Genomic DNA, 144,179 nt, shown 5'->3' with positions numbered 1-144,179 from the left:
TAAATATACTCCCTTATATCCCTTTCAATTTTCAGTTTTCCAAAGGTTTAACTTTGATAGAACCTGAAGGCAGAGATGGGGAAAATATTGCTTTTCCTGATAGGGATGGTAGGATTTTTTTGTAAGTTGTGATTTTTATAATTTCCAGAGTCTAGCACCCTGTTTTTGTAAATAAGGTTTATGGTAGGCTTGAGGAAGAAAACAACTATTTTCAACACTTGACAAGATTTATGAAGCTTAGCTTTTTTTTTTTTTCTTTCAACCATGTGCTGCATGAAAAGCTTGCATAGCATAGAGAAATAACCAATCTGTATTTTCTTTCCTTAAACTGATGCAGCATTTTGAAATGAAACTAGTAGGAAACATGTGCATGATTTCATTATAACTTCGTGATCATTGCACAAAACAATAATGCAATGAATATTTTTAATAAGACCAGAAACCTTAATTGCTTTAAGATTTTTTTTCCATTGCTATAGTGATCCTGAGAAAACTCTAATGCAACAACTGAAGCAACTTCCTGCCATGGAAGCAATCCAAAAATCAGAACAAAAGCCTCCTACAGACTGGATGTGACGTCCTGGATTGTTATCATTCAGCACACATGTCTTAGTAAATTAGCAAACTTTCCTAGTCCTAGAATGCTGCAGCTTCTTGTCTAGGGGGGAGAGACCAGGTAAGCGTATTGTGGGGGAAAAGTGTCCAGATCTTCCATTGAAACTTCCAGTTTTACAATAGATTTAGTGGGCAACTGGTTTTGACATGAGGCATGAGACAATTACACTCTTCTTCAACAGTTTAATCTTTAAGAAAAATGCAGTGTACCTCTCTGAATATCTTCTTGTAATGAACATTACTGACCTTATTTTCATTCCTTCTCTTTTCTGGTCTTTAGGGATGCATCCTTTTGCCTGCTTATGAGAGAACAGCTGAGGTGAGTGGCACAGGAATACAACACGGCAAGGAAAGGGTAAGGGAAAAGCAAGTTGTTGCCACATGTCCTAGTCTCCTTGACTCCCAAACAGCAGGAGGAAAACTAAGCCAAGCCTTCCAGGTCTTAGCCACATATTTGTCTCATATTCGGCCATCTCCTTTTGCTGTTTGCAGGAGCAATTTAGACCCATTGTGCTCATCCTTAGAACAGCTGCATTCAATCTTGCCTGTGCCATTGAGAAATCTCAAGCTAGTTTGAAGGCAATTTAATGAGGATGCAGTTATAATTGACATCATTGATAGGCAGTTTTTATGTTACTGGCTCTCTGATAAACTGAGAATTTTTTTTTTTTTTTATGAGAGACATACCCATACTTTGGTTAAAAGAACAGATTTGCTTTTGAAAGGGTTAGATGTTGTCTGAGAAATAATTCCTAGAAGTCTACAGCTACAAAGGAAACCTGCAGACATAATGTCTAGTCATTTTCTGTGTTAAAAAATCAGGTTTGAAACTGTCAAAATATACTTGTACCTTTAATTAAATACCCTCTGTAAAGAGTAAGAGAAACACGGAAAGTAATCTGGGTATTAACAGAAGTGTTAGAAAGGTGATAAATCCATCTTCAGAGAGCTTGAAGCTAAACATATCAGTCACAAAATTAAGTGACACAAGGCTGCTAGGGCTTTTTCGCCCCTTTACCTACAGTACCAAAATAGTTTGAAACAGGTGTAAATATTCTTCTCTTGGCTGCCTTGATGCAGAACACTGGCCTTGTGGGCAGCAATGCTTAGAAAGATGCTTGTGTCAATAACTGCAGTGCAGGAGGATGAGGACAAAACGTGAAAGCATTCTTGCACTCTGGGAAAAGAGAGTGGGCACAAAATTCAGTAAGTGTGTTCAAAATTTAAATTAAGTTTTATGTTATTCTTACTAGAAAAAACAGTAGCAGCACTGCAGGGAAAATAACAGGTGTATTTTGTGGTTTTACAGAAAAGATTCAGAAAATCCTTGAGTTCAGCACAGCCTGGAAATAATTTTTTAGCCTATGCAAGAGATTTCAGTGGGCCTCTTAGCCTAAAGAAATCCCTTTATACCACAGAATATGAAAAATGTTGATGAACTATAGCAAGAAATTTAATTACAGTGGTATTTTCCAAAACACTGTTCTTAGATCTGTAGTGACTGTTTCATGACAAAGGTATTCCAACAAAACAAAATCTTTCTTATCTCAGAAGACCTATTTTTGTTAGTTAGTTCTTTATTCTGCTTCTGGTTATTGGCAAGTGTTTGAAATTTCCTTTGTTAAATTGAAGGAATGTTTCACAATTTTTTTTTCAGAAAGAGAAATGATAAGTTCTACATAAATTTTTTCCTACGTTGCCTAGTCCAAGGAATAGAGAATTGAATAATTGCTTTAAAATGAGAAGTAAACAACCACAAAGAAGGTTTCCATATAAAGAGTGTCAAAACACTGGCATATGAGAACCTGAGCTCTATACTTTCATGTTAGTATTTAAAAATACGTATTTTACATCCATGGAACTATAACAGAGTCTGCATATTCTTCCTACAAAGCGACAAGTAGACTTTCTTCTTTCCAGATCTTTGATTCAAGATTAAAATCTTAATGTGGGAAATAGTCTTCATTCTGGAAACCCCACACATAAGGTTTTGTAAATGCCCTTTCAATCTAGACCATGTTCTTTTAACTTTGAAGTTGCAGCAAGTGCTTGCATAGGTATTTTCTGTAGTGCAAACAGAATTCTGAGAGGAAAAGGCTATAGCCTGCAATCTGATTCAGCATTGCTTTGTTCACCTATAAATTCCATGTGACTTGTGGGGAGTGGGGCATTGTTCCCCCAGGAGATCAGAGATTACAAATGTCTGTGTAAAGAAGTGGCCAAACTTGTTTCTTGTGACCTGGGTTGCTGTAAAAGATAACAACTGTCTTGGCTGTCTCCAGTTTTGGCTGGAGGGTGTTGAGATACACTGTGGGTGTGTTTGTGCACACTCATCTAAACTGAATGTATTTTAGCCCACACTGAAATGAAAGTGCACTTTGATGATTGATATTTCTAATAAGTAAGAGCTTTGAGCAGGTACAAATGCACTTTTAAATTCATGTGCTTCATTAGTAAACAATTTGAATAGTAGGAAGGCTGGCCAGGGAGCAACTGGTCCACTTCCCTGAGTCCTGATTCTGGCTGCTACATCCTGTTCTGCTGATGAACAAGAACCATATGGTTTGTTGATTTTTAGATCAGTCTTGAGTAGAAATTAAGAGTTAACCGGAGTAAGCGTAAACTACTTTAGAAGACTGTTTGTTAAAGTACTGAAAACTTGCAATTAGAAAATTCTTACGGAGGCATCAGGCACCTTTGAGAGTATCCTGTAGTTTGGTCTGCCTTTTTTTCCTGCTACTTTTTATACTCGTATTTATGGTGATGGAATCAAGGGAATCAATTTTCTACGGTATCAACATACATATTGGGTTTCTCTGCTTGACTTTAAGTACCAGAAGAGCTATTTCAACCTTACCTGAGTCTCATTAAAACTTCATGTAAAACAGAGAGGCTGACCATGCAGCCACATAAGCTTTGTTGCCTTAATAAGAAGTGAGGTGCTCTTTCCATGATGAAAAATTGGTGGGATCAGAGATAGATATTTTTGTTTGCTTGATTTTAACAGCGACCCATGTGTGATTTGTTCCAGTATCCTTAGCTTGGGAAGTAACTGCTGTGGGAATGAAAGAATGGATTTGTACCTCTGTCTCCCACATTAAAGGCTGTTGTCTGCAGCCAGACCACCACCAAATGGATGGCAGAGTTTGCTGTGTTAAATATGCCTAAAATATCCAGAGTTGTTTGTGGTCATTGTGTTGAGGAGTACATTTAGTGCTCACGTATGGAGTACAGCTCCGTGTGCAGCTGCAGCTGGAGCTGCAGGCTGGGCTCTGGGTGTGGGAGCCCAAGCCCCAGGCAAAGACCATGACCTGCCCAGGGACCTGTGGCCCAGCCAGGTGACTGGACACTCAAAGAAACTTCAGGAGCCAATGACTCCAGACTTTCCCACACTTAGACTGTGAGGGTATAAAGGCCCAGTGGTTCCTTTGTTCAGGGTCCCTCCTTGGAGGCACTGAGCTGGAGCTGTTACTTTGATATTGCACCATGATTAAATTATTTTAAGGATCTGGATATCAGAGACTCTGCTAAGAGAAACCTGGGGTTAAAACCATAAGGAAATCTGGTGTGACTGTGAGTATGGGGGGTATAGCTGCAAAGGGGCCTCAGTCCCAGCTTAGGTGATGTCAGAGTGGCATGCATGTCCTGGATGGTCAGACAGGGAAGTATCCTTAATAATTGTCCTCCTTTGACCACTCAACTGTTGACTGCAATTATCTTGTAGCATTAAAACTTTTAGTGGGTTCTGCAACATTTTACTTGTCATCAGTCACTTTTGCCATGTACACAGGCAAGAACTGCTGGCTGAGTGGAATGGGGTGGAGCAAGTGGATATTAACAATGAGAAGGATCTGGAGGTACTGAACTAAGAATAAGGTAGTAACAGGTTACGTTGCAGGGTCTTTCCTTTACATTTCATTCTTCGATGTTCAATTGCTTTTCCAAAGCTGATAAGATTTGCAAGGGGCTGAAAGTCCTGATTAACCCCAGTTAAATGCTATTTTGAGGAACAAAAAGTGCATACATCAGTGCATAAGACTACTTTGAGTATTCTCAGTTCGAGCAACTTTCATTGGATAAGGGTCTAGAGTTTAATTATTTGTTTAATTGTATTTGTTGTAAATGCCAGTGATGACTGGTGAACTGTACCACTTCATGCAGGATCTGCTGAGATTAAGGACAGAGTTTACACTGAAAAGAAGTTTTTTAAAAAAAATTAACAACAACAACAACAAAAGAACAAACGAGATTAACTTCCTTTGTTTTCTGTGGGGTATGCCCAGCCCCTGCCCTGGAGGGAGGTCTGCTGAGATAAGGAGAGTGCCTAAACCTCCCAGCAGAACTCCCCTGGAAAGGGAGCTACTCTTCAGTTACAGCGAGAAGACACAACCAGAATCCTCTGGGAGATCCTATGCAGATCCTTTGTAACCCACTGGCCCTTACCTTCTGATACCCACCCCCTGTATCCCTGCCCCTGCGAGACGGAGAGATGTTCGCCCCTGGCTCTCCTTTGCTGGACTAATAAAGCTACCTCATGTGGAACAGCTACATGGGCCTCTCATGTCTCTCCCTCTCTCTGGTCTGGCCTGGAGGCTGCCCTGCAGAGCTGAGCTGAAATCATGAGCTGACAATCACTGAAGAGCTGACAGCTTCTGCATGGGACCTCCTAGGCAGCAGCTGAGGGAAGACACCGGGCTTCAGGAAGACGATCTCTTTTGGAACCATCTCTCTGGACCGGTCACAGCTTCCTCGGTCAGAGCTACTGACCCCTCACCAGCTGTCATAGTTTTCTACTGCTTTTTCCCTTTAATTACTCTTATAGAAATTACTAATATCTTTGTTTTCAACATCTAGAATGAAATTTTATTTGATATGTTTTTTCATGCATTCGTATTTTTTGTTTCATTTTTTTTCCCCCACGTACTCTGTGAGTCAGATGTGTTAGTGCAAGGTGTGGATTTCTGGCAGTATCTCAAGTAAATACATCATGGAATCATCTGTTTGTTGTTCAACTGATAGCACTTATGTTTTCTACAACCCAAGAAGTAAATGAGCACCTTTAAAGAATTTAAGTGAAAAATCCTGAGATGGAGTAGATATTGGTTTTAAAGGCTGTTTTTTGGTTTTAGCTGGTTCTCAGGATTCTTGTCATAGTATACTTACTTATGCTTCAGAAATATTGCCTGAAAACTAGATAAAAGCAGAACGGCTTGTAAAAAAACATGGAGGCACTGAAGTGTACATTTATCATTCCAGAGGGAGTTTAAACTACAGACACCCAACAAACAGCTGAATTAAGGTGTGTTCAGCAGTTTGAGGTTCTGTATCATAGGGATGTCAAAATATCTTTGTGTGGCAGCTGTTAGAGGTTGTTTTTCCTTTATAGGGAAAGACACCTGGCAAGTGCAATACCGTACCATCAAATTGACAGTTAAATCTGAAAATGAAGATGTATTATTTTCACTTGTGACATTTGTTGATACTTGTAGAAATAGAGACTTGTCCAGTTGTTTGCTATGAACAGTTCGCATAGCCTTCAGATGCAATGCGTAATGCAGAGCAGTAACGAGGAGCCCTGACATTTTTCTTAGTGTTGTTCTTAAAAGTAGCCTTTGCCCTGTACCCTCTGGGAACGTACATAGTTTCAATGTGCATAGAAGAAAAAGTTACTTACCAAGAGCATGAAGTAAAATTTGCAAGCCAACAAATTTTTTCACAAATTTTTCAAGGAAGATCTGAAAACAAACAATTGCTTGCAAATTTTGTTGGATTTTTTAATGAACTGTTTATCGGTGCATTGTATTGTGACTTATTTAGGTCGTGGTATGTTTCTACATAGCTGCCCTTCTTTACTGGTTCAGTAGAAATGCTAATTTTCTCTTGTGTATGCACACACTATCTCTCACAAAATGCTGCTGGGGATATTATACTTCCAAGAGACCAGTGTGACAGTCTTTTCGACTGAAGGGTTGGGGTTTTCTACTGAACAGTGTTTGGAAGGAGATTGCTGTGGAATGTATGAAAAGATATGAAAAATTCTCTATAATAATTAATAAAAAGAGTCCAGCTGTCTGTCTCTGCTTTGTGTGTTCCTGATACAAATAAATGAGAATTTTTTTTAAAGGCTGTGTAAAAGCACTAGCCTCTCTTCTGCACCAGCCCCTGATGGTTTACCCTTCACTTACTCAATTGTTTGGGTTATGTTTACTAGTCATTATTGACCTCTTTGTTAACATAGCTACTGTTGACATCACTCCCTATCCAAGAGAGATAAGGCCTTGTGTTCTGTTGCATCGTTACAGGGCAGCTCTCCAAGTGCAAAATGTTCATCTATATTTGAAATATTTGTCTTTAGAGCTTTGTAATGAGACTTGTTTACGTGGGGGATGGGAGAAGAAAAATACCTCTAAATGAACGCAGTAGTCTCAGTATAAAACCCCACAATAATTCAGTGAAATAGCAAGGAGAATGTGTTTTCCAGCTGCTGTTTGTAGATCCCTGTTGCTAGGGTGCTTGATATCACAGAGTATAACCCTGTCCCATGGTTACCATCTGCCTATCTTTGCTTTTCTTGACAACAAGGTTAAAGACTATGCCCTCATTACTTATCTGATTAGAACCAGCTCAGAAAATTAGAGCTAAGAGAAAAAAATCTTATAAAGCTCATGTAATCATCAGGATATTGGATTTCATTAATGAACTGCTAAACCTGTGAATGACTCACTGGAGAGGTGGACATGAAAACCTGTCCTGCTTGCATTCATTTTATTCACTTTAATTAGGGGAAACATGTCCTTCAGTGTGATAACTTGCTGCTGTAAGAACAATGTCTTTGCAGAAAAGGGAAGCTTTTGCTCTTTAGAACAAGGCTGGCTGTTTGCTTCTTGCATTAAAAACATGAGCCATTTAATCATGTGGTCACTGGACAACTGGATCATACATCTCATTGCCTTTATCTGTACTAGTAGGCTGTAGAAGACTGCTCCTTCTCAGTTCACTAAAACACCTTTTTGGTACTAATTAGCCAGTGTCAAAATGTGTTGTAGAACTGCAGAAAGCAAGCAAGCAAGAGCTTTTTTCTGGAAAAATCCTGATGTTCTGTGCTTGAGACAAATAAAACAACAAAAAGGAAGAAAATAACACATTAACACCTGTTTCTGGAGGAAAAGAAAGCAGAGGTCAGAGAAAATGCCACAAGTTTATTCACAAGTTACCAAAATACTCCTTCTATTTTTCCCTACTTGGTAATTATGTCCCATTGTCTTCAATGGTAAACCTTGTTTACCATTCATGAGCTGAATCAATCCTCCCCTGACCTCATTAGTCCAGCTGTTGGCTGTATTCTAAGCTATGTGGCTGCTTAGTTGCATCTGACATGCTGTTTTCTTTTTCTACCAGCAGTCAGGACCAGAACAGCTCACAGGGCTTTAAACTCCCAAAGAAATCCAACTGCTGTTAGTCTGGGCTGTAAATCCCCTGGCTTGTTATAATCCCTCAGTGTAGTGACATGCACAGTACTTGAAACTTTGAAGTGCCAAGACTGGGGCTGTTATAAAGCTGAGAAATACACATGCAATCAGCCTTTTTGGCTGATGGGATATTTTGATTAAAAATGCCTCAATGAGTTTCTCAATTTTTTGTTGCATTGATGCCTTCACATAAAGAATTTTCGTCAAGAAATTATAGTCTTCTTTGAAAGATACTGTCTTAAAAGAATATTCTGAACAACATCTTCCAGTTACTTTGCCATGGCTCCTCTGTTCTGGGAGCTTATAGGCCCCAAATTCATAGTTTGTGATAAAACAATCTCAAGGTTATTCTTGTGTTTTCACTTGAGTGGAATGTGTTCTAGAAATGGCTAAGAATTATTTGTTTGTTATGCCTCTTTGGCTGTGCTTTCTCTTTTTTCTGCTTATGTCCAAGCATGGGGGCAGGAATGAAAAACTAAGCTGCAGCTAGTCATCTGCTGGTCACCTTCCAAGAAGTGACTTTCTTCACTTGAGTTAAGGTAGTTAATTGGCTCCATATGACAGATAATATCAGACTGTTAACAGAATTTGTAGCTGTGCATCTGCCATACTGAGCACATTTTGGTTAGAGGGCACCATTGATCCTTTTGATTTTCCATTTGTTTGGGCAACTAAAACCTATTTGAAGGGATGAGTAACAGGCTACAGTCATAATGTGACCTACATACGAATGACCAAACGGCATGGTCCCAATTGCAGTGGTGACTTGAAAGAAGAACTCTTTAATGGATAAATACAGGGTCCAACTTCCACCACTATCTGTAGCTTATCAATCTCCTGTTGTAGAGAAATATGAAATGCCTGTAAACGAGCTTTCAAACATTCTCTTAGCTGTATGTGAATTATAACCATGTTGCAATATGAAGATAAATTTGAAATTTAAATGACTGGTTTTGAGAAGGCAGAATATTAGTCCAGGAGGATCATTCTCTGGTTTGACAGGAATTGCTTCAAGAGTGTCAAGGAACACCAAACTGAGTATTCCACCGGAAGGATATTCTAACCACTCTTAGTATTCCAGTATTCAGGGGCTTTTTAAAAATACTCCTCTGAAAAAGCAGAGTTGAAAGAACCACTGCTGCGGTGCCACTGCCAGCTAGCACGCTGCCTCGAGCACCAGGCAATCTTCTGCCTGCCCTGAAGGGGAGGATGGGGGCCGATCACAGCGCGGGAGGGCAGGCAAAGCTCCTCGTTGGGTTCACCTTGCCCACCGATGGCGAGGGTGCGCGAAGGAGGCAGGAAAGAAGCAGAGGGACTTTTTCATGGGGGAGACCGTTCATTAAAGAACACAAGAAAACCACAGAGAAGCCGAGAAAAGGGGACTGACATGGGGTTTTATACCCCTGATGCCATGAAGCCAGGAAAAGGCATCACCCCTATGGAGTGGGCATGGAAAACACACGGTAACCAATAACACGTCAGTTAGGGGGTGTTACAAAGGCAGGGAAAAGGAATTGTAGCAAATGGGAGAAGGAGTAGGCGGGGGGGAGTAGCAAGGGCCAATCAACTACCGAGGAACATAAAACTCTCTGGCAAGACAACCAAATATGAGAAATAAGGGGCGGGGAGGGCAGCGGCCAATGGTAAGGCACAGATCTACATATTTTTCATAGCCCTTTGGGTGCTGCCTGTGACGTCAAGGCTTTTGGGCTGTGGAGGCGTCAAACCAATGGATGTTTTGATCCACTTGATTTGGCTGACCCTGGTGTTGGCCATGGTTCACCACAACAAACCACCATCAAAAACTAAGCAGTTCTCCAAGAAGGCTACTGAAGTTTTAAATTCCTATAATTTCCATGAAATCCTTATCTTTAAAATGGTTCAGTTGCTTACAACCAGTCCTGTGTCAAATCATATGGTAACAGAGCAGTTAAATTACCAAATTCAATTCCAAAAGAGTGTCTGTCTGTACAGATGTGGCTAAAAATAGCCAACATTACTAGTTCTTAGTCTTACGTGGAATTATTTGTGAAACTAAACCCTAGATGTGAGAGAATTCATAGATGTTCCTGTATGCTTGTGGTGCAACATGATAATTCTGTGAAATTCCCTGGTTTGTCGGTTGGATTTTCTCTTCCCATGCCTGTACCACAATTTTCTTCCTTGTTTAACTGCTGCTTGTAATGTTCTGTTTTCAAAAGGTCATAAATATACTGGATTATATCTCTAGATGATCCAGTATATTTACCACGTTGGTCAGCTGCAGCTTTGCCTAGCTGAGTCTTGAAAACTTTCAGGGCTGGAGAGATCAAATATCTCTGGCAATCTGGCTACACAACCCATCCTATGGCAAGCTTGTTCTGATATTTTTCTTGACTTCTAGCATGAAAATGATAAAGCAGGAGCTGTGTACTTCATCTTGGAACAAGTTCACAGCTCTAAGAAAGCAAGACATCTTTCTTCAAATGATGTCTAAAACTTTAGCTATCCATATTTTAAAGGGGAAGAAGTGGGTCTTATTTCACACCAATATTTATCCAACGAAACAAGGTAAGAACCTGCACCGGGTTGAAAAGTGAGCACATCGAATTATTCTTTCTAATTTCTTGTGGTGAAAATCCAGCAATCCTGAAAATAGTAATTTACTTTCTTTTCTCCTACTCTCCATACCTACTGCCTTTTGTTCCCCAAGGTTTTCCAGACACATTCATGGGCATTCCTCTAGGACTGGTTGGAAAGATTATGCAGACTTCCATAAGAACATTATTATAATAACGTCCACTGATAAAGGGTTGTTCTATAAAGCACTGTATAAATCAGGTACAAGAGTCTGAAGCCCTTAAGTGTGTTTAACTGAAGAGATATTGTTGTGGTAAAGCACACTCTGTTTTTTTTCCATGTGAGATGCTTCTTCACTTCCCAGCTCCACTTTTTACTTAAAATTCTTGTTCACACTACCTTTGACAAAATATCATGATTTATGCCACGCTGCATGTTCTTTGTTCTTAGAAATGACAGAAAAACTTTGTTGAGCTCTGTCAATCCCCTTCAAGTCAATGTGTGAGAGAAGAATGTTGCCTTCTATTTGCAGTCAGTGTTGTCCCTGTGGGTTTAGTGGGTGTTTTTTCATGAGGTCTGTGGGGAAGTAATAGGCATGGGTTTGTATGTTTATTTTATTACTGAACATTAGTATGCTGAGAGCATGATGAAGCAGATGATATTCTTTGCTTTGTTGCCCTTGGGAAGGACTCAGACTGTCACAGACTGGCAGCCAAACAATTTGTTGGAACAGCAGCTTTGGAGTATGACATAATGTGCTTTCGAATCACTTCTGAGTTGGGTCAAAGGAAAAAAAAAAACCTGAAGAATTGACCACAAAGAGAGGATTTGCCTGCTGTCAGGTTGCTGAGGGGCTCTGGCCTAGATATAAATGGGACTGTGGCTTTTTCTTTCCAGTAGTACAAAACCATTTAAAGATAATTCCACTTCCAATTTAAAGTGCACTTTGGCAATGGTTCTAGAACAGGCTCCATAACCTTGTCTGTTCTCACCTAAAACTTAATTCTACTTTATTTGTAAGCTTAGTCTTGTGAATAATTTTAGTGTAGGAGAGCAACTGAGAAACTCTACTAGAAAGTACTTAATTCCTTTGCAAATAATGCAGCAACTATTAACACAGTGTCTGAAAATGGATTCTTGTGACTTTAAAAGTGAAAAAGTTGTGGAAATCAAGCTCCTTTGAGAAATGCCAAGGTTATGCTTTGCATTTTGCAGATTCCTCTGGAAAACAGCTTTTGACTTTATTGCTAAGCTTTGACTGTATATCACAACTTTTATTAGCATAATTATGCTAAATTAGTTAAATGAGCTAAATATACCAGGAACTGGACTCCCTGATCCTTGTGTGTCCCTTTCAACTCAGCATACCTGCTGATATAGTCTCCTAGGAGAAAGTAGCACAGATTTTTCCAGTGGCAGATAATATGGCACTGGGAGGCAGTGTTTTCAAGAACAGAGCTTTTTGCCATTCTGTATTCTCACATGAAGCTAAAAAGCTCTTGTAAAAGTGCTAATTTCCATGGCATTTTTCATTCTCATTTCAGGTCAGGATTTCTGGTACTCTATTGCCTTGGTGTACTGTTTGCAGCTTTGCTTTCCCTCTGAAGTTCAATTCAGAGGTCTGATACTCCTTTGTACCCTAATGTATTCCCATTTGATCCTAAGGAGGGAACTGCTGGGAGATGATGGGGAAGCTGACCAGTGTACTAGGAACGAAATTCAGTAGTAAATTAAATGTGAGAATGAATTTGGTCATACATACCAGGCAGACTGTGGCCTCTTGTAAATGCAGCTTTCCGATGTTGCTATCAAGGGATATTTAAAAGAGAAGTGAATTTGAAATGGCTCGAGATATTTCTATTTCTTGTTCAAGCAGATCTGGGAAGGCACTGTGGGTGGTGTCATGCAATAATTTTTGCATGGAATTTCGAATCTATTCCTGTTCACTTGAATCACCAGACATACTCCTGGCCAGCAGGGAACAGTGTAGCCATTATTACTGTATGTGAATCCATTACTTGAAACTGGTTTGATTTTTTTTTAAACTGTGATGCTCCCTCATGTATAGCACAGTTAGATCTGTTCTCCTTTCCTATCTCCATGGCTGGAGATATTTGCTTCTTTTTTATTTTATCCTGTTGTGTCTAAATTGGCAAATTTCAGTGGAGGACCAATTAATGAGGCATATAATGTAAGAAATCTCTGTGTGAGACCATACAGAAAGGGATGGTGATTTTTATTTTAAAGCTCATCTCACTTAGCTCACTCACTTATATTTCACTCATTCTGTCAGAAGAAGCAAGGTGTGTATATTCAAGTGGTGTGGCCAGGAGTACTTCTGGCAACATATCCTGGTTTCCACTAGGAGAGAGTTAATTCTTTTCCTAGTAGCTGGTACAGTGCTATGTTATGGATTCAATATGAGACTGATGTTGATAACAAACTGATGGCTCAGTTGGTGCTCAGCAGTGCTTACGCTGAGCCAGGGGCCTTTCAGGTTCCTGTGCTCTGCCAGTGAGGAGCTACACAAGGACCTGGGAGGGAGCATGGCCAGGACAGCTGACTCAAACTGGCCAAAGGGACTTTCCCTAGAATATCATGTCCAGTATAGAAACTGGGGTGAGTTGGCTGGGAGGGGCCAATCACTGCTGGGAGATGGGCTGGGCATCAGTCAGTGGGTGGAGAGGAATGGTATTGTGCATGAATTGTTTCTCTTGGATTTTCTTTTCTCTCTTTTTGTTATCTCACTTTGCATTATTATTATTAATTACTATTGCACTTAAATTTATTTTGATTATTAAACTGTTCTTATCTCAGCCCATGGGTTTTACCATTTTTTGAACCTCTTCCCCATCGTGGTGTGGGGATAAGGGGAGGGGGAGTGAGTGAATGGCTACTTGGTGCTCAGTTGCCAGCTGGGGTTACACCACAACATAGCAGAACAAGGGGCACTGCTTATTAAGTCCTTGGCATGTCCTGGATTATTCCTGATCAGTAACTACAATCTGGTTCTCCTGAACATACTTTTTGTACCTTTATATGTTCACAGTGATTGTTATCTTTTGTTTTTTCATCATGTCCTACCTGAGTGTTATTAGACAGCATCACTATTTTATGAATTATCTTTTTGCCTCCTTTTCTGAAAATAGTCTGTCCTTTGTTTGCCTAATTAGAAATCTCGATAAGCCGCATGTTTATGTGCTGAGACTGTGATGACCTGCTGTTCTGCACCAAGGTCTGGAGTGTGGGTGAGGTGAGAAAGAAGGTGCAGGGCACTTTCTGCAGCTCAGAAGGAAACACCTGATAACAAATGGCTTAATAAAATGGCTGCTTTAAGAAGACAGAATAAATAAGACAGAATTAAAAGAGGAATAGAGGTCAGGAGAAAACCTTTTATCCCTTCAGATGCTGAGAAGCACACTTGCATGCAGCATCAGGTGGGTCCTGGACAGACTTCAGCACAGTATGCTATGCAGAAACCATCCGAGGAGACAAGTTCCTCCTCTTTGGTCCTTCAAGATACTAAATAATGTTCTTACAAGTAAGCAACTCTAGTCCTGAAGGTTGTTGAGGTGAGAACTTCTGGCTGTGCTGTTGGACATGGGCAAGGATGTGCAGGTGGAGCAGGAGCTGCCTGTGGGCTCCTCTGCTGCAGCCAACTGCTGAGGTGGCCCTGCAGGCACAGGACATGCACAGCACAGCTCAGTGTGAGGGCCATGCTGGGTGTGCAGCACAGCGCAGCGCAGCACAGCACAGCACAGCACAGCACAGCACAGTGTGAGGGCCATGCTGGGTGTGCAGCACAGCGCAGCGCAGCACAGCACAGCACAGCACAGCACAGCACAGTGTGAGGGCCATGCTGGGTGTGCAGCACAGCGCAGCGCAGCACAGCACAGCACAGCACAGCACAGCACAGTGTGAGGGCCATGCTGGGTGTGCAGCACAGCGCAGCGCAGCGCAGCACAGCACAGCACAGCACAGCACAGTGTGAGGGCCATGCTGGGTGTGCAGCACAGCGCAGCGCAGCACAGCACAGCACAGCACAGCACAGCACAGCACAGCACAGCACAGCACAGTGTGAGGGCCACACTGGGTGTACAGCACAGCACAGCACAGCACAGCACAGCACAGCACAGCACAGTGTGAGGGCCATGCTGGGTGTGCAGCACAGCACAGTGCAGCTTTGTGCCTGTTCACGGAAGCTGTGATGTGGATCACCAGCTCCTCTAGCTAAACCAAGTGTTTTCCCAGTCAGGATAAACACTCCCACTGATCTAGGTGTTACCAGCACTTGTTGTTTGTTTTTTCCCCCCTCTGCGTTCACTCATGTATTTGCATTCATACTTGATTCATACCAGTGCCGATATTTCTATTTCTCTGCAATGCTACTTTTGTATGCTGCTCCAGGAAGTATAGTAGAAAATTCTCTCTCTTTCACTCAGTGCTGTTTTCCTTTGACTCAAAAAAGGTAAGAGATCATGAGTTTAGCCTCTGAAGTGTTTTACTTGAAAAAATACTTTCACTCAGTGCTGTTTTCCTTTGACTCAAAAAAGGTAAGAGATCATGAGTTTAGCCTCTGAAGTGTTTTACTTGAAAAAATACCTGTTTGTGAAACTAGTTCTACTTTAAAACTCACTAGAATCAAAAGTACAGAGCTGCATCTGTCAGCATGCTCATCTTTCCTTCTTGCTATCAGAGGAAGCACAAGACTGGGTTATCAGACTGGTGGCCATGAAACACAGTGCTCTGATTTATTTTAAAAATACTATTCTGGACATGAACTGACAGTCTGTTCTGAGACAGTCATTATGTAACCTGAGATTTTTTTAGTTGCTACTTGGTGTAGTTCAATATATGAAGAGTGGCAGGGCAAAATTTAGTGGCTTTACTGCTGACTTATTTTGTTGGGAAAAAAGGTAGACCATATTACATACTGTAAAACTTTGCCAAATAATTTCCACAGAGATTTCTCTCTATCATGCATGATGCTTCTTTTTTAACACTTATATTTCATTTTGGGTTTTTGCTTAGCACTTTTCTGTTTTACCCAACTGGTAGACTAATAGTACTTTTAAAAAATATTTTCCATTTGTACTTAATAAACCAAATCAATATTATTTTAAGCCAATTATTTAGGAATCATTATCTTACCAGGGAATGTAACAATTCCCAGAAACAGAGCTTTGGAAACTGAGCTATAGAGCTCAGTTGAGATGGTAGCTGCTAAATCACAGCTTTGAGTACATTGTAGTCAACTGCCTTAGGGACTTTGATGTCCTTAGAAACCTGAAGAAGTTGCTCCTTTGATTCCAGTTATTTTCACATCTCTCTGCCTTATGAGACAAATTAATTCTTCTGGTTTATATTAGAAGCTCTTCTGCTGTAGCTAAAGAGTGTAGGAGCATATTGAACAAATTTCCAATGTTGAAAGGCTTTTTGTTTGATAATTTAGTACTAATGGGTAGGTTTATGTTGATGGTTGTGGGTTTTTTTCCCCTTGTGGCATATCAAGTATTTTCCTTCTGCAGCTCTGTGATGCAATCAGAGAACTAGTTACTGTTCTTCTCCTAAATAGGATATACATCCAATATAAAAGTACAAAGCTGACAAAATATGTCATCTTTGCTCTGAGTAGCTCAACTGACATAATTTTAGTGATCATTCAACTATGAGCACTTAAATGTGATCTGAGACTACTCTGATTCCCAGAGTAGTTTTGTTTTTTGTCTGACATGGCTTGTATGGCTGCTCCACGTGCACACACACACAAAACACAAACAAAACCATAGCAGCCTGCCTCCCCCCTCTCCCCCCCGCAAAAAGCAAAGACATACTATACCTCAAGATTTGAGGCTTTGAATGTCCTCTAGCAATTCATGCCTGATTTAACCCCATTTGAATGCCTGAGTTCTTTTTCTCCTTATACTTACTTGCTCTTGTTCACCACAAGAGTCTTACATTCCTAGAGCAGAAGTAGCAGAGCACATTTTCCTCTCTCAGGTATTCCCATTCATAGCCTGACACAAAATAATCTACCTGTAGCAGTACTTTGACACATCAGAGTATAAAATTTCCTGTTTGACATGTGGACAAATACTCTATTCAGACATTCTGTTACAGGGGTGATAAAAGTGGAAGAAGTCTAATTTAAACACCTGAATACAAGAATAACATGATAGTTTCAGCAAAATTTGACAGAGCATGCGCCTGTGCCTTTTAGTGTGAAAACAACAGTCTCCAACTCCATTGATTAAAAGAAAATGTTGTATTAATTGCAATTATTGACCAGAAAATATTCTGATTTTACTCTAGTTGACAGTTTACTTCATATTTTGTAGTTGCTTGGCTTTTATTTGCAATAGATGAAGACCTGAATTAAGAGTGGGACTCATCTATTCAAACACATCTAAGGAATAAACACTAAGTGGCCAAATTCAACATTAGACCTAAATCAAAAGCAGCACAGAATTTGAGAACCTTTTCTGTATTTGACCCTTTGCTTCATGTTGAACCATATGCTTCCTAAGCAGTACTGAACAGATTATATTTTGATGTGGTTTGGTTTGGTTTCATTTATTTGGCTTTTAATCTGAGTTTTCTATTGTTTTATTTAGTAACAGTAACTAAGAAAGTAAGGGAATTGCAAATGAAATGCTACCTCCTTTAATGTTAATGATAAAAGTCTTAAATTTAGTGGGGCTAGAACTTCATGTGTTGATTTTAGGTTGAACTACAATAAATCCATGTATGGTGCTAGTACATATTCACACTGATCAGATGAGCTCTGACAAAGATCTGTTTGTCTTAACACCATTAGAAAAAATGAAGTATCACAACTAAGTCTGCTGGATAGGCTCATGTTATTGTCTCTAGACAAGAAATAACATGACATGGTAGCTGCTCAGATAACAGTCACTTAGTTTTACCACAGATCTACATCTCTTGTCAATTCATTTCCTAATCAATGAACACTTGTTAACAGTTGTCTGTTAAAAAATGTCCCAGTAAAAGAACTCTTACTTTTGCACAAAGAAAATAGTTGTGGAATTTAGTGCCAGGGGCAGTCAGCAACATATGAGATGAACAAATAGGTGACTTTGAGCAATGCTTCATATATTTTCTTATTTGCTGACATAAAGTTAAACTGAACAAAAAAATACCCAGTGTCTAGATTCCAGCAGCCAATTGCTGTGAGTACCTCTTCAGGAAGCTTCTATTCTGTGGTCAGTCTTGCTAAAGTTTTCCTCTTTCATTTTGACTTTCACAGCTCTCCCTGAAGCATTTGAGAATGTAGGTCACCTAAGGGAAAGCAGTGCTGAAAAAGCCTTGTGCTAAGGAAACAGCAAGGCATGGCCATTTGCATATAAATTCCATCAAGATTTTTTACTGTCTTAACTGCAATGCTGAATCTTAGGTATTGAACTTCACCGCTGCTTATCCTCTCTGCAGTTCTGAGGTCCATCTCCTGGCCATTTCCCCTCCTGTCAAAAAGAGAAGAGTGATTTACATCTCCTCCTAAGAGTATTTTACGGCTCTGAAAAAATGCTGAGCTAACAAAGATAGAGTGAAATTGGGACTATAAATGGTAAATTGAATAAACTACCCAAAAAGGGACAACAAAATGTTTTTCAATGATTAGCTGAGAAAGAAAGAAATCAGAGAATTAATAAGGCTGCAGCAACTACTTTAGTCTTTGTCCATTGTATGAAATTATATTGAATGCAGATATTTAGAAATGGCTCAGTGGTACAGGCTTTTGAATGTGTTGTCTTTAACTACAAAGTCAGTGGCTTTAACTACAGAGTCACTTCACATAGAGTTAAGATATTCAGTGGATGAAGGACCTGTCTCTTGTCATAACCTTCACATCCCTGAATGCTTTCCTAATAAGACCTTTTTTCCTTTTAAGTAATGACTTTGTGCTACAATATTTCTATGTTGCTCAGATTCCTTACCGCAAAATGGACTATCCCCAATTTATGTGCACGAAACAGGTGCAGAGGGAAACTGAGAACGTTGATAGCTTCTCCATGGAAAGCCTGGACAAAATACACTCCTGGAATCCATGTGTCTTAAATCTTGATCCAAAGCACTGGATGTCCTGCAAAGTTTATCCTTTTGTACAGCTGTTCTCCATTGTCCTACTTTTTGTTAGTTTTCACTTTTTGGAAGGGCATTGGGGAAGAGAATGTAATAGAAATTGGAACAGCATTCCATCTGAAAGAAAGATCATGTGATGAGTTCTCCCAAAATGGGTTTGTGTGCAACAGAGAAGACTGAGTGAGAAAGGGTGTTTTAAACTTTACAGCTTCTGAAGCTCTGATTGAAGCTTAACTTTTCATTACAATTTTTGATGGAAGGTTTGGCAATGAAAATTTTATCATCGTCAGTCATTTGCAGGACTATACTCTGTACTGGTAGAGTGACCAAGTTATTTCATCAATACATCTGCACATCTCCTGCAGTCTGGCTTCCATATTGGTATGATTTTGTCAATAATTTATATTTCAGTAAAATTGATGAGCAGTCCTATTTCCTTAAATATAATCAGATTAGCTTCTATACAAAGTTACAGGACTGCATATTGCAAAATACAGAATGTCCTAAGTCAAACTTTCTGTGCATGAGAATGGCCCTTTATGCTTGGCTACCGATTTGAACTTCTGCCACACTGTTCATGCAATTAAATATTCCTTGCAATTTCGTATATTTAGAAATACATTTGTACTGCCAGTGGGTATCTGGCAGGTAGCTAGTTTTGCCCTCCTGTAAGTGACTACGACTATACACATAGCTGTACATAAATTGACTGTGTGTAACATAGTATGACATATTGACAACATGTATGTTGCACTTAGATATACAAATGACAATATTTATGACTGTTGGTATAACTTGGAAAGCTGTACTTAATTTTCACAAGATGGAGTAGGCTTGATTGATTTTTAGTTTTTGTAATTATTCCAAGAAGTGGTTAAAACAAGGAAAAAACTGAACAACCCCTATTTTTCTAAAGGAAGTGACTACTAGGCATTTAAGAATTATTCCATAGTTTTGATGGAAGTTTCAACCAAATTAATGCTCTTTGATTCACACACATTTCTGATTAAGACTTACCATATCTGAAATTTACAAGTGAACTAAAGTGACCTTTCATAATAATTATGTGATCTTGGTGATACATTTCCCTGCCCAGGCCTGATGGCTCAAGAAATCCTTTTATTTACTCTTCACTAGTTCTGGCTGAAGACAGGATGTGTCTTCTGATTCACTGAGTAACATAAGATTTATGTAATCTACCATTTTGTCAGCATTACATCTCATGCCTCTCAATCTGGGACCAAATGCTGGCTACAAAGTTTCCCAACTCTGGTGGAACTGGCTTAATGTTAGCAAAGGAGCTGTCTAAGCAGGAAAGAATTCTCTGTCTTATGGAGAACCAGGGAAGGAGGGAAGAAATAGAAAAAAAAAAAATTAAAATAAAAAAACCTTTGAACAGAATTCATATGAGGATAGATATAGAAATAACAGAAATGGCACTAAGTATAGAAGCTTGAAAAGAAGCTGTGTCAAATGCAGGAAAGAGATCTGCATTCCTCCCACAAAACTTTGTCTTGAAGCAGAAAAAGTGGCATGTTAGTTGATGCAGAGAATGAAGTAGGGAAATGTGTACAGTTTTATTTTGAACAGATTTGTGTATTTCTTGTAGTGTTAATTAAAATCAGTAATATTCTTGAATTCAACATGAAGTCTGGTTGTGCTTTTCTTATTGTGTAACTCTGGAAAGGGAAAATGTAGAGCAAGTTTTCTACTCTCTGTAGAAAGACATCTGTTGCCATCAGACCAGAGGCAAGAAAGTTCATCCTTAAACTGCAGCTTGTAGGAATTCTGCATTCTGAAAGTCCCAGTGAGACCCAGGGTATAGGCAGTGCCTGCACTCTGCTCCATTCCTGGGTTCTAAGGATATGTACTCCTGCTGCAGTAGCTTGGGAGTGTTTAACAAGAGTGTGTCTGAGATAATGACATTTGATCAATCATTTAGTCTGTTTAGAAGAGCAAAAGAGAATTTAAAATGCTAGGTCACACTGAAAAATCATCAGGTCAGGTCTCATGGGAACCCACACAATCGGCCTGTGCCTAGAAGAAAAGATGGTATCCTTCATCCACAGCAACAGCCTACAAACACAGCTGTACTAACCTCCTGGGGAAATGCAGCTAATCTTAGGATAAGATAGTGAGATCTCCAGGTTGTGGTCAAGGGTCTTTTCTCTTGTGAGAGAATAGACTTCCTGAGGAGACCAAGATAATCAAGGGTTGGACTACTCTCGGGATTTTCTGCAAGGCCTTGTCCTGTGGCAGAGCACTACTGTCTCATCAGTGTACAACTGAATAGATTCTTTTCTGGACTGAGAAAAATCACTCTTTGTCAAGGATGAGAGAGGGCTTCTGGGAACTCTCAGGAATTAATCATAACAGTGTAATTGTATTATGTAACACAAGTGTACTGTAGAAATCCACAACATACATGTTGGCATTCACATTATTTCGTTTTTTGAAAAAATGTCCAAGGCACACATAGCACCCAATGACAGCATTATTGAGCTAAAAATTAAAATAAATGCAAAGAACTGCCAAATTTGCATTAAAATATGGAAGAAGTTAATTTCCACACAGGATTAAGATGAACCCAAAGTTACATTACTTTTATTAAGATAATGTGATAATATGTTGGGTTGACCTTGGCTAGCCTGCAAGGTGCCCACCAATCCCACTATCACTTCCCTGCCTCAACAGGAGATGTGACAAAAGGCTCATGGTCAAGACATGGGCAAGGATATTACACAGTAATAACCGTCATGGGCAAAACAGACGCAGTGTGGGGAAATCAGTTTAATTTATTGCCAATCAAAAGTACAATAATATGAAATAAAAACAAATCTTAAAACACATTCTTCCCACTGGTCCTTCCTTCTGAGGCTCAACTTCACTCTTGACTTCTTTATCTCCTCCTCCTGAACAGTGCAGGGGGATGGGGAACAGGGGTTCAGGTCAGTTCATAATGCTTTGCCTCTGACACTCCTTCCTCCTCAAACTCTTCCCCCAGCATGGGGCACCTCCCATGGGAGACAGTCTTTCACAAAATTATACAACACATGTCCTTCCTGTGGGCTGCAGTTCTTCATATACAGCTCCAGTGTAGGTCTTTTCTACAGGGTGCAGTCCTTCAGGAATAGACTGCTCCAGTATGTGTCCCCAGATGACCCCCAGATGGGGTCACAGGTCCTGCCAGAAAACACGCTTTATCATGGACTCCTCTCCATGGGGTCACACAGGCCAGATCCAGCATGGGCTTTTTCTTCTTCAGTTCACAGGTTCCTTCAGGGAGTATCCACCTGCTTGAACATAGGGTCCTCCACAGGCTGCGGGTTGGATGTCTGCTCCATGGGCTGCAGAGGCACAGCTGCCTCACCATGGGCTGCACCACAGGCTGCAGGGAAATCTCTTCTCTGGTGCTTGGAGCACCTCCTCCTGCTCCTTCTTCCCCTCCAGACCTTGGGGTCTGAATAGTTGTCTGTACCATTCTCTTGCCCATCTGCTGCTGTTGTGCAGCATTTTCTCCCCCTAGTTAAATACGCTATCACTGCGTGCTGCCACCAGGCTCAGCTTTGGCCAGCAGCGGGTCCGTCAGCCAGCTGGAGCTGACTCTTTCTAATGGGGGGCAGCTTCTGGTGTCTTCATACGGCAAGCACCCCTGTAGCCTGCTTGCTACCAAAACCTTGTCATGTAACCCAAATACAGATAATCCAAAAATGGGCTTTTGTGATTTTATACTAGAATTTTCTAAAAATTACTTTGGGAGGTGTAAAAGACAAGTATCTTGAACAACAAGCAACAGTTGAAAGAATAGGAACCTTTACTGAAATAAAGGAACCAACATTTTATCTCATCTCTATCCTGGCCACTGGAGAGGAAGGTACCTGGTAGACTGTGAACTGAAGAGTGGAAATGAGGCTGATGTGGATTAGGTTGGCAGCCCATATATGCCCTGAGGTATCACTGATTTATTTTTGTGACTCATTTGTCTTTGCCAAACCTTCATGATGCCACATTTTCATTAGTATGACTTTGGGACTAGGAACTAAATTACTAAATTCAGTTAAATTAAATTGCTAAATTAAACCTCTAAAACTCTCTCCATCTGAGAACATAGGGTCTTCAAAGTGTGACCAGAAATAATCTGTTGTTAGGTTCTTTGATAAAAAGCTTGTCTCCACACTCTAAGTTTGCCACAGAACAACACTATCAGGCAGGGGAGCCTTCATCCTTATGGGGAACTCAGAAAAAAAGATTCCCTGCCCCAGTCTCAGGAATGTCACAAAAGAGAACTGACAATCATCATCCAGGTCTGAAACATACCACATGAGTCTGGAAAGGCTCTCCAGACAAACTTAAGGGTTGAAGTCAGGGCTACTGTCTAGAGGGTGTAACACACACTGTGGGATGCAGGGAATAGAATGGAATGGAATGGAATGGAATGGAATGGAATGGAATGGAATGGAATAGAATAGAATAGAATAGAATAGAATAGAATAGAATGTTCATCAAGTCCAACTGCCTGATTGCTACAGGGCTGATCCAAAGTTAAACCTTGTTTTTAGGGACATTGTCCAAATACCTCACACACTGACAGGCACGGGGCATCAGCAACCTCTACAGAAGACCTGTTCCAGGGTATGACCATCCTCTTGGTAAAGAAATGTTTCCTGGTATCAAGTTTGAACCTCCACTGACATTCAGGGAATCTTAGGATTGCACACATCTTTTGACTGGTGTAGGGGACAAAACCAAAGGCAGAGGAAGGGAGGGCTCATCATGGCTTGGAGAAAATGGGTCATAGAAGGCTAAGGGGACAAAAGCAGTTGCCCATGTGTAAACAGGTTGCTGGGCAGAATGTTTGTCTGTCCATGACCCACACCCGATCATCACCTGCTGTCCTGCCTTCTTCCTAAATTACATTTCTAACTATTTTCGTGAATGAGTGGACTGTGTTCTGTGTGGATGTGATTGTATGGATGTCTGTCAGAAACTGAAATCAGACAAGGGATTATAGAGATTGCAAATCAGCAAAGTTGTCAGCTGAAGAGACTGGAGTGAGTAAAAACAAGTACCAACAACTGCACTGCGGATCAAGGGTTGTATGTGTCTGTGGTGCAAGCAATTGGACCAAGTGAGAGTGCAAATACCAAACCAAACTATGTGGAGAAGAGATTAAGAGGCTTGGGAAGGAAGTATGTCTCTGGGAGTAAGACAATTGGAGAAGGTGACTTCCAAAGGGACCAAGAAGTTTCTGCCAACTGATGGAAAGGATGTAAAATCTGAGGGTCAGCGGAGAGACTGCATATGTGTATGTATCTGTGTGGGAGGAAGCTGGGGACAACAGTGATCTGGGCTGGAAGGAGGGCCTGTGTAAGATATTGAGTGGTGCTTGCCCAGGAGAGATCCAGAGTGTGCATGTTTATGTGCTGCTGTGTGCAAGGAAATCTGTACCAGCAGCTGGAGTGGGACTGGCATTTGGGGAGTAGGGTCCAGATGCCAGCAACTGGGGAGACCTGGGATCCACAGCCGGTTACTGGATGGACCGTGTGTCTAAGCCCAGCTACTGAGAGAACCCTGGTGCATGTGAGTGAGGAGGTCTCTACCAGCCCTTGGAGAGGGGTTCATTTGTGAGCGTACAGCAGATGAGAAGATTGGGGATCGAGGTAGCAGCAGATCCATGGTGTGTGTCTGTGGGTGACAAGTGAAAAGCAGCTACAGTGGGATTGCAAGTCTTAGGAGCTCGTATGTCCAGGGTAGAGCAGTGGGGTACATTGTGGAGCCAGGGATAGACTGAGTATCTATGGTCAGCAACTGAAGGAATCCACATTATACATATGGATACATTTCCTAATAATGGACTTTCATCCTGATTAGCCAAAGGGCCACAAGATGAAGCCATTGGTGCTGTTTGTGCTTGTGTGAGTGCTGAGTGTTTCTGGCTGTATTGATGTGTGTCACTGCCCATGTGTGTATATGCACATACATTTTGCAGAAGTGAGTTTGTATGTCTGTGCCTACCAAGAACACATGGTTAGTTTCACTACTGAGTACCCGTACAGGCTAGGGGATGGAGGGATTTGGAGGAGCCCTGCGGAGAAGGACTTGGAGGTGTTTGTGGATGACTTTGATTTGTGCTCTTATGAGAGATTACAACTGCATTTGCCTTACACTACCACAAAACCTTCATTCGTAGTACAGCCAAACTCAACCCTAACATGAAGGGTCCTTTAAAGCCCCTTAAATGACATTCTGGGTCATTTCAATAATTGCCTTAAGTTACTGAAATCAGAGATTATAAGATAATTGTATAGTAGTTTGTAAACTACTTTGCATCCTGAGGCAAGTATAGGTATATGACCAATTAAAAAATAAGCCATATATCTCCTGTATTTGAAAAATTTAGAATCCACTGCACATTAGCATTTTGCTCTCCTCCCTCACGAGTGCAGGCAGATCGTTTTAACTTCATTCCACCACAGCAGTAATCAAGTTACAGTCCACCAAGCTCTGCGGGGTCATTGGACTCAGGCTGTAAATTCACAAATGAGGGTGCACAACGGCACACTAGATTCCTGCTGACTCCTGGACTGTGTCTGTGCTCCAGGATTTTGGATGGGATTGCTCTAGACTAGGTTGGTGGCTGCCCCTCTCCGCTGTGCCGGCCTCAGGCTGCTTCCAGGCGAGAGGCAAGCTGAGGGAAGGTGAGGCTTTGACGGAATGCCCGCTGCACCACACAGCCCAGTCTTTCACACGGTTTTCATCTGCGTCGACAACCCCAGCTTCAAGCACAACCGAGCGGCCATCCAGACCCAAACCTGCCAGAGCGCGGCAAGACACAGAGGACATTGGTACCCCGGGGTGTATCGGAAAGGGGAGGCACAGGATGCGCGAGCCGGGCGAGGCTCTACCTGCCGCCGCGCACCTGCCGCTGCGCGCCGGGCGGCGGGGCAAACGGGGATAACGGGAATAACGGGAATAACGGGAATAACGGGGGAAACGGCGCCGGCGGGAGCGCGCCGCACCAGCGAGCCTTGTAAGGCAGCGGCGGCCGCCCCGCCGCCCCTCAGCCAGCGCGCGGGGGGCGGGCGCGGCCCTGGAAGGACGGCGCGCGCCGCCTATGGGCGCTCGCGGCGGGCGGGCGGTGCCGCGAGCCCGCCAATGGCCGGGCGGGGGGGGCGGTGCCGCTGCAACGGCCGCGCCGGCTGCGGACACGCGCGGCTGCTCCCGAGCGCGCCGGACGGAGCCCGGCCAGCGCAGCCAGACCTGCCGCCCTCCACAGCCGGCGGTGAGTGCGCGGGCGCCGCTCCCGGGCCGGGCGAGCACCGCTCCGCCGGGGGTGGGTGGGGGTGCATGTCGTGTGCCGTGCCCGCTACCTCCTTCCCATCGCGCTGCTAATCGATCGCCGGTCGGTTATCGAAGGCGCGAGGGGAGGGGACGCTGGCGGCGCTGCCGGGGGTCTGGCGGCCCCGCTGCCACCTCCCGGTGCCCGCCCCAGCCGGGGACGGAGGGACGCCCAAGCCCAGCCCGGCGCGGTCGCCGCCGTCGTTATGTAACACCCGCGGGGCGCTGCGGGCGGCGGCTCCGCATCCCTCCTTGGGGTTCACCTCCGTGCTGTTCTCCCGATGTTTTGCGCTTCTCCTGCGTCCCTCCGGGAACCGGGGGCAAGGGGCCGGCGGGGAGCGGGGCTCAGTGCGGAACTGCGCACCTTTGCCTGCCATGGGGATGGGCTCTGAAGCCGCATCCCCTGGTCGCCATCGAGGGCGAACGCGCGGCCGCAGCCAGCGTGGGACCCGGGGCGGCTTCCCGGCTCCCGGTGGCATCAGGTCCGTGGCTGGGCGATGCTGGAGGCTGGCTACGAGCGGCTGGTGAGCCCCGCGCTTCCCCCGCGGGCGTCTCCCGGAGGCGCCGGGAAGGAGCCACCTTGCGCACACACACCGAATGCTCCGCACTCAACAACAAAGCCTCGGCCGCCCCAGCTACTGCTGCTTCATGCGCTCATGTAGAAGCAACGGTCCCCTTTTATGGAGACCGATGGGGAGAGGCGATTTGCCGTTTCCTTTTTTTTTCTTTTTCCTTTAAATCCCCGAGTGGTAGCTGGAGGGGCTTCGTCTTCGAGAGCTGCTCCTGTATAGCATCCTTCACTAAACCAGCATCAGGTGTGGGAGACTATTTAGCGCCTGCAGGGTAATATCCGTAGGTAAACAGCCAAGTACTCCGGGGTGGAAAACAAGGACGAGACAAATCATATGAATTAATTTGTAACCCCGGCAAGCTCGTTTGAAAATAAATACATCCCCTCCCTGCGCGCCTCCCCCGCCCCTCCTTCGTCAGATTACCAGCGGTTGCAAATATTTCTGCGGTCCTGGGTAAAAGCTGTTGTACCCTGGTGAAATTTTTCCAAGGGGAAGTTGAGTACAAGGTGCTGAACACACATGTGAATAGCATCTTAAACGCTGACAGCTTCGAATCATGTAGGAGATGCTGCTGACAACCAGATTCCGTGTTTATGTTTTGCAGGCTCTACATGGGCAGGTTTGGGAGGGGACAAATTTTTTCGGATTTTACAGAGGGTTGCATAACTGCTCATGTTTATTTGAAAAGAAGAGGAGGAGCAAACCCAAGCCCTAGCCTGAAATGAAACACATGATGTGAGACTGTCTTTTATTGAGCCTTCCCACTGTTTTTTCAGCTAGCATCATTAAATAGCATGCTTTAGATGGCTGGAAAGGGTTAGCATGATAATAAAACATTAAGGTTTGGTTTTTTTTCCTTCTAGTGCTGTGAAAATTTTGAGGAAAACCAAAGAGATGCCTATATACTTTCATAGTCCTAGGCTTAAAATAGCATCACTGTTTATCAAACCTGGACAATTTATTTTTAAAATGGCAATGGCCATTTTTCTAATCCTTTAGTGATGAGCCACTTCTTTATGTTTTTAGAGACCCTTTCCCAACTCAACCTTTCATCTCCTCAGTCCAAACTAAAATGCTGTTTTGAATACCTTTGTACATCTCTGGGTCACAGTTACATGCGTTTAAATAGTCTGTCATTTGTAACTGCTGAAGTGTATGTCCAGTATTAAATTATAGTACAGTGTAATGCTTAGAGAGCATGCCATGCAAGGATCAAATTGCAGATAAAGTTCACATAGGAATCTCCTGCGGTGCTTGCAGTTGACCCTTGTAAATCTAAGAAAAGATATTTATAAATGGAAATATACATCCACCAAGTAGTTGTTCCTGTGTCATTTGTAATCTGTGGCTTGACTGTGGTGAGAAATAATGTCTTTTAATTTAATTTTTGTGGTAGATGTATTCATTCCAGTTACTTTCTGGAGGCAGCTGTGTGGTAGAAGTTTTTTTTACTTCTTGTGTATTGAGCATAATTTGAAAAAATAAAATAAGGCTCTTTGAAGGAGTGAGGCAGTCAGTTATGTCAATTTATGTTAAGGGTCTTCTCATTATAGATAGAAACAATTAATTGTACTCAATATATCTCATAGGGCTTCAGAGAATAAGCAATACAGTATTTAACCTTGGTAACTTGCTCTCAGATGATAAGCTAAGATATGAATGAAGACAATATCAGATAATTTTCTTGCTTTACATATCTAAATTATGTAAGTCTCCGGTGTGAGGATGTGACCATACTCACTAGCTTCTATATCTCTATATTTATATATTATTGTATATATTTCATATATTACAACAAGAACAGTCATTCTGTGGCATAGTCTGTCACTCAGTGATCTCATGTCCTTTTTATTTGTACATGGATACTGCTTGCAGGCTTGCATAAATGGAATGGAGTCTCTTCAGCAAGCAACAAAGTTTGTTTTTGCCTCTCCCTGAAACCATTTTTATGCTGTGTGTAACTGAAATTAAGTGCAGGGGTATAATTTCAACACCTCCTGTTTCTCTGCTGTACTGGCATGACTACTGTGGGCATAAGAGCTTTTAGAAGCCTCTGCCAGTTAGTTGAAAGGAAGTACTTGCTTACTGTTTGTATTGCCGTAGTGTCTGGGAGCTGTGGTCAGGGACCTTAACTAATGTATTATGTCCAATATAATGGAACAAAAACTTGGGCATGGCCCCCTAAATATTATGATCCAAAATAAGGAACAAGGAACTGTAAGTGGTGGAGAAGAGTGGTGCAAAAGGGGAATCAAGCTGACGTTAAGAAGGATGCATTGGTATGTGTGTGCATTATCCCGCTGTGTACTTTCTTGTTCTCATGTGTAAGAGCAAAGGGGATTGTAGAACTTTATTTAAGACTTCCACTGTTCTCTGAGGGTTATCCTTGGGACATATGGATGGCTTGGGTTTGGGGGATTTTGAAATGTATCTAACTTGACTAAATGCTGAAAATTAAGGTAAAAAAAATCTACATCAACCCAATATGAAAAATTTTCTCTTCAGACTACCTAATTTTTACAGTTTTTTAAATTTAAGGTAATTTAGAATTTTGAAATGGAGTTTTCATTTCAGATTCTGGTTGTACAGGAAAAAATCATAATGTTTTTCCTTTTCCTCAGTGTTTTCTACAATCTGTTCTAGTTCTTTCTTCATCTCATCCCACTCATGTGCCTAGACGCCCCAGAAATACATAATAACAACTACACCTTCAGCTGAGAGACATTTCTGAATGAATGCATCACTCTGCTCATCCCAAATTGCCCATACATAGAAGTACTGCAAGAACTTCCCATTTCATTGTAACCTGGTTATTGGGATACTTCAGAATAGTGCTGAAGAGAACTGTGCATTGAAAGGATGTTACTGGTAAAACACCCCTATATAAATATGGTCTTTAAGTACCCAGGGACTGTACATGTGTTACAGGACAAGTATGTGTATCCTGCTCAGGTTTCAGGACACTCTTCCTGAGTGGGTGTTTATCTCAAGTGCTGACAGAGCAGAACAGACGGATTCTGTGCTACTCTCAGTTTTCTTGGCTTGCAGTGGTATGTCCCATCAAAACAGATGGGAAGTTATTCTTTATTGTTAGTAGTTATGTGTGGTGGGTGGCCAATTCACTTTGCTGCTGCTAAGAGGGGTTCTTAACTCTGTCAGGACTCTGAGGCAGCTGTGGAGAAGCTTAGGCTCTTACTCTTGCTAGTTGTCTTAAGGTTCCCTCTTTTCCTCCTCACCCTTCTCCTGCCTCAGTGTCCTTATATTGTTGTTTGTGGTATGAGTTTACCTTGTCCTGGATAGAAACCCAAGAGCTGGGAGCCAAGAATGTAGAGATCAAAGGTTCAATGCATTATGTGGCTGATGAAAAGATAATAATGAATCTGCAGTGTAACTGTTTTAAATAATCATATGAAGTTAATTCTTGCTCAGTTTGGCTAGTCTCAGGAATATGCTTCTGTGTCAGTGTTCATGTATTGGGAGCATTTGACAAAATGAGCACAGAGAAACTCAAAATAAAAAAAATCAACAATATAACAGTTTTTGCTTGAATCTCTGTGGGTTGCAGTCCTAGTTCAAATTCTTAAATGGAGTTTTATTGGATCAATGCTAAGAAAATTCTTGCAGTAGTAGTGAAAGTGCTAAGAGTTCTTGCTCACAAAATTATTTTTTCATTGTTGATATCACTGTTTATTTTTATTTTAAAAACAGACCTGTTTTGGCCTGTCTGTTCTGATTTGAGTTTTGAAAGGAGTAGTACCCAAATATTTCATCTTAGAGGAGCTTATAGACGTGAAAGAACTTACTGATTTAGCAAAGGATGTATTTCCCTTCTTATTTTGTACCAGACTGTGGGTGGTTGCAAAAAATCTGTGCTTAAAGGTTGGTTTATTTTCGTGGATTCAGATAAAAGTGAAGTAGCAGATTTTAAGAACAGAAGGGATCTTTAGACCACCTAATCTGATTCATGTATTAGTTATATTGAGTTAGTTACCCAAGAGCAGTAAGCTACGTTTGGTAAAAGTCTGTGTTTCAGAGATACTTGACTAAATTTATCTTCTGTATTAAAGGCAGCCTAATGTGCAGACATAAGGAAGTAAAGAATTTTCAGCTATTCTTGGAAGTTCCCTTTAGTACCTGGCATGGTTGATTGTCTCTTCATAAGAAAGTCATATTTCTGATTCGCACTGCCGTAGCCTGAATTTTCAACTGTTGAGTTTTTTGATATCTTTGACAGTAAAGAGCCATTTAGTAGGTGATTTAGTTTCTCTACAGAGCTATTTGGATCTCTCAAGAATTCCGCCAATGTACTTTGTAACATGTCTTATGATAAAACTTCTTGTGTCATGATTTTGCATCTCTTATATCATCTTCATTTCTTTGATCAGAGGTGGTGCTTTGTGACTACTAAATCTTACAGTGCTTTCAAGTCTCTGTTAGCTCAGTTTTTCTTAGATCTAATTCTGTCCCTGTCAGTAACATCAGTGTGGTTCTCTAGATACTTATGGGTGGTACTCAAAGTCCCCCATCTTACTGGAGTTTGAAGTGATCTTTCTGTACAGTCTCTGATCCTGTTTCATGGAGTGGATCTTCATTACTTATGGCTTTTCCAGAAATATTTTTAAAGGATTCTGTGAAGTTCAGGGTAGAGTCCGGGCTGGGTGGAGGTGGTGGGAGGATACAATGTACAGTGTGTGAAGAAATGAGGCTAAGCGAGCTCTACAGTTGTAGTGGAACCTGTAGTCAACTAATCCTAAAGTGATGACAGGCCCAGCATGTTATTTGGAGCTGTAAATTAATTGTATGACTGACTACTGTGAAGAGCAGCTGTTGTCTTCTACTCTTTTAGGATCTGTGATTCCCAAGTCTTTTTTTGATACACCATGAAAAAATACCTCATCTAAACAGTTGAGTCTCCTCTTTTGTTGTGCCTTAGTTGGTGTCATATTCTCTTTCTCCTGTGAAGGCGGTTCTAGACGCTGGCTTGTATCCTTGCCTGTGTGTGAAATTGCTGAATGCTTGTGCCCAGATTATTCATCTACCACTGACAGCAGCCCAGCAGAGCTTAGGATGCGTACTTAGAAAGTGGAACTCCCGAGTGGAGTAGTGGCATAATGAAGAAAACCCAACATTAATAAGAGTTCACCAGTACATGTATATGTTGTGGATGTCTTATTTATGCTTTTACCTTCATAGTTAAAACCTTTTGTAAGTGACATGGTGGTATTACAGGATATTGTAGAGCTAGTTAAGAGTTAGCTAGATAGAGAATTTTTGTATACTTTTAAGTCAGGAGAACATGTTTTTTAAAAGAAATAAGTTGTAATAAAACTGTTACTGATAAAAGTTTGTGTGTCTGTGTACAAGTGCTTTGTTTATATAAAGAGGTGATATTTATGAAGTGGTTCTTTAAAATGGAGGAATGTAATTTACTAAGAACTAAACTTAGTTTTGTGTTTAAGTGATATTGTAGAAGTAACTATCTGAATAGCAATAGTTTTAAGAAATACAACAGTAACAATAATTTGTCAGAAGTCAAAGTAATCTCTGTGCTTGGTAATGTGTTTTCTAAGTTAGATCCTTTAATGGCATATGTGATGGCATATGTTCACAGTCTGAAATACTGTTTTGCTGAAAAGAAACATTGGATAGTTTAAGTAGGCACCTTTTCTGTTACTCTATGTGTGTCCTGCTGAAAGTCTGAATGTATCTGCATGATCTGGCCAGCCTTGCCCTTGTCCATAGTGCTAAATTCACATATATTGTTAAGAGAACTCGAGGTTCACCCATGCAGTTCCTCATAAAGCCTGCAAAAGGATTTAATTTTCTTTAGGTAAAGATGAGTTTAACTGTAGATAAAGTTTTTAGCTTTGCTTGTTTTGCAGTGGTCTCTGCTCATTTGTCTTCTCTGCTCGGGAAAATGGATGGCTGTCATTCACTTCTGCATCACGTGTGGAGAAATATAACCAGAGCAGATCTCTGATGAGAAATGCTTTAGCTCTTGTTCCTACACGTAGCTGTGAAGGAAGCTTGAGGGAAGCTTTAAGAGCAGTCTAAGGCATTGCTTTTTATTAGGAAGATGTTGCATTTCTCCATCTGTTTATCCTTCCCTAAGCTTGAATATTTATGCAAAAATGTGGGAAAAAGATTCCATCTGCTGTATTTTGTCTCTCCTGTTTTTATTTGGCATAAATGATTACAGGCAAAATAAATGAGACTTCCCTTTCATTTCAATTTTGTGAAGTTTTTATAACAAGGGGAAGATGGATCAAGTGCTAAAATAAACCAGAGGCAGTCAGAGAAATTAAAATGCCTTGCACTGCTTCATAATTCATTATGAATTAAATTAACTCATAAAAATAACACCTCCTGTGCTCATTGAAAAGTTGCTTTTTTTTTTTTTTTTTTGCTTGGCTTGGCTAGAAGGTCTTAAGAAATTTTGGATGACAGCTATTTGTGGTGCACTGAATAAGTTTTACCTACAGTGCAGAAACAGATTCTGATAGAAGTTGCATCCTAAGCACCTGCATGCTTACCAACACTTGAAGTGCAGGAAAAATGAGCAGAATGGAAGGTAAAAACAGGTAACACTTAATATATAAAACTAGTTGTCTGGGGCATCTGGTAGAAAGGATTAAGAAATTAGGGAGGTATCAGGGCTGAGATTGAGAGCCTGAGCAGATAGTGCATTTTAGGTTGTAGGAGCCAGAGGAATTTACACTGCAGACTTTGGTTGTTAGCTAGATGGTGGCCTTGATGCTCCGTGTAAACATAACTTCGGGGTCTTATGTTGTCGTGTTGGGGGTTGCACGGGAGCAAGGTATTACACCTGAGAAATAAGGCTGGCCTGTGCAAAGGTGAGTGTTACAGGAAAGAGGAGACACTAGTGGTACCGTTATTGCATCGCAACTGTGCCATTGTTCTGTTGAATCTTTTCTGCAAATTCATCAATCTTAGCAGTCAGAGGTCTGCTTGATCCTTGAATGATTCTGCTGTTAAAATGTGAATTGGAAGTTTCCCTTGGTTCACACTAGACTTTTGACCTCATTTTAGTGAATTCTTGGTTGGTAAGTATTCTAAAGAATGAAGAGTTTTAAAATACACTGTCTTTTCCGTTAACATGAATGTATCTGAGGCTGTAATAATGCTGTAGTGTTCTAGTCTGTTGTTCTGTCTTAGACAGTTGCACTCATATTCATCCACGGCAGTTAATGTTGTGAGGTGACTTCCATTAAAACTGTTTTTTAACACTGTTTAAAATTTGCTGCAAATGAAAGCAATTCGAGGTTAGACAAAGCAGATGAAAAAGTATGTGGTATAGCCCAAAAAAATAGGCATTCAGATTTTTGTATCCTGCTGATATATATACAGATATAGATACAGATTTTTTTTTTTTCCCCAGAAAACACTTTTTTGGTGTGGAGATCCTAAAGTGGCTTAAATAGATTTGTAGCTGGTGAGAATATGTTTCCTTTATCGAGCCAGAGAACGCTGGTTCTTAAAATAGTCATTACACTCATGTATCTGTTTTATGTGACCTTAATAATTAAAGTAGTGTAGAATATGGGTCCCAGGGTCCTCATGATGTTATGAATACTGGCAGCAGAGCAGACATGTTTCCTCATCCCTCTCCTTTGGTTTCTCTATCTGTGGCATGGCAGCAATGGTAACTGTGTTAGAAATACTAAGCTTTCTGCTGAGCAAATAAGCCATGAATTAGTTGTCAGGGACAGGGCAGGCAAGGTACTGTGGTGAATTCTGACCTGGTAGGATACGTGAATATTCAAAGAGTTGCATAAGCTTCTGAAATTGTTGGAAAAAATACTCTGGATTTTAGTAAGTCTTCCTAGCTGCTGAGAGATGGATTACTTCTAGGAGCAATTCCCACAAATCTAAATCAAAGCTGTACCAGAATTCCTGCAATTTGTTGACACCTGGAGAGGGTGTCAATAAGTGTAAATTAATGTAAGTATTCAGTAGAGTTGGCAGTTGGTCAGTACTGAGGCTTTGGGTATTCACACAGCTTTAGAAAATTGACAACTGAAATTCACAAAACAGTAACTTCTTGTCCCATCTTTAAAGGAAGAATCCAGGTTAATAAATGGCTTTATCTAGTGGAGGTCACCCAGCTGTCTGTCTGCCGATGAGTATATATTCTAGTCTGGCTAAAAGGAAGTTCGATGATACTAGAAAACTTTTTCTAATGGGTTAGTCATGTGCTGAGAACACAGATCTGCACTTTCAGTCTATTTAGCATAAGATAGTCATGATGTCAGTGATTAACATCAGTTAACATGAGTTAGTTTGATGACGGGCTTAATATCTATATAATGTGCTGTATTATTTACCTACTGCAGAGTAAAGGGAGGGACAAGAACTGGGTTTTTTTGTGTCACTAAAGGACACAGACTGTAGCAGTTTGTAACACAACACCTAACAAGTATTCTGTGGGTTTCTGAAACTTCATCTTTTGTGGGGGACAGTTGTTCTTTCACAAACCTCTTATTCTCTAGCATCTGCTTATACCTCTTTCTTATCTGGCTGCTTTTGGTGATGTGGACCTGCTTGGTTGGAGCATGCAGTATTTGGAGAGGGTGGTATTGGTGACTAGTCCCACCTTACTTCTTTCTGCTGGTTCTGGAAATTGGTATTATCTGATTGTGTACACATTAAAGTTCTTGCATGGTGATGAAAGGCATTTCTTTGGTTAGCTGTAATTATGGTAGTCGGCATCTGCACAGCTCGTGCTTTTAAACAGCAGCTTAATTTTGTTTTACTGAGTTTTAGATTTGGTATTCTAGAGTAATCACTTTCTTTTGTCTCTTTCACCTATCATCTTGCTATGCCCCAAATTACTGCTAATCTTTACTTCTAGCAAAATCTACCAAGCACCTTTTGATCTCTTTGTCCAGGGAAAAAGGGTAAGGAAGACTCAAAACAGCATTTGATCTTGAATTTTTGTCAAACATGTCGTACTTCATTTCTGTTTGAGTGGTCGTTTCTTCCACATGGCATGATCTGCTTCCTTATCTCTAATCATTAAAAAAAGTTAAAGGAGCTGACCCCATTAAAAGTCTAATTTCATATCCTGTGTGGTACAGTTCTTTACCTTCTAATTATAGTACGTTAATATAGTTCTCTTCACACTGTGTTGTTTGTAGTGTTAAGAAAGAAAAGTTTAAATTGAGACTAGGTAATTTTTTCATAAATCCAGGTAGCTTCTTTTTAATACAATTCATGCTATTACATAGGATTTTAACAGGTAAACTGTAATTATGATTCAACAAGGAATGTCCATGATAATATTTGGCAACCACCACAGAGCCCTGGTTTTAATCTCTCCTTGACTTTCTGCTTTAGATGGCGAGGATTTATTTGAAATGAGTCTGTTTTGCGTACCAGATTTCACCATTCAAAACAAAATCCTTTTCTGTAGTGTCTGTTCTGCCTGATCCAGAGGTACTCAAAACATCCCAATACAAAGTTCATTTATTAATGAGTGAGAGAAATAAGTCTGGAACTATCTTTCTGAAGGCCAAATATGTTCCTTTGAGCATTTTTCTTATAGCAAGTTTATAAAGTTTTAATTTAGTAGCTACTGAAAGTAAGTAAAAAATACTTTCAGTTGATACAGCTATCATACTAAAGACTCTACAAGACAGTAAAACACTATTCTGCTGTGCTGTGCAAAGTTGAGTTATGGTTATAGGCAACAAAGCATTAAGCAAAATTGGCCAGCAAGGCACTGACACTGGCTAAGGAAGATTTTGTTCAGGAGATACTTAAAAATGTAGGCACGTGGTTATATTTTCTGTTTTCAGATGAGACAGAGTGGCACAGATGTTTTCTTGTTTATAGCTTGTAAACTGTGCTATTGTTGTATCTTTTAAAGATATTCACCCTGAGTATAGCTTCTTAAGAGAATTGCTAAGAGCAAGAAGGAGCTATCCCTGAAAATTTCTTGGAAAGTTTATTTGCCGCAAGATAGAATTACAAAATGACGCAAACCGTACATACCTTACCATGGCAAATTTCCATGCTTTTCTGTCCTGTTGCATGCATGCGAAGGTAACTTCGGTTTTTAATATCCTACACAGACTTTGTTTTTCCCTGATCTATACTCTTTTTTTTCTGGCTCTATATTCCAGCTTCAGTTGATTTGAAATGGTACAAGCTTGGAAGAGACTTCTGTTTTTGGAAGTCAAGCTTCCTTGAGTATAGAGGTACATCATAGATCTTCATGATCTGATTTTTAATGAAATACTCTTTTATATATGTTGTGTCAATAGTATATTTTTTTTTTCTTATGTTCTTTTACTACTGTTTTGGTAGCAAAAGAATGTAGCCTGATGAAACAGAAGATTTGATCTAGACATACTTTGGTAAAAATGTATGCATCTGTAATGTGTGTAGTAGCTTACAATTTACTGTGCATGCTTTTTGTTTTGGAGTTTCAGTGTTGGGATGCTTTCAGATAAGTTTTTTGAGGTAAAATTCCTCTTCTTTGGATAGTAGGCAGGATGCAAAGGAAATAGAAATGGGAATTGGTTACTTTTTAAACTTATTTATGAACTTGACATTTTCAAACTCTTTTTTCCCCTCTCTGCTTCTCTTTTTATTTCATAGGGGCACATACAGTTCTCAGGCTACAGTTAGTACATTTCTGTCATATTAATTTTAATTTAGCATTTTGGTTTGTTGGCCAAAACTTCTGCTGACTGTGTAAACAAAATGGAAGGACCCCCAGGCTTAAGATATAACAAGGGATTTAAGCATTTATTTAAATGTTTTCAGAATAGGCAGAAGTGCTTTGGCCATGCTGTGTTTGCTCAAGTGTGAAGGACAAAAGTCCTTTGAGTATGTTTTTAATTAAAATATTCTTTCTAATCAAAAAGCTTAACAATAACTGCTGCATAGCAAGTAGCTATGGTTATTTCTGTTACAGTGTGCAGGAAAGGGTATGTCATGGTTGGTTGAGTGACAGCGTTTAAGCAATATAGGAAGAGGTAGAATTTTAGAACCCATTCCCTTCCTGAGGTGTTTGTATTGATGTACAGTATATAAGGCCAGAGAACTTCCTATCTGATGAGGAAATAAAACCTTGACTAGAAATACCTACCAATCTCTGCATATGTTAATCACATCCCACGTACAGCTGGGACTTTAGAAGAAAGGCCAGGTAAGTTTGACGGGCTTTCCAGCACTTATCTAGCATTTGCCAGATTTCTGATACCTGAAGCATCTCTTTATGGGTTAAAATCTGTAGTAGCACCACTGATGTGACTGTGGCAACAGTCTTTATGCGGATGTTGGGGCAGGCAGACAGTGTACCCTGTGCCTAGGCTTTCTAGTGCCTCTTGCTTCTGCCATGCCGGGAGTGTGTGGGCAGAAGGCAAAGGTTTCTGTGACATCTTCTGGCACTTTAGGTTTTTTTGTTTGTTTGTTTGTTTTGTTTTTTGTTTTTTTTTTTTTTATGAAGACACCTGAAAATAGTATTCTGTTGCTCAGTTTAAGGTTTCATTTGAAAGGTGAACATATACTATATGTACTTGGAGTAGTCTGAAAGTTCTTGTCTGCGGTAATGACATCCCTTCTCAGTATTCCTGCATCATGGATGTGTTCATTCCAAATGAATTCCACAGCTACAATCCTTTGCGCGTAAACTTGAGAAATAAATGGTCTTGATAACGAGAGAGACTTGTCTTGTACTTGCTAGCCCTAACATTAATATTTTTGCTGCATTTCAAAAATACTTTTCAGTAAAAAAAAAAATAATTAAAAAGCCAAAGTCCAGAAAATAAAGGAATGTTTATTTTTTCTTCAGAAATACAAGTATGTAGTAATGCCTACAGTGTAAAGGACGTAATTCTATTCAAATCAACAGAGTGACTGTGGTGATTGCATTTAAGAAAAAAAGAAAGGAAGCAAATACTAAGTGTTCTTTTGATAGCTGATGTAATGATGGTGAAACTAGGTTTGTGTCTTTGTGTCCCTAGTTTCTTGGCCTACCTTTTTTTTTTTTTTTTTAATGTACTAGAATTTTTTCCTAGATGGGCAGAGTTACATAGTTCTGTGTTTAGACTGATGTTTGATGGTGGAGGCCAGTGAGTTCTCGCTAACTTTATTGACCATTTGTTCTTCATAAGTTGTGACATGGACTGTAGCATGTAGATGGACAGAAAGTAATCTAGTGCAAATTAATGTAATAAGTTTGCCCTCCTTTTCTTTGTAGCACAATGGCTGACAAATCGGCCAAACCAACAAACTCCCATGAGGGAGCTGCAGCAGGAGAAATAAGTGCTCTGGAAGAGGCCTTTAGAAAATTTGCCGTCCATGGTGATACAAGAGCCACAGGAAAAGAAATGCATGGGAAGAACTGGTCAAAGCTGTGTAAGGACTGTCATATCATAGATGGGAAGAATGTGACAACCACAGATGTTGACATTGTCTTCAGTAAAATCAAGTAAGTTCATTTTAGCCATAATTTCATTGCCCTCCCCCCACCATGTTTTGTAGACACCATATAAATTTACCTTCTGTTGCTTACAGATGTTGTGTGACACTCTTTGTCAAAATCAATCTCTTTGTTGTTCCTTTACAAAATTTTGTTGCTTGAAGATACAGCTTTCAGCTTCTGACCTGCTATCTTAAATTGACTTTGGTTTCACAGGTGTTATACTGTAAAAAGAGTTATAGTGTGATCAGGACAAATGAAGGCTATTCTAATAAACTGCAGTAGGTCCTGTCACTGTTTCCTGAAAGATAACTGAATGAAGTCAGGAAGATCTTGTCAAAGTTTGGCCTCAGAGGACTGAGGCTAAGGTGGGATACGTACTAAAAGTCAATATTCTAACAACAGTCATGATGTTAATCACAACACCAGCTCAGGTTCGAAGTGTAGGGCCATGCCAAACTGCTGGTGAATATGGCATGGTGACCCATGGCTGTGATGAATTAGGATTGTCTTGGTGGTCTGATCTTACTTTTGTGACCAGACTGGAGCTTTAGTGAAACTTTCTCCACAGTTGAAAACATAGGCAGGCTTAGAAACTTCTCAAATCTAAGAGAAGATATTAAAGGAAAGATGTTAACAAGGAATTAATCTGTTATGGCATATTTTGTATGAAGCCCCAAATAATTTTTTTAAATTTTGCTTTATGTGTAGAATTGGATTATTTTCACCTTTCCTATTCCCCTGATATGATAATCTTGTTTTTTTCTGCTTTTTATTACCACAGTAACTGTTTAAATTGTTTTCCATCTCATTGTGTTGAGAAACATTATTTTTAAAGGAGTCCCTTAATTGTACTTGTAGCTTGTAGGAACACTTTTTTGGCTTGTGCAGTCAACTGTTGTGGTGTTATGTTGGGAGAAGATGCAAGCTGCATTGCTTACAAGGTAATTGGAAAATCTTGCTACAAGCACTGACCCTTTAGACTGCATCAAAGTAGAGAAAGGCAGAGAAGTAAAAACCTTTAATCTTGAAACCTGTCCAGTGTGACATACATAGTTAGATTGACCTTACTTGATTGATTTCCTTGTTTTTTTGCTCCTTGGGGATCTTATCTAGATAAATGAAAACACTACATATGCACACTCCCACCCTCATGTCCTTGTATCAGTCCTACTTGTGTTTTCTTGAAAGTTGTGTTGATGGAGTTAGATATACCATCAGAGAACTGGCTTATTTGAAATGGATGTTTAGGCTGTGGGGTTTTGTTTCTTTCTTGATCTATGGTATTTTCAAATTTTCTTTGACTTTCATCAGCTTAAAATTTTATTATTTCCTGTAGATAAATACAATCTTAGTGCTACTTTTTCATATCAGTTTCTGGGCTCTTTAGTGATAGGACAATCCCATGATATGACATAAACACGTGTGCAGTGTTAGCAGATATAAAGAAGTATCACATTTGGTGATTGTTGGGGCAGAAGGAATCCAGTCCTGTTCCGCAGGAGTGAATTGTGAGGTGGCGGGTACCTGAGGCTCCCGGGGAATGTCAGCATATCCCCTTGCTGCTGTTGAGCACTCCCAGCTTGGGGGTTCTTGTCTTTGTCTCTGTTGGGGGAGAGCTAGCTCAGCAGTTCCTCAGACCTTGCTCCCATGACTGCTGTTAAGTGTTGTCATTTCTCTTGGAAGAGGCATGCCATCTTTTCCTCTATCCAGTTGTCCTGGTTTAACCCCAGCTAGCAGCCAAGCCCCACGCAGCCACTCATTCACTCCCCCATCAGCAGCACTGGGGAGAGAATTTAGAGTAAAAGCTGGAAACCTCATGGTTTGAGATGAAGACAGTTTAATAGGAAAAGCAAAAGCCATGCGCACAAGCAAAGCAAAACAATGAATTAATTCACTTCTTCCCATGGGCAGGTAGGTGTTCAGCCATCCCCAGGAGAGCAGGGCCCCAACACGTGTAACAAGTTGGGAACATGAACACCAAATGTCCCCGTCTTCCTCCTTCTTCCCCATACTTTATACACTGAGCATGATGTCCTGTGGTCTGGAATATCCCTCAGGTCAGCTGGGGTCACCTGTCCTGGCTGTGTCTCCTCCCAGCCTTCCAAGCACCCCCACATTCCTTGCCAGCATGGCAGTATGGAAAGCAGAAAAGGCCTTGGCTCAGTGCAAGTCCTGCTCAGCAATAACAAAAACATCTCTTAATTATCAACCTTGTGCTCAGCAGAAATCCAAAACAGCCCCATACCAGCCACTGTGAAGATAATGAACTCTACCCCAGCCAAAACCAGCTGCCAAATACCAAATAGTATTTAATAGCTTAGTAGTAACTGCATCAAATGCAAAAGTATCTTAGTTTTAATTGTTTATTAGCTTTTTGTTTGTTTCTCACCTGTACATGTACATATAACATGTATTTTATATATTCTTCTATTTTAAAATTATTTTATTTTTAAATTGTATTGCTTAAATGGCATATGGGACAACCCACAATAGCTGAGATTTGCTATCTTTATTAGGAGGATCTGTATTTTTCAAGTGTATGCTTTCAGTAGGTATACTTCCACATTTTCTTAACTGTTGGGGTTTTGTGGTTTTTTTACATTTTTATTCTTGAGTGCATGTGTCAGCAATTCTTTTTAGTCTAGATCACATTCATTTTACATACAGTATTTTAGGTTTTAAAAAGGAAAGATCTAATGGCTGTAGGAACTTGTGTTAGTAATATGGTTTAACTTAGGAGGGTTAAGCATAAGCTGAGTATACAGGAGTTCTCAAGCATGTTCAGACAGCTGTTTTTCCTTGCTTTCTCTTTTACTTCATATTTAACCCTAAGCTCAAGGATAATGATAGATTTGGTAGTGCATCAAAGCAGGCATGCTCACATAATAAACTCATTTTTATTTTACAAGCAACTTTTTCCAAGCAGAGCTTTACAGTTTTTTGAGAGACCAAGTTTTTCCCCCGTGTTAAATGTAAAACCTTAAACACTATAAAAGAATCTCCAACTCCCCCCAAAAGTGCAAAGTGCAGCTTCCATGCCTCAAAAAGAATTCTGCTTATGGTTGCAAGGAGGCTCTGTGCTTCACTCTTGGTTTTGGGCTCTTGAGCTAAAGTGTGTCTCATAAGATTACCCTCAGCCTGGGATTCTGATGGTGAGCCGCAGTGATGGTTCAATGGGATGGGGCTGGTGGATTTTAGCAGTTGTAGGCTAGCCAGGGAACACAACAAACATAAGAAAAAAGTGTTTGTCATTCTCAACTCCAGTTGCCATCTAGCACTGTGTTAGAATTTCCAAACATATTTTCTGTTGGTTCTGTTACTGGGAAGCCACTGTACTTAGCAGGGTTGTTTTCCAGCAAGCTATACTTAGAGTTTATGACAATGGCACATGTTGTTCAGACACTAGAAAATAATTAATCCAGTAGAAATGCTCTTTGGATTTATGAGTTACTATGTATAAAGCCCACATTTGTTGTCTTGCTAACTTTCCCAGGCTTCATTTATTATTCTGCTACAGATACTGGCAAAATAAGTAGGAACTAAACGTTGCTGATAAGGTAAAGTAACAAGGAAAATTAATAAGAGATATGTTTACCTAAGAGCTACTGAAAGATAATGTTCTATTCGCCGATTGGCAACTTTCTCTGCTCCAGGAGAGATTTTATCTCTGAAGTAATGAACATTTTTGTAGACTTAACATCCCCTCTCCACCTCTGCCAAACCATCTGAAAGTTTTAAATAGTCTGTGATACTTCTTCAAAGCTGGGACCCATGTGTCTGTCTTTCAGAGATTAGTTCATTTAAAGTTAAGTTTAATGTTGTTACAAAGGTTGAAGAAATTCCATTGAGCCTTTGTTACAAATAAGAAAATAAGTGCAGAATGCGTGAGGATGTCAGGTCAGACATAAACGTAGTTTGTCTGTTTATCTTGCATAAAAGTTCTACTGAAGGCCTTCTTGTGAGCACAGCATTTATATGTGCTTGAGGATAAGAAGAAGGAATAGTCTAATGCAAAGAATCTGCAGTAGTAGACATGAAAGAATTATTGCTATAATTGTGTTCTTTGGTAAGAAAATATGTAAATTGGGTGATTCCCCCCCCCCCCAATATTTTTGTTTAACAGTAATTTATAGGGTCCCACAAGTCCTTCCAATTTGGTGGATTGTAATATAAGTTTATGTTTTTTAAAATTGTCAGCTCAGAAAATACAAGAAATGAAGCAGCAAAGAATTTCACAATGGAATTACTTGACATGAAAAGCTAAAGCCTGCTTATGAGAGTAGCTGCATGTATGAATATTTATGATTTGCATCCCTAGAGAGCAAAGTAAAAACACCTGCATTTATGCCAAATATTTGGATTGTTCTAATACAGCTGGAATAGACTGCAGTTTCTATAATAAGTAGAAGAGTAAACTTTCCTAATTTTTTGGTTATCAGGCATGCAATAAAGCCATCTCTTAAAATGTCATTAACTTTCCATGCATCCTGTACCTGGAAGAGCAAAAGAAATTGTGAAGAGTGAATTACAAAGTTCTGCTATATCTTATGGGATGACATCTGTTAAAAAATGCAGCAAAGCCAACAGAAGTGTACATAACTGTAAATGTATTATGCAGTAAGCTTGCTTTTTTGTAGTTTCATGGTCAACACTTGAGATGTTGTACTCCTTTCTTTGTATGCTTTTTGGACTACATAAAACAGTAACACCGGTTGTAGGGTAAATTTTAATTTCAAAGCTAGCTTAAAGTTATATAAAAATCCCTTCTACTAACTGGTACCAGGAAAACTTTTTCTCTGTAAATGGCGAAAATGGAGCAACCTCTTCTCAGAAAAAATGGCTCGTATGATTGTTAAAAAAAAAAAGCCTGAAAATACTTCATGGGAAGTAATTTTTTTAACTGGTCCATAAATTCACTGCCATACTTGAAGACAAAGAAAAGTCACAGTCATGTTCCATGGGAATGGAAGGCTTCTTAATTACTGTATCTGAAGTATTTGTGACAGGACCAAAACTAGTACTCCAACTTTTTTTGTTATGATCTTTCCCTGTAGCTCAGGTTTCTGCAAAAATGTAGGGGTTTAATATAAATATCTTAGTAATACTAGATCATTCAAAGCATTAATTTTTCACATACTATCTGAACCTTATATAGATATCTTTCTTTTATATTTTTTTAATGAAAAGTGATAATGCAATCCCAGGCCTACTGAATTTAGAGACATACAATATGCAGACATGCAATAGCATTTGAAGATGGATGTTCTTCATGACAGTGGAAATTCCATGGGTATCTTTTCAGTAGCTGAAACACTTGCCTGCTTTCTGGAAAATTTCTTCGTTAACTGTTTCTTTTCTGGTACTCTTCTGGAGTTGCAAAAGTTTGTCAGCTGTGTGTTTTGTATTGTGCTTGCAGAGTGCAAGTATGGATTTAGTGAATCTTGCTGCCTTGGAGAAAGCAAGGTCATTGGTGACAGAGGGGAAGGGCACTGAAAGGTTCTGCACTTGGTGTGAAAAGTAACATGTGGCTGCATTCTTATTCCAGCAAGATGGGGAGACACAACAGTCTAAGAACTTCAGGATTTTTGTATTAAGGAAAGCAGAACACCCAAGAATAATAGATGCTACTGAGCTCTGATCAGCATTCCAGCGTGTTGCCTTAGGAACTCTAAATTTCTTTGTTTATTGGGGGTCAACAACTGCTCTGGGAAATTTGATATGTTAGCTATGCCATACACATACTCCACTTGTTGTATGTAGTTAACATGGTAATAGTAATAGCCCTGATATAAATACCTCTGCTCTTATTTTAGAAGTGTTACCACTGAGCACTGCAAGAATATGTTTTAAGCACTGCCATAAAACTGCTAATTCTATGACCCTATTAGATAGAAAAATAAAAATATTTCTGTTTACACTGGCATGTTACTATGGTTGCAAGCAGGCCTGGGTGACGTCAGCCCTTGGATCCGTTGTGAGCATTTATTTAGGTAGTCATCTCCATGGAAACATTTGTTTGTTTTGATGTTACTATGTGTTAAATTTTAAACAAATTTTTGCAGTTCTATACTGGATTGTTATTGAAGATGAGTTAAGCTACAGAAGCTTTGTAAATATACCTTACTCCCCACCCACTAAAATATTCTTGGTAAAAGATCAAGTGACAGAATAATTGTCTTCTGAAATTCCATTAGTAGTTCTTGATGTTGCTTTGACATGTTTTCTTGTTGCTGAGGAAGCCATGTATTATAAAGGCCAGAAAACTCTCCTCCATCTTTTTGAGAAAGGAAGGTTTTGTTCCCATGGAGAATATTCACAACACACTTTATTGTTCCCTGACTTTTGAGTGGACCCACCCGTGCTCTGTCCTTGCTGTCTTGCATGCTTGGCTGTTTAGCCTAATTCCCGCAGCCTGGATCAGTCAGGTCTCTGCAGGAGTGCTTCCACCTGAGAACAGCTGGGCCTTAATGCAGCAGTACTTCCCCATGGCTGCGAGACTTGAAATGGGTAATGTTTGCTCTGAGAAGCTGACAAGAAAACTCTTGGCAAGAATGAGTACATGCTTTCCTCATTTGTCAACTAATATAATTGTTGCCTTTTCTTTGTATTGAACAAGTATGATGCTTCTTGCTTTCTTATTGTTTTGAAAGGACTAGTACTTTGACATCTGAGCTTGTTCAAAACAAGTACCTATCCACGAGGTTTCTCTGAAGCAAATAGTCTTCAACAGAGATTTTTACTGAAGCCTCTCTTAAATTTTTGAAGTATGTAAATAGGTATGAAGTGGTCTTTATATATAAATGAAGCACACAGTAGTTGCAAGCTATGTTTTACATCCCTACTGGAGACATTCTTTTGATATTGACATAGAAAAGGATTTTTGTAATCCTACTTTATGCATGAAGTAGGCATAACAGTTAACTTTTGTACTTTGTCTGCATCAGGAAATACATTTTAAGTAGATATAGAACAATAAGCAAAGCAAAATCTGTACTGGTAAGTCTCAGACAAATTGTGAAGTTGTGTGTTTTTAGGTAGAAATGTAGGTAGGTTTCAACAGAAAGTGTTCTTTTTTGCCACATCTATATTTAAATTTAAATTAAGATCTAATTGCCTTTCTTGCCTAAAGGGCCAAATGTAATGTTGCCATTTGCACTTTATGCTTCAAAAGCTTTTTATTTAAAAAGACAAAACAGCTCTTCTCCCTCTTCTGCCAAGAGGCATAAATTCTAAAAGTAAAACAGTGATTGCATATGAGAAGGAAGATGGTTTTAAATTCACTTGCTGTAACACAGGCTTGTTTTATGCATGTATAATGGCTAAATTTTATACCCATATTGATGTTTGCTGATTAGGATTTTAAAAACACCATTTTTCATGAGCAGACATCACATGAAAACCTATAGGTACAGTGGTGAGTGATTCATTTCCCAGCTGATATGGAATGCTGCACGATGTCATACATGGTACTATATATAGCAGCTTACTTGGTATTTGCCACACTTTGTGGCATATTCCACTTGTGTGCTACAGGAACTTCTACTGGCTTAGAGGAGCAGTCGGTTGTTGTTTTGGTTTTTTTTTTTTTTTTGGCAGGTCAGCCTATTGTGCCATCATTTAAAACTACCTATTTTTCATTTATAAAAGCAGCTATGTGAAATCTGCCTTAGTTTTACTGACTAAATAAACTAAGTAACAAGCAAGTATTTTCCAGACTGTTAAATACCAATGTAGACTTTGATTTCCTGGATTGAAGTGGAAGATGATTAAGATGTAGAGGACAACAGCATTGTCTGCAGCAACCAGGTGATTGTAAAGTTTAAGATCCTGAGAGGAATGATCAAGATTAACAACAGAATTACAAGCCTGAACTTAAGAAGGGCAGATCTTGGCCTCTTCATCTTCTCTCTGGAAACTGCCCTGGAGAGTAGAAGTGCCCAGGAGAGCTGGTTGATCTTCAAGGCAGCTTCATCAGAGCACGAGAACATTTCATTCTCATGTGCAGGAAGTCGGGCAAGTGTGGCAGCAGGCTAGCAAGAATATACATGGAGCTTCTGACTGGGCTGGACCATGAGAAGGAGGTACACAAGAGATGGAAGCAGGGAGATTTGTGGGAGAAATACAGCCCATGCTTGAAGAAACAGAGAGAGGAAAGTTAAAGTTCAGGCCGATCTGCATAACCTCAGTCCCCAGGGAGGTTGTGAAGTAAATCCTTCTGGAAGTCCTTTCTCTACACACGAAGGACAAGAAGGTGATTTGGAGCAACCAGCATAGATTTGCCAAGGACGAGTTATGCCTGATTGACCTCATTGCTTGAGGTTAATCATTCACCTCTCGTGAAATGACTGACACTGTGGGTAAAGGGGTGTAGTTAGTATCCATTGATTATGGCAAGGACTTGACCCCAGTCATATCATCACCAAATTGTTGAGGTATGGGCTGGAGAGTGGGCCAGCAGTCTAGGAGGCAGCTCTGGAGGTGGTGGTGGTGTCCGTGTTGTGGTTTAACCTGAGCTGGAAAATAAGCCCCATGCAGCCACTCTGTTTCCTCCACCAGTGGGATGGGGAAGAGAATCAGAGGAGTGAGAAAACTCATGAGTTGAGTAAAGACAGTTCAATAGGAAAAGCAAAAACTGCTCACACAAGCAAAGCACACCAAGGAAGTCATTCATCTCTTCCCATGGGCAGGCAGGTGTTCAGCCGTCCCCAAAAAAGCAGGGCTCCATCATGCAGAGTAGTGACTTTAGAAGACCATCACTCTGAATATCCCCCACTTCCTCCTTCCCGAAGCTTCTATGCTGAGCATGATGCTGTATGGTATGGAATATACCATAGGTCAGTTGGGGTCAGCTGTCCTGCCTGTGTCCCTTCCCAGCTCCTTGCACACCCCCAACCTCCTCGCTGGAGGAGCAGTAGGAGAAGCAGAAAAGGCCTTGAAACTGTGTAAGTGCTGCTCAGCAATAACAAAAACATCTCTATGTTATCAACACTGTTTTCCACAAATCCAAACTACCACTTCATACTAGTCACTGTGAAGAAAATTAACTCTACTCCAGCCAAAACTAGCACAGATGGGAAACTTCTGAAGGTGAGGTGACAGCAGTCCTTGCAGTGAGTGTGAGTTGTGGCAGCAAGGAAGGGTAGCGACATCCTGGGCTGCGTGAGTCAGTGTGTGGTCAGCAGGTCTGGGGAGGTGATCCTTCCCTTCAGCGTGGGCTCCTGAGACTGTGTCTCAGTGCCCAGTCTGGGGCTCTCCTGTGTAGGAAAGAGATTGATACGCTGGAACAGGCCTGGTGCAGGGCCACCAGGATGGTCACAGGGCTGATTGTGGTACATGGTGACCTGTGGGATAAAAATAAATTTCTTTGTGCTCCTATATAGGCAGTAGAAATTAACTTCTTGTTCTGAAATTAGAGTGGAAATTTTATAGGGAAAAAGTATGTGTGTATGTATGTTGTTTACTCCTAAAATGTCGACATGACCTTGAAATCCCTCATCTCATAATTAATATGCTATATATGTTGCAATTAGTTACATTTAAAATGCCTGTGTGCATAAAACTACCAAAAATTTAGATGTGGTCTGCTTGAGATGTGATGTTTATGAATGGAAGTGTGCTCCATCTGATGTGGTTTTTATCTTTCTTCAATCTTTTTGTTTGTCTTTCCTTAAAAAAACAACAGTGGGTTGACTTGGGAGAGCCTACTTGATGTGTCCTTCCCATTATCTAGAAGCTGAGGAGGATTTTTTTACAACTGAATTGGAACAAGTCTCATTAAAGACTGGACATTAAATCCTCACCAGGATTAGTTAAAATTGTGTCACTTTCTGGCATTATTGAAGTGGAGTTGCTTATTGGGTTCTTTTCTGTGAGTGTGTCTGTGCACACACTAAACTAAAGGAACACGAACAAAATCCAAATTTTATTTGAAGCTTGATCGCTGTTTCTGACTTTGTGCAGACTTTAATGATTGTGCATGTATTCCCATGAATGCAAAAACCAAGTAAATACAATTTTGGTAGGGAGTTCTGGTACAATTTCCCCCCCAAAAAAGGGCAAACTTTCCCTTTGAAATTTTTTTTCCATGTTACAGTCATTTTTTGTTTCTCATTTTTACGAAGGTTGTGGATATTACCAGCAGACCAGTAATTTTCTAAACCTTGCTGAGACTGTGAATGTTGGTGCTGATTCTGCAGGCTCCCAGAACATTTTAATTCCATAAAGAAATCTCCATGGCAACTTTTTCTAGGAAGATGTGGTGTTAGATACTGAATTGTTATGGTTGAAGGAGCAGATGTAGGAAAGCACTCAGTTTCAGTGAGGAAAGCTGACTGCAGGTGACAGTGTAGCCAGGAGTGCTGTGGCTAAGATGTTGTAGCCTTGTGGTGAGGAGTAATGAGCAGCTCACCTACTGCCTGTCGCCATCCTTCTCGGCAGCGCACGCAGTCCCAGCACTGATTGCTGAAAAGACACAGTCAGTCCCTCAGGCAGGCAGGGACTGTTTCTGTGCTGTCTGGACATTTGTAATTCAGGAAAGAAAACCAACCAGAAAACCCTGCTGCAGGGTGTTGCATCATTAAGTTTCTGCCTAAGCTGTGGAACAGCTTTAAATCAAACCTGCATCTTTGTCAGTGGTGGCAAGCGGTAGAAAACATCTTCAGGCAAAGTTGTTTCAGTGGAGCCAAGAGTTCGTTGTGAAAGCAAGGGCACTCGGTGTCTGTTTTGAATGTGTGATATTCCTGAAGTCCAGTAGGTTTTCTCGGTGCTTTTCCTTCCCAGGAATTGGTTGTGGAGAGCCTTTTGGGAATGGTGCCATGCTGTGTGCAGAGCCGCCTGGCACAGAGTTCCCGCGAGCTTGCCAGGGGTGTGGTGCTGCAGAAGTGAGCCCCGTGCAGCTGCAAGTGCGTGGTGCTGCACTGCACTGCCCTGCTCGTGGAGCCCACTGCACTGTGCCAGGTGCAAAGCTTTTGTAGCATTTGCTTGGGATGAGAACTGTGAGCTTTTTAGAAGGGATGGTAATGTGTGCTGACAGATAATGAGGAACCCTACCTTGGCAGCACTGAATCGTCTTTCTTGTTCTTTGCCTCAACTTTGTTCTGGAAGGAAAAGTCCTGAAAGTGTGGGAAATCTTTCACCTAGTGGCACTAGGATGCTCAGAAAAGCAAAAAGTTTTCTAGAGTGCTCGTTTTCTAGGCAGAAACGTGAAGACTCTAAAGAAAAGAATAAGCCACCACCATCATCTGGTGAGCAGGAGCTAGTTCATCTGTTTGTCTCTGCTGGTACAGCAGAGCATTGTACTGCTTAGTGCCATTTGTGGTCATGGGCATCAGCAGCTGCAGAACACTGGTGATCTTTGGCACCAGGCTGTGACTCTCATGACTCATGACAGCACTTGCTTCATTGCCCAGATGTCTTGGATCTTTAGTATATGCTCTTCAGTTGCATATATTGTTTAAAAGTGCAAATAAGCTAACAATTAGTTATTGTACTCTCAATATGACATTTCTAATGGTATGTAAAAGATGCAGCTGATAGCTTTTATATCATTATAATTGTGTACAAGGTAAGTTGTTTTTCTTTCAGTTAACAACAGATAATACAGTGCTACTGTAACGCAGTAGTAGTTCATTACAGCAGTATGAGAAAACAAAATGGGTCTGTGCTTATGGTCTGGAATCTGTCTCAGTTATACAGGATTTCCAGATATACTCATTACAATTCCCAGTGCAGTACCAGTTAACCATGGATTTAGCTGCTTTGTGTTATTTGAGGTGTTTGTTACTCATTGTGGGGTGGTGTTTGTTAAACTTCTGAATGGAACTGATCGTGCTGAGAATGGAGGGTTTATGTGACCCAGACCGGTGTGGGAGTAATATGAGAAGCTACTGATGAGAGGATCATGGAGTAGAGGGTGGGCAGTTCTTACTCATCATCATATGGAGTCTGTATTTCACAAAAAGGTGTTGTGTGTTTGCTTCTGCTAGAACAAGCCTCTGTGGTATGGGCTGCCTTAAAAGTGATGACTGCAGTATTTACCATCAGCTCTCCCGTCACTTCCTGTGCACAGCAGCTACTGCTGCTGCACACTAAGAGAGTTCATGTCACTAGGGGAATACAAGAAGCCCTATTTTGATACTCCTTGTGGGCTCTCTTCCTGTGTTGCAATTTGAAACAGGTAGTAAGCAACCTTTCTTCCAAATTTAGGCTGTTTACATTTTCTTCCTGTCATGGATGCTGTAAGAAAATAGATGCCTGGGGCATTTGTAATCCAAGTGGAGATGAGCATGTGTCAGACTGTTCTCATTTAGCATGGTGCCAATGGAAGGTTTTGTAGGTTTCTAAGCAGTATGCATTGATAAGTGTTTTCAGCTCTACATGAGGGTTTCTAGGGAGGATGTTTTATTTGGGTTTTTTGGCACCTTTTTGTTTTCAGCAAAAAAATTTAACAGGTGAGCTGGTATTCTTAAAAGAGCCTATAAATAGGAAAAATAAGAAAAAGGGAATAATTTGGCATTTATAGGTTCTGCCTTTTTTTAGTCTAAAGAGATTTGTAGGTTGAGACATAGGTTTCAAATCTAATAGAACAATATGAGAAGGTACTGAAAGGTAGTTGCAGTAAAAGAAAATATATACCTCATATGGTAACTGATAGCCACTCTATTAGGTGATTGTCCTATGTATATCCAGAAATAAAGAATTTTAATTCTAGATGTCAGATGAAAATGGTAGTGAACTGAATGTCTGAGATTTGAGTTCAGGACATTTTTAATACTAATAGTTAGAGTTAATGAATGGTGTGAATGCAAATCTAAAATTAATGACTATATTCTGATTGAATGTTTCTTGTTCCCAGTAAGTCCTGGTACTAGTTTAAAAAGAACAATGAAGAGTATTCAGTTTAGTAGATCCTTGAGAGAGCCAGTGCATTTGCCATGTGTTTCAGCAGTTCATCCTTTATTAAAAATACATAAATAGCATGACTTTTTTTTTACAAGACTTTGTTGTAAAACCAAATAGAAATTATTTCCTTACCTTTACAGAAAAGATGGAACTGTGCTGTCTTCTTCCAGACAGGTTGCTTTGTTTTCATCACTTAGCTCAGATGAGAGTAATGGGAGAGCTTTACATTATGCTAAAGTGAATGTCATGGCTGGGAAATCTCTTGAACTAAAATGCAGAGAACTAGCTTGATTTTTTTTTCCCCCAAGACAAAAGACTGTGGCCTATTGGGACTCCTCTAACCAGATGGAGAAAGCTATAGAGAGGGTACTAGGCAGTTAAGTAAGCTGCTTGGTTTTCCTATTTCTGTACTGAATAGGATGAACTCTGTGTGATGATTAAACATTCTGGTTTTGAGTTTGACCTGCAAATCCAGCTGCCTGCAGCTTCAGTCAACATTGGCCATTTTGAACAATTTTGATAATTCCTTTCCTGATAGTTTTGTGTTCTTTGCCTAACAATACAGTATCTCATCCATGCTTGAAGATGTTCCTTTTATTTCCCTTTTAGATGCTATACTGTGTCACCCAGTCATTGTCTTTGAGTACTAATCTGTGAAAGCCATAGTCCAGGTGGACAGTGAAGTGATGGTAACCTGTGGTAAACAGGAGAGCTGTAAAAGAGCAGTCAGACTTAAGGACTACCCTTAGAGAACTGGACTTCTTTAATGTTGGGGCACTGACTTGATGTTATCAAACACAACATTTGCTCTTTTTGGAGGTTGTTCAACTCCATTTGTCAAGGCTTTGAGATAAAGGTGACAAGACATACTTTCTGACCAGTTACCCAAATAACTTAGGCCAAGTGTTGATTAGATTCCTATATGTGCTTGCCCCAGGTGTGATCTCTTAATCTTAGAGGAAGTCATTTGCTGAAGAGCACAGCTTCTGCAACATACATAGTGGTTTTTAAAGGAGTTACATTATTGACTAACCTCTCAACGGCATTATTAATTGTCATGTGCTGTTGTTTAAGAAAATGAAGCATAGAGTGTACCTGATTTGCATGTACTCAGAAGATTTCTGGCTAGAATTTCTGCTTGTCATCTTTGTTGAGCTCCATTTGAAAACCTGGAGGGTTTTTTGAGGTTTGAAGTGTGAGAGAATTTGGCTTCTAATGCCTCTAAAGGGGTGGACATCCTATAAGTGCTGTGGAGTAGAAAGGCATAAACACATATAGTAGTTTTTGTAGCTGCGATCTCAGGGCTTTGTTGGTGTGTAGGTATAGGGTACTCTGTAGGTGTAGGATAAGATGTTCAGGAGTGAATAAAGCTTGCTTTGGTTGTGTTCTGCCCTGTCAAACTTTGCTAAGTGATTGAAGGAGAGCATTAGCCTGAAACATTTGCTGTTGAATTCCTACTGACTTTGTTGTCCTTACTATGAGACATTAAATAACCATAAATACATTCATCAAGTACTTAAGTTAGTTTAAATTGACTACTTGGTATAAACATTCTTAATGTAGAAGTTCTGTAATAAAAATGACCAATATGTAACCCTGCAAAGATGTTTGTCAATGGTGTGTTTTGGGAGGTTTCAGAGTAGACCTGCACAGGCTGGTATATGCAACACAAAACAGAGCTGAACTGTGTATATATACATGGCATTGTGTTAATCTGTTGGTTTCGTACCATCCTATTTTCTTGCAAGAACCAGTTTGCAGTTGTGCTTTATAGGTTGTGAGGATATACTTGACTTGCTTACGAACAGCAACTACCCTATTGGCACTGCTGGTGGAGGGTGAGACCCCATATGTTGAGTTAGATCCCCTGGAAATTCGTCATTGGTCCTCATTCCGAAGATTTTGTACCACAGATAAGTTAGTATATACCTGGAAAGTAAGACAGTTTTCTGACATTCATTGGAATAAGAGCACAGAAGTCTAATACTAGTTGCACCATTAAATGCCCACTATTTAGAAAACTTGCCCTTCTATATAAAACATTGTGCGAATAGATACATTAAATATTCTTCCACCAACATGCCAGTGGATGACAGTTTGGAGCAATACTTTGTTGCTTCTGCTGGTGAAATCAGAGGCTTTGAAGAAAGTTTCAGAATTGATATAGTAATCCAAGAAAAATGGATGTGAAGTCACATTTTCTGAATGTAAGTAACTGAGAGCTGCTGGAGATTGCTGGTGTAAGAATATACTGATGTTTGTAGATGAACAGAAAGTACCCTTTTGTACATAGCAAAAATCAAGAGGGCAGCGCATCTTACCCAGCACTGGCTTGATACCTTCCTTCAGTAGCTGTTGGTCTAAATAAGTCACAATTTTCCAAAAGCTTGCTCTTCTATAGTCTCCTCTCTGCTTTCACGATTAATTCCAACATCCTGGAGTTTTCCCAATCGTTCCTATCATTTTGGTTTGTGATGATGATGTCTGCAACTATGTGGGTAAACCTCCATTTATTGTGAACTTTTGCATGTTTTGAATAGAGAAGTGTGATGTAAATGAGAGAATATCTGTATTGGTATCAACCGTCATAATTTTCTGCCTTTCTTTTGCATTGGTTTCAAATGCACATGAGTCAGCACTGTAAAGATCTTATATAGATCTTATATATATAGATCTTTAATCCAGGGGAGGTGATAGATCCCCATAGAGAATTTGGTCACTCTGTTTATAGCTTTCACAAAGTGCCAAGGCATTATTGGCATGGACTGTTCTACAGATTCTGTGGCACAACTGAGTGTTCCATCTGGAAAATGTGTTCCCTGCTTTGGATGCAGAGAGAGAGGATAAGTCTCTCTCATCCAAGGAATCAAAATGGCTTCTTTCTGAAGCTGAATGTAGCTTTATTGTAACTATTTGTTTGGCAGGCTTTCTCTTTCTCTAGAGTTGTTTTTTTTTTGTCAGGAGATGGATAAAACTCTGTGCTTTGCAAAATCTGTATTTTTTTCTCTTCAATCAGTGCTTTGCCTATGTTGAATTATTTAGGTCTCTGAGCTCACAGGTGTGCCTTTATTACTTGTGAGGTATGTTTGGGCTTCCTACAGTTGTTCTTGGTTTTGATTAGTAGGGGGATCTTCATTCAGATTGAGGGTTGCATTGTCAATTGCAGCAACCTTGTGTTGAGATGGAAAATGCCTGGAGATGGCTCTTGAGGTATACAAGATAAGTGGTCAGATGCATTACCTATTTTTTCCTTAAGCTGTGCAAGGGTAGATGTCTGTCTCCACAAGATCTGGTAAGGAGAAATGATAAAGGCATAGCAGAGGAACTTACTAAAGAATATTCTCTGCATTGGCAATGGCAGACATATGGAATTGGCTTTAGACTTGTGGATCTGTAGAAGAAACGAGGTGCTCTCATGTGCAAGTGTTACATGGGTTTTGCTGCTCTATAATTTAGCCTTAATATTGCCCATCTGCACTTTTTAAAAATAATACTGCTCTCTTCAAGAGGATACCTCTTCAAATACTCTCCTACTCTCATTTTTAAACTGATTGGGAGACTGTTTTGGCCATAGTCTACCTATTCTTCTGTCTTGCTTTTTGTTTTGTAAAATGAGAATGCTGCCAGTGCAGACAATTGCATCTCTAACTGCTGTTTCAGAAGACATGAAGATAAGAAGGACATGGGGAGCAGGACATAATTGTGGATGTTGTAGGTTTAACAAAGAGTGAAATCTCCTTTGCAAGAAACAGACATAGAATGGGAAATTCTCCAAGATTGGGGACTGTATATTTAGAGCTTTGCTGTGACAATCCAATTTTCCCTTTCATATGGGAAGGCAATCTTCCAGTAGGGGAGAAGTACGCAGTTTCTTCATTATTTCTATTATATTTCTTGTTTTCTTTGAAAGGGAAAATCTCTGTGCATATCTGCAGTCTGGATTCTCCTTTCTTGAAGGTCATGATTTGGTCCTTGGCTTTTGGTTATGGCAAACAGTTTTGTGGCTTTCTCTGCATGTGACCTATGGATATGGACTAACACTGTAGTTAGTTTCTCTTTTTTCACTTGGTGTGTCATTCTTGGTTTCACACCTTTCTATCTCCAACCATGGTCCATGACTCTTACAGACTGAGATCGTGCTGGCATCCGTTAACGCCAGCTGTCTATTTTTAATGCTGTCACCTTCTCATATTGCCAGGAAAAAATGTTAGCAGATACACATCTGTGTTTTCTCCCTGTCATCAGAATCACTGGAACAACCTCTCCCACAAACACACACTTTTTCACTTAGAGAGTTCGCTATCACTGAGCTGTCACTGGGTTCAGAAATTGCCTTTGTGGTTAGATGTGATTTGACATGGAAAACAATCCAGCTCTGTAAAATCCTTTGAAAAACTGGAATGTTGCTGTTGTAAAACCATCTGACAATGATACTTTCTTATTGAGACAATCTGATAAAACTTTTGGTTTTAAATTCTGTGTATTAAACTCTAAAGGAAAATTCCACCTTGAACTTCTGCTCTGGATCCATAGTAGCATTTTAGTAAGCAATGAGTTGCTTACTGCTGAGCTTGTCTGCTGAGCTGGCTGCAGTTCCCAAATAGATCAAGCTGTGTTGCTAATGTTTAAATTATGTTTCAGAAATAACTATGCAAAGCTATTTTTGAAAAATATGTATAGTATTTCTTATGTATAGTATTAAATGGTATTGTACTTTTCTCACAAAAAAACTCACTGAAAGCCAGTCTGCAACTGGAAATATTTACTTGGAAGGTTGGGCGGTATGTCCTGGAGCTGGGTACCTCAGCTATCAGACTGCGCTTTCTGAATTTCTTGGCCAAGAAACACAAGTAAACTTGCTGTATGCTGGCACAGTATGGTGGTTAACAAACAGCTGCCATGCCTGAACAGTAGAGTGAATATGCTCTATGTGAATTCAAGGTTGTGTTATTCATCCCTTTTCCTTCATTTTTCTTGTCATCAGCCAGGGACCTCTTTTCTTTGTATTGACCAGTGTAATTTCTGAATTAGGATGGGAGTTTTGTCAGAGGCCTCACTGAAACAGTGATCCAGACATCTTTCTCCATAAGAACAAGCCATAAAATGTTCAAATTGTACTTGTGGTTTTACTTGAGCTTCACAGTGATTTAAAAACTTGTCCCCGCAATACTCACCCTTTGCCTTGCCACCATTTTGCATTGTACTTTGCATGCTGCTCTGATGTGGGTTGGTTCAGTGTAGGAAAAATGGCTAAGAATTTTGGTAGTTATTCCTGTCTGGAAATTAAAAATCCCTCATAATATTAGACATTGTAAGGATACACAGCTAGGCTTTTTGCTGAAGCATCACAAAATCTGAGGAGGAAAATAAGAAAGAAATCCCAGGAAAGTTAGTAGCACATAAAATTAGGGTTTTTGTTTTAATGTAATTTTAAGGAAAAACTGAGAGGAGAAAAAATTTTGGGTAGTATGTTGCTAGAAAGAAGCTTGGATGCTTACTGTTGTTCCATAATAAAGAGTTGGCTTCATTTATTATTCTGTCTGTTGTGCAATGGTTTACTTTCAAAGTCCAATTCAGTTCTTAATGAAAGCATAATTTAAGCTCTAATATCTTGAGACTTAAGGTGTTACTATGTCCAGTCCTATTTAATAATGCCATTGTTCTTTATCCCCTTGACTTTGAATTTTCTTTAAATTGAGTTGGATGTCATACCATATAACCATTCAATATCTAGTTCTTAGATATGAAGCTTTTCTGTTCTGGGTCTCATTAATAAAACCAGCACTGTCTTATGCAACTCTGTTTTCTATTGTGAAAGTTCTGCTTTTTATTCCCCTGTCAAATGTCATGTCCTGTCCTTGGTTAACTGATCTCATGAAAAAAGGTAATGTCTTCCCTGAATGTCAACTCAGTCAAAATATTGATGCTGTATGTAGAGAGAAAGCAGTAAGGTTACCAATAGCCTGAGGGTGCTAACATGAAAGTTCATTAGGTTGTGTCTCTTTTCCTATCTCTGAGTGTCAAGTATTTATATAAATTCAGGTTAGTAATACAAATGAAGTCCTGAAAAATAGCTAGTAATCTGAAAGCTGTCCTTGAGAATCTTTTTCTGGTCATACTTATAAACAATTTTGTATAGCTTCTCTGGATTAACTGCTTGGGATCAAATGCATGCGCTTGTGCTTAGAGGATGTTTGGCCATGCAGCATTGACCTTACTCTTGGTCATGGCTTGTCACAATGTTCTAGTTTTCTTTTAACAGTGTTTGTGTTGGATGTTGTTTCATTGTACTTTGATTGGTCTCATTTTTAACCAAATATTTGAACACTTAAGTGTGAAATCAAGAGAGAAAATCAAAATAAACCCAAATCCTGTCCTGGGTTGTTTGTTTGTTTGTTTTTTGTGGGTTTTTTTTTGTTTGGTTTTTGGGTTTGTTTTTTTTTGTTGTTGTTGTTCTGGGACATGAATGAGACATGTCAGCTCACATGGGATTGCTGCCGAGCTGTAGGAGGATGCCTTATCTGTTTATCCTACTTTTCTTTCCCTGGGTTATCAGGCAGTGTGTTTATGTGCACTTCTTTAACTGGTGGAAAAAGTACAGGTGATGTTGGTTCTTCGCCCTCTCCTCTCAGCTGTTATGCCTTTGCCCTAAGCCCCTGCACTTCAACAGCAGAAAGAGCTTTTGAAACTGCAGTGGTTCTATCAGCTTTTTCAGCTCTCTGAAGATAAAATGGTAAGTAGTATTATATGAAAATAGCTTCTTACCACTAGGTTGTGTGGTGAGCTGAGCCTGGGGAAGACTGACAGACGAAGTGATTGGCTGTTAAGACTGTTCTTAACTGCATTAATTTATTTTGTTTGAGGCTGACTTAATGAGCACTATGAGATCATCCTCTTGGATTTTTGTATTTTGGATGTGCTCAGCAGTGTCTCTGGCAGCTGTGCACTGTATTGGGTTATTACACTGTGCTTAGTTTCTGCTCCCTTTCCCTATGGTCTGTGTGTATGCCTAGCCTAGTGCATATCATTAAGATGACAAGAACCAAAGAGAACAGCAAATAAATTGAGCCTTCTAGAGAAGAAACCAGCATATATGCCAGAAGCCTGATTTTGAGGCATTGTCTTTCTGCTTCAGCACTAGTTTGTCCCCTACCATATGTCGAAGACCTATCTGCTGCCTTCTTTTTAAATTGCTCCTAATTTCCTACATCTTTCTGTACTTTGGCTAATATTCGTGCAAGTTTCACTCACCCCTGCCATATCCTTTAATGTCTTAACTTCCACCCAAATTGTGCTGTCAAGTGGTATCAGTCCTTCATGCACCCAAGGGATAGATTTCTATGTTACTGAACAACATTATCTGCAAGTTTTATGTCATTTATTGGATTCTTTCACAGGAGTAGACAGCATTCCAAGGAGTGATAAGATTATTGTCTTTTATCTGTTGTGTGTATACAGTTTTTACATGCTTTGTGTGGGGTCCACAGGATTGACAACCAGAAGATGGATGATCTCTCTTCTGTAACAAAGAAAAGCTGAAGTACTCTGAGACTACTTGGTAGCACGTTTCTCTTTCCAAACTCTGGTCCATGCCTGTCATGCCAGATACACTTGCAAACTCCTTTGATGTAAGTTGGGGCATGTGCTTTCTTCAGGCTTCACAGAGGTTTCCTAATACTGCTTTTTATCAGTAGCTAACCATTAAATGAATCTTCATTATTAAATATTCAAATGTAACATTATTTTTGTTCTCTTAAACTGAAAAAAAACTCAAACAAATGTGAAATAATTGGATTCTGCTACTCTCTTTAATCTAATTTAATCTTTTAATCTAAGCCGTATATAACTATCAGACCTGCTGTCTGCTTGGACTTTCTCTTTTCCTCATCCTCTGTAAATCCCCCTAAATCTCTTCAACCCCTTTAACTCATTTTGGGATTTGCTTTCTTTTGGAAGCTTTTACTTATTAATGTTTTTGCCAAATCATATTCTTTCTCCAGTCCCCCTTCGTTCCCTTCCCAGTACTATTTTATCTGATAGGGTCATAGCTGTTGGGCTTGTCTTTTTTTAAATTTCAGGTTTTATTTTAAAGGAAATGAATTTTCACCATGAGTGAAGTACATAGGATAGAAAAAAAGTCAAGAGGAGAGAAGTGTTAGCTCAAGTCTCAGGAAATAGTTTTCATAAGAGAAGCCTAAAATATTTAAGTTGCAGTGAGGTCTAATAAAGGTATCAACTGCTGGTTTAGTGAGCCATTGATGTCCTCTTGCTTCAGATTTTCATAGTGTAGCAGCTGTCCCAGTTTTGGATACTTAGAATAAACTGGGCATATGCTGCTTTACCCTTGCTCATTAATGAGACAAAAGCACGTGGAAGAAAAACTGGCCATTCCAGGTTCAGTTTCTGAGTGAATGATCTGAGGTGTTCTGCCCTCGTGGCCCACTCCCAGAGAGGTTTCTGTAAGTCATGACTATTTGCAGTGATACAGTGAGAATTTTGAACTGCATTTCCCATTGTGCTTGCCTTGTTTTTCTTTCTTGAAAAACTGATAATGGCATTCCCCTGTGGTCATGGTAAATGAAGCCGTCTAGTCCAGCTCCTGTAGTGTGACTTGGCTGAGATGCTGTCTATCTTAGAGAGACTAATTGTGAAGGTCATCTGGATGTCTTCGTTGTCAGTTGTACTCTTCCCCTCAGAAGAATCCGCTTGTGGTAAATAGCCCTGCATTCAAAAGTGACCACTATTTCAGCTGAAGATCTGTTGTAGCTTCCTCCTAGGATGATTTTTTTGAAGATATCTTCTATGCCTCTTTCCTCACAATTTGCCAAATTACTCCTGCTTGAACCAACACACAGATGTCTAATTTCAGTATCCCAGTTCTACCCATTAATTGGGCAGAAGTCTGATGTGAGGGGATATCCGAAGTTTTGTTACCTTAATTTTGTTTTTTTAACCACGTCTCTTCAGAGCTGTTAGTGCAGTGCAAATACCCTGACAGTATTAAAGTAGCTTTCTTCGTTTGCTCATCTGTCTTCAGCTGTATTTGTAAAATTTACACACAAGCCTGTGCTTTGGGTTAATCATACATTGTTCAGTTTAATCCAAGAAAATGTTCTCTTTTTCATTTTTAAGTTTTTTTTTGCACTATATATCTAACAGGTTTTTTATTTTATTCTTGACTGATATGTAGCAAAAACCAGACCTTCACAGGATATCTTAAATACTCCATTAGATTGCAAGGTTCTACCAGCCTGGTTAGCTACTTAGGGACCTACCTTTAGTTCAGGGCTTCTTGGCTATGAATTATCATGCTGATAGCCAGCAAAAATTCAGAGCTGTGTAAGAGAGGAGAAAGTGAAAATTGTAAACCACAAACAGAAATAAATAAACCACCAGCACTGCAGCATAATCTGCTTCTTGGTTAAACAGCCTTGGACTTTGTGATTATAGTGTTACAGCAGACATTTTTTGAAAAAAATACATCTGTTAGATGAGTGTTGTATTTTGCAGAGACCAGTACAAACCTATTTTGCTTCAAGGAATTTGAATTTGTCTGTGGGACCTTATGATTGTCAAAGTGTACAGTACAAATACCACTAGCAATTGTTATTGACATACATTATGTTTATAGACCGTATCATGAAGATTTGGTGTTTTTACAAGAAGCAGGTAAGAGAAAGTATCTGTTCTACTAAACAAAGAGGGGTGAATGCTCTGGGCTGTAACAGTAATAATAATAAAGTTGCTGCTGTAAAGTAGTAAGTAAGAAAAATCTTTGTGTGAAAATCAGTAAGTTTCAGCTGTAGTGAGTTTTTAGTATGGCTTGTTAAGATAAAAGAGAAACAGCTGAAGTTTGAAGTCAGGGCTGAATATTATTATGAAATACGCCTTTGGTTACCCCTTAGGATGAAATGCCTGACTAATGGTCTTGTTCTCAGTGATGATGCCTTTATATCATTAATTTGAATAATTTTCAATGATTACTTCTGATAATTTAGAAATGTTTAATATTGGTTAGCAGTTGCCTATGTAGATGTTGGAGCAATAGTGGCAAATCAGAAATAGCCTGATCAGTCTTATTGTGCCAGTAAGTCAGAAACTGTGATAAATAAGCTGCTCCTGCATTCTCTTGCCAGCCTGGTCCTTCATTCTGTTTTCTGAATGAATGAGACTGCCTTGGTAAGGGAATAAATACAGGAAGTACTCAAAGTCCTGTTCTGCTTTACAAGAAAAGATGCTGTTGAGTTTTACTTGACTGCTCAGTTGATCAAGACACCCAAGTCCCTGGTGAATTTAGAATAAATAAACCTTACAAACAAAACTCCTTCTGTTAGAGTTTATGGAAAAACATTTGTTGGGCTCCCACCTCTAGTTATGGTGTTTTTAGAGCCTTGTCATCCACTCACAAAGGTCTAAGGAGTATAGTAGGTCTGACAATTTCCACGGCAAAACAGTCCTGATTATTGTATCCTGCCGTAATCCTCCCTGGCATGCTGACAAAAATAGAAGCTTCTCTCAGTAATTCTACATCTTCCTTCCTATCTTCAATGTAAGAAAATAGAAAAACATCCTATTGTAATGGGAGTTTGGGATGACTTTGGGTAGCTTGGAGATTACATCAGGACCTATTAAGTTGTAGACTTTGTTGTATTAGTACTGAGCTGTTTTAGTGCTTTGGAGATGAAGGTCTCTAATACTAGCCAAGAATTTTGTGTATTGGGTGTGTGGAGTGTAATTGTGTAGCTTTTCAGCTGAAGTTGTAGACAACTGTTAATCCAAGTAGTATTCAAGTATCCATTTGCAGCAGTACACTTTCACACTTAGGAATTCAAGGCACTGTTAGTAGTAATATTTGCAAATGAAAACTGCATCACTTGCTGTTCCAATCTACTTTGGGTCAATGTTTGATACTTTGCACTTTGTTTACTGTGCTAATGTCTAGACACAGAACTGATGCTTTTGTATAGGTGAGCTTGGGCTCCCAAGAGCAAACTGAGGATTTCAAACTTCAGAATCTCCCAATATGTAGTGACCACATGTGGAGAGACTTATCAAGGAAGGGGAAGTGATGGGAAGCTTCCTAAAATTCTTCTGAGTATGTTCATTCTGTTCCCAAATGTAGGCATAGATACAGGAGGCTGTCATTAGTGTGCCATGAGCACAGTTTCCACCACTGAAGGATGATGCATTAGAGTAATTCTGTTTATTGTAAGAAGCAGAGCTTAAAATAGAATGGTATGTAAGACTGTATCCTTTCTAAACATAAAAGTTTCTTTGTGTCATAATGAAGTATAGGGCTTTAAAATATTTTAGTATTAATGTCCCTCATATATTTTGTTCTTTTCATTGAAGTGGCCAACCTTATGACACCTAGCTTTGTAAAAACCTTTTTTCCCTCCTTCCTTCCCTTGTTTGTTGCTATTTTCCATTTTGTTTTACTTTCTGGTCAGTTTTAATTTTCATTCTAATGTCTGATCTTTTAGGGTTTTTTTTTTTCAATGTACAGTTTTTTTCTCTTGTTTCTATACTAACTCTCTGGAATGCTAAACCTAAGAGATGAGTGTTAAGAGCTGAGCGATCACCCTTGGCATACTTAATTGTAGACAAGTTGTTTGAACTTGTAACACTTGGAAAATGGAAGTGAATATATTTGTTTTGCTATTCCCATGGAAACGAGGTATTTATAATGAGCTTCTAAAAAAAGTTACAAATATAGACAAAGAAGCTGATTCTTTGTAGCAGTTACTTAATAGAAAGGAGGTAATTTATTTGGGGGGTTATGGGTTGGGGTTTTTTTCTTCAGTTCATGAGGTCCGAAAAGCTGAATGTGAACAGGTGAAAATTAACTGGGGACAGCCTTGTGTGTTATGCAGTGTTCATAGGATTATAATTTTTCATACAATAGTTTGAGTTGGAGGGAGCCTTTTACAGATCGTCTAGGTGAACACCACCACCTCGCCCTTCCCCCAGTGAGCAGGGACATACTGCATGAGATCAGGTTGCTTGTAGCCCCATCCAACCTGACCAGTGATGGGCCATCTACCATTTCTCTGGACAACCTCTCCCAGTGTTTCACCACCCTCCTGAAAATGTCTTCTTTATATCTAGTGTGACTCTACCCTATTTTAGTTTACAGCCATTACCTTGTCATATCACAACAGCTCTGCTAAAAAGCCTGCCCCCATCCTTTCTTGTAAGCCCCCTAAAAGCCGCAGTAAGGTCTCCTGGAGCCATGTCTCCACCAGATTGAAGAACCCCAATTCTCCCAACTTTTCTTCATGGCAGAGGTGTTCCTTCTATCTGGTCAACTCTGTGGCCCTCCTCTGGACTTGCTCCAACAGGTCAATGTTCTTCCTGTGCTGGGGACCCCAGAGCTGGATGCAGTGTTCCAGGTGGGCTCTCACCAGAACAGAGTAGAGGAGCAGAATCCCCTCCCTCGCCCTGCTGCCCTTCTGCTTTTGGTGCAGCCCAGGACATGGTTGTTGGCTTTCTGGGATGTGAGTGCATGTTGCTGGCTCATGTCCAATTTTCCATCCAATAGTACTCCCAAGTAATTATCCCTAGGGTGTTTTTGTGGACCTGGATTGGAGAGAGTGTAAATCAAAGTTGGTTGAAAGACTTTTCCTCTGTCATTTCTACCTACTCCATCAGTGGCTTCCTATACATTCAACCCATGACTGTACAAACAGAAGCGAGGGGAGTAGTAGTTAGTAGTCATGATAACAGCAACTGCTCAGAGCTCTTCAAGACTGTCTCTAGAGACAGGAAGGGTGTAGGATTGCTGCTAGGTAATTTAGATGCTGGTACATGGCATACATGTACCATACCTCACATACCAAAAATGCCAGAGCACGTTGTGTTCTTGGGGTTTTCCACAAGACCTGACATATGTTGCAACAGTAGAGTTTTGGAGTTAATTATTATTCTATACAAGTGGATTTGATAATATTGTAATAGATGGGGGAGTGAGAGGGGGTATTTTTGGAGTGTAGAAAAAGATAACACATTTCAGAATTAAAGCTGTTTTACTTAGGAAACTGGGGATACAGTTGTAAAAATTCCTTTACTCTCAATCCTATTTTTAACATCACTCCAATTAGTGTTGTTCCTGGTAGAGAATATCAGCTACAATGCCCATTTGTTTCTCTTTTGGGGTCTAGCTGCAATACTACATTTGTCTATATGTGTCCAGTTTGGCCTTATACCTTAAGCTGAAGGGGAAAAATCCACTCATTTCCTTGCCCCATATAAGTGACAGGGAAAAGACCAAATGTGAGCGGTAGGTATACCTATATCTTAGACCAAATGTTCTTTGTTCCCTTTGACAGCCATATTTATGTATTTTTCCTTTTAATTCACACACAAAAAAAGTTATGCTGTTCTATTTAATACGTGTGAACCAAAAAATCTTCATGTGTTACTAAAACCCTGAGATCAGTTGATTTGGTTAGAGCATGGTGCTAATAGCGACAAGGTCATGAGTTTGATCACATAAGAGTTGGACTCGATGATCCTTGTGGTTCCCTTCCAGCTCAGAATATTCTGTGAAAAATAAGTCAACATGAATTTCTGCTGGTTTTGCTGAAAGTGTTCGTTCTCTTTCCCATTGCAATGATCCTGACTGATGATCCAAACTAAGCCTATGTGCTGCAGAAAACTGCCTTTGCAAGGCCTGTGTGGCTAGACTTGGCTGTGAGTCTGTAGAGAATTTAGGGCCTTAGGGTGTTGTTGTGCTGAAGCTTTGCAGTGATTGCCACTGCTTTCTTTTTCTATATGAGAGACAAAACAAAATGAAGTCTTGACCTCTTGAGCTACTTGAAAGTTCTTGGACGTGTTTAATCAGAAGAGGGATGTTAATCCTATTAATGAGAATCCTGGAGAAATTCCAGGTAGCTAATTGCAGTTTATTCTACGTGTCTTTCTGATTAATGAAATGCTGGATTATATTCTTCATTTCTACTGTCATGATGTTCTTTTACTAGCTAATCCTGTGAGATACTCCAGCACATGCTTTACCTAAAGCAGACAAGTAGTTGCAAACAGCAATGTTTGGTCAAAAAACACATCAAGGTTATTTTGTGGGGGTTGCTGATGTTTGCTACGTATGTTGGGCTGCATTGAAAATAAATAATTATTAGTAATGAACAATTATATAAAGGGTTCCCTTAGTGTTTACAATTATGTAAAGTGTTTCCCTTAGAATTTTGGTTTGAATAGCCATTTTCTCCTTGTTTTAAAAGCCTGGGATAAAATTTCATTTTTTGTTTAGTTAATTGAGTAGGAATCCCTTTATAGTTGTTGGTTGCTAAACCAGAAATCTCACTTCCCCTTCTCATTAGTGGAGGCATCCTCCAGCTGAGAGGGATTTGACCATTGAAGGTGTGTAAGAGAAGATCAAAGATAAGTCCATGACATATCGCTGAAATTCCCTTCATAATGGTCTTTTTGACACTTGAATTTAAATTAGATTTCTGTATACTGCTTTTCTAGCCCGAGATTTCTGTTGCAAGCACACACTTTCTCTATCCTAGCATCTACTGTTTATTCCTATATAAACAGCTGTCTCTGTTGAAAGGACTGGTCTGGGTTGTGTGGTGGTGCTTGGTTATTTTTTTCCCCTGATTTGCTTGAAATGTTCTCTAAATTGGCATAAAAAGAAATGCTCAAGCAGCAAACAAAACTTGTGTAGTAGCATGTTTCCCAGCAACGTGGACTCTCAAATATTACTTTAACTTCGAGGGTTTTGTAATGTTGTAAACATATTCTGCTTTTGAAGATGGTACTATTTAAGATTATATCAACATAAGTATCAAAACATCTTTTTCAAAATGGTTCTTTTTTGATCTGCTAAATTTTGGGGTGTAAATTCTTGTTCAAAAGATCAGAGAATCTGTAATTTGCTAATACAGGGAAAGGTGTGGTTTGTGTCTGCTGTAATTCATAAAAACTAAAATAGTTGGGTTTTTTTAAATGGTGAGTAAACTCACTAATGCTGTGAGTTTAAAATTTTAAAATGGATTTTAAAATGAGGAACACTAAAACTTGTTTAATATTAGGGAATTGCATTATCTCCTGCCTGAACTAAATATTTTAAAATGCTAGAAAACAAACGTGCATTAACCTCCTTTTGGTTAAACACATCTCTGTAGTGAATGCTTTGTAAGAGTTTATCAACTGAACCCTTTGGTGTGATGGACCAAAAAAGATCTGCAGGAATGATGGTATAAATTGGTGTTTGTAAAGTGTGAATTTCCCGTTCGTCAGATTTTGCACCACACACTTGTACAGTAAAATCCTCTCAGTTAAAAGTAAATATAGGTAAGTAATTTACTAATGTGAAAATATGGTCTTCCTATTAGTGAAAACTACAGCAAATATTCAGCTCCAGATTTCTGGGAGATTTATGAGTTTACCGTCTACTGTATTGTATTTTCTGTGTACCTGTGAATGTTTTTTGAAGGTGATGGTCTACGAAGGAAAACAGGTATTGAATTCAAATGTGTCATTTGAAAATTTGTCAGTCTTCAATTGAGGAGGAATTTCAAGTTTTTAAATGCTTTGCAATTGTTTGCTTTATGCAATAGTAGAATAAATTTACTTGTGAATACATGGTGACTTGTAAATAATATGATAACCAGTTATTCAAAGTGGAATAAAAAAATAGCAAATAAAAAGACTTACCTAAGATGCTTCAGTTCTTGTCTTATATATGCAGGCTTTATAAGTGATCAACCAAATGAGACTGTATTTAATTTGATGGGCTGCAGGCATTTTGACAGTAGACCCAGTCCCTTTATTTCCTTTTTATTTCTGAACATTCATCAAGGGAAGTCTATAAAGTGCTGTCCTACTGATGTACATATAAAAAAAGTTATATTCGTGGGATATGTTCTATTTGACACCATAAATTGGCTGCATGGGTCTTCCTGTTCTGTTGCAGTTTTCTGTTGTTCACTGCGGTAAACTAAAGCCATTCTGCTATTCTTGGAATGCTTTTTGTGCTGTCTTGTAATTTCTTTCAATTGCTGTGTGTTTCAACAGGGGAAAGTCTGTAAGAACTATTACTTTTGAGCAGTTTAAGGAAGCTCTTCAAGAACTCTCCAAGAAGCGATTTAAAGGCAAAAGTGATGAGGAAGCACTTCAAGAAATATATAAACTAATTGAAGGAAAAGGCCCAGGTTTAACTGGAGTAACGGTACGTTACTGGTCTAATGGACAGATTGTTTCTACCTGTCCTTTGTTGTACTGCAGTGTTGTTATGTTCACCTGCTTCCCTTTACAATCCACAAATCCAATTTCTCCGTGAGCCCAAAGGCAGCAACTGCTAAGCAGAATGGGAGCAAAGACTATGCAACAGCTGAGTATTGCACTACTGTGTATTCTTGTGTGGCACTGTCATTGCTCCTTCTAGGAATTGTACTGCCACTGAGTAGCACCTCAGGAATATCCTGAGCTCTTGTGTATGCTTAGAACAATGAAACATTAATGAAGAGTGGTGTATCCAAATCAAAAAGTGTAGAAGGACATTAAGTTTAGAGCCTCGATAAAAAAGTTCTAAGATGTTTTGTGACATACCAAAAAGACTAAAGCAAAGGCATCTTAAAATACATTTAATTACACCATGTGAATCCCAGAACACTGGAAATCTGGGAATAATTATCATGTGGTCTGGTCTTTGTTTCTTGTTTGTTCCAAGTCTGTCAGAGCTATAATATTCCTTCTTTTTAATTTTAAAATATTGGTATTAAGCTTTGTATGTGAAAAGGAAGCTATAAAGCATGCTGTACATAAGCTTGTTGTCCTTTTAGATGACCAGGCTAGGCAAGCTTTTATCCAGTATTTTAGGATACTGAGTACTATACTTGAATAGTTCTGTTGGTTTAGTTCATCTGCTTAAAATTTGTGATTCTTCTGAATTTTGCCTGTAAAGCTGTGAATGAAAATATAATCTTTTCAGAAACAGGTTCTCTGCAAATGATCAGTGTAAGTATCATGTGGAAAGATCTCTTTTGAGTTGTAAAATAGTCAGCTTTTTACAAGATTTTATTTTATTACTCTTGTACTCTCATTTAAAACAAGTGGTAATTTTGATACAGACTTAAAATATTGAACCTTCTTTTTTTTCTTCACTTACTCTAGTAAATTTGAATAACAACTTCATCTGTTCAGGGATTCTTGGTTTGAATTGTGTACATTCTTCTAGGCCTCACTCCTGATTCCATTTTTGGTATTTCAGCAGGCAGACATTGAAATGGTTTGTGTCTACCACTAAGAGAACAGCCTCTTTCTGTGTGGGGGACATGGATGAGAGAGCTTTGCAGTTGCAGAGTAGTGCCATATAGGTTCTGCAGAGGTATAAGAATGTGCAAGCAGCAGGGGGAAAAGAGTGAAGGGGGAATATGAGCCAGCAATGTGAAGCTTGACTGTTCAATATGTGCAGTTCTGGGGAGAGTTAAAGCGAAGAAAGGGGGATCAGAATATCTTCTTCTGCTATCTGGAAAAGTAAGGGGCAGGAGGCAGAGTTTAAAAAGGAGGGAGATTGCAGGCTGGGAGCATGTGTGTGTGTGTATGTAAAACCAAACTTCGTGGTTGTTTTGTCATGCTAATTTAGTTCCTGGATGGTAAAAGTGACCCGCAGACTTGGCAATTAAAGACATTAAAATAAATAAATGAATAGATGGCCACTGTCCTTCTGCAATCCCGGAGTGCATATATGAAATCTCTGTACAAGCTTTCTAATGCTTTGTTTACTTTGGGAAGTCGATATTGTGGAAATTTTAGTTTGTGCTGCTTTCTGTATGGTTAGACAAAGTTACATTAAGCTTTTCGTAAAAGTTCTAGGGTAATGAAGTCATGCCATGTAGTGTGTGCCCTGCTCTGTAAAACTCTGCTTTAGGTCGTGTAGATTTGGTTCAGGTTTCAGACAGAAAACTTTATGTGATTGCTAAGACATTACTCTAAACATATTAGGGCAGGAGCTGAAAGTGTGATCAAGTGAAGCTTGTGAAAAAGAATACTTCAGCAGCATGTGGGGATTTTTGTGTCTTAGCTCCTTATGTTCTGTGTTGGGTATTTTGGGGAGGCAAGCGGCAGGGGCAGTATGTCTGGGCTAAATGTCGGCCTGGAGAAAGCACTCCTGCAAAAGGACAGTTGGAAGGGTTACCTTCACATCGGACAGTCAGGATTTTAGTGCATGATGTTGTGATAGAACTGATAGAAGATTTTTTGTCGTTTTCTGTTTATTTTTTCTTCTCCTACAGAATGTTGTAGAATTACAAAAATCCCTGCTTGTGGTTGATGTGGTTGAGAAGGCTCAGCAGCCAGACATTGAAACTGAGTGAATTTTAGGCCACTTTCTAATCTTGCAGCAGAATATGTATGATTGACTTTGTCACACAGGAAGAAAAACAACAGAAAAGTGATAAGGTTTAATGAAGCCAGTGGCTTTATTAGCTCACTTGGTAGTGATCTGTCAATAGAATATACAGTGCAGGCCATGTAACTTGGACAGCTTGTAAACAGTCATGTAAATGATGTCTAGGGCCTTTTAATTGTCCTCATTCCTACACAAAGGTTGCAAAGAGCAAAACTGAGGTTCTTTCTTTTCCTGTTCCAAAAGCTGTGTGCCATAACAATGCTGAATGCATTTCTACATCTCCAGGGTAACAGATCCTTGCTTTGGTCATTGCTTGCTGTTAAAATAAAACCAGTTGAACTTCAGTGTATATTCATCAGGGTCCTTGACATAGAAATGCAGAACAATTTCAAGTGCAAGGGATCTGGGATGATCTTATTCAAACCTTCTGTTCATAAGAGGGCTTACTTAAAGCCAGATCAGGTTGTTCGGGGCTCAGTCCAGTCAGATTCACCGTGAGAGGAGTATGGGTGGCAGGGCAGTACAGCAGCAGCAGCACTTTAAAAGCTGGGTGATGGGTGCTCAGGGAGATGTTGATGTGGGCAAGATCATATTCTCACCAAAATGTACCTGGTAGGGCAAGAGCAAGGAAGCCAGAGTGCAGCCCACAGAGTGTGGTAAATGAGACAAAACAGTTGTTGCAGCAGAAGTGCAAAGAGGCCTAGAAATTCCACTTAAGACTATGTGGATCTGCTTGAAGACTATACAGTAGTATTCTGAAAAAGCTGCAGGACATGCTGTCCAGCACATGGACATCCATTAAGATGTAGAACAAGTCTGCAGGACTGCCGTTAGCACATCAGAGTCCTTGGCTCTATTAGGAAGAAGTCCTATATCCATGTTGCATGCTTCAGAGAGCTCCTGTGTCTTCATGGAGGTCAGGGCAGTGGTGGCCACTCTTGTGGGAGACATGCTGTGGTCAAGGTCCTGAGATTCCAGATGGTGGGAGAAGATGAAGAGGAGACTGATGTGGTATTTGTGGAAAACCCAAGCTACACAAGTTCAGGAGGGAGTGACAGCTGGAGACCAAGTGGACAGAGACTATTGAGATAGAGAAGCCTGAAAGCTTGTGGCGTCTGGCAACAGAAAGTCACAGATATGCTCTACCTGCAGTTCTTCAATTTCAGAATACGTACAGTATCCTGAGCACTGGTGAGGATCAACAAGACCCATCAGAGTCAGCTGAGCCTGAATTTAATGTTCACACAAAAGAGGGAAAATGAGTGGTAGTGGTGACCAGCATGGTCTCACACTGTGGGGACAGACAGGTTCTTTTAAGGATCCTTGGTCGAATGAGAGCTAGCCACAGATTTGTGGTTACATCAGGCCTTAGCATGAGCTGTGTGTTAGTGAAAATCTGGAAATGAGTTGAGTGAACAGTCACAGAAGATTTTGCCATCCCCAGTATCTCATGTGTTATTACGCTTCCCTGTTCCGTAATGGGTGACACTATACTCTAGCAACAGTGCTGTACCTGTGTCTTGGGGTGACCTTATGATGTGTATCCCATATCGCTGCCTATGCCCAGAAATTAATTTCTGTGTCTTTCTGTGCCTCTAAACTGAGCCTGAGAGGGGAAGGAAAAAACTGAGCAAAACTTTTTCAGGGCAGCTTGCAGCTTGTTCAAGGTCACACAGAGATAGCAGGTTTTTTTTTTTTCCCAGCTGCAGCAGGGGAGAGAGGAAGCACCCGGCTTGCTGCTTTTCCAGTCAGCTTTTGGCCAGTTGTTTCAGTTTCTTGTTCTCTGGAGAGAGAGACTGAGAGTTTGGACTTTGTTTTTCCTTCTCTGGAATTCTGGATTTTCTCCCTTTTCTACTGGACTGCTTTTCAACCTCAGAGCACATCGGGAGGACTTTCCACCGGGCACAGAGGGCCTGGCCCTGGCCCAAGCCCCAGCGCCGAGGAGACCAAAGGGAGGACTCTTAACACTTCCCCAGGTTTTTTCCTCCACAGTGAAACATTTTATTATTTAGCCTTATTTTCCTTTTCCCGTGTGTTTGGTAAATAAATAGTTTTATCTCCTTCACTTTCCTTCGAGGAAAATTTATTTTTTCCCGAACCTGGGGGGGAAGGGGTGGTTGTGCCTTCTCTCAGAGGATATATTTCTAAATTTGGCCAAACTGGAACAACCTGGAGTCAGGAGTAATGGGTACCAATCACAGATCACTGAAGATTCTTCTCGTGGATGATTAAGGCATGTATTTTCTGATCTCACCCGATGTCTCAGGAGTTTTACTGCTTGGTAGGTGCTGGGATCTGGGATTGTTGCAGATGCTTGGACAATATTTGTCCAGCGTCCTAACATGGACCTCTTCTTCCTCTTCCTTGTGGGTACCAAGAGTACTGCTCTGGAGTTAACCTGGAACATATAAAGAGGAGCTACAGAGGTCTAGAAGTGAGGCTGATGGGTATGGAGCTCAGATTTTATCTTCCCGGTCCAGGGAGGAGGAAAGATTGGGCAGACATGGACTGTATGGCTTCTGTTGAAGATGGGGCTTTGGCTTCTGGGACCAGAGAAATGAGGGCTACTCAGCAGAGATGGAATAAATTTAACAAAGTGGAACAAGAGTATCTTTACAAACTAGGCTTACTGATCTGCTGAGGAGACTGTTAGTCTGGGTATGGAAGGTTACCATAACCTGAAGATGAAAGATCATAAGGGGCAGAGCAGATATGTCTGGGTGACAAGCCTGACAAGGAAGGCTCTTGCCCTTCTGTAAATGCAGCAGGACATGGTCCATCTCTTATGCCTGCACACAAAAGCATATAGTATGGGGAAAGCAGGGCAAATTAGTCACAGAGATGTGATTCATTGGGATTGTGCAGGTGTGTTAACACAGCTCTTCTGACTGGAGGGCTGCACTGGATGAATAGAGGCTCTTCAGGAAATACATGAAAAAAAATGAGGAAGAGGGATTGTAGTCTATGAAAGGCTTATTTTGACAGCATCTAGTTTTGGAACAAGTCTCATTAAAGACTGGTTGTAACATTAAATTGAAGAAGGATTCAGCAACACCCTCACTTAAAATAAAAAAGTAACTCTGTAATAATATATTTCCCTTTCTGTTTTGTCTTCAGCATCAATATGAATGAAAAACTCCTCCTCAGGGAAGTGTTGGCACGCTGTTTTTGGCTTTGTGGAAGGTCATGTTAAGCAGGCTGCTAGATCCCACGAGCTGGGACCATGTAATAACTTGCACTGTTGAAATGCTGGACAACTGGAGTTAAGGGGCTAATCTTACAGAGGAGGAAAGGAAAGGGTCTCTTGTAGGTGCCAAATGGGCAACACCTGATCTGCCCTTATGGCTGGACATTACATGGTCTTCTCTTGGAGCTACACCTGAGTCAGGCAGATTTGAGAGATTAATGTGAGTTTGTTGCTAGAAGTGATGTCATATATAAGGCACCTTTTTGATGTCTTTTGCTCTAGCTCTGGCTGGACGCCTAGTTGGTGAGAAGGTTTATGTACAATATAGAGTTCGGACTTGCAGTATTATATCACCTGACTGGCGTTACTGGGAACCACTCAAAGTCCTCACCAGGATTAGTTAAAATTGTATCACTTTCTGGCATTATTGGAGTTGCTTATTGGGCTCTTTTCTGTGAGTGTGTCTGTGCACACACTAAACTGAAGGAACACGAACAAAATCCAAATTTTATTTGAAGCTTGATCGCTGTTTCTGACTTTGTGCAGACTTTAATGATTGTGCATGTATTCCCATGAATGCAAAAACCAAGTAAATACAATTTTGGTAGGGAGTTCTGGTACAATTTCCCCCCCAAAAAAGGGCAAACTTTCCCTTTGAAATTTTTTTTCCATGTTACAGTCATTTTTTGTTTCTCATTTTTACGAAGGTTGTGGATATTACCAGCAGACCAGTAATTTTCTAAACCTTGCTGAGACTGTGAATGTTGGTGCTGATTCTGCAGGCTCCCAGAACATTTTAATTCCATAAAGAAATCTCCATGGCAACTTTTTCTAGGAAGATGTGGTGTTAGATACTGAATTGTTATGGTTGAAGGAGCAGATGTAGGAAAGCACTCAGTTTCAGTGAGGAAAGTTGACTGCAGGTGACAGTGTAGCCAGGAGTGCTGTGGCTAAGATGTTGTAGCCTTGTGGTGAGGAGTAATGAGCAGCTCACCTACTGCCTGTCGCCATCCTTCTCGGCAGCGCACGCAGTCCCAGCACTGATTGCTGAAAAGACACAGTCAGTCCCTCAGGCAGGCAGGGACTGTTTCTGTGCTGTCTGGACATTTGTAATTCAGGAAAGAAAACCAACCAGAAAACCCTGCTGCAGGGTGTTGCATCATTAAGTTTCTGCCTAAGCTGTGGAACAGCTTTAAATCAAACCTGCATCTTTGTCAGTGGTGGCAAGCGGTAGAAAACATCTTCAGGCAAAGTTGTTTCAGTGGAGCCAAGAGTTCGTTGTGAAAGCAAGGGCACTCGGTGTCTGTTTTGAATGTGTGATATTCCTGAAGTCCAGTAGGTTTTCTCGGTGCTTTTCCTTCCCAGGAATTGGTTGTGGAGAGCCTTTTGGGAATGGTGCCATGCTGTGTGCAGAGCCGCCTGGCACAGAGTTCCCGCGAGCTTGCCAGGGGTGTGGTGCTGCAGAAGTGAGCCCCGTGCAGCTGCAAGTGCGTGGTGCTGCACTGCACTGCCCTGCTCGTGGAGCCCACTGCACTGTGCCAGGTGCAAAGCTTTTGTAGCATTTGCTTGGGATGAGAACTGTGAGCTTTTTAGAAGGGATGGTAATGTGTGCTGACAGATAATGAGGAACCCTACCTTGGCAGCACTGAATCGTCTTTCTTGTTCTTTGCCTCAACTTTGTTCTGGAAGGAAAAGTCCTGAAAGTCTGGGAAGTCTTTCAGTCTCACACTGTTACCCTATTTTCTTGACTGTAGCACTAGATTCATACGATGCTTCTAGCCTTTTGATACAAAAGTTGATTTTATGGGGTCTTTTGAGTCCATAAAATTCATGCAGTTTTCCTGCTGCAAACAAGCCAACCCCGTGCAGCTGCAGAATTTTCAGTGGATATATTTTCCTTCAGCAAACTGCTATATACTTTGTACTACTGTAGATAAAATACATGTTCTTGACTTCTGTGCTCTCATTTCTTCTTTACTGTAGTTCATTTCAGTTTCCTAAGGACTGATAATACATTTCTGAAACTAGTTCAAATTCTCAAATTGATGAAATGGGTTGTGTTGCTTGCTCTGTAAACTGCTTCTTGGTTCATTAGTTATCTTGAAGTAGAAGACAAAATCTATGTAAGTTTACAGAGTTGTCTTTCTCAAGAAAGGGCAAGGGAGGAATGTGGTATTTGTTAAGGTTTCCAGGGTTTAAAGACTACAGCTTTCACTTCCTGTCTTTGGTATGAGGGCTGTTTCTGACAGACAGAAGTTGGAATATTGGTAATGTGTCATTTGGATGAGATGTTGGATTGTTTTGTTTTGTTTACTTACCTGCAGTGTGGTCAAACACTGGAATAAGTTGCCCATGGAGGCTGTAGAACTTTGGAGGGTTTCAGGACTCGACTGGAGAAGTTTCTGTTTAAGCCTGTTTGAGCCTTGCTGTAAGCAGGCCTTTATCTAGATAAAGACTCATCTTCAAAGGTTCTTCCCAACCTAAATTGTTCTGTGACTTGGTAATTTTAAGTCCTGGTACTCCTCAGGGACAGAGAATCCCCCACTCTTTCCAGGCTTGACCAACCACAGTGGTAAAAAATTCTTACGTGTCTAGTTGGAATTTCGTATCTTCCAAATCATGTCTGTTATTGTTTACTTCTGAACTGTCTCTGTTTCTAATATAATCACGCTGTTGAGGACAGGAATAAGATTTGTCTCTCCTTTTTTTTGTTCTGAGTCTTGATAAACACATTCCCATCATCTTTTCCATGTATGTCACATGCTCCAAGCCCCTTGCTCTCTTAGTAGCACTTCTCAGTAGACACTAAAAGCGAGGAAAAATACTGAATTGCTAACAAAAAATGCACAAAAAAATGAATAAACTCAATTTGGAACACTAAATGATTGATTCTGTTGTGCTAAGTAAAACTTTCTCCCTATGAGAAAGATTTTTCTAAAATAAAAAATTAAAGTCCATGGGCACCTTCTGTGATATGCAAACTTTATGATTAATTGTATGCGCAAATAAGAGCTGGAAAATGAAGGCTTCTATGGCCTCACAGAAAGAAAAGGGAGGAGGTTGGCTCCAAGGAATTTATTGCCTTTAGAATAATGTAACTAGAGACATTATATAACTTACTCTAGATAGTAAACACTTCAAGAAGAATTGCTTTATAAAGGACAGAATCATTTGTATGTGATTCATTGTGAAAAAGAAAGGAGAGTCGTAACCCACTAATGTGGAAACTGTCCTCATCCAGCCCTTTGTGCTCTGCACTAGATTTCTTCCTACATTTTTCTTCACTTAAGAAGGACGGTCAGCTTTCTCCCCCCATCCCCCACCTTTTTCATTTGTCTCCCAATACCCTTGTAGAATTAAAAATGAGCAGATGGGTTGTAGAGAAGAATGAGCTCACAGCTACCCTTTCAATTGTTTTTGCCTTTTGCTCAATATCCACTTTAATCTGCATAGTTGGTTTTGTTGTTCAGAAACAGAAAAAAACATTTTGATAAAAACAATTGGTTGCACATTCAGTTCATGAAGGCTGTTCACTAAAAATAAGTAATCAGCTCATAGAGGAATCTTTATGGATAAACCTTTCACGTTAAGACACTGAAAGTAATGGTACAGCTAATCCTAGAAATCACATCCAGGCACATGAAGGACAAGAAAGTCATCAGGAGTAATCAGCATGGTTGATCACCAAAGGAGAGTCATGCTTGACTGACCTGTAAATTTCTACAATTAAATGACTGCCTCAGGAGATAGGGGAAGAAGGGAGTGGTATAGTGTCTACCTGGGCTTCAGTAAGGCCTTTGATGTTGTCTCTTACAAGAGCCTCACAGCCCCTCAAGCTGTTGCTGTAGGGGCTGGATGGGGAGACACTGAGGTGGACTGAAAACAGAGTGAATGGTTGGGCCCTGAGGGTGGTGGTGAACAGTGCAAAGTCCAGTTAGAAGCTGGAAAGTAGTAGTGTACCCCAGGGGTCCACTGAGTCCATTAATCATCTTCATGACAGGGTGTGGTATACTCTCAGTGAGTTTGCTGATGACATAGAGCTGGGAGGAGTGGCTGATAGGTCATCCAGATGGGATGGTTGCCATCCAGAGGGACATGTGGGAGATACGGGCTGACAGGAACTTCTGCCAGCTCAGCAAGCAGTGCAAAGTCCTGCAACTGGCGAGGAAGAGCCCTTTGGGAAACAGAAAAGCAGAAACTTCCACAGGCACTAATGAGTTTGATTTACACCCCTGGAAAGAGCTTGGGTTGGTGTAGTGGCAAAGCTACACAGACTTTAAGCAGAAGAATTATAAACCTGTGTTTCTATAGTTATAAGTAAGAATATGTATTGGGTGATACGCTGAAGGGTTTTTAAGTATAGTAATGTGATTTTATAGTTTAAGTTAAGAATTTAAATGTTATAATAGAAGTACATGTGTATACGTGAGCTAGCAAGTTATTGGTTGAGAAACAGACGTTATGCAGTAAAAAATACCAAAGGTGATAGGTTACAAAGTCAAAACAAAGCTTTGTGTTAATTGCTTATTGGACCAGAAAGTTATAAATTGCCATGTAACTTTGAAACTCGTGACTGTCTTCAGTTATGGCGACTTGTTACTAAACCTATGGCCTCTGAGACTGATGCCTTGTTGATTTTTCAAGTAATAAATCGTGATAACCATGATGGTCCCCTCTCATTCTGAATGAGGTGCCTACAGAGCCCCACACACCAGTACATGCAAGGGGCTATGCAGATGGAAAGGAGATTGGTCGAAATGGACCTGGGAGTTAACGTGGACACCAAGTTGAACATGAACCTGAGTGGTGTTTTTGCTGTATGGAATGCTGCTGGTATCTTGGCTGCAAACAGGGTGTTCCTTCCCCTCTGCTCAGCCCTGGTGAAGTCTCATCTGGAGTGCTGCATTCAGCTCTAGGCTTCTCAGGAGAAGACTGATATGGAGCTGCTGGAAGGAGTCCAGCAATGGACCATAAAGGTGATGGAGGGACTGGACTGTCTCTCCTATGAGGAAAGGCTGAGGAAGCTGGGATTGTTTAACCTGGGGAAGAGAAGGCTCAAGGGTGAATCCCATCCATGTATATAAATACCTGAAGGGAGGGTGCAAAGATGATGGAGCAAGGCTTTTTTCAGTAGTGCTCAGTCAGAGGACTTTTCTATTATTCTGTGATATATAGTACTACTAGCTGCTTCTGGTTGAGGAGCCCAAGGTGGATATGAAATTGTTGTATATTCTGCTCTGTATTTACAAAGGCTTTTTTGAATGAAAGCGTCTTAGCACAGCCTTAAAAATGTTTACACAACCTTAAAAAGAAAGGAGTATTTTCTTTTTAATGTATACGCATTCATCGTAAGAATGAGGGAAAAGAAGAAAAAAAGGAGAAATGAGGTGGCATCTCATCTCTGATCTTTTATATAAATATATCATTTCAGGGAGTGAGAGCATAATGTACAAGGAATTAACATTGCTTGAATTTTGTTGGATACAAAGTGAGCCTCCCATTTCATAGAAATTTTGCCAACAGCAGATCAACAGGACTTCAGTTGTAATAGTCTGTCATGTGTTGGAAGGAGCACACCAGTGACTTTACATGCAACTTAGGAAAAGGCTGCAGTTCTTACTCAGTAAAAAGCAATTTGGAGAAAAAATGTTCGCCTTGCAGCTACTGCCTTAGTGTTCATTTCACATATTGTGACTCATGTGATGCAGGAAGCCTCCTGATCCATCTTGGGCTGAAAGACTACAGGATGTGGGATCACTGTTGTTCTTGCTCTGGTTTTGTATGTTCCTTGTGCTGGGGTTTTAGGTTTTGTTTAATTGTTTTTTTGGGACAAAAAGATCATATTTTTTAACCTACCAAGCTGTTGCCCATCCTCAGTTTTCTTGTTGGTTTGAAACATGTTGCTGTTTTCCCTACAGACTAGTAGGAAAAGGAAGGGCTTGTGTGGCATGCTGCTATCATCTTGTTGTAAAGATCCAACTTGATTTTCTGATAAGTCATCTGTGTTGTGGTCTTATCAGAATGCAGGTGTCTTGATATAAACACCAGATTTCTCAAGTTTACTGCTGGGAATAGTTTTCTGGGAATATCCTTCCTTATTGACATGAGCCATTCTATTAATCCTCATTTTACTGTTTCTTCTTTCATGTTAATATGTGTGCATTTTCATCCACTCACACAAGTTTTTAGTATGTATGTTACTAAATATGTTACTGTACAAAAATTCTCATGTATTTTTATTGTAGTTTATGTATTGAGAAAAATTTCATACATTTCATGCCACACCTTCGAAACAGAGGAGCAGAACCTGTAGTCTTTCAAATAGTGATTAAGTTTACCATTACAAATTCTCAGAAAAGAAGCCTGTCCTGAGAATGAATTTGGTAAAGGAAAAGGCAGTCAGCTAGAGTTTCTGAGACTTCTCTGTGGATGTGACAGTAGAGAGTATATGCACATCTAGATAAAACTGTTTTTCTGTAAGGCAGTGGTTTTTAAGTGCAAGGAAAGTAAATACGTTTTAAGTTTAATTAATTCCATATTGAATACTGCCGTTGTCTTGCATTTGGAATTTTCCCGGTTATAAGGTGCTACCAGGTCATTTTGAACAAGTAAACAAGGTATATATTAGACCAATACTTCTTCCTAAGCATTGTCTTGATATCTATTTGTTCAGTATAGAAAAATAACCACTTCTGAAAATTGTATTCTTAAGGCTGCAAGGCAGAAGTCCCTAAAGGGCGTTTAGCAATGCTGTTTTGATCAAAGAATGCTCCAGGGGTCATTTTCTTTCAGATAGTGACAGGTGGTGCACATAAAAAGATGCCCAGATTTTAGCAGTCTTTGTTCATTTTAGCTCAAAAGTCTTGTGTGTTTTTTCTTCCCCTGATTTTAAAATACGAATTTAAGGATCAAAGAGGCTGCTCCTAGTCCAAGCACACAAGTTAGCATGCTTCTATGTTGTTATGTGAAACACATTTTTTTTCTGTTTGTGTAGTCAAATTTTCTTTGTCTTGATGACAACAAAACTGATTTTTGAGGAGCTTGATATAACTCAGTGGAAGGAAAGTCTTTGCTCAATGCCATTTCATAGACTCCTGATTTGCTGACATTAGAAGTCACTTTCAGTCCTTGCAGTTAGTTACTTCACTCATGAATCCTAGAGTTTAGAATAAAATTGTCTTTCGAAGAAATGAATTCTAGTTGTATTGGAATACTTTTTCTGTATTGGTGGAGCCAGGCTTTTATGCTTTGATGGTGACATAATGGATTTTGAACATGGTTCAAAATGTGAAATCAGGATAGGACTTCTCTGTATCTTTGGTGCTTAGAACTTGATTATTAATCAAAAGTATCTCATACTGAACGTCTCTTCCAAAAGGTTTTGACATAATTTGGGCTATTTCCTTTTCTGCTATATTATTATTGTCACTGTATGTAATGGCAAGAAACACACATCTTTTTTATCCTGGAAATGAGTAGATATTTGCATAGTCTTTGTCATTAGCAAAGATTCAAATCTTGGTAGCATGTAAAAGTATCTGTATTAAGAGTAACTGATTTCTGATGTGTCTTTTTGTTTTGTTTCTTTTCTTTCTTCCAATAGAAAACCGTTGCATCTCCAACTGTTTCACGCCTTACAGACACTTCAAAATTCACAGGTTCTCACAAAGAGAGGTTTGATGCCAGTGGGAAAGGAAAAGGCAGAGCTGGCCGAGAAGATCTGGTGGATAACTCAGGATATGTATCTGGTTATAAGCATGCAGGCACATACGATCATAAAGTACAAGGAAACAAGTAAGGCTGAGGGTTTACAACACAGAGGGGGATAGAGTATATATTTGTAAGGATGACGTTATGAATCCCACATGTTTCGGTTTTTGTGAATGTTGAGACTATGTTGTCAAGAAGTTGTCTTCAGGAACTGGAACTGATTTCAACATCTGCTGAGCTACATGCAGCACAATGCCACTTCATTACATTCCTCATGCATATATTGGCAAAAATAAATAAGTATGTAGGTATACAAAATATATCATTTTGTTGAGCTTTAGAAGAAAAAACCCAAACGAAAAAACAACAAAGCCAAAGTCAAGAGCAGTTATACCACACTTTGTCAATTCAAGCAAAATATCTCAAACATTCCTAATGTTCAGTTGCCCTGATGATGTCAAAGAGAACCTCTTGAAAAGAGGATCTTCTGTAGCAGTCTTTCTGAAGAATATCCCATTACTTAATGCAGTTTTATTTGACTACTGTTTTGGGGGTTTTCTTTAAATGTCTTATATGGGATCTGGCACTTTTCTTAAACCATTCAACAATATACTATTGGGAAGTAAATGGTAGTAACATACTAGGTGCTAGCCTGTGATTGTCATATACCCCTCATGGAAAAACTGAAAAAAAGCTATTTCTAGGACAATATAGGCTCCTAAAGTATTTTATGTCAACAGAAAGAGTTGGAAAAACCAGCCCTTAATTTTCCTTCTGTCTATACTTCGTGCTTGTTATTGTGTGTACTGTAGCATGGTTCTGACTGGCTGGATGGAGCTATTGTACTAACCTGAGAGGTAAAGAACAAGACATTACTAAGAAAGTCTAGTTAAGGATTTTCACAGTCTGTTTTCAAGTTTGCGCTGCCTCGCGTTGGAAGTGAAGGGAGCATTAAGCTAATAATGCTTTAAAATATTGTTTATGACTGAACACTGCCCATCAGATTGCTATTAAATGAACGTTACTTTGCACATGTGTTGGCACGTAGTCCCTTTAAGCTCTAACATACGTAAGGAAAGCTTATGGCCCCTTGGAGTAAGGACATTTACAATTAATATCTATGTAATTAGGTGCAATTTACCCACAAAAACCCCTTAGACCATTATAACTGGGCTACATTTTATGTTAGATTCATTTGAAGCCAAGGGCTTTGATTCTCTGTTCACTCTTGCTGCCAGACTTTGGAGTAATAGTATTTCTGGGAATGGCTTTCCACTGTTACCAGGAGAACCAGTCCCACAGGTTTAAGGTACAGACAGCTGAGTGTGACCTAGCTGGGGTCCAGAATACCAAAAGAAATTAATTGGAATAAAAATAACTTTTTTTAAAATACGGGTTGAAAAGGAGAGAAAAGGCCATTCTAATTTTCTGCAAGAGCTGAACCAGTACCCTGATGTATTATTCTGATTCTCTAAAGTTACGAAAGATAGGATGTTCAGTATTCAAAACCAGCTCTTTGCAGTTCTTCCTTGCTTTCTTTCAAAAAGAGCTTGTGCACTGATTTTCACGTTCAACTCTGAATAAAGCTTAATAGATGTATTGCTCTCCCCCCACCCCTATCAGCATTCCACTCAGAGTACATAAATGTAGGTGAGCAGTGTGTGCTGTTATGTGCCATGCAGGTTAATAGTCTCTATTTGGCCAATGTATGGAAAAGGGAGCACTGTTTTTCAGCCCTTAAACTGTTCATGTTTTGTTCTACTGACATTATGTGGTATCCTGTCTTGTAACTTTGCCCTCAGTGACCCTTTGAGCCCATACATCAGCCTAAAACCAAAACAATGCCAAACAAAAGTCAAGGGCTTCCTTGTGGACTTGGACATCCTTTTGTTTGTTTATAGTTTATTTTGGTGTTTGTTTTTAAGGGGGAGGGAAGTTTGACAAAACTCAGCACACACTCTTGTAAAGATTTAAATGGCTTTTCCCACGGATGGCTTTGGTTACCTGGGAAGATTTTAGATGTGTGTAAAGATGCTCAGGATGCAAAGCGTTCAGCTTTGTGAACCCTTTCCAAGAGTTACCTAGTGTTCTTGAAGAATGAAGGGTTATCCACTCCTGTGCAGCCAATGGGGACCTGTCACACTCCAAAGCAGAAAATAGGATACTTGACACCAGCAGCAGCTAAATTATTCTGGCATGGGAGTAAACTGTCTAAATCTAAAGAACCTTCTTCATTACTGGTGCCTGTGCACCTGAAGATGGCTCCAGGATAGTCCTGGTTTTTTATGAATAAAAAAGCTGAGCCTCCAACCTTGATGAATCGTTCAGCTAAATTACAGGCAAAATCAGTGTCCCTGTTTTTCCTTTTGACTGTAAGACTTGACTAATAACTCACTGGTAATGGACAAGCCTCACTAAAAGGTGAAGTCCAGTCTACTGCAGAGTCCTGCCGGCACACTTTTGACCTGGCTGTTTATTGCTAGCTGTCTGCCTTGTCTGGCACATCAGGGGACACACTGGTCTTAGGTGCACAAAGGACAGGCTTTCTCAGGTACCCAAATACAGAGTGTCATTAATGCCGGAATGTTTCCATACAGGAGGAGTGATTGGTTAGGAAGATTTTAAGGTATAATTAGGTTTTAAGTTGTTAGTTCAAAGTGAGAGAGATCAGCACACTCATAAGACAGGAGGCATGCAAGGGAATTGAGAGTGCAGACAGATCCAAGCTGGCACTGGCTAGAAATTGAGCTACTCTATTCTAAGAGGCCGATGGAATGAGCTGAGGTTCTGCCAGAGTTTACTTTGCACTGCTTGTGCAGTATAAAATCCCTGGCATGCCAAAAGCACTTTATATGGACTTGATGCAAACTTTGAAATTCTTTCAATGGCATGGTTAAGCTTGGGATTGGAACCTGAGAAGATGGTTCAGATAGCAGTATTTTGAGGAACACACTCCTTTGTTTCTTCTTTGTTTCTACAGTCTGATAGTTTTAAACCTCAAAGTGGTGCATGAAAAGAAGTCATTCTGATGTGACAGTTACAAAGGAAAGTTGTGGCTGGGAAGATAGTATTTAAGTAAAGGGTTTTTCTCTTTTACCATGCTTGGTGTGAAAGATAATGGCTATGAATAAAAGCATCTTATGCAGCTGTGTATTAGGGGTTCACTACCTACTTAACTCTTACTATTCCACTAATATTGGTAGGAAATTAAAAGTCTAAATACTTGCTTGATTATTAGCTCTTAAGTTCCAGGCCTGCTTGGGAATGAGGCAAAGTACATTTTCTTATTCATCTGCTATTCCCTCAACTCTCAGGACAGTAAGTACAGCTTATACCTCAAAGATGACAGGAAGGGATAGCTGAGGAGGTGCAGGAGGTGCCCCATTTTCAGCCCTTAGAGTGTTGTAGAGCATATTCTCTTCCGATGCACCATGCTGCAGACTGTAACTAAATTCATGCCTGAAGTAAGGACATGGGAACCTAATAAGGTTTACTGTCCTCTTTTTTTGCAGGGGCATCTCAATTCATTCTATCTAAATTTCCAGCCTGATTTTCAGCATCTTACACTACATAGCACTGTGTTATGTGACATCTTCTATAAAACCCTGTTGTTCCTAATTATCTTTGCTTTCATTATTATAGAAGATGCTACCAAAAGAAATGTGATCAGAAAGTTCAGATAGCTTTTAGAAATAACTGCCTTAAAGAACAAACTCAAATTTTATTTGAATGCTGTGGCAGTACACAATCCTTACCAGTATGTCTACGGAAGCTTAACCTGACCATCAAAACCTTTACAAGAACAAGAAATAAAAATCCTTACTGAGGCAAATAAATAGTCCTTACAAATAATTTTCTAAAAATAACTTAGTTTTTTAAGTAAAATATGCAGCAGTCAAAAGGGATTTTCTTATAAGTGCTTGCTTACTAATTCCCTTTAGTCACTCCATGAGCTTTAGTTGAAAGTTTTGCAACCATCATTATGGAAATATTAAAACCAAAAATAGTTGTCCTGCTCTTCGTGGTTATCAAAGCTATCACAACAGTATTACTGAGAAGCAGACATTCAAAACACACAGAGTTTCATGAGTCCTATAAGAACAGTTGTCATTAATTGTAATCAAATATTTGGAATCCCAAGGGAAATGTTGAATATTAGACTGTAGCCAGAATTCAGCCCCCTTTTTTTTAAACCTATAATACTTCTTACCTCCTTTTCATTTAGGGGAGGGAAAGGGAGATTTCAAAACTACTCACATGTCACAGCTTGTGTGTTTCCTCAGCACAGAGATTGTCTTTCAAAGATACTTTGAAGTATGTGTGTTACTGACCTTACCTAAATTAAAATTTCGTCTGACAATTTTTGAACATTATAAAAAGCTTTCTTCACACATTACCATTTCAGACATCCGTATCTTCACTTCTGTTATCTCGATTAATATTCTTTATGGTAGCTGGAATTAGGCAGAACAAAAAGGCAAATGACTACTATGGGTTGGCCTGCAATTGATAGGTATCCCAGCCATCTGTAACCATCTGTAGAGAAAATCCTCATGTATATTCCTCCAAAACCAAAACTTTAAAGTTGTAATTGATAGTTTTTTTCTGTAAGGCTTTTCATAGTTATAAAATGAATTTCAATTCTTTGTGCCTGCATGTATGATAGTCAAAACACAACCTTGCCTTCAGTGATGCATGTATTCTGGGGGCACATGCCTGTCATCTGTGAATAAGAATTCTCTGTTTGCACTGGCCAAGAGCAAACCTTTTACCTTCATGATAGAGCAAGTGTAACATGTTGCACTGGTATGTGTCCTCTTAACTGACTGTCAGCCTTGCGTGTGTGCCAAAATAACGACACCTTTGTGTACGTTGTTTGTAGTGTGAATATTATGTTCTTGGCTTGTCACTTAGTTGGTATTAAGTAATGTAATGCACAAGACTTGTGTAGGTTTGTGTGTGTGTACACATACTCTTTGGATCCAGCTTAAGTGATTAAACTGTATAAATATTGATGAAAACCTTAAATCTTATTAAGGCCAAGCTCTAGTCCTGCAGCCAGTGCTGTTCAGCTTGGCCAGTTGGGGACACTGTCATTCTCCCTTCATAGCACAAAGGTAATGATCTAAGGAGGCCTTTACGGTTTTACCTGTCTACCCTGTTCTGAGAGAAATCACTTCAGCAATTCTAACATAGACTTGGTGTGGCAAGGGAAGTTTCTCCATGGTAAGGAAGTAGGAGAGAGAGAGTTAGGGTGAAAGCAAGCTTTCCTCTGAGTGCTCTCAAGAAACCATTTAAAACTATGCTCTCCATGGGCCCTGTATTTTCCTTTGCCCCAGCTTTGTGAAGCAAGCTGACACTCACTCTGTAAACAGTGTAAACAGTTGTTCATCATCCATTAGTAAGTATAAAGCTGTGGTATAATGAGATGGGAACAGGAAACAGGAGTGTCATACATTGCCTATGGACTCAAGTCTTGCTTGGACCTTTATAAAATTAAATACCAGAAGCATAATGACAGCTCTTAAACTTGTGTGAAATTCTTAAAGTCTGGAGTACCTCAAATTGATATGTGTACCTCCTGTATTTGGAGTGTTCGCCCATAAAATATCATTTAAACAGTCAGTTGCTCATTTTGTGCAACCCCGAAGTGCCCGTTTGGCTTACTTAATATGAGCTGGAATTGATGGTCAGGGTTGTTCTTTTTAAGTCTTCAGAATCCTAGAACTACTAAGAAACCTGTAGTTGCATTTGTGCTTGCTCATTAAACTCAAAACCAATGCTTTGAATGATGTCCCAGCTAAGAGTAATGCTTCTGGAAGTAAAAGAATATTGCAGATAGAACCTCCACGTCTTAATTGTCCACTTAATTTATTTTTGCAGGGAGAAAAATCTATTAATATATTTGGTATTTTTTAATGTTTTTCAGTATATTAACCTTGGTATATTGCTTCAAAAACCCTATGGAGAAGGTGGATTTCAACACAAGTTTAAGATGCAGCTCTTGGCTTTGTTGTCAGAAAACATTTGAATTGGCTTGTTTCATTCAAACTAATTGATCATCCACTCAGGGTAGACTTTTGCAAGAGTAAGCCTGATCATAAATAAAAGGGGGAAAAATTCAGCCTCTTTGCTGAGCATTCTACCAGACATTTGCAGTTCTGGTAGTCTGAAACAATTTTTTAAAAAAGATCTTTTGTATTCATGCGCATGCACATGTGCTTGCGTACAGGCACTACTTGGGGGCATGGATATACATGAAGGCAAAACTACAGAAGAGGCTTTTTTTTTTCCTCTTTAAACCTTGCATTTAGAAGTTGACATTGAAATGCCCAACTGACTAACCTGATTTGGAAAAAATGCTAAGCTACTATCATATTCCATTGCAGCTAAATAGCCAATGAATTAATTTTCAAATACAGTTATACAGCATCTCTTTTTTGTGAGTTACTGTAAAGCTTATGGCACTGTACAAAGTGAGTTTTGATGTCAACATTTGTAAAGGTCTTAATGCTCATGATAATTTGCCCTTACCTCCAGTTATCTTAATGCAAAATTTTTCTACTACTTGGCATATTTTTCAGAAAAGATCAGAAACATGAATAAAGTTACAGTCAAGTAAATTAAAAATGTGGCCCTAAAAGTACGCTCAGTTCATCCATCTTTGCATTTTGATCAGGAGCTACGTTATAGATCATCAACAAAATAAAAAAAGATGGCAGTCTGAATCCCTTCAGTGGTGAATTATTTTAAGTTCCAGTTTACATCAGATGAGTTTCTGTATGCTTACATTTGCTCAAATGCTATTTTTAAACAAAGTAATTAAATAATGTGAAATAATACAGCCTGGGCTCTGTTAAATAGGGTTATATTAATGCAACTGAAATGCTATGTATGTCTGTAATATTCATGCTAAATATGTAATAGATCTTTAAAAAGGCTTTGTGTAAAGTCAGTTAACCTACAAACTGATGTCCTGTATAAAATCGTGTTGGCAAACTACTTTTGTTAGCACTGTAGTGTATGAAAAGGTAAGATCATAGACAAAAACAAGTTATAGGGTGCAAAAAAGTGTGTTTGCTTTTAATCTTTGTACTGGGCTCAGAATATATCAGCTTTGGCAAATTCTTGCAGCAGGGAAATTTTTTTGTATAATGCTTATAATACAAGGTAATATGTCTTTACATTCTGTAAAGCAGAGAAGTGGTCAATGTTGGATAAGTATATTGAAGTTTATTCTTAGCAAGGTGTTATGTTTCACAGATTTAAATATTAGAGGAGAAATATATATTTATACAGAAGTATAATTTTTGAATGAGATTGATTTTCTTCAGTCATGAACCATTTATTTATCCACATTATGCTTTATTTCTTTACTAGGTTGTTTATCAGTCCATGCTGTTCCAACATCCATTTCTAATTCAATTAGATGTTTTGATTCTTTGTTTGCACAAATCTGGATGTGCATGCTGTCAGGACCTGATCATAAAGGGTGGAGGCAAAACTGTTTTGTCTATGATTACCTAGAGCACTAGTTAAAATTTAATAGTTAAGCAGCTGGGATATGGAGATAGGTCTTGACATAGTCTTCCTTGGAGCACTGTACACTATGATAAAAACTTCCAGTGAAGCTTACTAGTTTTTGTTCTTATTTTCATTTATCTCTCATCAACCAGGAAGCTGCTGTGTGCTAATAATTACCTGCAATATTTCTAATTGCAGGCTTTGCAAATATTAACATGCAGCTGTATTAGCCTACTGTGTTCACTGTGAAATTTTCAACATGGTAAAAATTTTACATGATCATTTAACCTTACAAGTTTACTTTTTCTCATCAATTTAACACTGAATCTTCTTTTCATTATTGCAAATGAACAACTTGAGCATAGCATTTCTTAACTATAGTAGATAAACATGTCCTAAGCAAAGATTTTTAACCACTTGATGAAGGGGGCCAGGCACCATTCAGTGCGAAGCGCACTGGGCAAAATCTTATCCCCACTGCAGCCAGTTCCAAAATTCTACCTGGTGTTAGCAAAAATAGAACCACCATTACCAAGGGGTTAATATGCTTAGTAACCATGACAAGAGGTTGTGGGGGAGCACAACAGTGATTCTCTTTTTCCATGTCTTTGTTTCTGTTAATTTAAAACTACTACTCTTCAATCTTTAAAACAAGTAAAAGAAACTTGAAGGGGGGAATCATATACTACTAGTTTGTACTAGGTTTTTTCAGGAAAAGGAAACAAATTTATATATATATATATATATGCAATATATTTTTACACTGTTTATTAATGCTAGAAAGTATTAAATGTATCACTTTATCTGTGTGAATGTTAAAGTAATGACAGTGTTATGGATGTTTTAAGCCTTTTGAAGTTGTCTTGTTAAATTCTAAACCCACATTAACAACGGAAAAGCTACTTTGTCTGCAACATTATTGTTGATGTTTTAGGGGAAAAGTTCAAGTGCAGCAGTTGTTTTGATTAGCACTGTAAAAGCTTGGCTTGAAAAATTATAGTGAAATCCATATTTTAAACACCATTTCTTTAAAGCATAGCTTCTCATAAAGTACGTTACTGCTGTTGACTGACTGTATAAAATTGTATTTTTAGTTGGTAAAGTGATCAATAAATGTGTTACTATGTCAGTTCTGGGATTTATTGAAGTAAATCGTATTTGCTGATAAACTTTGTAAGCAACAGTTATTTTACAGTTTATATGTTAATTTAATTGCTGATAAATTTATAAATTACATCAAAATACTCTCTGAACATCCAGCTGTCTGGTTCTGAGCAGAATCTATTTCTTCTTTACCATTTATTTTCCCAGTTTGAATAATGACTAAAGCTGACCATTAATATTTTGAGAATTCTAATATGATGCTTGAATAGCCATGATAATGGTGATCCATCAAATGAGATCTGACAGGGATGAAGCCATTTGTTCTTGACTAGCTACCTAAGATAGCTTGATCCTCAGTGCAAAAGCCTGAGTTACTGCTCTCACCTTCTTTAAGTGGTGTTGAAAACACTTTACTTGTAAGGAAAGTAATTTGCTACATAGAGCATTGTTTTAATGATGTTACATCCAAAAGGAAATGTGGACCTTTTGTTTATAAATAACAATATTACTCAGCTTTCCAGTAGCAAAAATACCATGATTTTATTCAAGAAGCAGAAGACTGAAGTATTTAATTTAATTCAGAACATTGTAACAGCATAATTAATAATATGACAATAAAAAACCAAGTCACAGTGCTGCTCTAGAAATGCAGCAGTCAATTGACAATTTGTCAATTGTTAATCGACAAAATGAGCAGTCAATTGCTAATCCAGTGATGAGCAGCTGCAAGGAAACATAACTAAACAGTTCTACAGCTACCCTGTCTCTTCTCCAGTTGTTCTCAAACTGGAAATGGTATTCCTTGTTCTCACACACTAGACAACCTTCTTTAGAACTGCCTTTAAAGTGAAATCTAATACAGCTGTGTCCTGATAAAGCTTTTGTTCCTGCATGGAGACCATGGACTGCCCCCTCCTGTACTCCTTTTAACTCTTAGTATGTATGGTTGCTGAAAAACTGTAAAAAACATAGTGAAGCAGACCCTGTAGAAAAATCAGTATTTTTCTTTACCATTCAAAAAGCCTTTAAGATAGGGTAAGATAGTACTCTTCTGCCCTATGAGAATGTAAGACACGAAGATCTGTATTTTCAAAAGAGTTAAGGATTTTTTATTATTTCCCTGTCGGGCCTCTAGAAATGCCCATTCACCCCTACACACCACTTACACGTCATGACTTTAAAATGAAAAATAACCCCCCTCTGCAAGGATGTGTTCTCTTTATTCCAGGAATACAATTATTTGGGCTAGTTTTCAGTCTGTGTAGCTACTGTTGCAATTACTATGCACTCCTGCTCTCATGTCCGTATGTCCTGTGCAGGCTGATCTTTCCTGCTTCTGTCAGCTGTTCTACCACAGCCAGGACTGCACAGAGGAAAGTGTGGAGGCAAAGATAACCTCTTCCAAATCTGAGTCTTCAGGGGACTTAACTTGGTCTTCTAGTAGCCTTTTTTAAAATTTACTCAGCTTTCTATTTATCTCACTGCACTGATTTACTAATAATGTAAACTAACGCAAGCACATTGGAAGTTCACATACTTATTGATAATTATTCATTAGATCCCCTCTCAGTGATCTCTTCTCCACAGCAATAGTGAATATATATGGAAGGAACCAAAGGCAGGGATGTAGGTGGTCTGGGGAGGAACAAGCACAGGAAAATAGAGGGATAAGGGGGTAGTCCCTGGTCCATGCAGTTATTTGGTGATGCCCTGGACCTCCTCAGTGCCAGCTGCCCTGTCTTATTACATTTAATTTCTAACTGTTTTCTTGGGTGAGGGGATTATCTGTTCTGTGTATGTATGTGCTTAAGGAAGTCTAATTGCTACCAGCTGGAGTCATACCATGGGTCACAATAGCCAGTGTTACCTGTGGTGCCAGCAACTAGAGTCCACTCTAGTGGACTGTGGCTGTGGGTGACAGGAACCCGTGTGCTTGTGGTGCCAGCAGCTGGGCCAGATGAGGGCTTGTCTAGCACCATTTGGCTGCCAGCAGATACTGAGCTGAACCTAGACTGCAAGCAGGGGCTTTAGCATCAGTTAGCAAGCATTCATAAGACTGGGCCAGATACATGTATGTCTCTGAGACAGCTGGAAGCACATACCAAAGGGACTAGGCAGTCTGTAACAGCTGCTGGGGAGGCTACAAGGTCTGATGGTGTGTCTCTCTACACAGAAGATGATAGAATCTGCAGGATGGTTACTCAGCTGGCTGCACATCTCATCCCAGTTAGTCAAGGGATCCAGTGTGTGTTGGTCTGCTTTAGGTGGGAAGGGAATGATGACACGGGACTGTACCAGCAGATGAAGTATAGCTGTGATCTTCACAGACTTGCATGTCCAGATTCCAGCAGCAGGGGAAAATAGTCCAGGCACTAGACATTGAATAGGCTGTCTTGCAGGGTATCACATTAAATATATGCATGTTTCCTAATAGCAGCCCTTCATCCTGGTCAGCCATAGACGGGTTGTTGGAACTGATTTTGGTTTTGTTGGTGGTGCTGGCTTTGTTTTTTTAAATTTGGAAGATTTCTGGCTGTGTCTACCAACACTACCATCATGAAACAACTTTGCCTTCTTTGCAATGGTGCTAACATCTGTTGTTGTCTGTATTGTTACAAAAGCGTTGATTTGTTGTGTTTCTTAACTGATAATAGCTCCTGTTAAACTGCTCGAAATGAGTCTCAAGGCATGTGCGTGTCTGCTAATTCTTGATAGAAATTAAAGTTCTTTACATTAAACAATTCAGGCAACTAATTTTGTTCATTTCCCCAGCTAATTTAAATTATTTTTTAAATGTTTCCTTTCGGTAGTATTTTGGTGGGTTTATTCTATTTTAGTACTACTAATTTGAACTTTTACTGCAAAGCAAACTCTTTAAAGGAACATTTCTTATAAGTTTCTTAATGGAAAAAATTCTTGTAGTTATACAGTGACATTTATTCAGTGAGAATAGGTTTCATGTGTTGACGTCACTGGACCAGATGGAGTATAAAATACGAAAAGTATAAATACAGTTTTTTAAATACAAGTGTAGGAACCCAGAGTGCTGAGAATATTTCTCTGTTTGTTTTTAAGGGTTCTTATCCCCCTGAACAACACTGTTTTAACCTCCAACCTTGGAAAAAATTACCAACTATCAGACAGGAACTAGAAAATACAGTGGTGTGAATTAGGTGATAGACTACTATGTAAGATTGTCACAGGGTGAAAAATTTAGAGGTTTTGGGCTTCTCTTTGTAGTAAATAGATAAGAGTAAAAAATATCAAAATGGAAGATTGTTGTTGTTCTCTAAACCCTTTTCCTTCTACTACTCCATGTTCTGCGTTAAAAGTAGTTTGGAATGATTGGATAGAGAATTCCGCTGTTCCTGCCCGTGTTACTGAATAATTGGTAGGAAAGTGAAAATAGTATACGTTTTTAGTAACTATTGGTTAAATTATGTTTAAAAGGCTGTGTAAATCTTGATAATTAGAGACTTCACTCCTGCTTTCTGTGCTCTATGCTGTACCTGGGTCACGCTAGTGGCTCTGTTCCTCTGATAAGACTTAATAAACAACTATCCGGCAGCATTGAAACTCAAGGAAAAGTCTCGGTTTATCTTTGAAACTCCTTGCAAGGAACTTTTAGAAAATTCTCTCCCATCAGGAGGGATTTGATTTATGGCATGGTTCAGCGTCAATAAGATTAAAATTTCTTGTATCTTTATATGTAAAACATACCTATCTATATATATAGATATATAGATATATAGATATATATAATCGGTATAAAATGTTTCCCATTATTTGAAATTCCATCTCTGTTCTTAGGCACTGTCACCAGTGTGAAGTGATATTGTATGTTAATTTTGGGATCCTGCTTTAGCTAATTGCCATGACACAGACATCCTGAAGGATGTAATCTTCTTTTACTTAAGTAAATCCTGCCTGCCTTAAAGCAACATCACATCATTTTGTCCTATGTGCAATCTTTGCTTGTTACCGCCTTCTCATCATCCTCATAAACAGCACTTGACAATGGCTTTCATGCTGAGCTGTGTCTCGTTCTGCTCTTCTCAGTTTCTTGTCTGTCCCACCCTATGGGGAAGGAAGCACCCAAGATTTGTAAATTGCTCATGGTCGAAAGGAATGACAAAAGTCAGAGGCCCCACAAAGTTTTATTAGTAAATTACACACTTGGCATGGAAATTGGTATGTTAGTCCCTGACCTACTCTGTAAGCCAGCAGTGGCTTTTGGGTAAAGGGGTAGGATCAGAGGGAAGAGAGAAAGGAAGAGATGAATTAAAGAGGGGAAGAGAAAGAGAGACATCATCTCTCTGGCCGATGGGATGTGCAGAGTCCTGGGAGTGCGTGCCTGGGCTTGATGGGAGTACCTTTTTACAGATGAGTTTTGCCTGCCCTGAGGACAGGTTTCTTGCTTTCTATGCAAATTAGTTACCATTTGCAGTCCGTTCTTCCATACCTGTCTGGACATGGGTTGGAGGGTCACAGGGGTCTTGGGTGGTCCATATCCTCCTGCTGGATTGGCCCTTGGTTCACAGTTCATGCCTGTTTCTTCACTGATGCTGTCTTTTGTTTGTTGTGCCTCCAGGGACTAGAACAATGATGTTTGTCCCTGCTCTACCTCCACATGATCCTCTTCTCCAATCAAATCTTGTTCTTGGACAAACCCCCTTGGCTGGCTCCATGGCTGTCTGGTTATTGGTGTTTGAGACATACATATTAACCCCTTACTGTCTGGGCTTCTACATACTCTTGGGCCATAGCTTGATCTCATTTAAACATTACGTGAGATAATTTTGGACCAAGTGGCGTTTCTGATTATTTTTAGAAGTAGTATGAGATTGTTTTTAAAATTTTATTTTAACCTAAATTTTTACTTTTCTCAGAAGGCAGACCATATAACAACTCCCATTTTAATTATTAAATGACTGTTTCCCTCAGATACTTTACGCCAAACAGAATGCCATTAATTATGATTATTGATGCCAAATGTTAAAGTAAGAACTTTATGATGTTGCTAAATACAACTGGATGTTGAACAGAAGGCACAAATTAAGCCATATTTGTGATGAATTAAGACATATTTTTTCACCAAAGTCATGGGGTTGTGACTTTTCTTTTTGGAAACAAGTAAATCCTGTATTTCATGGACCTGTCAAAGGATAAATCTTTGGCAGGATATTAAAAAGAATCCAGTAGGTGGTGCACAAGGCTTAGGGGAGATGGGCAATACTCAGGAGATCTAACTGCCACCTAGAAACTGTTTTCAATTAAAAAAAGAAGTCATCACAAAGAGTTAAAAGTAACTTAAAAATCGAAGTTGAAAATCATTGCTGAAACACCTCAATGAGAAGTCCAGGATACAAGCAAATTTAACTTTGCCAATGAAAGTCTCCTTGCACTTCTATGCAGATTCAATGACTACATCTGGAAAAAAACCAAATCTTACTGCTAAAAAGACAAAACCTTTTGTCCCAAAGCCTGCACAATATGATATTGCTAGAGTAGAGCAGGGTGACTGTGAACCATACCTAATGCATGACATTGAGCTGAAACCCGAAGGTCACATCCATTTCTCCTATCACACAGGAGGATGGAAGCACAAGGGCTTGTGGATCATTTCTGTCATTTCTACTGCAGGATATGTGTCCATTATGTCCAGTGTTAGCTCAAGAAACTCTTCAGTACAGCCCATGTGCATGTCTTCCTCCACAGCACTACCTCCAGTTGTTAGCCGAATTCCCTTATGTTTACCTAAGCCGTTACCTCTCTGTGCCCCTGAAGTGCTCTCACACACACTGCCTGCTAAGCAAGAGGCAATTTTTGGCCAGAGTACACAAAACTCAGCCAGCCACCCACCACAGGTATACACAAATGACTAAAGACTGCAGCCTTTTCTTCAGTAAAGACACTATCAGAAATTTCTATGACTTTTCTTGTGTTGGTCATCTCCTCTGTGTTCCAACTTCCATTTTATAAAACGGAGACGTCAATCATAATTTTTTCTGATTTACTGTCAGTGTCATTTTTCACCACAGTTCTGCATGTGACTCCACTAATCCACATTACAGCTTCAGAACAGGGTTTCAGTGAAAGACAGTTATGAATTTGAAAATTTTCCAGCACCATCTTTAGAGAAGAAATCAAATTTAAAATGCTATGTTGTATGTAACTTACTTGTATCTTAATTAGAATCATAAAATCACTCAGGCTGTAAGGGACCTCTCCATGTTCTCAACTGTCCAACTTTTGCTTAACTGAGCTCTCTAACTTCAATGTCAACAAAGCTGCTGCATGGTGTTCTGTTGAGTCTTATTTCAAAAGTCATCCTAGGTGCTTGACCATTGGAAAAAATCCTTTTATATCCAGCTGGAATTGTCTTTGTTGCCATGGAAATGTTAGCTGCCTCTTGTCATTTTACTGTGTGTATTTGTGAAAATCTGGCTTAATCATCTCCATATGCCCCCATGTGGAAGACAGCATTTAAGATTCTCGTCCTGCTCCCTTTTCCCCCATTTTCCTCCAGGGTAAACAAAACTGTATCTCTCAGCCTATTCCTGGTGTATGTTCCAGCCTATACCATTTTCTCTAGACTCTTATGTTTTATAACCTCTTTTTTACATGGGGAATCCCAAAGTAGGATACAGCACTGCCTCATAAGTGTTGAGTAGATGGAAATAATTTATTCTCTTAATCTGCTCTCATTAATAAAGCCCAACTTGCATTGCAGTCACATTCAGCTCAGTACCTGGAAAAAACCACAAATTTTCTGCAGAGCTGGTACATAACCTGTCAGATCCTGTACCTGATGCAGGGGTTTGTTCTACCCAAGGTACCACACATTGCATTTGTCTTTGCTGAACTCAGTTACGTCTGCCAACTTCTCAAGCTTGGTTAAGTACCTTAACAGTAAGCCAAGTCCAGTTTGCTCTTTGCTATACATTTGTAAACATGAAACTCCATGTAATTTAGAAATTATCTTGTTGCTTTGGGGTGGGAATAGGAAAAGTAATGTAAGTTTACCCAGAATACATTTATTCAGAATAACTTGCTCTATTGACTCACCTTTTTAAAGATACCTATAGAATCACATGCTCATATGAAAAAAGCAGTTATAACTGAAGGTGACGGCCCTGAATATAAGTTGATGGGTCCACCTTAGACAGGTAAGTTTGAGCATGCCGAGGAAGTTATGTAAATAAAACAAGAGGAGCAAGAATAGAGATACTAGAGTGTATGGATTCTCCATGTGAGCAGGTTCTACAGACAACACATGTTGCAGAGTCATTTCCGCTGAAGAGAAACTAGACAACACAACTTCTTGTTAGAAGGTTTATATTGCTTAACCTTCTACATGCTACCCGTAGCTTTACAGAAAGGAGACTTATAAAAGTATTCCAGACAGTGATAGGTCTGGTAAAAATGATGTAAAGCCTTTATTTTATTTGCAAGTCAATCATTGTGAGAGCTTTTAAAATGTAGGACTAAAAGCCTGATGAGTTAACGATCTCCACAATTAAAATTAGTTGGCTAAAATAAGTCTGCTAATTTAGACCAGTTAATGGCAGGGTAGTTTGCCTGAAAACAGCTCAGAAGGCCGCAATCTTCTAGGTAAGGAGGAGACAGTGGAGTACTGCTGAACTGGAAAACACTGGGCAAGCTAAAAATTATATTGTGCCTCTATTTATGTGAGCATACATATAAAAAAATATAAAGTTATAAAAAAATTCACAAATATATTAAAAACAGAATACTAAAATTAATTGTAATTACTATATTTTAATACTACATCTGGGCGTAACAAAATAATAGAGCCAAAGCTAGCATTCAAAACATAAATTTGTTTTTTATTGCCAGAGGGGTGCTTAAAGGCACAATATGCAGTTATATAAACACAAAGAACCAACAGAATGGAAATTTAAATGCAACCAAACAACACACAAACCAGGTATTTCAAAACAGCAAACCCATTCTGAACACATCAGAAATCCTTTCTCCCCTGGGCTAACTAGTGATACTCAGTTCCCAAAATGCTTGCAAACCCATTCCAGGTTTAGAAACAAGCTAGCAGGAGCATAGGATGCTACTGTTGAAAATTAATGTCTTAATGAGTCCACAAACAATGTATGAATGTCAAGAGACTAATTGATTACATGGGATGCCAGCTGAAAAGGTGCCTTCAAAAGTGAATTAATGCACAAGAAACTGACAAGACTTGTTAGATGTCTTTGCTGTATCTGTGCTGCTGAGTGTGCTGCAAGACAGCTATTTTTAAATGAGACATGTGATGTACCAGAAACATTCCAGGCGCTGAACCATGAAGCTGTATGTAACCAGTTCACCACACTGCGAGGCTGCAGTACTATATGTGTAATTATCCTTCCTAATACTTAGGCAAAATTCAAATGGTGAGTGAAGTCTTGTAGATTTTTTATGTGTTTCCCTACATTTTTTTCCTGATCTCATCTAACTGTACTATTCACTTTTGAATGAAGCTCAAACTTGTGTGACAGCATTGCAATATCACAATTCAATTAATGCATTTGTTCCTTTGATTGTTCGATTCTGTTGCTGAGGAAGACCTAATTTTAATGCATTATCTGTACTAAATTGCACCAGAGATGCATTTCACTCACTTATCACTCACTGGACAATCATCTACAAAAGGAATTAATTAAATTAGGAGTTGTGCAAGTGTTTAAGTCAGGAAGTTTGAGCAATGCCACAAAATCTTTCAGATTTGATTGATAAACTTTTATTTCAGTAATGTCATGAATCAATACTTAGGTGGGTAAAAAATGTTATTGATAAAAGTAAGTGCACTCAAGATAGCATTGTAGGACATGAAATTGATGCCGACATAGTAACTGTACACAAAACCTTGATAAGTCATGTAAATTTAGCCATTTTTCAGAGAAAAGAATATTTTAATTTTTTTAAACTCATATGTCAGGAAAAGATTGCTTTGTGATGGTCATTTTGAAAAATCTGTTTTATTACGTAAGTTGCTGAAATTCATCCCCCATTGACTGCATATGTTAGAGCTATAAAGGAAGCATTAGAAACAAACTTGCTGACTTTATTTTGATGATACTTTTAGAATATCTAGAAATATAAAGAAAGCATGACAAATATAGAACAGCAACATGCAAGAGCAAGGCATGTAGAAAATTCAGGTTGGTATTGAACAATGAGAATTTTTGGCAATAGGTTCTGGGGCTGAAGTTGATGACTGATGTCAGTGGCATTGGGACTTCATGTACAACTAGGAAAGCTTCCGAATACTTTGTTTGAATATGATGACTATTCTTTAACTTAGTTTTGCACATGAAACTATGTGATTTCAGTCACACAAAGGTAAGCATGCCAACTGTCTGCTTTGAAATTTGGTAGCAGGGAAAATTGAAAAAATAACTTTACTTGCAAAAAATAGTACAGAAATAACTCCACAAAAGTCACAGAAAACATAGGAAGGTCTCACAGTTAACTTCCACTCCCAATATACCTCTTGCTAGTTAGTTAACAGTGTTAACTAATCAGTTAATAGTGTTAGTTACACTAGTAACTATTAATAGAAGTAGCTATCTTCACTGTGGCCTTTGTATCAGTGGTAAAGCAATAAACTACAATATGGATGACAGATGGAAGTTTACAAAGCAATAATACGGTGATTTGTTTTGCAGCTCCAAAGGCAATTAGAAACAGCACAGCTTCCCAGGGGAAACAGAATCTAGTTTTCTTCCCTGATGCTACTGTGAGCACAAGATAAGACAACATTTCCAAGGAAAAGGAAATAAAGCTATCTTGGCAAAAATGTTTGTGTATACTGTCAATTTCTAAGTGGGGTTTGTGAATACCTGTGAATATCTGAAAACGAATCATGTCATATCCTGATAGGACAGTAATATAAAAGCTTAAATACAAAATATAGTACTGTTTTGTATTTCCTGGGTTTTACTTTGATCCCTACTTCAAAACAACCTTAGTCTGAAATAATTTTGTATTTCCAAACTACAGTCCAGACTGATAGAAATTTGATATTTTACAGAAGCCAGAGTAGTCCGAAAGAACCTTTTAATTTAGATGAGCATAAAGTTAGAAAAGAAACAAGACTGAATTACAAATTCTGCTCTTTAATCTTGGCATTCATCAACCTGGGATTGTTACATGTCAAGATGACCTGATCTAAAAGCTCACGTACCCTGAAAGAGAGGGAGATGACAGTCCTTTTCCCCTGGTTTTTTTTCATTCTCCATGCTTCCTATCAAAAGTTGCCAATGCACATACTTTTTACCGTGCACAAACTCTTGTGTTCTCTGGATTCCTCTGTGAGCTCATGTCATATGTCAACTTGCCAGAAAACAAGTCTATCAGGAAAAAGAAGACTCTCTTCTTTGCTAGATTAATGAAGAGTTGTCTGATGAGTGCCAGAGGGAAAGCAAAGGAATGTGCAGGACTATGTGGCCAGGAGCCATGGGGTGAGGTAGGAGCCATGGAGTGAGGCCAGGAGCCATGGAGTGAGGTAGGATCTCTGCCATGACAAGGAAGGATACAGGAACAAAAGCTATCCCTTGCTGCATCAGCAAGGCATTTATTCACTCAATTTTTTTTCATGAAAATACTCTCTTGGTTACAAACCTGGAAAAATAGTGATTTTATTTTTGTATTACCATTGAAAAAAGTTACAAAAAGTGGAACTCACAAATTTCATTTTAATTACCCCCCCCCCAAAAAAAAAGCTTAGTATAATGCGTGACAACCAGCTTTTAAAGCAGCATGTGAAACCTAAGTGCTATTTCTCCTTTGCCGCTTACAGTCACTTTTTCAAGTTCTCACACCATTTTCTACATTGTATCTTTTGAATATATCAGGTGTTAAATATCTACAGTTAACCAAACTGGGAAGCTGGTCCAGTTGAAAGATTACCAACTGGGGTATTTTTTGGTGTTCAAATATATATATATGTTTTTTTAGATTTATTTCGACATTCGGCCGTACAAATGTCTTAGTGTTTGTGATAGGAAGCAGCAGATACATTTGTTTCAGCAACACTACTGCTCAGCTTCAGTTCGCATATAAACTTAATTGCTATCCCACCTGAGTCAGAAAAACTTCAAAAGTAATAATATACTGATGCCATTTTTCAATAAAAAAACGTAAGTAGCTAATATACCTCTGGAACAGAAACAGCTATTCAGGATCCCCATGTGAAGCACCTTGGATTCCCATGATGCTGCCAAGAGTTCTGCGATTTGCTGTGTTTGTGAGTTCCTGTGAAATCACAGTTGCTATTAAAGAGAAGTTCCTTCAAGTGTTGTTAGTTCAACATGCAGAGGCAATATGTTCTTCTACATACTCACCCACTGGTGTAATGTAATCTTTTTGAAAGAAAAGAAGTTTGAAATGCTTATCCAAGCTCTAAGTCTACTTCACTCAGGTCACTGCCAAAGGTTGGTTTGTTCCAGGTGCTCACTTTGAAATAGACTAAGTCCATGCATGCCTTCTAAAGTGTCTTCTTAATAGCTTCAGGAAAATATGTTTTAGATGCTGATGATCAAGTACAGAAGTAAAGTTACCACCTCTGCATGCAACCTACCCACTTCTTAGGATACATATCTCAGGAATCACCACCTTATTTACAGTGATATGTTGCAACTGTCTTAGGCACTGAAAGTCCCTCAATTCACAAATGTAACTGTTGCAATGTTGCTCTGCACAGCTGACACTGTTGTAACCTTGTCTTCTATAGGCTTTTAAGATTTGGTGGGTATTGGTTACATCTTTCTTAACCTTAGTTGTTAAGAAAACTCCAGTCAACCAACCAACCAACCAACCAACCAGTCAGCCAACCAAAGTTCTTACCTCCAGAATGACCAATGCATTATGAGAGAGATCTAGGGATTTCAGGTGACTATTTTTTTCAGAGAATTTCAAAAAGGAGTAATTTTCTCCTGTCAGAAAGGAGCAAGGATGGCACATCACCTACTTCAGAGAAAAAGGGCAGGCAGGGTGGGGACATGACTGGGAACATCCATAACCTCAGCATATTTATAAGAAAGGCAGGTAATATCTTCTACATATTTTAATAGGGCTAATACAAAATGCATGATGAAACTATTCTACAGAATGTCAAGAATTTGGACAACATTTTCAGTATTAAACAAAAATAGGAGACTTTAATTTCTTGCTGCTGTTTCAGGGGCTTTTTGGTGTTTTTTTAGTGGTAGAGCTGGTAATACTAATTATATGGTAACCATTGCAAAAGGATGCTAGAAAGAGCTATTACATCTTTCAAATGCTACTTAATATAAAGCCAACACTTGCTCAATACCCTGCATACCCACTCTCCAGGATAAAATAACCTCTATGCTTCCAGCTTTTCCTTGAAAACAAGTATTTATAGCAGGTGCATATTATGCAAATCAAATCACTCTCGTGTACAGGGAGAACACACATCAGGTACACAGATCTGTGCTTGATCTTCCTTAGGAAAGAAGCTACGGAACAATAAAAACTCAGTTTCTAAATATATGAGGGTTTTGCCCACAAAGAACATGTGTCATATGAGTCATAAATACAATTTCTTCTTTTTTTTTAATGTAGAGGTAATTTATGAGAGAGAAAGTGGGTTGTGTGTTCCCTTAGTTTTGTGGTAGTCTCGGGCCCATCTCTGCTGAACTCTATGACAGTATTTCTGTAGGAACAACTATGAAGAAAGGGTATTAATACAGTGCAGGAGGCATCCAGAGTAAAATCTAGCCAGGATACAAGAAACAAAGTATATATTTCTAAACTGGGAACTCCTACTCTCAGTCTGTGTATCAGGCATGGCCTTTACCCCTCCCATGATTTAACTCCACATGTAACATTTTCTTTTGTGAAGGATTTATATGCCTTAATGAGCTTAGTTTCCATATCTAGGAATGCTATTTCCAAGTACTCTGGGATGTTAGAGCATTACATCATTTTCAAAAACTTTTGGTTTTCAAGCATTGAATTATGAAAAACCCTTTGTATTTCACATTACTCAAAGTTCAAGAAACAATTAAAAATTGACTGAAGTATGTCAATGGCACATCTAAATTAAGTTAGCTCTTAAAGCCAGCTGCATCCTGGGCTGCATCAAAAGCGGCATGGCCAGCAGGTAAAGGGGGGTGATTCACATGCTTTGCTCTGGTGAGATCCCACCTGAAGTGCTACATCCAGCTCTGGGGTCCCCAGCAATGAACAGACATGGACCTGTGGGAGTGATTCCAGAGAAAGGTCATAAAAATTATTAGAGGGTTGGAACATCTCTCCTCTGAAGAAATACTGAGAGTTGGGGTTGTTCAACTGGAGAAGAGAAGTCTCTGGGAGAGTTTTTTGTGGCCTTTCTGTACTTAAAGGGGGCTCATAAGAAAAATGGGGACAGACTTTTTAGCAGGGCCTTCTGTGATAGGAAGGGGCAACAGTTTTAAACTAAAAGAGGGTAGGTTCAGACTACGTACAAGCAAGACATTTTTTATCATGAGGGTGGTGAAACACTGGAATAGGTTGCCCAGAAAGGTGGTAGGTGTCCCATCCCTGGTAACATTCAAGGCCAGGTTGGGCAGGGCTCAGAGCAACCTGGTAAAGTTGAAGATGTTCATTGTTCATTGTGGGGGGATGGGACTAGATGAGCTTTAAAGGTCATCCTTTAAAGGCCCAACGATGACGATTCTGTGATTCTGTGATCCATAATCTACTAGTAGAGGTAAAGGGTTACTAATGTCAGCTCAGCCAAACAAATAATAACAGCTGCTGCCACTACCTGGAAACAGATTAAAAGGGGATGGGAAACAATAGAAATTCTTATGCAGGAATTCCAAGCCTTCTGCCATATTTAAAGGAGAAAGATAAGGCAACATATGGGTTTTTTACCCACAGCCTAAAGCTGGAAAACATTTAAGTCCCACTCCTCCCATATTGACTTTCCTTCCAGATATGTTCTCCTGATGCTTTATTCTGCATTGACTCTGGTAGTAATTTAATGAACTTTCATGGAATAACAGATAACAAAACCAGAATTATGCAAGAACTTTTTGCTGGGTTACCAAGTTGAATTGTTGTACTGCACAACATAATAAACACCAGAGATGGTGCAAAGTAGAAAGATACAGCACTAGAAATGAGGAAAAGAGAAAGAAGAGCAGTGAGGAAAGATAACAAAAACAAAACACCCCCAAAAATCAACTGCTTATTAATTACCATATTAAGAAATCAAATTTAAGAGGATGTTTCTCTCTTCCAGTACTTTTACAGACATCTGAATAAGAAGTTACACATTCTGATTTTGCAGAGATTTACATCCCTTGAACACAGAAAGCAAACTACCACCTAAAATGCAAGATGACAAGGGAACTTAATGAAACAGCACACTATAGCTATTCTGGTGTATTTTGTACACAGCAACTAAAAATCAGTGTGTTCTTATGGTGTGGTTGGTTTTTTTTTACTGGCTGCATTCGTAGGCAAAACACAGAACAGTGCTTATGATTAAATATTCAGAGAGAGCAGTTATCTGTGGTGCCAAACCCCAGTCCTGGGTTAAATGGTCTGCTGACATGAACCACTGCGGTGTCATTTTGTCAATGCATGAATTGTTGGTCGGGGAAAAGCGACACCAGTTAAATTTTCCCGTATTACAGTAACTGCGGTCGCTCAGGTTTGCAGCGGTGGAGAGCCGAGGGGGCACTGGGGGTAGCACGTACTCGTCTCTGACTCCACCCGCTGCGAGGGGCTACGGGCGGGGCACGATCAGCCGCGGCCGGTCCTTCCTTCCCTACCTCCCCGTCCCGCCCACTCCCCGGGCGCTCCCGGCCGAAGACACCGCCCAGCCCTGCGCGCATCCGCCCTCTGCGGGCCCCCGGGAGCCGCGGCGCTGAGCGGGCTCCTCTCCTGCCGCTCTCCGGGCTGGCGGCGGGGCTTCTGCTCCGTGCGGGGCGGGGGAAGCCTGTGTGCTCCGGGGGGAGTGCGGGGCTGGGGCCGGGCCGGGCGGGAGAGCGGGCGGGAAACGTCACCGATCCGGGCTGCGCCTTCGGAGCAGCGGCCTTGGGGCTGCCGGGCCCGCCGGCAGCTGCGGCTGCCAGCCCGTGCGGAATCCCTGCACCTGGCCCCCCTTCGGCACATGTACGTGCAGCACTGCTACCCCTCGTCGACTGTTCACTTGAAATATTTTATTCATTGGTGATGAGAAAGTAATCGTATTCTCGTGTAAAATTGCATTATGACAGAAAATAAAATACGTTTTAACACGATGGCTTTCCTGAATTTTTTGAACTGCTGTGGGGACATTCTGAGCTGTAATATGTGTATGGTCTGTGAATGCAGCCGATCAGTTTTTACCAAGTTTCAGTTTAAAACAGCAAACTTATACTCAGGTTTAGTGAACTAGTCCTTAAAGTCCTCTAAACTGTTACCATGTCGCATTTTAGTCTTCAGCCTTCAAAGTGTCTTGTCTTTTTACCTGCCTGTCCTGCCAGCTTTTTAAAAAACTGATATAAAGACAAACTCTCTTGAGCATTGATTATCTAACTGGTTTTATTTCTGTTGATCTTCCCAAAATATTTACATTATGTTTACTATGAATCTGATGTATTTCCTTTCAATAATAATAGGGAGTCCTTTTGTTGGTTTCAAGGGAACTGGATTAATGATACAGAACAGATAAAAAGCCTGATTCTGAGTAGTGGTGAATTTCTTAAAGAGAAAAGAAACCAAATCTCCTCACAAGATCTGATCTTCTCACATTATCTCCTGCCTTAAGAGCTGGTAAGTGTAAAATCTGTGCAGGTACTGTGAATTGGGACAGAGGGCCAGGACGTATGTAGTTATGTTAATGTGCAGAAGGGTTATTACTATATTCCTCTGTAACTTGAAGTGCAGGTTATATAGTGTATCTTTGGCTGTTTGTGGTTTAAGGGATGTTAGGGAGAAGGAAGAAAAGAGACTCAAAGGGCAAAGTAGTTGCAACATTCATATCATTGTGTTAAACATCCGACTTGTGTGCTTTTTTTCTCTTAATTCCTATACATTAGATAGCACCTTTATTTAGATTATACTCATGTCACTTGAAATACCTGTATAGTGAATCCAAACCCACAGAATCACTGGATATCTTGAGTTGGAAGGAACCCACAATGATCGTCAAGTCCAGCTCCCGACTCCACACAGAGCAGCCTAAAAGTTGAACAGCATGTCAGGGTGCTGTCCAAACCCTTGTTGAGCACTGACAGGCTTGGGCCCATGACCACTTCCCTGGGGAGTCTGTGCCACTGCTCGGCCACTCTTGCAGTGACAATCTCTTTTCTAATACCTGATCTGTGTCCACTGACACAGCTTTATGCCATTTCCTCGCATCCTGTCTCAGTTTCCTAATGTTCTTTCTGCTTAGTAGGAGGTGTTTTTTAAAGATTTTTTTCCTTAATTTAATTTTTTATAGTAAACATACTTGTTCCCTATAATATTAGACTTTTTTTAGCTCAGACATCTTACCTTTTTAATTTGATCTACTTTAGGGTACCTGCCATTCTTTATGTTAGCTGTTTAGGGCCTAATTTTGTCACCATTACAATATATGGCTGATTGTCCATGTAAGCTTTTTAAAATTCTTTTTCAGTTTTTGGAAATTGGATAGTATTTTATTGCTAACAGAATACACTCATCAATCTATTAAAGCCATTATCAGTTACTTTGAGATTAACATGTAATGTCTTTATTTACATTAGGGTGCAAGACAAAAGCTCAAAAGTGAAACTTGAAAAGCAGCAGGGTCAAATAAATATAATTGCCTTTAAAATAACTTCTAAAAGTAGAGTCAGGTTTTTTTCATGTTACCATCTTCAAAGCAACCAATCTGACACTTTTTTGCTAGTGGGTCTGGGAAGGATTTCTTTTTTTTTCTTATGGCCAGGGAAAACTTTCAGAGATTAGATGACAGTTTTAGACCACTCTCTATCCCACCTAAGCCAGGCAGGAGGTTTTTGGCATAGATCTGTCAAAAGTTTTGTCCAGATTTTAGTCTAATGCTATTCTCAAGTCAAGTTCTGTAAGTATGAAAGTGGATAAAATAGAGAGAGTGTATTTACTATGTACATAACCCATTCACCCTAAATTCAGGTGTATTTTGTTCCCATTTTATTCTAACCATATGAATTTTGCCAGGAATGAGAGGAAAACTTTCCATAAGGTAATGGCTATAAGTGAATATACCAAGTATATTGGATTTGGTATTCAGCACCATTTTCCTCTACAGATCTCCTGATTTTCAGCAATGCTTGATCATGTAATGTAGCCCATCTGGGCTATTTTTCATCAGTGGAAATGCTAATCCAATAATTTTTTTTCATGTTCAATGTTTCCATGGTTCATCATATTAATGGATATGAAGACTAAGAAATTTGCAGATCATTAATATTTTAAAAATTAATATTATTTAGACATAGAGAGAATAATAACTTACATCTACCGTTACAGAATTTTGCAAGTTTGTTGAAACAAAAACTACTCTCACAAGTTTAAAAGAGTGTAGTTAGTTCCCAGAGTGCCTTCAACTGGACATTAACCAGGGGAAAATGAAATGTTACTGTCCCCAAATCTTTTTGGCATCCAAATCCTTTACATTCCTATTAAAAACAAACCCGACTCCATATAAAGCTGCCAAGAAGTCCCTGCAATAAAACAGTCAAAAGAGGATTTTGAGTAGCTGTTGAAAGTTGCAGTTAGAAAAAACAAGATTCACAAGAAAAGAAAGTGGTTTTATGCAGGTTTTTGCTTTTGGTTTTTTTTTTGATTGACTCAGAAAAATAAGTCTCCTGCATTTGTGTAGAAATTGCATTCTGCTCATATGCTGAAGGGTTAATGTGGCTAATCCATGTTCTGTTCAGTGGATTTTTTCCATTAATCATAGTTGTACAAATAATGCAGATTTTAAAAGAAATTAATGATTGTTATTCTGTGAAGGAAGCAGAGGAGAAAGTATTTTGATGTTCTGCCAGTGTTCAAAAGTTTCTCTTTAATGCTGATTTTAAGATGATAATGTCTGGAACTGTTTATATTATCTTTAGTAGGATTTCTCCAACAAATACATACCAGCCAAGGAGAACTCATTATGTTAAAACAGATATTGTCATGTATTTCCGTGCATTGGGAAGGTTATTTTTTCATAGTGGAGATGTGTTTTTGCAAGCATACACAATTCTGAACCAGGTGCTAAATGCTGGATTTTTCGGAGCAGTATAGACAGTTTGTCTGTTAAATTTTTATTGCAGTCAACATATTATCTACTTAAAATAAAGTAAGGCAAAAAAAGGAACAGATTCATTATATTGCCAGTGAAGAGACTCAAACACAGTACTAGGTACCAGAATTTTCACCATCTGAACATCTCATTCTAATGCCAGTTATCTTCACCCCAAAACAACTGGCTGTTGGTTGTGCTCATGTTCCCTCTGCTCAGGGCAGCTGCTGTTCATGAAGCGCTGATTTCCTGTATGCTTACGTTTTTGTTCAGCTGTCAAGAATGATGCATAATTATTAAAAATTAATCTCTGTCTGTTATTCTAACATTCATTTGCAGCTCTCATGCAAGTGTATGCAAGGAGATTTCGAAAGGCATTGCTGGAAAGTGGGACCCAATGGACAATATTTTTTCTTGATGATTGATTTCTTACCTGCTGTTTTTGCCTTTGAAAAATGTGCCCCAGAGAATTTATTCCTGTGCAAGCCCTACAAGAAAACGATTCCAAATGCAGTGGTAGTAAAGCTAGAAGGATACATTGTATTCAAGATAAAAAGACTACATTTCTCTTAAGAGTCTAATTTAGGGGGAAAATTAAGAAGATCCTAACTGCAGATTTATTGGCCAGATGAAAAAGAGAATTGGAAGATTTTGGGTAAGGTTAAAAAGTCTACAAAATGTTTTTGAAAAAATCTGTGGATTGAAAATACTGGCATTAAAACAGCTATAAATGTGTTACCTCAATTTCAAACTCATTAAAATATTTTTGATCAGACTTTCCATGTTCCAGTAAACAATTACCAGTATGGGTTGCAAAAAGAAAGACAGAAAGATTGAGGACACCTGAAAATATCTGACACTACATAATCATAAAATCATGCTACAAAGTGTAACAACTTTGAGGATTGTGTAAGTGAATGGAATTCACTCTTGTGTCTATTTCTGAGGTTTGCCATACCAGACTAGGAGCCAGTTGTTGCTCTGTGTGAGGCTGTTTCTTGGATGTCATGGAAGGGATCTCTTGAGGCCGTGTGCCCAATCCCCATCCCCCACCAGTTCAAGGCATGGTTGGCTAAAGCAAGTTCCTTAATACCTTGTCTGGTAATTTCTGAACATCTCCAAGGATGGAAACTCTAGCCTCTCTATGCAACCAGATCCAGTGTTTGACCTTACCATAACAATGCGGTTTTTTTCTTATGTTTAAATGGTATTTCCTGAATTTCAGTTTATGCCTTTTGCCTGTTGTCCATCCACTGGATACCACTGAGAAGAGTCTGACTGCATCTTTATACAGTGGGATTCTCACTCACCAGGTTTGCAGATGGCACCAAGCTGAGTGGTGCAGTTGATGCAGGAGGGAAGGGATGCCTTCCAAAGGTATCCTGACAGGCTTGAGCAGTGGGCCTGCGTGAACCTCATGAAATTCAACAAGGCCAAGTCCTATGACTTGGTGTGGGCATTCCCCAGTATCAATACAGACTGGAGAATGAAGGGATTGAGAGCAGGTCTGTGGAGAAGGATTTGAGGATAGGTACTGGTAGATGAAAAATCAGACATGACCCAGCAATGTGCACTTGGAGGCCAGAAAGCCAACCATATCTTTGTCTGCATCAAAAGCAGCATGACCAGCAGGTTGAGGGGGTGATTGTGCCCCTCTGCTCTGGTCTCATAAGACCGCACTTGAGTACGGCACCCATTTCTGGTGCCCTCAATACAAGAAAGACATGGATCTGTTTGAGCAGGTCCAGAAGAGGGCATGAAAATTATCAGAGGGAGGATGGAACACCTCTCCTGTGGAAAAAAAAAAAGGGCTGAAAGAAGTTGCTCAGCTTGAAGAAGAAAACGCTCCAGGGAAACCTTATTGTAGCCTTTCAATGTATAGAGGGGGCTAATGAGAAAGATAGAGAAAGACAAGACTTTGAGCAACCAGATCTGGTGAAAGAGACCCTTCCATTGGCAGGGTGGTGTTGGATCTCTGAAGGTTCCATTCAACCCAAATCATTTTATGGTTCTGTGATTCTAAAAGGCAGGCAGTAACAGGACAAGGAGCAATGGCTTTAGACTGAAAGAGGGCAGGTTTAGATGTTAGACTAGATGTTAGGAAGAAATTCTTTACTCAAAGAGTGGTAAAGCACTAGAGTAGGTTGCTCATAGAAGTTGTGAATACCCCATTGCTGGAAGTGTTTGAGGCCAGATTGGGTGGGGCCCTGTGAAACCTGATCTAGTGGGTGGTATCCCTGCCCATGGCGGGAAGGGGGAGTGGAACCAGGTGATCTTTGACGTCCCAGCCAACCCAAACCATTCTGTGATTCTGTAATTGTATACAACATTCAGATAACATAAACACTTGACAAGATCACCTTTGAGCCTTCTCTACTAAACTAAACCCCAGCCCTCTTGGTCTTTCCTCATTTAAATATCAATATATTTCCCTGACTCAACCAATACAAGCCTTAATTTCAATAAAAAAGGATGGTTTTGCAGGTCAATGATACAGTACCAAAAATAATTTAGAGACTTGAGAAGTTTTTTCAGAATTCTGAAATCTTCTTCCAGTTGCAAAGCCAAGTGTATAGCTTACTGTGTTGTGTTTGGTGTCTAGAGAGAAAATAAATCTGGAATGTTGGGGACTAATTCTCAGTTCAGATCTGTATTCTCTATTGTGGTGAAGAATGAGTCAAAAATCAAAGTTGGGGTTTTTTTTCCTTTCTTTTTCTATTTTTTTTTTTTAATTTCTGTAAATTTTGTGTGCCTAATTCCTCTAAAAATCTCTTAAAAATCTGAATTTCATGATTGAAATTGTACAGTAAATTAGAACTCACCTATTTCCATTAAAATCTGACTTCAGTTCTAGTATGTGCATATATATACTTTATGTGTAGATGTACATAAATATAAATCAATAAAACTGTTATATTTTTTAATTGTTATTTTCTCTCTTGAATTCTTTGGTAATTTCAATTGTCTACCAGAGATAATACTTTGCTTTGATAACTAATGAAATTCTATATACTTTGATGAATATGAAGTCAGAATTGATTAAATTGATTAAAGGACTGAATACATTTTGAAGAATGAAGTGTAAATAACCAAAAAGCAGTGGTATAACTGGAGTATTTTAACATGTTTTTTCTAAATATTTCTAGTAGATAAAAGCTCAAAGGACCTGGTTATCCCAATGAGCAGCATACCACAGTTTTTACTCCCTTTTTGAAGTTATTTGACAGAAGCTGTAGGCGGATTAAGGCTATTTATAAGAAACTAAAGCAGGTCATAAAACATGTTGTCCCATATTGCTTCAAGATAAAATGGGAAGGAAAAGTATTTCTTACTGAAATTGCGAAATAGGTGGTTAGAAACAGGTGTCACCCTAGAATCAGTTACCATAAAAACGCTTGGATCATGTGGTCCTTGTGGCAAGGATATTCTGTTGCAAATGTAGGAATCTGGACTTGATGACCACTATTCTTCTTTTGAAAAATTGTGACATTTGAAAAGTAAAGTCACATCTGTTCTTTTATTTCTTAATTCTCAGTAATAAGGTTTTACAGGTATCCTGTGGTGTGCAACAATCAAGAATCCAAAGTAGGTACAAATAAATGTTTGTCATTTCTGTTTCTTCATGCAAGTTTCACCATTCTACTCTGCAGAACTGCTGCGCCTACCAACCAGCGAACACAGATACAGTGATTTGTGAGTAGTGACAGTCTCATCATCCATGTGAGAGAGGTGTTTTTCTGATGTCTGCTCAAGTCGTGTGTTCACATCCAAGCTGACAAGACACCATGTTTAGCTCAGTGTTGACATCATTACCAGGAGTGTTAATACACTTTGCCTGTCAGCACTGCCTTAACTGAAGCTGTGCAGCATTAAATCTGTAATCTGAACTCTGAGTGGCATGCTGAGTTCAGTGTCTTTTGTTTTGCAAATGAAATCATTTCATACCAGTGCATTTAACCTTATGGTGTTTCTGGTTTATTGGGATAATGAATAAAGATCAGGCAGGATTGGACCTTTGTGAGGAAATCTCTAAACATCCTTAAGTGTTGTAGCAAGCAGAGGTGGTTACTCAGCAGATGCTGCTCTTCTGTTCCAGTTAGTTATCAGACAGTGCCATGTCAGGACACTTGGTTGTTGGTTTTTTTCCTCAAGCAAAACCAAGGTCCTGGTTAAAAATCTGATCAGAGAATGGAAAGTGTATCTTGAAAAAGAAATTAAAAAATAATTTTAAAAGTCAGATCCTTATGTGTAAGACTGACAACTGGAAAATTTGCACTTATAGCCAAAAAAGAAACCAATTTATGAGTGTCATGCAACCTGTAAATTAAGAACTTGATTTCCGTGGGAATACTGTAACATGAGATACTCGAGATTCTGCAACATTTAGTGTACGAATTTAAATTCTGAGTATCACAGGTCAAGTGGAAACAGGGATGAAAGGCAGCAGAGTAACAGTCAGCAGAGCTGTGTGGTGCAGAGTATGAGCATGAAAGCTGTTACAATCACTTGGAATTTTAGAAGCAAACTTTTAACAACAGTTCTGAAATGGAGCTAAGCTAAATATCTTTCACTTATACTTGCATATCTGCAATGTATCTGTATCTAAGCTAACAGCCCCTGATAATATTCTTGTAGCAGTTTTTATATCTGATAAACTATTGAGAATTTATTTTCAGAAAGGATATTGTATTCCAGGTCCCTTTCTGGCAGTATAATGTAATTTCTGTATTTTAATAATTTTTCCAGTAGATGGCAGTAGCCACTTATTGGCTGATAAAATAACACCATCATAGTGCATTATATGAACATACAACAGTAAAATCCAAATATGTTCCTATGTAAGTACTTAATACACAACCAATCTGTAATTGTGTCTGTTACAAGTGTGTCACCTCTTTGACATAACTGAGCATGAAATCTTTTCTGAATATTTTCCTTTTGAGTCTGTTGGTTTGCTTAGAAATATCTGATAGTGTAAAACTAATAAAGCTGTTAGAACGCTACTAAGGGTTAAGGACAAATATATCTCAAAGCATGCATAGTTCTGAGGTCATTCAAGTATGCCTACATTTGAAAACCATTGTGGGTTACTCTGAGTTGATGAATTTTACAATGTCTTACATTCAGATTAAAATGCTTTATTGTAAATTATCTGACATTAAATTGTGCTTTTGTGATTGAAATTTTACTTAAATAATATTAGAGGTTTTCATGTGCCAAAATCAGTATGGGTTATTCTGCATTGCGAAACATGTCATGTTGCAAGACTTTCAAAACCTACCACTGTTTTTCTATTTTGTTTTGCTGCTTCTAGGCTTTCTGTCCATCCATGTAGCCTTTTCTGTCCTCAAGGCATGGTACAGAAATTGTTATTGTGCTGTTTAAACACTGATCTGAAGACTTTTAAGTGTTTGTGCCTAATTCATAAGGAGTTCACAAACCAAAGCTCTTGGTGCTTCATCTGCCATATATGATGTTGGATGGAGTCATATTCTGAGAAGCTTGGAAAGAAGACTTTTTTTCACCAGAATGACCTGTGTTATTTTAACTGATCTGCAGTTGTATAAACAGTCACCATTATACAGATGAAGGAATACCTAGGATTAAATCTGGTTTTGCCAAATCTCCTAAGTAGATTTTGGATAAGAATTACAGTGATCTGGTGTTTTTTCAAAAAGTTTGATGATACCTTGCTAAGTGGGCTTTGGCAGTCTCAGTAACACAAACACAAGAATGTCAGACACATTGGATCTCAGAAACCCCTAAAGAGAAATGGGGAACTAGAAGACCCTGGAAAACACTGAAGAATCGACCTGAACCACAAGCAGAGGACAAAATGAATGCATAGGGCCAAATCCAGTAAATAGAAATTGATACAGTGGTATTCAACTTCAGTGTAGGAGGGTAGGGAGGTTTAAATAACTTAATGGCACAAACACATTTTTCGAGCCTTTTTTGTTTTGTGGATTAAGTGCCTTTCCTACTACCTTGCCTGCATCCTGGCTTCTGTTCAGCTGTCCTGCACACCACCTGTACACACAGTGTCCTACTCTGTCTGGGATCATGGTGCTTCATCTCTTCCTTTCTGCCAAGCTGACTCTGATTCTCTGAGAAGGGTGTTATTCAGGTGACAGTTTTGAAGACAGACGTACAGGGAAGGGCGAGTGATATCTTTGAGAGGATCAAAGAGCACACATAACTCTCAGCTTTTCACTAATACACTGTCAATATGTGTCTTTACAATATTCACAGGAACATCCAGTTTATCAGTGGTCATTCATTTCTCTGGGTTGGCAGGGCAACCAGTTTTTACTGCGAAGCTTCATATCCTACCTGGGGAGTAGCTATGCATGTGAGGAAGGTAACATTTTCTCCTTTTTGCCTTATAGCTCTAATGCCGTGAAAAAGAAAGGGTGGGGAGAGGGAAGGGGTAGTGAATGGTGATGAGAAGGCAAACAACTTCTTAACATACATACCAAAGTAGTCCCTTGAATCTGCATAGTGCTATGAAAGCCTAGGACAAGATTTTTATAAGATAAGGTAATTTTTTGGTATGGCTTTCTCACGAATAAAAGACTTGACATTTTCTTCTTACTGTTTTGGATCATTGATCCTCCTTTTATTTCATCATCATAACATATTCAAAGACTCTGAAATAACATGGGAACTTCAACCTTGTTACAAGATCTGTATTACGAACTATGCATGAATGTGCAGAAAAATAACACTGAATGTGGTAACACTTACCAAATCTGATTAAACTATGATAAACAGTACACTGAGCTAAGAAGACGTAGCATTTCTAAAACGTCTTCTATGAAAAAAATGTATACTGAGGAAAAGCTGAAATTAGTATCAGTGTGTGAGTACAAAACATTCCTCATTGTTTGATTTTGTCTCATTTTACTGAGTTCTCCTTTCTGACTTACCAGGCTTGCTTTTCTCCTACTCCCTTTGCACTCCCTTCTTACTTGCCCTCCTGAGCTTCTGCAAAACTCATCCAGCAGCAATCAAAGGGAACATGTTTGGGTTTTTTTTTCACTTCTGGAATCTTGGTCTTTCAGTCTTGTAGCTGTGGCACTGTATTATGTCTTGGTCTTTCCTATCTATCTCATTACTGTAGGTGAATTTTTGCATATGCAGACCAAACACTGGTATACCACAGAGGAAGATTTTTCTCTGTTTATGAACCTTGGGGTATAGAGTTAAAAAAAAAAAAAAACCAAACATTTTGACAATCAATAGACTTCTTTGATTTAGAGAATGTCAGCTCTGTAAAATGATTTGGTTTTTATTGAGCCTGAAGCCACTCCCTTCCTTTGCGAGTCATCCTGGTTCACAAGTTACTCTCCAGTTTTGTATATGTTTGCAACAACTACCTGTGTTCATCGTAATTTGCTCCTGACTGCCTGACTTCACTATGAAAAAGAGATAGGGTAATAGAACCAAGATGGCAATAAGACCAATAGAAAGGAAACTTTGCTAATGACAGAGGAGCTTCAAGGTTGAATGAATTTGTAGCAGTTGGTTGGGCCTGCTGGGCAGTGAGATTGGCTGTGTGATGAACAAGCTTTATACAAACCAAGTCAGACAACAAAAAATTAGTAGAGTCCAGCAAATGCTCACAGACCTATCACACAGTGTCCTCCTCCATCTGCTGTGGTAAGTACGATAGAGGCAAGGTGGGTCACTGATGAGCAGCATCCTGTAATAGGTCATTTCCATGTGGACAAAGTCTGGCCGTGGACCAGTTAGATATCTTTGACTCCTGAGCAGTGACCAGCTGTCCCACTCTCATAAGTATCTTTCACATCCCCCGAAAACCTGGATCACTCCTACTATTTCAGGCACACTGTTGAAGATTTGCTTCTCTGAGTGGAGAGAGAGGAGGTAGAAAAATTGTGCTGGCCTTACCTCAAACTCTCACCTGCTCAAAAAAAAGAAAGCAGAAGTTCTCCTAGGCAAGACCTGGCAAGCTGCCCAAGATGTCAAAATGATTTGCTGTGACCCTGCTCTGTGACAACTCAATCAGTACTAGGTCCTGTGCAACTGGCCAGTCTGGATGAATATTGCGGTGTCAATGACATATTTCTAGTGAACACTGTATCTTATCAAGTTGTTGTTGGACTAAAAGTATGACAGGTCATTGGCTTCTAGACTAGCTCTTTCACACACATTCTACAGTTGGCTGTCTGACCTTCCTGACACTGGTAGTGTCACGTTCCTGAAACACAAAGAAAACTTAGACTTGGCAGACACCAAGAAGTTATCCACTGCCACAACAGACTGACCTTTCCCACTCTAGGTAAGTGTTTCTCTCATGTGCATACACGTCTTGATTTCCTGGAAGGAATATTTAGAATACATGTAAACTTTGTTGGAATGTACTGCATGTTCTGGAGATGATAGCATTTCTCTAGGTGTATAAATCCATGATTTATGTGTAAGTCACTTAGCTGCTGAGATAAGCAAGTAGGCTACTACTCCAAAGCAGGAATAATTGGCTCCTAGTGGTCAGCTAGCTCCTGTTGCTATTTACAGCCTCTAAAATCTATTTACAGAGCTGTTTGCATGAACACTCTGTATCCTTTTCATTCATACTTTTTATCCTGATCCCATCTGAGCTTGTTTTACTTTGAGCTTTACACTCAATGTGGAGTATGTGAACAAACATACTGCTCCAGGGAAGACAGAATTTCTTATTTTCCAAAGACTGGCTGTGTGACAAACATCACTTAGTTTGAATCAGAATTAAAAATTCTGCCTTAGTGCAGGAATGGCGTCAATGCAGAAGTGCCATAAAAGTGTTTCATTATACAGTAATTTGAAGAATTCATTCTGGTTCTTTGCTCTCAAAAAAAATTCATTTTATGGCATCTTTGAGTAGTTTTATGCTATAAAAAGATGGGTTATTCCTAAATGTCCCAAGTCAAGCAGACAAGGCAGAAGGACGGCTTGGCTGTATATGGATCTTGGAAAAAGGACAGAAAAGGAAGGTTATGTCCAGTGGAAGCAAGGTCAGGTGACATGGGAAGAATACAGAGATATTACTTGCCAGTGTAGGGAGAAAATTAGTGTGGCCAAGGCTTGGTTAGAGATGAAGCTGGCAAGAACTGTGGAGGGGCAATAGAAAGAGTTTTTTCAAAAAAGTTAATGGCAAAAGACAGTTACAGCCCATTACAGAATGAGGATGGTCATCTCACAAACAAGGATAGAGACAAACAGAAGTGTTTAATGCGTTCTTTGCCTCTGTCTTCAACATGGGCCAGGAGTTGGACTCAATGACCCTGATGGTTCCCTTCCAACTCAGCGTATTCTGTGATTATGATTCTAAGTTATTTCTGTCATTCTGTGTATCCAGCTAGCCCCAAGGTGTGGAAACATGAACAGCTCTAGCAGCAAAAGTCTTTACAGCATTTTTCAGTTTTTCTTTAATGTATTTTAAGATGAGGAAAGGTCATGAACATACCAGAGTGCTATGGAGCATAACTAGCAAATATTTGTGATCTGTGAGTGATTGTGAGGAGGACAAGGGTCCTTCGATGAACCCAGATTCCCACTGTAGTCTGCTGCTCCCTGCTATAGCATGTCTCAGTAGATGGAAGCACTCAGTATTGAACACCATATATGTGTTAATTGTGCTATTTACTGTCACACAGTTCTTTAAAAACCCAGTCAGACACATTGGGACCAGCGTGAAGAGTAATTAAGATGGTATTGTTCCTCCTTCATTGTCATGAACTCCGGAGGTGCTTGAGGTTGGGCCAGGAAACTGATAATTTCTAAGGCAGAGCAGCTGTTTTGTTCCTGTAGTCCTTGCAAATGGATCTGGAGCCTATCTAATCACATTTTTTTCTTGACCACAGAAAATTCACTTGAGATTGTTGAGAGATCATCATTGTCTTTCGGGACTGTGCCATTCAATTTGAATGCAGATTCAGCAGGTGCTAAATGAGTGAAAACAGCTCAGCTGACAGCAGTTGCAGGCTTAATGAAATGACAGGTGGGAAAAAGGAGCATTTGCCTCAGTTAAAAAATGTATTTCACTAATCAGCTAACATAACTGTGAGTGTATGGTCTTTTGTCAGCAAAGAAAAAACTGAGATAAGTTTCAGGCAAATGCTGGCTCTTGAAAAAATAGATTTTTCAGGTATGTGGACAAGTCACTAACTTGTATCCTTTCCGGAGTTAAGGAAAATTCCCGCTTTTGTTTTTTCACCAGTATAGCAAAAAGTTATTTTATTTAAAAGGAAAAAAACCCATTGAACCAGTGTTCAACTCAACTAGTTGACTGATTCACTTAGTTTGTGAAATCAAAAAGCAGCCAAGGACTTCTGCTTGAGCAATAAACTCGGGCTTTTCTTTAATTGTAAGATTGACATGTTCACGATGGTGCAACACTGACTGGAACTACATTAGAGTTTAAAGACAGTCTCTCTCCATCTCTATGTGGGTGTGAAATGTAGTATTTTTAGTTTTGTGTAACCAAAGATCTTTGTTTAGCAAAGTATTTTTTTTTAGCAAGATCATAATTACAGAAATGCTGAACAAAGCTGGTATCAGAGTTTTTCATGAGAACTTGAGATTTTGACCTATATTTTTCCATCCTTCAACAAGAGGCAAAGCCTTATGAGCATTTCTCTGTGTCAGATGTCTGGTTTTGAATCAGAACTTCTTGATTTGGTACTCTGAGCAGAAGAGATCCAGACATCTCTCCTTGTAGAAACTTGGGATCCTAATGGAAACATTCCACCCACAATGAGATTTGATTAATCGCAGTACTGGAGATTTGTTGGTCAGTACATAATTCAGTTCCATTTAAAATGTGTTTAGCTAGCTGGAAAAATAATGCATTTTTAAACTTCCATATGAACTGCATCTAATCATTGCCAAGTCTGCACAGACCAGCTCCTGCCGATCTGAGGATTTCATTGCAAGCTGCATGAATTGTTACAGGATATTCTCTTGAGACCACAGTGTATGTTGATTAAAATATTAAAATGAATATGTTCTTACATTCTAGTATCAGAAATATAATTTACTGATGTCTAGTAAGACAATTGACAGCACATTCAGTGATTCAGACAGCAAAACCAAGATTGTCCCTGCTCCAGAGTTTAATACTTTCAAAAAGAAAACACATAAATATTAGTAGAAGGAAATTGCTGTTGTACAAACACTGTTATAACCTCTGCAACAATTAAGAGGTAGGAAGCACTTAGGATTTTACTCACATATGCACATACAGACAGAGGCACATCCCCTTGTATAAGAGTTTAAATGTCCTAAGAATTCTTGCATTTTTGGCTCAATTTGTTTCAGATACAAGCTTTGAATACCCCACCTAACTTGCGGGAAATCCTTTCTCTGTGTTTACAGATGGGGATTTTTGTGTTTACATCATGCAAACTGAGAACAATGGTGGCTTTTTGAAAATTCTTTTTATCTCTTGGAATTGTTAGAGGTCCCACAGCTCTGCTGTCACTAGGTCACTTAGATAGTTTAGCTTTTCCCAGTTGTGTGTACTGTAACAGAGCACCTCTGCTTCCATACTTAAGGTCAGACTTCAAAGGATTCACCCAGTTCTTAAAGCTGGCTGAAGCATTGCATTTCTATAGAAAAAGTAAAAAACAATTTCCTGTTCTAGCTGATATAACTTTACCAAAATACCTTGGCTTGCTTTGCTAAGGTGCATAGTAATGGCAGAGGGATGTGGTTTCACTTGAATTTGGTGACAGGGTTTCCTGTCACATGTCCTGCATTAAGTTAAATGACAGGGCAATGCTTCTGCATTGGTAGCATATTGCTTAAGACCACAGACACAGCCTGATTGCAGCCATCCCTCCTTAGGACCTGTAGTTTCCTAAGCAATGACCGGGACAGGGAGCAGGGCTGGTCTGCTCTCAGCTCGGTTTTTGATGTAGCCAGTGAATTTAGGCAATCTTCTTTATGTCATTGTATCTTGATTTGCAAATGATAATGATTTAGACCTACTTCCACAGCATATTAAAAAATTCTGTGTAAGAATTATTGTAAGAGTGTTGTTCAGTTTCTCTTTTTATAAAAACCCAGAATCTAAGTAGCCTCCTCATGGCAATTACAGACATTTTTTATCCCAGGGACTTTATGTAAAATAAAACATACACATAGGTAGAGACAGAAACATATCACTCAGACACCTAGATTCTTTATTGATCACTTTTTAAAATTTTTATTTTTAATTGGATTGTAATGTGAATTTGGCTAAAAGATGATGTGATGTGTACAGATGATGAATGGGAAAATGCTTCTATTCAGAAGAGCTTATCATTTACACAAGAACATTTACAAGTCATGGCATACATATAACCTTGCAAGAAATAATTTGTTCAAGTTTAAAAAAATTATTTATTGACAGTAATTATATGTGTAGTGTTAGAACCTGAATCATGAAACAGAACTTCAGATTCTTGTTCATTCATGTGTTGGTGAGCAGTATTGTGCAATTCCTCTAGGAAAATGGAAAGTTTTCCTTTTTTAAGGAAAAACTTTCTACACTATTGGTTCTTACTAGAAGGTAACTCATGTACTTTCTAGAAAAGTCCAAAGAAGTAGCTGGGCAGCAAATGTGTAAAGATGACCCATGTCTTTTGCTTGTAGTTCAGTTCAGTTATGAGGGAAAAACATCCTTCTGAGAGATGGTATTTAAAATACATTGAACATAATATACATTATTTCTACTGCATAAACCAATAACATAGTAAATGCTGCTGCTGAGTTATGTCTTTGCTTGTGTGTTAGTGCCTGGCAAGCATTTTTCCTTTGTTGATGGATTTCCTTTCTGATTTTTTTATTTGATCCTTTTTGATATTATGGGGGTTTGAGTATGTCTTAACTGGTTTTGAATCAGGTCTGTTGTTTCTGACACATTATTTTTCCTCTTGTGTAGCATCCCCTAAGTGTGCTTGATAGACCCAAAACCTGGGTCTGGTGTGGTTTTCCTGGTGTTCTGTTGTCTTTTCAATTCTTCATCACAAGTTTACAACAATACTAAACAGTAGTGAAGAGATGTAAACCTGTATTAACTTGGTGATTTCCCATGGAAATATTCTGTTATCAGGTGTTTAAAACCCTACAAGTCACTTTACACATCTGAATATGATGATATTGATGGACTGGAATTCCATAGACCTGAAAGTCCACGTTATAGGACTTCATAGGATAATGCCTTCTGAAAAGAAATAAAATAGGTGTTGGGGTTAGCTACCTGTTCTGTGCATACATTTTGAAAGTTCTTAGTGTTCCTACTAATTCCTGCTAATATACAACATGTTTAACATGCAGTAAAAGTAATAATAGTATCTCTGTTTTCAGCTTGTTGTGAGTTTTGTATCCTGTACATTATGCTTTTGTCACCACGGATTATCAAGATTTCTCTCCAGTTGGACACAGTGAAATATTCTTTGCTAGATATTCTATCAAAGCTTCCAAGTATTTTTTTCAATGACCAGTGGGTCCCTTTTTTAAGATTTTTCTTAACAATTCTGTCAGCTTTAATGGTAGCGTGGCTGCTTTAAAATCACCTTTCTCCTTTTGCTTCTCTGTTTATCAGTTTCTTGATTATAGTCCATATCTCTCATATTTCCACTGGACTGATGGTTCATGTATTTTACCAAAACCAAATAATTTGCTGAGCTAGTGGACTGTTAGAACTCCTTTGAAATGCTGTGCCCATCCACTTATCTGCTTTATCTCAATTATGAGTAAGTTAATGCTGACTGAATAATTGGGTACTACCAGTAAATACATGCAACATGACCTCTCTCACGGCTTCAGAGTCCCTGACTCCCTTGGGACTCTTCTAAGTGCTTGGGTTATACTGCTTCAAACAGCAAACAGTGATGATCTTGCAACATGGTGCTTTCCATGGTGTGATTAATAAATGGCTCATTACATGAGCAATAGACTCACCCAGATAATGGTGCAGGACAATGGAACCTTACTTGGACTGTAAAGCAGATCCTTCTGTCCAAAGCCTGAAACTTTGGATATGTCTCCATCACAGAGGGCAGCTTTACACATAAAGCTGGAGCTAGTTCTGAGTAAGCTGGTGTGTCTACAGAGGGCAGCTCAGTGCCATACAAAAATATGAGCCTTGACTGACACCAGCTCAGACTTAACTTTCAGTAGCATACCCTGCTTCCCCGTTAGAATAACTGCACAACAGAGCTTTGCACTGAGGTAGCCACAATGCTTACCCTTGGCTAGCTGGTTTTCAGTTAGAATAAATATCTTGGAAAGTCTGTGCCCTGTGCTGCAGAGAGGTATTTTACACTACAATGCTCTTATATTGTATCATCTTGGTTTTTTGAGCATATAGATCAGAAGGAATTGGGATAAAAGTGTAAAACTTCCCTAACTAATCCAAATCTGCTTGTAATTTCAGGCTTCAAATATTTCCTGGAATGCATCTCTTAAGGAACATGCTGCTTCATTTCAATGCTGATAAATAAGTAATTATTCTTCCCCAGAAACAGCATGGAGTAGATATCACAATCCTGGAAGGGCAGAGCCTGCCTTAATTATATTAAGGTTGCAACCTGCTATCTCGTCAGTGCTCAGCACAAGTCTGTTCTCTGCTCTTTGCCCTGAAAATAGTACTGTAGTTGTGCTGTACTCTGACATATATAGCACTTAAAAGATATAAAGGGTTGACCTTGACCTCAAGCCCTTAGAGAGAATTGAGCTTTAAGAAGGGAAGGTAAAAGAAGAATTTTTTCCCGTTATCTTATTTTTTAAAATTTTTTATCAATATTTCAGGAGACACACTTACTGAATATCTTTCTAACTGTTGTATATTATGTGCATTTATTTAATAAGCCAAGGGATCCGATGGGTGCTTTGATGGTTTTGTGTAACTCTGCTTCTCTGTATTGAATATTTATTTTGACAGTGTCTCCCATTAACGATAAAACCTCTTTCCCTCTGCTTTTTCTCACCTAAGCTCTTTATAGTCAGCACAAATGACTGCAAGTTTTTTCCCGTTTTTCAGGAAAAAGTTACCGATACAGTCCTGGATTACATGAAATGTATTTAAAAATAAACCGGCAATAATTGACTTGCATGCTGTTGTCACTTGCGATAAAATAAAACTAAACAAATTCTATCCAAATCTAGACAAGATTTTTTAAATACAAAAACTACGTAGCCATGATGTGTGATAATAAAATCAACAGCAACACAGTGCCTCGCTCCAGTAATAACTTTGCCTACAATAAAAAGTTCAGTAATAGTAAGTTTTTGTGGAGAGAGTGTGAGTATATGTGTGTGTGTTAATTGGTGTCACCTTGCAGCTGAGATCTCTGTCTCTGTACTCTCAGTTGTGTAGTTGCCTCTTCCCAGCTTTTGGCACTACTTCTTTAGTCACATTCTAAGATGACTCAATTCACTAACCGAGCGAAAATATCTGTGTGTTTAGCTTGAATAAGTTCACAATGCAAGCAGACAAGTGCCAGAGTTAACAGAAGGTGAAAACAGTGTTTGATTAGACAAGGAAGATGGAAGAAAGAGGAAGCGGGATCTCTCCTTTTGAGTGCTGAAAAAATATTAATTTGGCTCCCTGTAATAAAACCCCATATTTAGCTATGCAAGTAAACTGCAAGTTGTCTTGGTTTGAAAGACAGGTGTCTGCTAAGGAAGGCAGGAGCCTCCCTTGGAATGGCAGATGCGACCCACCTTCCCTCTGAGTTATTATAATTTTGAAATCAAGGGGCTTTTAGGCAAAGATGTGGGAAATAGGAATAACAGTTCTTTACTATTATATATATAACCAGTCAAACAAACAACAATAACTATGGCAGTAACAGCAAACAATCACAAACTCAATGCCAGCCTTCTTGGCTGTCAGGCCCTTTCCCCTCGGGTGCAGTTCCACTCGCAGCCGGCAGGGGCGCTGGCAGCTCCTGGTGAGCAGGGCAGGTGCGATGGTTCCCCCGCGGCTGCAGGGGGCACTCTGGAGCGAGCTTGGGGAGCACATGGCACTGGTGCCCTGGGATCCCGGGAAGGGATGGGACAAAGGCTTCACCAACTCCTGGGCAGCCGATCCCAGTGTCTGGCCAGATCCTCAGAAACAGCAGTCTGGAATGGCAGGGACGAGCACAAATCCCGGGTGGCAGATGAGATGTATCCAAACTGCGGAGCTGTGGTGGGAGCCCCCTGGAGGTCTGGGCAGGCAGGGCGAGCAGGACTACAATGTCGCGAAGGCTCGAAGCAACAGTGGGGGCAGGGCAGCCACAGCCTGGCTCCCAGTGGGGCAGGGAAGGCGGGATCCTGGGGTTTCTCTGGCAGAAGGAAAAAGCAGCTGAAGAAGCAGCCTCCTTCTCTGTCCAAATGCTGGCGACTGACTGTCCACACACCCAGGTGAAACAAAAGAGTAGGCAGATGCACCCCACCTCTATCACCAGGTCTTTTGTTTTTCTTAAGTACCCAGCAATTTGTCCCCCTGGCAGAATGTATGGGGAAAATTCCTTTAACAGGAAAAAAAAAAAAAAACCAAACAAAACAAAAACCAAAAAAAACCCACCAAGAGAGCTCCTAAAACCCCAACATTATCCACCCCGAATTTTTCCCATACTAACATGTTACATGAAACTTAACCCTTTTAAGGATATAAATACATGCATCACCCGAATTACATACATGCAGATACTGACACAAGTACAGAGCCATGGGTAGTTCACCCTAAAACAAGCTCCCCTTGAGGTATGCATTGGGTCTCTCCATCCTTTTGCATCACCCACCAGATTCAACCTGGTCCCTGAGCGAAGACAACCCCACGGATTGGTTTGTCTTTGCTCGAGGCAGCATTAACCCAAACAGTTTTTCCAAGCATACCTCTCACGTGCACCACTGGAACCTTATTCCCATCTGTTGTTTGTAGGGGTTCGGATTGGGCAGGCCCTGCTTGGCTGGTGGAGCCTCGGGTGTTAACTAACCAGGTGGCTCTTGCTAAATGCTCCTCCCAGTTTTTGAAAGTCCCCCCACCCAGTGCCTTCAGGGTGGTTTTAAGCAGTCCATTACACCGCTCAACCTTCCCATCTGCTGGTGCATGGTAAGGGATATGGTACACCGACTCAATGCCATGTTCTCTAGCCCAGGTGTTTATAAGGCTGTTCTTGAAATGAGTCCCATTGTCAGATTCGATTATCTCAGAGGTGCCATGCCTCCAAAGGACTTGCTTTTCAAGGCCCAGGATGGTGTTACGGGCAGTAGCGTGAGGCACAGGGTAGGTCTCCAGCCATCCTGTGGTGGCTTCTACCATTGTGAGCACATAGCGCTTGCCTTGGCGGGTTTGAGGCAGTGTGATGTAATCGATCTGCCAGGCCTCCCCATACTTGTATTTGGACCACCGCCCACCATACCACAGGGGCTTCACCCGCTTGGCCTGCTTGATCGCAGAGCATGTCTCACAGTCATGGATAACCTGGGAGATATTGTCCATGGTTAGATCCACCCCTCGATCTTTTGCCCACTTATAGGTGGTATCTCTGCCTTGATGGCCTGAGGCATCATGGGCCCATCGAGCTAGGAACAACTCTCCTTTATGTTGCCAATCCAAGTCTATCTGGGATAACTCTATTTTCGCAGCCTGATCTACCTGTTTGTTATTACGATGTTCTTCATTAGCCCGGCTCTTGGGGACGTGAGTATCTACATGATGGACCTTCACGGATAGCTTCTCTACCCGAGTGGCAATGCCTTTCCATTCCTCAGCAGCCCAGATTGGTTTTCCTCTGCGCTGCCAGTTTGCCTTATTCCACCTTTCCAGCCAATCCCACAGAGCATTGGCTACCATCCATGAATCAGTGTAGAGGTAGAGCTTTGGTCACTTCTCTCTTTCAGCTATGTCCAGAGCTAATTGGACGGCTTTGAGTTCAGCAAATTGGCTCGATCCACCTTCTCTTTCAGTAGCCTGTGCAACTTGTCATGTGGGGCTCCATACAGAGGCTTTCCATCTCCGGCTAGCGCCTACAATTCGGCAGGAACCATCAGTGAAGAGGGCATATTGTCTTTCACTCTCTGGTAGCTCGTTATATGGTGGGACTTCTTTGGCATGTGTCACCTGCTCCTCTTCTTCTTCAGAAGTCTCACCTTCCGGCCAGTTCGTAATTATTTCCAAGATCCCAGGGCGACTTGGGTTTCCAGTTCGGGCGTGCTGCATGATGAGGGTGATCCATTTGCTCCAAGTAGCGTTGGTGGCGTGATGCATGGAAGGAACCTTTCCTTTGAACATCCACCCCAGCACCGGTAGTTGGGGTGCCAGGAGGAGTTGTGCCTCTGTGCCGATAACTTCTGAGGCAGCTTGGACTCCTTCATAAGCTGCCAAGATTTCTTTCTCTGTGGGAGTTTAGTTGGCTTCAGACCCTCTGTAGCTTCAGCTCCAGAATCCCAGTGGTCGGCCCCGAGTCTCACCAGACACCTTCTGCCAGAGGCTCCAGGACAGGCCATTGTTCCCGGCTGCAGAGTAGAGCATGTTCTTCACCTCTGGTCCTGTCCTGACTGGGCCAAGGGCTACAGCGTGAGTGATTTCCTGCTTGATCTGGGCAAAGGCTTGCTGCTGTTCAGGGCCCTAGTGGAAATCATTCTTCTTTCGGGTAACCAGGTAGAGAGGGCTCCCGATCTGGCTGTACTCAGGAATGTGCATTCTCCAGAAACCTATGGTGCCTAGGAAAGCTTGTGTTTCCTTCTTACTGGTTGGTGGAGACATTGCAGTGATCTTATTGATGACCTCAGTGGGAATCTGACGTCGTCCATCTTGCCACTTTACTCCCAGGAATTGGATCTCTTGAGCAGGTCTTTGACTTTGTGCTTCTTGATGGCGAAACCAGCTTCCAGGAGAATTTGGATGATTCTCTCTCCTTTCTCAAGTACCTCCAATGCCTTGTTCCCCCACATCAATGTACTGCAGGTGTTCTGAGGCCTCACCCTCTTCCAGTGCAGCCTGGATCAGTCCATGGCAGATGGTGGGACTGTGTTTCCACCCCTGGGGCAGTCGGTTCCAGGTGTACTGCACGCCCCTCCAGGTGAAGGCAAACTGAGGCCTGCACTCTGCTACCACAAGAATGGAGAAAAATGCATTAGCAATGTCAATAGTGGCGTACCACTTCGCTGCTTTGGACTCCAGCTTGTACTGGAGCTCCAATGTGTCCGGCACAGCAGTGCTCAATGGCACGATAGTCCACAGTCAATCTCCATTCCCCGTCAGACTTATAATGTCTTGGGGTGACCATATGATGTGTATCCCATATCGCTGCCTATGCCCAGAAATTAATTCCTGTGCCTTTCTATGCCTCTAAACTGAGCCTGAGAGGGGGAAGGAAAAAACTGAGCAAAACTCTTTCAAAGCAGTTTGCAGCTTGTTCAAGGTCACACACAGATAGCAATTGGTTTTCCCAGCTGCGGCAGGGGAGGGAGGAAGCACCCGGCTTGCTGTGCTCGGAACAGCTTTTTCTTTTGGCCAGTGGTTCAGCTGCTTTGTTCTCCGGAGAGAGACTGAGAGTTGAATTTTTCCTTCCCTGGAATTTCAGATTTTCTCCCTTTTCTACTGGACTGCTTGATTGCTTTAACATCAGAGCACATTGGGAGGACTTTCCACCGGGCACAGAGGGCCTGGCCCTGGCCCAAGCCCCAGCTCTGAGGAGACCAAAGGGAGGACTCTAATGCTTTCCCAGATTTTTTCTCCACAGCGAAAGATTTTATCATTTAGCATTATTTTCCTTTCCCGTGTGTTTCTTAAATAAATAGTTTTATCTTCTTCACTTTCCTTCGAGGAAAATTTATTTTTTCCCGAACCTGGTGGGGGAGGGGTGGTTGTGCCTTCTCTCAGAGGATACATTTCTAAATTTGGCCAAACCAGTACACCTGTGCACAGGCCAGATGGGGCTGTTGAAGGGTGAGTGGGTCTTTCTGACCACCCCTTAGCTCTCTAGCTCACGGATCATCTTGTGGATGGGGATCACAGCATCTTGATTTGTCTGATACTGCCGGCGGTGCACTGTCGAGGTGGCAATTGGCACTTGTTGCTCTTCCACTTTCAGGAGCCCAACTGCAGAAGGATTCTCTGATAATCCAGGCAGGGTGTTCAATTGCCTAATGCCCTCTGCCTCCACAGCAGCAATCCCAAATGCCCACCTGAGTCCTTTTGGGTCTTTGTAATAGCCATTCCGGAGGAAGTCTATGCCCAGAATACATGGGGCCTCTGGGCTGGTCACAATCGGATGCTTTTGCCACTCCTTCCCAGTCAGGCTCACCTCAGCTTCCAAAAGGGTCAACTGCTGTGATCCCCCGGTCACCCCAGTGATGGATGCAGGTTCTGCCCCCACATGTCCCGATGGCATTAAAGTACACTGTGCCCCAGTACCAACCAACACGTCATATTCTTGTGGCTCTGATGTGCCAGGCCATCGGATCCACACTGTCCAGAAAACCCGGTTCTCCCGTACCTCTTCCTGGCTAGAGGCAGGGCCCCTCTAGCCCTGGTTATCATTCTTTCCCTGGGCATACATGCTCGAGGTACCTTCAAGGGGATCTGACATATCATCCTCCCTTTTGTAGTACCTGGCAGCTCGGTCACGGGAGGCTGAGGCTACTTTCACCTTGGTGGAACCCCCTCGGTTAGTGCCTCCCTCCTTGAGTTCACGCACCTGCGCTGCCAGGACAGAAGTGGGTTTCCCATCCCACCTTCTCATGTCTTCCCCATGCTCTCACAGAAAAAACCACAGCTCAGCTCGTGGGGTGTACCCTCTCTCTCTAGCTGGGGGATGATGGGCTCTGACTTGGGGGCCTGTGACTTGCACTGGTGCCACACTGATCTTCCTCATCTTCTCCCTCATCTCCTCCCTCACCTCCTTCATCTCCTCTTTGAGGTCCTTAACCACAGCAGAGACATGAGCTTTCAGCGGACCATTGACCATACTCTCATAATTCCTGAGCCTGTTGGCAACAGAGCCCACTGTTTCTTGGTTGTTCTCGGCATCAGTCATTGCAATGAAGGTGGTGTATTGCGGTGGCCCTAGCTTTGCCAGGTTCCACATCATCTGTCCTGTGCACCTGACCTTATCAGGGTCATGAGCTGCTCCCAGAGAGAAAGGGGCCCTGGCTCCCTCACAAATATCTGGTCCACACCTGGGTCCTGGGTCAACAATCCCAGATACCTTGCCTCACCACTATCCAGTTGCACACTTGTGCCCATAAGGTCCCAAACCTGAAGCAGCCAGCTTGTATAAGGCTCATGTCCCTTCACAGAAGGTTTTTTCACATACCACGGAGACTGTCGTACGACAGGGACTCAGTGATGATTTCTGGCTCTGGCGCTCCTGCTGATTTTGAGGGCCCTGGTTCCCCATCATCATTAACTGGTCGTACTGATTTGGTCTTACACTTCTTCCTTTGCACAGGGGCGACTGCTGCTGGCTGTGGTTGTCCTTGTGGTTCAGCTGAAACCTGGACGGTTGTAACATCCGTGGGTTCCACTGCTGCACCATCGGACTCACCCTCTTTGGGGCAGGGAGAGGGTTTGTCACTAGCTGAGGAGGTGTATTCCCTTACCAGTTGGCATATCCCCTGGCACACCTGGCCCATCTCCTGGCACATCTCCTGCATCCCTTTCACCAGTACCCCCACCCAGTTCGGGTAGTCCATTTCTGAGGTGGGCTATTGGGTGGTATCAGGCTGTGGGGCAGAATCTCTAGTGTCTGGGGCTGTGTCAGGTTCTGGGGCAGGATCAGGCTCTGGGGTAGGATCTCTAGTCTCTGGGGCCAGTGTCTAGGCAGTTATCCAAACCAATCTCAACTTACTCCTGAATGCTAAATAGAGTAGGCCTATCAGTACCAGTTGGTTAGTACCCAGAGGAAATCTAAACCCTTCGAAAATTGATGGGGTGGGCCCAAAGAACTGGTTGAGGGTTTGGGAGAAAACTTCCCCTGGTGTCATTTCCTCACAGAAGATACCATTTTTAACATAACCCCAAAAACATGCGCTCAGTGTGTGATAGCCCTTTATCCATGTACCCACATTCCAGAGGAAGTTAAAAGCCCATGAATTCCTCACCTTCTCGATCCATAGTGCAAACTGGATAACAGCAATGGTAGCCTTAGTCAGAGGATCCATGTTTAGGTAAGGAGCTGCAAAGGGGAAGAATATAACCACGACCACATGCCACCCAAACCAGGGTAAAGTAGACCACATAGTGCTGCCTAACAAGGTTCCTATATTCAGCACACAAAATTAAGTTCCCCAGGAACTGTTATGCCTTTTTCACCCCTTTCTCTTAATGCCCTCAGGCCTCACATTGGGCGCCAAGATCTGTCTTGGTTTGAAAGACAGGTGTCTGCTAAGGAAGGCAGGAGCCTCCCTTGGAATGACAGATGCGACCCACCTTCCCTCTGAGTTATTATAATTTTGAAATCAAGGGGCTTTTAGGCAAAGATGTGGGAAATAGGAATAACAGTTCTTTACTATTATATATCTATATGTGTATAACCAGTCAAACAAACAACAATAACTATGGCAGTAACAGCAAACAATCACAAACTCAATGCCAGCCTTCTTGGCTGTCAGGCCCTTTCCCCTCGGGTGTAGTTCTGCTTGCAGCCGGCAGGGGCGCTGGCGGCTCCTGGTGAGCAGGGCAGGTGCGATGGTTCCCCCGCGGCTGCAGGGGGCACTCCGGAGCGAGCTTGGGGAGCACATGGCACTGGTGCCCTGGGATCCCAGGAAGGGATGGGACAAAGGCTTCACCAACTCCTGGGCAGCCGATCCCAGTGTCCGGCCAGATCCTCAGAAACAGCAGTCTGGAATGGCAGGGACGAGCACAAATCCCGGGTGGCAGATGAGATGTATCCAAACTGCGGAGCTGTGGTGGGAGCCCCCTGGAGGTCTGGGCAGGCAGGGCGAGCAGGACTACAATGTCGCGAAGGCTCGAAGCAACGGTGGGGGCAGGGCAGCCACAGCCCGGCTCCCAGTGGGGCAGGGAAGGCGGGATCCTGGGGTTTCTCTGGCAGAAGGAAAAAGCAGCTGAAGAAGCAGCCTCCTTCTCTGTCCAAATGCTGGCGACTGACTGTCCACACACCCAGGTGAAACAAAAGAGTAGGCAGATGCACCCCACCTCTATCACCAGGTCTTTTGTTTTTCTTAAGTACCCAGCAATTTGTCCCCCTAGCAGAATGTATGGGGAAAATTCCTTTAACAGGAAAAAAACAAACAAACAAACAAAACCCCCAAAAAACCAGGAGAGCTCCTAAAACCCCAACACAAGTACAGTGATTATTCTACAGAGACAATAGAGAGCATGTTCTAATATGTGTTTCTCATTTCTTTAACTTGCATGCTTGAGAATTTATAAAACAAATTTGCAGAATGGTGCAATCATTAAGAATAGGCCAGCTTGAACACAACTCTTCTTCTGGAGGAAAGTTACACGTAACTGTTCAGTTATTAAGGTTAAAATCCTGTATTTTATTTACATCTAATCTATATAGCAATGCAAATATTGCACTCACCAGCACCAACTGGTAATGAAAATAGGCATGAATTAAATACCATTAGGGTGAATATTGCTAAACTCTGTTACTAAAGAGTAAATACAGTTTGCCAGAAAAAAAAGGAAGAATGTATGCTGGAGTCCCATTTCTAAAAATGATCTCCAGAACTTTTCTTTTTAATTTTTTTTTTCACAAAATATTTTCATGTCTGAAGTAGAGAAATATGTAGACCTTTCTTTGAGTAGCCCTACCACTGACAGCAGAATAATGATCAGAAAATTCTGTCTAAATAGAGTGTGACTGTTCAGTCAAATCTTGCTCAAATTTTGGCTGTCACACAGCTCATGCTAAGGCCATGCTGGGAGTGCTGCCATTAGCTCAAAATGAGGGCAGCATGTAGGCAGGGTATGATTGGGCAGAAATGGCTAAAGGTCATTGTGCAGCCACTGTCACCCACAGCTAGTGATCTCCTGCAGAATCCTTGCATTAGTGTTGTCTGGAAGTTTCCCCAGAATCCAGTAAAAATGGATGGAAATAGACCAGATTTCCAAATTGGAAGGTATAAATACACCACCTTAGCCCCCCAAAATTTGAGGTGGATCCAGCAGCAACTGGACTCCCAAAATTTTCATGCTTCTTGGTGGTATACAGGGAGTGCCTGCATCATGGGGAAGGAGGAAGGATAAACATTCTCACCATCAGCTAGGTAACTACTTTGTTCATAGGTGCATGAGTTGCAGGTTATGATTTAGAGACCTTCTGAGTTAGAAACCTCCTTTATTAAATAATGAATTAGTGAATTCTTATGTTAATACTGTTCTACACAAATGGGATTGAGCCCTTGTTTGTCATGTTTATTAGTTTTCTTTCATGATGAACTCATAAGGTTTGTTTTACAGAGTACATTTTCCCATACATATGAGAGATCCAGACAGTGACAGATGAGCTAAGAACTCTGGGACATTTGGCCTTACTTTAGAAAAATTGCTAGCAAGTGAGGAGCAGGCAGATGTTGCAGAGGGATGGAAATTTAGGTTGAAATTTGCTGGACAGATCTATTTGAGCCTGACCAAGTCCTACTGTGTACTGGTGTGACATTGTGCCCTGTAGGGCAGATACCCAGGTAAGAATATATGGAACACTGCTGTTTCCATCAGTGGAATTACAGGTCAAGTTCCAATACTTCTAGGTAAATCCCTTTAGGGACAGCATGTCTGGAAAATCAGAAATATAAATTTAGCAAAGAATTTTTTCAAGTCATCTTATCTTTAAAACACAAATCTCATCCTAGTCTGATTTCATTTTCTGTGTGAGCCCAGATTCTCAGTATGTTAGATCAGAAAAAGATCTCTTGCCAGCAAGACTTTTCTTTATCACCACTTTAATTTGCCATCCCATTGCTTCTCAAGCATAGTCCTTCATGGAGACATCATCTTGCCTGCAGTGTGACAACTGTCAGCAATACAGCATGTTAATTGTTGCAGACAACCTAATACATACATTCAGCATAAAATACAAACTGATATTTATAATTTTATTCAGTCTTTTTCTCCCTCTGGCCTAGCCTCTTCTACTCCAAGCCATTTTTCATAGCGTAAGTGTAGCTATAGCTTCCCCAAAGTACTATATTCTGTCAATTCAGAATACTCAGTGTTGAATTATTATTATTATTATTATCCAAACTTATGTACTTCAGGTATTTAAACTTAAAACCCCCCACCCAAAAAATGGTAGAGTTTGACAATATGTTTTCCCTTATACACCTCTATAAGAGAGAAGCTTTAAAGCAGAACAATAATGGTTGGAATTTGACATTTGCTCATCTCAAGATGGCAAATAAATAAAGAAAATTCTGTCTTACTGGAATTTGAACAGGGATATGATGATTTACCTAATGGAAGAATCTTGGTTTCAAGGTTACCAGTCCATTGTGTGCTATCAGATCAGGCAAAGTTTAATATACTACTTCCTGTCATGCACCAAGTCTGGTATGGGGAAAGAATTTATGTGCTTGTAGAAAGACAAATAAATGGAAGAACATTCCGGTCATCCAGATATACTTTTGGTACTTAGATTTATACCTGGCATGAGTTAGACACCAAAATAAAGACTATTTTGTACTTTTTTTCTGGTCATTGATATGAGCATGATAAAAGTAGTGTTAGTGAGTCCAGATAAGGGCCATGAAGATGATCAGGGGCCTGGAGCAGCTCTCCTAAAAAACAGGCTGAGAGAAGTGGGGTTGTTCAGCCCTGAGAAGAGAAATCTCCAGAGAGAGCTTAGATCAGCCTTTCATTATGTAAAGGAGGCTACAAGAAAGTTGGAGAGTGACTTTTTCCCCATATTAGAAAAAAAATATTTCCTGTGAGGATGGTGAGGCACTGGAATATGTTGCCCAGAGAAACTCTGGTTGCCCCATCCCTGGCAGTGTTCAAGATCAGGTTGGATGGGGCTCTGAGCAATCTGGTCTAGTGAAAGGTGTCCCTGCCCATGGCAGGGGGGTTGGAACAAGGTGATTTTAAGGTCCCTTCCAACCCAAACCATTCTATGATTCTATATTGCACACAAATTACAATTGTAATGTATTGTATACATTTTGCATTCAGAAAGGGGTCATATGTCCATGTTTTACTTCAGAAATTCAAAAGTTTCAGAGCTGGATGAATTGAAGGTGCATTTCTTAAGAATGGTGCTACTCCAGATATGCCCAGGCTTACAAGTTCTCCCACTTCAGCTAAGTTGGTAAACTCTTGAAAATAAATAACAAAAGGTATCCTTCCTTGATTGTTGTTGATGGAGATCAGCTGTCTACAGAAAAATGAAATAAAAATTAGTGGATTTTAAATTGCCTAATTATAAAGCCTGTCCTCACCTATTGGTTACAAATCACTTTCATAACTATTATACATATATAACTTTCCATAACTATGCAATGCCATAATTGTACTGGTTATCCAGTTGCCATGAAGTCTGTATGACGGGTACGACAGCAGTTTCAATCAGTCTAAAGTATATTTTGTTCTGGTGCAAATATGAACATGTATACGACTAAACTATGCCAGATTTATTCATACCAGTTAATTCTGTTCCTTTTACAGATTTAGAAGGAAGTTAAATTGTAATATCAGACCATATATTTTTCCATGTATTGTTAGGTTAAAACTTTAACACATCCTGCCATATGGTACTTGAGACTTCATGTTCCGTCTTCGTTAGTTGGCTCATCAGCTATTTTCAAATTTCAAAGGGTAAGAACAAGATAAGGAAGAGAATGAAAAGGATCAACAGAAAGAACAAGGAAGGCCTAAATCCTTACATATAATTGTAAGAGTGAATGAACACAGTGCATCTTGAAGGGAGCCACACCTAGATGGGACAAGATCAGTATTCCAAAATTTCAGAAATTACTTGGGTTTTAAAAAGAATCATAGAATTGTAGAATAATTTGGGTTGGAAGTGACCTTGAGAATCATCTAGTTCCAAATTCCCATGGACAGGGACACCTTCCACTAAACCAGGTTGCCTTGAATACTTCCAGGGATAAGGCATTTACAATTTCTCTGGGCAACCTCTTCCAGTGTTTTACCACCCCTCACAGCAAAGAATTTCTTCTCAATATCCAATCCAAATCTACCTTCATTCAGTTCAAAGCCATCACCCCATGTCCTATCATTATCCCCTTGTAAAAAAGTCCCTTTCCAGATTTCTTGTAGGCCCCGTTGAGGCACTGGGAGGCTGCCACAAGCTCTTCCTGAAGCCTTCTCTTCTAAAGGCTGAAGGGCTCAAATTCTCTCAGCCTTTCTCTCCATCTTCATTGGAGAAGTGTTCTGTCCCCGTGATAATCTTTGTGGCCCTCCTCTGGACCCACTCAAATATATCCATGTCTTTTGTCTTCTGAGGGCCCCGGAGCTGAAGGCAGTACTCCAAGTGGGCTATCACAAGAGACTAGAAGCAATGACAGTTATGAATCCTGTTGTATTTGGGCCAATTTTTGCCCAGGAACTCATTCTGCAAGTCTGTAAAGGAATTGCAGTTCAGAAGAATGAGAAACTCTAAAACTAGTGGCAGGTGTTGAGTTCTAACAAAACTTATTTTAATAGGAACGAGTCAGAGAAGCCAGTTCTTTAGCTTAGTTTGTCAATCCGTAAAACATGATAGAAAGGGAGTCTAAAGTCAGCTTTTTCTTAAAGGAAATGGGAAATTGGTGTATATCTGTAAGACTTTTTGCCCAAAACTTTATCGAATAGTTTTACTTTCCATTCTTCAAATTAGTTTAATCCTTTACCCTAAAAATGATAATGCATGTGGACTACTGCAAATAAAAAAAAAAAAAAACAACAACCAAAACCAAACCAACCAATCAACCAAAAAAACAAAAAACCAAAACCAAACCAACCAACCAAACAAAACCCAAACAACAAAGTAATTCAGATTTCATAGAAAAAGAATTGAAGCACCTACACTGTCTTTCTGGTAACAGAGAAGCAAATTTTTCTTCATGGCAGAATTTTTATGGGTTGATGAGTTTCAAAGTGAAAAGCAAGCAAGGAACCAACAAAACAAAAAGTAAGGCAAATTTTTCTATGCTAAGGTATATGGCTAAGTTTGGAAAAAACTTAGTTATATCAATACTTTTAGGTTTCCAACTATTTCATGGGTTCTAGTGGAGTCTACAACCTTTTATAAGCTTTCTCTTTTATTTTTCAATAATTATTTCTTCCTAAGATTTTGCAAACTATTTTTTGACTATTTGTACATATAATAAAATAAAGTCCAGCATATAAATTCTTTTGAGGTTATTTATATGAAATAAATAGCAGGAGCAGAGCAAGTATGCTTTTCTTCCCTCCAAGCCTTATTTGATCACTGTTTTCCAGGGTGTAAATACTACCTTCTATTTCTTTGCCTCAATCAGGTAAAATAAGGAATTACAAAGAAGCAGTAAATCTAAATTATATAGAAAAGATGAGTAAGTACCATAAGGAAAGTGCCAGGTCTTGTGGATAATGTCTACATAAAATTCAGTTGGAGATTCAGTTCCTTGGTGACTTATCTGGACTAGGCACTTACAAAAGTAATTCTGGAAGAAAGACTTTCTCATACACAATTTCATTTCTTTCTGTGTGCAGGCAACCTTCCCTGGTAACATTCACAACCCTTTCAGAGCATGGAGACTGGCAGAAAACATGGAAGAGAAGCAGCCTAAGCCTCACATCAGACATGCCACAAGGTGATGGGAAATGCTACTGATTGAGTAGTAAATTATTACCCCCTTGAAGCAATGAGGAAACAATGTATTTAAGTTTGGCCCCTGAGGTGTGGCTCTGGGACACATTACCTCCCGTGACTCCCACTGGAAGGTTAAACACCAACCTTTGCTTAGGGCTGTGCCCAAGAGTATCTTTTGGAAGCAAATTCAGGCTTTTATTTCTGCTCTTAGCTGTATGCAGTCAGCCAAGAAATGGGGTGGTGGCCCTGTCTTCTACTGTAAGGGTGCAAAGCAAAGCCTGACCAGTATTCAGATATTCTTGAATCAATTTTGCATCATTGTACCTGGCTGTAGGTGAAATGTTGTGGCTTCTGGAGCTCTAGTTTCATAAAGATGCAGATGACATTTAGTTTCACGGCATATTTTTTTGGCTGCTTTGGCTTTCCCAGAGGTGGGCTGAGCTTTGAATGTCGAAGAGGCATATAACTGATGCAAAATGATGGTGGTAGCTTGGGCTGCAGAATACTTTCTGTTTATAAGACGCGTTTTCTAAAGGATCGTATATTCATTAAAGCATTCATGATTCAGGCAATGGGCTTTCAATTCTGCTCTGCTTCCTATATGCATGTGGTTGTGGAGGCTAAATGTAATTTAGCATCTTGACTTCTCCCGTATTTTCTCAGATTTTAATTTGGCTGCCAATGTGGATGTTGTAGTATATCTTAGTGCCATTATATAGTGCAGTTAATTAATACATCATATATGGGGGCGGTGGTTCTAGGAATTTTTGATTGATTCTATATATGGCCAAATAAAGCTCAAAAATAATGTGAATGCATTCTACCCATGCTATTTGTTACTTAGAGTATTCAGTAATAATTTCTTCTTTGCCATAATTTTCTGCAAGGTTTCTGTGGAACATTTCTACATTATAGGAGTTTTACTGTGTAATATATGTCTGCCTGAAACTAGGAAGCATATATAGGGTTCTGACTTGCTTCAGCACTTGTTTTGTCCTGCTTATTCTGTATTTCAAAGCTACTGTATAACTTAGGGCAGGCATTAGGAAGTCTTACATCTTAATAACTGCAGTATCACTGGCAATTTGCTGGACGTCCTAAGCTGATGGTCATTGAAAGCAGTGGACTGCCTACCCTGTATTTTTTCAGTTTGCACATGTCTACCAGGCGTAGTTGTTAAGCTTTGAGCACATAGTAAATATTTTTCTTGAGAAGTAGGCTGGAGAGGATTTCACATAATGTCATGTCTTCTAATACTAGCAATTAAGGAACTTACAGGATACAAAGAAAATAATCAATAAAGGAACTTACAGGACACAAATAGATATAATCAATATGAAAATGAGCATCCCAGAACTTCCTGAAAGTCGTTATTAAGCCTCCACATGTATTACTTCAGTTAATTTATTCAGAGAGAGATTCCCAGATAGGAGCCAAAGGTCATAAAATGGCCCTTTGCTCTCCCTGGTTAATGATAGGCTATGGCCAATAGAACTCCCTGATTCATTGACAACATTAATATTCCAGTGTCCTGAAATACAGAAAGTAATGAAGTGGTAAACAACTCTGCACAGTGGTAGGTGATAATGCACAAAGAGAGACATGTTCCTAATGGGAATATCCACACACTGGTCTTCTACAGCAGCTGGAGGGCAATTTCCTATTCTTTTGTCTCACTTTGATGTCAAAATAATTATTAAACAACTAAGTACCCCCATTTGGCAAATGGCCTTTATAGGAAGTCTGCCCACGAATATAAAAGGTTAGGACTAAATGACAAATATGTTTATCTTGTACCAGTTTGTGCGGATTTGCTAAAATACCAGCAGAGGCCCAGACAAAAAGAAACTGTAAATTGTCTGTTAACAATCCTGTCATGAGGAAGAATGTGTATGTGTCTACAAAATGAGAGTAATTTTTAGAAGTGCCCCACTCCACAAGAGCCTTCATAACAGCTAAATGTAGTTTAACAACAAAGACACTATGGTTTAATGTCCTCCTTTGGTGAGTTACTGACCAGTTACTAATGAGTACTGAAAGAACACATTGCATGTGCCCATCTTTATCCAAGGGTCTGGGTACTACCTTTAAGAAATGCAGTAATGTGTTTTGTCTGGTTTATGTGTACTTTTTTTCCTGTAGAAATAATGCACTGAAGTGTTTTCCTCCTGGGCACAGTGTAAAGACAACCATAAATGTTCTGTACAAGTAATTCCCACTTGTTTGTTAATGAATGGTTCACAGGAGTAGGACACATGGGCACTAGAGATGAAATATAGCACAGGACCCAAATAGATAGACTCTGCTTGTGCCAAAGTGCAGTTCTGCTGTCTGCAGCCCACATTGCTGGAAGCAGATATGTTAAGCGGCACAGTGCAGGGATACAGTGAGAGTTCTGAACAGCATTAGCTCATCCAGTTTGTTTGGCCTTGGAAGCCAGAAAGAAACTATTTTTCCTTTTCCTTTTGGCAAATGTAAAAGCACTCATCAGTATTTCTGTGTCTCTGTTCTGCAGTTTGAGAAAATGTTTCTCCTTCTCAGTTGCAGATTCCCCCAGCACACCTACATATGTCAAGACACTTTTACACATTATTTTAAGGTAAAGGTTTGAGTGTACCTGAATAGCAATATCAGTGTGCTTCAATTTGTCTGGGCTTCTTGGAGCCAAAAAACTTGATTTGAAGTAATTCACTCAAAATCTCAGTCTGATTAGAATATGTCCATAATATCGATCTAAAGTTGTTTTAAGAGATAGATTTACTTAGATTGTGGTTATTTGAGATCTTGATCTGCTAAAGCAACAGGTGGGAATCATTACCACTGAAAAAGGTTTAAGTGAATGGTTCTTAGTGATATTTCATTTCTTTTGTAGCAGACCATGTACACATCCCTCTTCCTTCAGTGGCAGTAATTTCTTTATCTACTGCTATTTTTCAAAATTCTGACTTGACTATGATGAATAGGAGATGTCAGATGAATAGGAGGAATCTCGGGAGTAACAAAGTTTGCTTCTGGAAAAGCAAAAACATACTGCAGGCTTTGCCTAAGGAAATTTAAGCTAGTTTTAAGAAGAAAAGCCATTAGACTGAAATGGATGGGTGAACAGTGACTAGCAAATATCTGTACTTAGTATTGTTTATAATGTAAGACCCCTTTTTATTTGATCAGTGAGTAGTAGAAGAAAAAATAATTTTAATTTTCTAATGTTATTGTTCTCATTACAATTTTCAGTTTTTAATAATCATATAAAATTCATCCATTCATTGTCTTGATCCCTTTATAATTGATGCTGTCCTGCTTTTGTTTTGTTTTATTCTTGACTAGAAATGGCTTACTCATGTAATTTTTTTCTGTCCAGAAAAACAAGACCAGATTGTTGGGATAGCTGTGATACTCAGGTATGCAATTTGAACTATTCTGGGAGTGGCAGCTAAAAGGAGTTTGAACAACAATGATTGCTAAAGATGAGTCCTCATGGTTATGAGTAAACCAGCTGAGAAATCCCAAATGCAAGTAGACCGTTCACAAAATTCAATGAAGTGTGTGAATGGGATGGCTGAATTATCTTGCTTTAATTAATAGCTGCTCTTAATGGGCCCCTGAGCTACCTTAGATATGAACCACAGCTGTAGAAAAAACAGTGAGCAAAGCCTACTTGTCTAACACAAACAGAAGCAATTCAGGAGGATATTAAATAGAGGAGAAAGATGGGATGGAAATGGTATCAGCTATTGCTGGTAAGAACTCAAGGACTGGGAAATTCAGTAAGAAACCATTTTCCTATAACATACAACAGCATGTTCATCCACCCTCTTGAAAATAATGAAGTTACAATAAGCTCAAATTAATATAAAAAAGAAAGAATCAAAGATGTATGTATTGACTTTTGAAGAAGACTTTCCTTCCTGCAGAATATCAGAAGTAGTATGCAACTTTTCTTAATAGAAGACTAGTTCTGTATTACTGAATCCTGCTTGTGCCTTTAAAGTATGGTTGCTTGGGTCTGAAGAGAGTTTGCATGGGTAGCATGATTCATCAAACCTGCCAAGATATTCACCTCCTCATTTACATTCATGAGAAAGCAAATATCAATCAAAAAAAGAGATTTTTTGTTACTTCTCTCCCCCATTAGTCTGATAATGTTATATGCTCCTTCAGCTGCAGAACTGTAATAACTGGACAACAGTATCACAAATCTTACAGTGATATGGAGAGAATGGCAAAAACCATTTCTTCCTATTGTGCCTGCCTCTGTTCTCAGCTTCAGTCTCTAGCATTGCAAAATCCATCATCCATGACCTACTGAGAGGCAAGCGATCCATTCCAAATACAAAAATCGGTGTAAAGCTTCTTCCCAGTGAGATCAAATTATGGGCAGTCATCAAGACATGAAGTGTCTGCCAGAACCATGGTCCCTAGGCCACCACACACACCTCTTTCTATTTCAGGGCATTTTCTTGCTATCCCAAGTAAAGTTTCACTGTGTTTTTCTTTTGCCCTGTGTTCATCATGTCCCTGTTTTTCATCTCAGGTTTTTCCAATTTTCTTCACTACTCACACTGCTTATACTGTGCCTTCCCTTAATACCTGAAAACCAGGTTTCTGACTTTCTCTCATTTGTATCTCCTCTCAGAAGTTTTGTAAATGAGTGTCCTGTGGCTACATCTTGACAGCAAAAGCTGGAGTCATTCACACTGAGAACTATCCCTAAAACCTGGGATGTGTGAAAGTGAGAATAATTATATTCACAGTTAGTCCCATATATCCAGGCTGACAAAACCTGAAATGCCAGCAAAGCCTTGCCAGCTCTTACTATACCATATAGTTATTTAATTGCTAAATAATGACACTGTGATAATTTCTGCATCCATATCTCACTGAGATATTTCACTATTCATCGGTGATGCTCTGTGGTTTTTCAGTGTGTGAGGAGATGCAAAAGAAGAGTAAGCTTACACTTCAACTTCCCTTAGTAGTGTCATAGGTTAGCAAGTAATGAGTATTTTGGACCAAACCACTACAAGTAGAGAGGAATATGCAGTGTTCTCTTTTCCTGGAGGAACTTCTTGAGGAAGTTTCATAGACAGTTCTCACTCACTGGCAAGTCTTCTTCATACTACAGTTAGTAATAAACCTTTCAGTGAAACAAAAATTTGTCGAAAAATACCGACTTCTTTATGCGGAACATCAATTGGCTTTTTCTTCTTTGGCACTGAAAGTCCTGGGAGTCTAATCTCCCTCTACACTTTGGGGGTCATGAAGTATTAGTGTAGGTTTCACGGGTCTGTGGCTTCTGGGCAGCCTGCAGATCGGACCTACCCCGAGGACAGGTTTTGATGCCCACACAGGTTTCCCAGAGAAATTGTTGTTCCTGTCAATTCTGATTATTAATTTGTTAGAAGAATACTGATAGCTAGCGAACTTTAAATTCCTTGAGCAGCTGCAAGGCACTTGGGGCACTTTCCTTACAGCTTCAGGTTCTGGGCATACAAATAACAGAAGAGAATGTCAGACCTTTTCCAGCCAAATATAAACAAGAGTAAGCAAACTGCTTTTCAGGGAACTTGACAACTCCTTGTACTTCACATCTGCTTCAGAATAGACTGTGTTTTAGACATAGTCTGGGCAGCAACATTTTGACATTAACTCATTCTCTATTACACTAAATCTTAGCTCACTCATTTCTTCACACAGTACTGTACCAGAATAACAAGTTGTACTTAATGAGAGACCTACTGTAAATTGGAAGAATTATGCAATATGTGTTGGGAAATCAACATTCGGAATTAGTATAATAGAAGTTTGTTTTCCAAATATTACCGTTCCTATCGATCAGTGCAATTTCATTTCTTTTCCTGTGTATTACAATCAATAACAGGAAAAGTTAATTTTCTACCATGTCCAGTGGAATAATACTGGAACACTTTGATTCTTAATCAATTTTAATTGCCAAAAACGAACTCAGTACAGGGCAATCAGCTTCAGATCAAGTTACCCCACAATGTTTACAAACATCTGGTGAAAACTGAAATGGACTCTGGGTTCTACTCAGGTATAAGTTTGTAATCAGAATCTGCCTTATTAATAGATAGATACCAAAAAGCTATCACTCATGGCAGGAAAAGAATAAAAACCAATTAATTCTGTTTTCCAATTTTTTTTAGGGCAAATCAAGAGAATGATTACTGTATACTTGCTGACCATTTCCATCTTTGTTATTTATAGTTAAATATGACATTAATTATTTTTTAATGGAAATTCAAAGGTAGCCATAAGAGAAGAGCCCTAGTTTCTAGATACACTTATGATCCCAGGCAAAAGATTACCAAGTTCTACAAGCAAAAATACTTCTGTCTGCCTTCACAGAGTCCCAGGTGCAGAATAGCCATTTGCTTTCCTGCCGTGAGCTATCAATCTGCTTTCAAATGTATTTTCTATAAAAAGTATTTTAATGGTCATGATGGAATGTATGTGTGTGTGTATATATGCAGAACAAAATTAAGTGCAATAAAGCAAGTTTTCTGAGGAAAAGATGTAACAGTAAATTCTGTTTTTTCTTTTGAATGGAATCTTTCAGTTTCTGCTAAAACATTTCAAATATGCTAGATAACAATATAGCTTTGAAAGGGTAACATGTAGGAGGAAAAAGAAGTCCTACAAGTAAACAGATCTTTTTGCTTAGTGTGTATTCCCCACTCGTCTGTGATATCTTTGGTGGGGTGGTTACTGTATTCAATTTCCTAAAGCAATACAATTTACAAAGACCCCCAAGAGGGAGAAGAATGACCGAGATTATATTAGCCTTTTTGTTTGATGTATGGGAAGTTACTCAAAGCTGCAAGGAAGAACAACATGTAGAAGTGGCTTTGTTGTTGTTGCATTTGTTACATTGCCAAAATTTGAGTTTACTGAGGACTACAGTTCAGTTTGCAAATTAAAGTGATGTCTTATTTGATCTATAATAGGATCATACTCTCATCAGTTCAAAAGAAAATACAAGTAATTTTTATATAACTATGAAAATGCAAAGAGATTTTAGCTTTCAAATAGGGCTTCTGAAAACAAGTGTTCAGCTGATATGGTTTTCTTTGTAGCAATTGATTAAGAACTTTTGAAACAGTAGAAATCAAGACTATTGAAATCAATAATTCCTTGGTTAAAGATGCTTTAAGTTCAAATATACTTAAATTGTAGTAGCTTCCAATTTACTACACTTTAAAATATCAAAGTGACATTATGTTACAGAAACTAGTCAGGAACCACTAGG

At 39.9% G+C, this 144,179-nt stretch overlaps 1 protein-coding gene across 2 annotated transcripts; it reads left to right on the top strand.

Moving 5' to 3' along the window:
- The first annotated feature begins 25,151 nt into the window (after positions 1–25,151).
- TPPP (tubulin polymerization promoting protein) lies at positions 25,152–99,818 on the top strand. Of its 2 annotated transcripts, none has more exons than XM_069007915.1 (5): positions 25,152–25,441; positions 38,883–39,113; positions 68,049–68,202; positions 81,174–81,364; positions 99,595–99,818. In XM_069007915.1, the coding sequence occupies exons 2-5, from the start codon at positions 38,887–38,889 to the stop codon at positions 99,608–99,610; spliced, it is 588 nt and encodes a 195-aa protein (XP_068864016.1). In that variant the 5' UTR covers positions 25,152–25,441; positions 38,883–38,886; the 3' UTR covers positions 99,611–99,818. The 2 variants fall into 2 exon arrangements, with proteins under 2 accessions (XP_068864016.1, XP_068864015.1); XM_069007914.1 differs by lacking the exon at positions 25,152–25,441 and adding an exon at positions 25,949–26,025.
- Positions 99,819–144,179: the final 44,361 nt, after the last annotated feature.

The sequence above is a fragment of the Aphelocoma coerulescens genome, chromosome 2 (genome assembly GCF_041296385.1).
Source record: "Aphelocoma coerulescens isolate FSJ_1873_10779 chromosome 2, UR_Acoe_1.0, whole genome shotgun sequence".
In the NCBI taxonomy this organism is placed as follows: domain Eukaryota; kingdom Metazoa; phylum Chordata; class Aves; order Passeriformes; family Corvidae; genus Aphelocoma; species Aphelocoma coerulescens.
This window is presented reverse-complemented; position numbering and strand designations above follow the sequence as displayed.

Bases quoted from the DNA above. Each gene is read 5' to 3' on its own strand.
- TPPP (XM_069007915.1), top strand. From the start codon at position 38,887: ATGGCTGACAAATCGGCCAAACCAACAAACTCCCATGAGGGAGCTGCA. The intron at 39,114-68,048 runs GTAAGTTCATTT...GTGTTTCAACAG, and splicing joins ATTGTCTTCAGTAAAATCAA to GGGAAAGTCTGTAAGAACTA. The intron at 68,203-81,173 runs GTACGTTACTGG...TTCTTCCAATAG, and splicing joins CAGGTTTAACTGGAGTAACG to AAAACCGTTGCATCTCCAAC.